At 44.5% G+C, this 144179-nt stretch overlaps 1 pseudogene; it reads left to right on the plus strand.

Annotated features, from left to right (window-relative positions):
* Positions 1-60891: 60891 nt before the first annotated feature.
* On the plus strand, positions 60892-113403 carry LOC141042621 (protein FAR1-RELATED SEQUENCE 5-like; annotated as a pseudogene).
* Positions 113404-144179: the final 30776 nt, after the last annotated feature.

Consider the following 144179-nt stretch of genomic DNA (forward strand, 5'->3'; position numbering starts at 1 on the left):
TCATTTATAGAATGGGTGAGCAAAAAGAAGGTGCGAAGACTGAGGTTGCTCGCTCTCGTGATAATTACATGTCATGGAGTGATGATTGTACCAAGTATATGCTTGAGTGGTATATCGAGAAGCAAAGGGACAAGCCACCAACCTTCAAGTGGAAGGCACAACACCATCTACAATGTGCTAATGATTTGAATGACAAGTTTGGAATTACAGCTACAGCAAAACAAGTTGATCGACACTTTAGGTCATTCAAGGAGAAATGGAAGTGGATAAAGCTAGCAAAGGGGAGGAGCGGATATGGTTTCGATAAAGTACTTAACAAATTTAACATTGACAAGTCAGAGAAATCACCAAGCAAGCTTGGTGTAAGTTCGCTCGAACTCACCTTTCTATTTGCATGATTTATAGTTCTCTATGCGATCATTCTTGTTTTTGCTAAACTGATTATCTAGTTTTTATTTTGAAAATGGCATGCTAGTGTTAATAGATATTCCTTTTTTGCATTTACCACTGTCAAAATATTCACTTACATAGATTAACTACTCAAACAATTTATTGCATTGACATGCTTTGGTTTATGTTGCAGAAAATAAAATTTAACTACCTTACTCACTCCATCAAGTTTTATCATCTCCTGGAAGAACTGTTTAGTGACTCGTCTCATGCGGATGGCTCACTAGCTATTGATGTGAATGATGCAATTGAGAATGTGGAATCTGATGGTAGTAGTGAAACGAGCAACCACACATCCACTGCCGAACAAGGTCTTAGTGATTCCGACATGATTGCGCCCAACAGTCCAGCAGAAGGCACTACTCAAATCTGAAGCGCAAGCTTGTTAAAGCACCACATAAGAAGAAACCAAAGGTCAAGGCGCGTCGAGCCAGCGTGTTAGATGATGATGTGGCAGCGAGCATTGTGAGTCTTGCTGAAACTGTGAAATCTGCTGCCCCTATTCAGCCAATAGCAGTTACAGACCCCAATGCCAATCTTTGGAAACACATTGAGTCGCTAACTATCCCAGCAAATGAGAAGATTGAGTTAGCAGCCTATCTTGCTAAGCCAGAACAAGAAATTTTCCGTGGTTTCCTGAACTGTGCAAGCGTCCAGACTTTTAATGCTTGGGTCCTTGATTATTTCGCGCACAAGTACGACGGCAACAATCGCACAGCTGCTGATCCATCAATCTGAATGACATGTTTGGTGGCTTTCTTTTGGCAAGTGCTTTTGTAGTCTACTTAGCTTTTCATGCACTTATGCTAAGTGGAATTCCTGTGCCGTAATGGTGTTTAGAGGGTCTTGCCTTTTGTAATGCATTGGTCAAGCACAAATCTGAATTAAGCTAGTTTGTAAGAAATTTCCTGATGCTTGATGACCTTGTGCATGCTACGTTGCAATATTGCAGTGGTTTGATGGTGCTTCTAAATTAGTAAATTATGCCCATGGTATGACATAGCGTGTAAATTATGTACTGGATTACGTAGGTAACAAATTCCTTGTCGGGACGAGTTATGCATATTTGGGAACAAACCAATTGATAGACACTTGTCTTTTGCCAAATATTGGCAAAACATTGGCAACCAACCAATTGGTAGCCAAACTTGCCAAATGTTGGCAACTTCCAGCTTTGCCAAAAATAGGCTTGCCAACAATTGGCATGCCAAAAATTGGCTGCAAACCAATCAGCCTCTAATATTCAACTAGTTCATCGCGTTGTCAGATTCAGATTGAGGATGCCGAAATGATGATGAGCATCCAAGAGGAGTTCGAGAAGGCAGAGGAGCAAACCCTAAACTTCAAGGGTTCCATCAAGGACTTGAGAGTGATTCTGCGTGATAGGATTTCGGTGCACGGCTTTTGTTCACGGACTACTTCGCAGCTGTCCCAACATTCCACAAAACTTTCTTTCGCCGTCACTGCCGGATGAGCAGAAACTTGTTCTTTCGGGTAGTGGAAGGCGTGGAGAAGGCCGATGACAACTTCAAGCCGAGGAAGGATTGTTGCAGAAAACTTTCTTTCTCTCCTCTCCAGAAATGTACTAATGCTCTGAGGATGCTTGCTTATGATAAAGTAGCAGATGCAATTGATGCAGAAATTCAGATGGGTGAGACCACAGTCTTGAGCAGCATGTTACTTGTGATACGCGTTGAGATTTCCCCGAAGAGTAAGGGTGAAGTAGTATAGTAGCAGAAAGTATTTCCCTCGGTAAAGAAGGTTTATCAAACCATTATGAGATCCAAGCAAACGACATTTAGCAGTACCTACACACACAAGAGCAAATACTTGCAGCCAACGCGGGCAAAAGGGTTGTCAATCCCCTTGTACTCGTTAATTGTAAGGATCAAGTATGATAGTAGGAGATATATAAATTGTAAAATAAAACAAAAATAAATAAATTACATCAAGGTATTTAGGGTTTTAGTAATATGATTTAGATGGACCCGGGGGCCATAGCTTTCACCAGAGGCATCTCTCTCAAGAACATAGCAAACGGTGGGTACACAAATTACTTTTAGGTAATTGATAAAAACGCATAGTTATGATGTTATTCATGGCATGATCAGTACATAGGCATTACGTATGTGATAAGTAGACCGAAACGATTCAGCATCTACTACTATTACTCCACCCATCGACCGCTATCCAATGTGATCTATGGTATTAAGTTCATGAAGAACAGTGTAACGCTTTGATACGTCCCAAACGTATCTACCTTTTCAAACATTTTTTCTGTTGTTTTGGACTCTAATTTGCATGATTTAAATGAAACTAACCTGGACTGACGTTGTTTTAAGCAGAACTATCATGGTGTTGTTTTTGTGCAGAAATAAAAGTTCACGGATGGATCTAATTTACGGAGAATTTTTCTGGAATATATAAAAATATTGGTGAAAAAAATCTGCCGCAGGGGGGCCACCAGAGGGCTACAAGCTCAGGTGGCGCGCCCCCCAGGGCGCATCACCCAGACTTGTGGGACCCTCGGGACCCTGTTTGTCCTATCTCCAATTTCATAAATACCATTTCACGAAGAAAAAACCAGAGAAAAAGTTTCATCGCATTTTCGATACGGAGCCGCTGTCACCTCCTGTTCTTCATCGAGAGGGCTGATTCGGAGTCCGTTCAAGGCTCCGTAGATGGGGATTCGTCCACATCATCATCATCAACCATTCTCCATCAACAATTCCATGATGCTCACCGCCGGGAGCGAGTAATCCCTTCATAGGCTTGCTGGACGGTGATGGAGTTGGATGAGATTTGTCATGTAATCGAGTCAATTTGTTAGGGCTTGATCCCTAGTATCCACTATGTTGTGAGATTGATGTTGCTATGACTTTGCTATGCTTAATGCTTGTCACTAGGGACTGAGTGTCATGATTTCAGATCTGAACATATTATGTTTTCATGAATACAAGTGTGTTTTGGATCCTATCTTGCAAGTTTTATGCACCTATTATATATGATGATCCGTAGACCCCAACGTGACAATAATTGGGATTCACTCTGGTGATGACCGTAGTATGATGAGTTCATGTATTCATCATCTGTTAATGCTTTGTTCTAGTTCTCTATCAAAAGGATGCCTTAATATCCCTTAGTTTTCCTTATGGACCCCACTGTCACGGGGGGGGGGGGGGGGGTAGGACAAAAGATGGCATGCAAGTTCTTACTATAAGCACGTATGACTGTATACGGAATACATGCCTACATTGAATTAATGAATTGGAGCTATTGTGTATCGCTCTAGGTTGTGACTGTTACATGAAGAATGTCATCCAACACAAATATCCATTGCTGATCTAGTGCCTATGCTTGCTCATATTGATCTTTGCTAAGTTACTACTGTTCCTGTTGCTATTACAATCACTACAAAACTGGTACTGTTCTTATTACCACTACTATTGTTACTATTACTTCTACTATCAAACTACTGTGCTGTAAACACTTTGATGCATATATTTAGTTCTCTAGGTGTGGTTGAATTGACAACTCAACTGCTAAGCTCATAAATATTCTTTGGCTCCCCTTGTATCGAATCAATAAATTGGGTGAAATACTTCCTGCAAAGACTGTCTCGATCCCCTATACTTGTGGGTTATCATGACCTTTTTCTAGTGCCATTGCCGGGGAGCATAGCTCTATTCATTACGTTCACTTGGGAATTATATCTGTTATCACCATGAAGAATCTGAAAACGCTAAGACCAAGATTGTACGCTATAAGACGAGGGGAGGTTAGGAACTGTCATCTAGCTCCGCACTTAATTCATCTTTTGTTTTAAGTAGGCTTGCGACACCACCACCTGCTATTCATTCTAATATGTCACAAGTAACTGATGATACTACTTCTATTATAAATGAGACTTGTGAAGATGCTAGTACTCTGCTTGATGATACTGTGCCACTAGGTAAATTTCTTGACAAACAAATTGCTAAAGCTAAAGAACATGAGATTACTGAAATGATGAAAATTATGATTCACATGTTATGCCTAGCTATCCTACTAGATTTGAATTGCCTAAAGTACCCGAGGGTTATGTTATGGAAGGGGAGATTGCTAGAGAATTTCTTGCTTGTAATGATAGAGATGATCTTAAGAAATTACTAAGTAAGCCGAAAGAAAAAGCTATGATAGAGAGAATGAAATATGATCATATGTTTGCTACTTCTCCTATCTTTGTTACTGATAAGGATTATGAATTCTCTGTTGATCCTGAATTAATTACTTTGGTAGAATCCGATCCTTAACATGGTTATGAATCTGGAAATGTTGTGGCACATCTTACTAAATTAAATCACACTGGCGCCCTATTTACTCATGAGGAAAAAAATTGCTATTACTATATTCTTAAGTTGTTTCATTTCTCCTTAAAGGGTGATGCTAAAGAATGGTTCCATACTCTTGCTCCTAGTTGTGTGTATAGTCCCCAGGATATGATATATTACTTCTCTGAAAAATATTTTTCTGCTCATAAGAAACAACCTGCCTTACAGGAAATTTATAACTTTATGCAATTTGAAGAAGAGAATCTCCCTCAAGCTTGGGGAGGCTTCTCCAATTACTTAATGCTTTGCAAGATCATACTCTTAAGAGAAATTAACTACTTGATATCTTTTACAATGGACCGATGCTTCTAGGGACTACCTAGATAGTTGTGATGTCTATGTTTTTAGGGAACAAACTGTTCAGCATGCTCAAGAATTATCGGATAATATATTGAGGAATGACAATGATTGTGTTGGGGAACGAAGCATGAAAATAAAAAAAAAATCCCACGAACACCCAAGATCTATCTAGGAGAAGCATAGCAACAAGAGGGGAGAGTGTATCTACGTACCCTCGTCGACCAAAAGCGGAAGCGTATATAACACGCTTGATGTAGTCGCACTCTTCGTGATCCGATCATGATCCAACCGATAGAGTGTCGAACAAACGACACCTCCGAGTTTAGCACACGTGCGGCTCGATGACGTCTCATCCTCCTTGATGCAGAAAGAGAAGGTGGAGAAGTAGATGAGGTCACAACCAACATGACGGTGTGGTGGTGATGGTGGTGGTTGATACGTCTCCGTCATATCTATAATTTTTGATTGTTTCATGCCAATATTATACCACTTTCACATACTTTTGGCAACTTTTTATATGATTTATTGGACTAACCTATTGATCCAGTGTCCAGTGCCAGTTCTTGTTTTTTGCATGTTTTTTGTATCGCAGAAAATCCATATCAAACGAAGTCCAAATGCAATAAAATTTCACGGAGAATTATTTTGCAATATATGTGATTTTTGGGAGTTAGAATCACCGCAAATGGAGGCCCACACAACCCACAAGACACTAGGGAGCACCAGAGGCCCCTGGCGCGTGGTGGTGGGTTGTGCCCTCCTTGAACGTCGGTTGCAGCTCTACTTTGGGCGCAAGGAAGCTTATATCCGGAAAAAATCATGTTAAAATCTCAGCGCAATCGGAGTTACGGATCTCCCGGAATATAAGAAACGGTCTTCGGCCAGATCAGGGGCGCGCGAAACAGAAGAGAACAGAGAGGGAGATCCAATATCCGAGGGAGCCCCTCCGCCGCCATAGAGACCATGGACCAGAGGGGGAACTCTCCTCCCATCTAGGGGGGAGGCCAAGGAAGAAGAATAAGGAGGGGGGCTCTCTCCCCCTCTCTCTCCCGGTGGCGCCAGAGTGCCGCCGGGGCTAGGATCGTGACGGCGATCTACATCAACAATCTTGCTACCGTCAACACCAACTTTCTCCCCCTCTATGCAGCGGTGTAACACCCCTTCTCCCCGCTGTAATCTCTACTTAAACATGGGACTCAACTCCATATATTATTTCCCAATGATCTATGGTTATCCTATGATGTTTGAGTAGATATGTTTTGTCCTGTGGGTTAACCATGATCTTGGTTGGTATGATTGTACATTTTATTTATGGTGCTGTCCTACGGTGCCCTCCATTCTCGCGCAAACGTGAGGGGCCCCCGCTGTAGGGTGTTGCAATATGTTCATGGTTCGCTTGTGGTGGGTTGCGAGAGTGACAAAAGCTTAAACCCGAGTAAGTGGGGTATGACGTATGGGAGTAAAGAGGACTTGATACTTAATGCTATGGTTGGATTTCACGACCTTAATGATCTGTAGTAGTTGCGGATGCTTGCTAGGGGTCCAATCATAAGAGCATATGATCCAAGTAGAGAAAGTATGTTAGCTCATGCCTCCCCCTCATATAAAATTGCAAGAATGATTACCGATACTTGTTATCAAGTGCCTAGGGACAAATAACTTTCTTGTTGACACAAACCCTTTTACTAAACACCTAACTTTTATTATCTTGCAAAGTACTTCTAGTTTTATTCTTGCAAAGTGGTTCTAGCATCGCTCCTACAAACTAGTTTCATACTTGTTTTCGGTAAAACAGACGTCAAGTGTGCGTAGAGTTGTATCGGTGGTCGATAGAACTTGAGGGAATATTTGTTCTACCTTTAGCTCCTTGTTGGGTTCGACACTCTTATTTAGCGAAGAAGGCTACAAACGATCCCCTATACTTGTGGGTTATCAAGACCTTTTCTGGCGCCGTTGCCGGTGAGTTATAGCGTGGGGTGAATATTCTCGTGTGTGCTTGTTTGCTTTATCACTAAGTAATTTTTATTTCGTGTTCTAAAGTTGTTCTCTATCTTTTGTTATGGATATGGAACACGAAACACCAAAAAAATTAGTTGTATTTTCTACTCATGGAGATGGGGAACCTCCTAAAACCCTCGATGCTCGTTATGTGAAAAATATTATGCACTACTTTGGTAATCCTGAGAAAACCCCATTCAACATGATAATGGGAGTAACGTTGGATCAACGTGAATACTTTAGGGATTATCGGTTGACATAAAAAGGGAAACTTTTATGGGATCAAATTTAAATGTGGCATTGGTATGCTCGGGATTTTTGCTTGAGATATGATTTTACTTGTTGCTCTAGGATGAACGCTCCACACCTTCCCTTTTCATGCAAATTTAATGACAATGAAACCTTGTCTTCTTATGCCAATGGTAGATATGATTATTATGATGTGGAACGAATAGAAGAATTTGTTGATTTTAAGGGTGCTTTTGAAATTGAATCTTTATTTGAAAAGTTTGAAGCTTTTGATGATGATGTTTATAGACCTGCAAATTTTGCCATCCTTAAATATTTCTATGATAATTATAAATTCAATTCCGATATTGATGCATTTATTGAGAAAGTCTCCGCTGTCCAAGAAGAGACTAATATTTTGCAGGAGTCTATGGAAGAAGGAATTGATGAAACTGTGAGCTCACTGGATGAAAAAGATGATGAGGAGAGCGAAGAACAAAAGAAGGGAGAGCGGATTAGCTACCCGTGCCCACCTTCTGATGAGAGTAACCCTCCAACTCATACATTATTTAATCCCCCTTCGTTCTTACCGAAGGATGAATGCTATGATAATTGCTATGATCCCATTGTTTCATTTGAAATATCCCTTTTTGATGAACTCGATGCTTGTTATGCTTGTGGCCAAGATGCCAATATGAATTATGCTTATGGAGATGAACTTGCTATAGTTCCTTATGTTAAGAATGACGTTGTTGCTATTGCACCCACACATGATAGTCCTATTATCTTTTTGAATTCTCCCAACTACACTATATCGAAGAAGTTTGCTCTTATTAAGGATTACATTGATGGGTCGCGTCCTACCACCACACATGATAATTTTGATAAGGATAATATGCATGTGCTTGCTGCTCCTACTTGCAATTACTATGAGAGAGGAACTACGTCTCCGCCTTTCTATGTTTCCAACACGATAAAATTGCAAGAAACTGCTTATGCTATGTATTGGCCTTTACTTGATGTGCATGAACTATTCTTGTATGACATGCCGATGCATAGGAAGAGAGTTAGACTTTGTCATTGCTTGATATTTGTTGCTTTGCGCTCACTACTAAATGCCAAATCATTGCTAATTAAAATTGGCTTTGATATACCTTGGGATCCATTACTTGAGCACTTTATGCCTAGCTTAATGGCTTTAAAGAAAGCGCTGCCAGGGAGACAACCCGGAAGTTTTAGAGAGTCATTTATTTCTGTTGAGTGCTTTTATAAAGTCTAAAAACAAAAAAATATAGAGGGGAACACAAAACTTTTCAAAAAAGTAAAGTGAAAGTGAGAGAGACAAGCATTGTTGAGGTGGGGGAGCTCCTTGAACTTTGTTCATGCTCACGGAAACTTTGTGAATCTTAATTATAGAAACTTTTCAACAAAAATAATTATCCCCTTGTACAATTCCATTGTATTATAAAAATGATGTGCCAAGATTTGCCTTTAGGTTGATTAGATTGTTTGTTGGTTTGTGCAGTGCAAAAACAGAAACTTTTGTTCCGTAAAATACAATTGTTTAAATTCACTGGAATGTGATAAAATTCTGAAACTTTTTTGCATAGTCTTGCTATACAAATTGTTTATTTCGTCCTAATTTTTCAGAATTTTTAGTTACAGAAGTATGGTGAATGTTCAGATCTTTATAGACTGTCCTGTTCTGACAGGTTGCTGTTATAGCTTCATTATTTGCGTATGTTCGAAATCTTGTTCAGCCTCCTTTGACTTGGGGCCATAGAATTGTGATAGCATACAATGGGTAATGTTTGATTATAATTGTACAATGATGTCATAGTAGTACATGATGGGATTTTACTGCCGTATTCACTAACCCCGCCACTAAAAGTTTCTGTTGAGTTTTGTGTGGATGAAGTGATCAAAGATCGAGGAGGTCTCGAAATGAGGAGAAGGAGGAGAGGAAAGATCTCAAGATTGGGGATGCCCAAGGCACTCCAAGTAAATATTCAAGGAGAATCAAGCGTCTAAGCTTGGGGATACCCCGGAAGGCATCCCATCTATCTTCAACAAGTATCGATATATTTTCGTCTTCGTTTCGTTCATGTGATATGTGCAAATCTTGGAGCGTCTTTTGCATTTAGTTTTCACTTTTCTTTTATGCACCATGATGGTATGAGATAGTCCATGGTTGATTTATAGAATGCTCATTGCACTTCACTTATATCTTTTGAGTATGGCCTTGTAGAATGCTTCATGTGCTTCACTTATATCATTTGAAATTTGGATTGCCTTTTCTCTTCACATGGAAAACCGTTATTTGAAGAATGCTCTTTTTCTTCACTTATATTTGTTAGAGCATGATCTTTTGTAGAAAGAATTAAACTCTCATGCTTCACTTATATCTATTTAGAGAGTCAAAAGGAATTGGTCAATTGCATGGTTAGTGATAAAATCCTACATAAAACTTATGGATCACCGAATATGATGTTTGATTCCTTGCAATAGTTTTGCGATATAGAGATGGAATATGTGGGAGGTACTAGTAAACGGTTGTGGTTAGTAAGAATATTGGTGTTAAGGTTTGTGATTCCCGAAGCATGCACGTATAGTCTCTCGTTATGCTATGAAGTTGGAGCATGATTTATTATCGATTGTCTTCCTTATGAGTGGCGGTCGGGGACGAGCGATGATCTTTTCCTACCAATCTATCCCCCTAGGGGCATGCGTAGTGGTACTTTGCTTCGAGGGCTAATAAACTTTTGCAAGAAGTATATGAGTTCTTTATGACTAATGTGAGTCCATGGATTATACGCACTCTTACCTTTCCGCAATTTGCTAGCCTCTACGGTACCGTGCATTGCCCTTTCTCACCTCGAGAGTCGGTGCAAACTTCGCAGGTGCATCCAAACCCAGTGATATGATACGCTCTATCACACATAAGCCTTATTATATCTTCCTCAAAACAGCCACCATACCTACCTATTATGGCTTTTCCATGGCCATTCCGAGATATATTGCCATGCAACTTCCACCGCTTCCATTTGATGACTTGAGCGTTCATTGTCATATTGCTTTGCATGATCATATATCTGACATAGTAGTTGTGGCTCAGTCACCGTTCATCATTTTCATACATGTTATGCTAGATCATTGCACATCCTGGTACATTACCAGAGGCATTCATGTAGAGTCATATTTTTCATAGGTATCGAGTTGTAATTTTATTTCTTTTGAGTTATAAGTAAATAGAAGTGTGATGATCATCATTATTCATTTTTAGAGCAGTGCCCCAGTGAGGAAAGGATGATGGAGACTATGATTCCCCCACAAGTCGGGATGAGACTCCGGAAAATGAGAGAAAAAGGAAAAGAAAAGAAAAAAAAGAAAGAAAAAAGAAAGAAAGAAAAAAAGAAAAAGGAAAAAAATAAACAAAGAGAGAAGGGGCATTGTTAGTATCCTTTACTACACTTGTGCCTCAAAGTAGCACCATGTTTTTCATATGGAGAGTCTCCTATGTTGTCACTTTCATATACTAGTGGGAATTTTTCATTATAGGATTAGATGCACACCCACTTAGTATCACATTGAGCTCTTATACACTTATAGCTCTTAGTGCATTCATTGCATGGCAATCCCTACGCCTCACGTTGATATCAATCGATGGGCATCTTCATAGCCCGTTGGTTAGACGCGTCGGTGTGAGACTTTCTATTTTTTTGTCTTCTTTATATTTACCCCTATCATCATACTCTATTCCACCCGTAGTGCTATATCCATGGCTTGCGCTCATGTATTGCGTGAGGGTTGAAAAAGCTGAAGCGCGTTAAAAAGTATGAACAATTGCTCGGCTTGTCATCAGGGTTGTGCATGATAAATACTTTGTGTTAAGAAGACAGAGCATGACAAGACTATATGATTTTGTAGGGATAGCTTTCTTTAGCGTTGATATTTTGAAAGACATGATTGTTTGTTGGGATGCCTGAGTATTGATGTCTTTATGTCAAATTATAGACTATTGCTTTGAATCACTTATGTCTTAATATTCATGCCATGAATAGACATATGATCAAGTTTATGCTAAGTAGCATTCCACATCAAAAATTATCTTTTTTATCATTTACTTGCTCGAGGACGAGCAGGAATTAAGCTTGGGAATGCTGATACGTCTCCGTCGTATCTATAATTTTTGATTGTTTCATGCCAATATTATACCACTTTCACATACTTTTGGCAACTTTTTATATGATTTATTGGACTAACCTATTGATCCAGTGCCCAGTTCCAGTTCCTGTTTTTTGCATGTTTTTTGTACCGCGGAAAATCCATATAAAACGAAGTCCAAATGCAATAAAATTTCACGGAGAATTATTTTGCAATATATGTGATTTTTGGGAGTTAGAATCACCGCAAATGGAGGCCCACACAACCCACAAGACACTAGGGAGCACCAGAGGCCCCTGGCGCGTGGTGGTGGGTTGTGCCCTCCTTGAACGTCGGTTGCAGCTCTACTTTGGGCGCAAGGAAGCTTATATCCAGAAAAAATCATGTTAAAATCTCAGCGCAATCGGAGTTACGGATCTCCCGGAATATAAGAAACGGTCTTCGGCCAGATCAGGGGCGCGCGAAACAGAAGATAACAGAGAGGGAGATCCAATATCCGAGGGAGCCCCTCCGCCGCCATGGAGACCATGGACTAGAGGGGGAACTCTCCTCCCATCTAGGGGGGAGGCCAAGGAAGAAGAAGAAGGAGGGGGGCTCTCTCCCCCTCTCTCTCCCGGTGGCGCCAGAGTGCCGCCGGGGCTAGGATCGTGACGGCGATCTACATCAACAATCTTGCTACCGTCAACACCAACTTTCTCCCCCTCTATGCAGCGGTGTAACACCCCTTCTCCCCGCTGTAATCTCTACTTAAACATGGGGCTCAACTCCATATATTATTTCCCAATGATCTATGGTTATCCTATGATGTTTGAGTAGATCTGTTTTGTCCTATGGGTTAATCGTGATCTTGGTTGGTATGATTGTATATTTTATTTATGGTGCTGTCCTATGGTGCCCTCTGTTCTCGCGCAAACGTGAGGGGGCCCCGCTGTAGGGTGTTGCAATATGTTCATGGTTCGCTTATGGTGGCACTGGTGCGCGTCGGTACTAAACAAACGGTTTAAAACCCCTTTCAGCGACGGCATTTGGAACCTTCGCCAAGTGAGTGTGGGCGATAGGGGGGTCCTTCCCACACGACCCAGAAACCATCGGGGATATGCCCTCCTGGTACACACGCTCGGGAAAATGAGGTTGTGTGCGACCGGCGAGTGCTCAAATACGGAATACATACAGTAGAGCTAAAAAATACAATTATACGGCAAAATTATTTCCGGTCACAAGTACATCCCACACAGTCAGTCCCCGCTAAACGTTTCCGTTCGTATGTACATCCCACACAGTTAGTCCCCGCTAAACGTTTCCGTTCGTATGTACATCCCACATAGTCGCTCCAAGGAAAACGTTTCCGTTCACAGCTACATCACACACAATTTTTCCTATTAAATCTTTTGCGTTATTGAATGTATCACACACGGTACATAGAAGAAACTGTGTGGCAAAGGCTGTCCATGACACATAGTTTTTATGTGGTAAACGTTTGCGCAAGGTGGCCTAACGCAAACAGTTTTCAAGAGAAAGTCGTGTGTGATTGTTCATTTATCCAACACGGTTTATTCCTAGAAATTGTGTGCGTTGCCTGAGGTCATCACCCACGGTATTTTTTCAATAACCGCTTGCAATAGCAAAATTAGCAGGCTAATTGCCCTATTATTAATAATCGATTTATTAATATAATTGACATTCATATTAAGCACAAAATATATTTCATTTCCATATTAAGGAAGCAAAATTTCATAATTGAAATACATCAGAGTACAACATGATATAGCTTCAGCACTCAGCTACCCCATTACACAACTGCACCAGCACCAAGTTCCACATGCAACATGTAGAACCTTTCGAAATTAGCATCATAGACGGTATATAGACAGATGCATCTCATCTGGAAAACTGTTGAAGCGGAAGGCGAATATTGAGCCTTCATTCATGTTGAAGGTCTTTGCAACTTTAGGCCAGTGCCTGTGGATGATTGATCGTCCGTCCTTCGTCCTCTTCAGGAACACTTCAATATTTAACTGTGGGTGTTGTATGAAAACCTTCCTCGCCTCCTGACCATAGAGGTGATTTGAGAGGTAATCATCAGTGAACTGCTTTGGAAAGGCCTGTAAACAAGGATGTGCATAAATATCTTCTCTATATTGGAAATGGGGCAAAGGAATAAAAAAGGCAAGGTATAATAGTTAGTACCATCTTGTAGTGAACTGATGTCTTCTTCATTGTGCAGACAAAGATCTTGTTGTTTTTTGTCGCTAATTTCTTTATCCTAACAATCTTTCTGAGTTTCTTGATTTGATTGATATTCATGGACAACTCATTTCCCCATATGCAAAAAGGGTCGAATAGTGGGTCAAAACCTCTGACACCAGGACCTACATGTGCAAGACCAAATTGTTAAAAACCAAAATATTAGAATGGTTCCTGCAATTGCACAATAATGTGCTATTAGAGAACGGACCATGCACGTGCTAACCTCAATTGTAAACCTCAGTGCTTCTCATTGTTTCCCTGCAACACATATACGGTAGTTAGTCATCAGGTTAAGTAAGGGTTCGCATGCTAGTAAAATATGTTGATGAAAAATAAGCACATTCCAGATTCATCAGATTAATTCAAGTCACACGGAAAACCCATTTATCCAAACCAAGCATAATTAAGAACTAGGAAATATAGCACTTGTATATGTTTCTCATGTATAACCAAACAGTTAACTATAGCCAATTGTAGCAATTGTATTTGTTTCTCATGTATTTACTACATCCAAGTTCAATTTATTCCTAACATGGTATACAATAATAGAATGCACCCACAACTATTGAACATCGCATTGCAGAATTGAACCAAACAATTAACTAAACACCACAACACAAATGAACCAAACGTTAACTGAGCACCACATTGCACAATGTATAACCAAACCAAGCATGCTTCACAACTTGGAAATATAGCAATTGTATTCGTTTCTCATGTATTTTGTAAAGATAAACTTGATTTATTTCTCACATGGAAGACAATACAAAATTGCAGCCTGAAGAATTGAACATCACATTTGCAGAATTGAACCAAACAGTTAACTGAAGACGACAACTAATTAACAAAATAGTTAATTAGTGAGCACCACACTACACGACATATAGAACATATACACTAGAGCAACAGATTGCATGGTAAAATTAGATAGCACAATTCACTAGAATTTGTGAAGGTAAGGCAGGAGCAGCACACGCAACGGGTAAACCGAGCTTGCTTAACCGACGTAGATAGAAAATGGCAAGGTGCTCCTCCAAGATCTGGGGATCGGCACGAATGGCAGCCATCGCGACCTCATCCGCGCATGTGGCAGCGATTTGCTTCTCCGCTGCCAAATGCTCCTTGAGATCCTGGCTATACTTCGTGCACCATGGCTTAGGCCGGCGCTTATTTGGTGGAGGGTCGGTGATTTGGGTGGAAGGTGTCGCGCTCGTGCCGGCGGTCGGGGCATGTGGGATGTGGAAGGAGGAGGAGGATGGGGGTCGGGTGTGGATTACCTGCCTGGATAGACGAGGCCGAGCAGCGTGAAGGAGGGTGGCCGACGAGGAGGCAACGCTGCAAGCAAGGAGTGAAGGTTTCAACTTGGAAAGGAAGGCGGAAAGAGGGGGAAATGTGGCTTTTGGTAAGGGGGAGGGGCGGGGAGGTAGATATTTCCGCAGAAGCCGAAAATTTGGAATCGCTTTAGCCAAAAACTGGCGCGCAAAGTGTCATCAGACACGGTCCCTTATTCAGAACTGTGTACGATATGTGGACATCACAAACGATTCAGATAGCTTCACCCGCGTGTGATGAGTTTGAACGTAAAAGTTTTGGTTCGAATTTCCATGGTTACAGTGGTCATCCACATCATTGCATAATTTGGGTACACAAAGGAGACTACAGCACACCCACACTTCTTAATCGAGCAAGTTCAACAATTAAACAGAGCTCTACTAAACATTACTCTAACAAATTAAAGACCGGCGCTCTTAATTAAACAAAACAAAGAGTACTACTACAGCTGGTGCTCGTCGATCTCCGCCGCCGCCTCTATGTCCAGCTCGCGCTCGACGGTCTCCTGGGAAAGGGGCTCCATGGCATCCATCGCTCCATACTCGGCAAGCATCTCGCCATCCGCGTCCGCCATCTCTTTGGAAAAGGCCGCCACGAGCTGGGCGTGGGCGGACGCGATCTGGGCTTGGACGGGCTCCATCGTCGCAAGGTATGCAGTGGTGGAACGGACGGCTGCTCGAATGCTCTCGGCGATTTCCAGCTCTTCGGCCGTGGGTTGCCGACCGTTGTCGGAGAAGCTTCGTTCGATTTTTGCGGTGATCGCCAGGAGCTGGGCGTGGGCGGCCTCGATATGGTCGTGGGCGGCCTCCATCAGGGCTAAGGCCGCCGCTGCGGAACGGACAACTGCTATGCCGCTCTCGCTGGTTGCTATCCCCAAGGCAGATGTTGCTGCAGCCACCTGAGAAGCAACAGCGGCCGTTTGGGCTGCCTTTGCCGCCTGGTCGCAGATTGCGGCCGTGCTCATTCACCTTGTTAGCACGCGCATGGCGGCTGCGGCCGCGCTCTCGCTGGAGTGGGCCACTGAAGTTGCACTCACGACGCGGGTCCACGTGCCCATCTTTCACCGGCGACGATTGAACAGTGAAATGATATTTGGGAAGCGAGCTAGTGTGCTTGAGACGCCGGCTGTGGACTATAGCCGACGCGTAAGCCATAAGCGTACTATACACTAACGGTGCTCCAGGATATTTTGTGCTGCATCTCACACGGTTGCTGATAATAAACTGTGTGCGATCTACTTGATTTTCATCTTGATTTGAATTACATATTGGGGTCACAGCGACAATGGACAGTGTTTGAATTGCTAGACCTTTTATCTGGAGTGAACATGCAACTATTTGTGTGTCGTAAAAGAATTGGAATTATTCAGGGTTCGTTTGAACATTTTATACATTAAATTGGTTTTCTAGCCATTTCAGGTACACAATTCAAAATTAAACTACATGCACATGCTCCAGTGCATATAAATCCGTTGAAAAATCAAATATGTGTCCTTGGGTGCATGCTTAGGTCCCATGCAAGAAATGGGAATGAATTTCAAACACCAGGGAACCGTTGATTGCCGGCAAAACATTGAGATGCCTGGTTTTAAATTCTAGTAAATCCAAAACTCATCTGAAATTCAAGAAAATTGGCATGCTATCATGAAGCGGCATCAACATGCCGTGGTAAAACTTTTGTCCCATTTGGGGCAGGTTTGGGTATATGCTTCTCACAAACCGAAGCTTCTCACAACAAGCATGATGGTTTTCGGTAGGGAACGTCCCACCTTTGGGGACGAAACGATATCCATTGCCTCTTATTGCTTCCAAAAAATTTCTCGTGTCAACATAGAACAACAGGAGTGTTGTGTGAATTTTTGTGATTTTCGGGGTTCGTTTGGACATTTTTATGCATTAACTGAGTTTTCAATGCATTTATGTGCATAATTCAAATTTGAACTACATGCACATGCTCCAGTGCATATAAATTGGTTGAAAAATAAAATTTGTGTCCTTGGGTGCATGCTTAGGTCCCATGCAAAAAATGGGAATGAATTTCAAACACCAGGGCACCGTTGATTGCCAGCAAAACATTGAGATCCCTGGTTTTAAATTCTAGTAAATCCAAAACTCGTCTGAAATTCATGAAACTTGGCATGCTCTCATGGAGCGGCATCAACATGTTGTGGTATTTTTCGTGTCCATTTTGAGAGAAGGCGCACTCGAATAATGACAGCCAACAAAGGCATTTTCAAAAAAATACCTGCCACTTTAATATCTCAAACGTTTGTATAATTCAAACCGTGTGCGTTCTGTTAACCATTCACGTGACGCCACGTGCCTTGGTTTTAATGGCCGTAGGAGGTGCCGTGCGGACAGCTGCTTGACCTTGACTGAACGGGACCCGTGCGAGCGCGTGCAGGCTGACTGAGAGGCGTGCAAGCTGCCCACGCTCACTGGGAAGCGAGCCCTTTGACTTCCATGGCCGCCCGCCTTGCTCGCATCCTCTCCATTAATGATGCCCAAGCCGCAGTTTAATTTGCTTTTTAAATATAAAACACTCATCGCAAACGTTTTAGTTAGAACACCCGTATGCAAACCGACAACTTCCCCATGAAGCCAAGAGAAAATGTGCCGAGCAGGATTTCTGCAGCTCTTGATCGCAAACGTTTTAGACAGAACACCCGTATGCAAAGTGAGGGCAGCGCAGGATTTGTGCATCCCTTCAACGCAAACGGTTGTTTTAGATGACCCGTGTGCAATCATGTACAAACAATTTGGTAAGATTTGCATCTGTCATATTAGGTATGTTGCCATTTATCAAACTGGAAAGATTTACATTTGTTGATCTAGTAACGTTGCCATTTTTCAATCCTTGTAACACTGCGATTTGTCAAAATATGCAGCTACAAATCACTAGCACTATCTAATTTTTGCAACTAAAATTCAGTAATTAAGCATAGATTTCATTCTAGATTAAGCAGTCGTTTTTAATTTATACAAACAGTTCAACTCGACAGCTGAACCGACCGACCTTTTCCCCAATTGTTGCCAACCACGTACTGAAATAGCTAGTTCAACTATATATACTAGCTAATGTTAAGTACGTTGTATAGTTCCACCACATCTATAGTTGGATGAACTGAACAAAATAGCCCTAACTACTACTACTACTACTACTACTACTACTACTACTACTACTACTACTACTACTACTACTACTACTACTACTACTACTGCTGCTGCTGCTGCTACTGCTGCTGCTGCTACTGCTACTGCTACTGCTATTGCTACTGCTACTGCTCCTACTGCTACTGCTACTACTGCTACTACTGCTACTGCTACTGCTACTGCTACTACTACTACTGCTACTGCTACTGCTACTACTACTACTGCTACTGCTACTGCTACTTCTACTACTGCTACTACTACTGCTACTGCTACTACTGCTACTGCTACTACTACTACTACTACTCCTGCTACTGCTACTCCTACTACTACTCCTACTGCTACTGCTACTGCTACTGCTACTGCTACTGCTACTGCTACTGCTACTACTACTACTACTGCTGCTGCTGCTGCTGCTACTGCTACTGCTACTGCTACTGCTCCTACTACTACTCCTACTACTACTGCTACTACTACTGCTACTATGGCACAGAATTATAGTTGGATTTGTATGTCGCCAAAGATTATATAGTTGGATTTGTATTTGAACATAGTTTCCAATTATATAATTTTTAAAACATGCATTAAAATTTTGTTGGTTAAATTTGAGGGCAAAGTATGGCACAGAATATAAAGGAGACTATAGACTAGACGGAGCTGGTAGCACACGGCGGCTCTCTACGCAGCCACGCAACTGTCGGCCGGCTTGTAGGCGACCATTTCCTGCGTGTTCAACTGCTCTATGCATGTGGTTGCTTGCGGTTCAGGCGGCCGCGGCGCGCTCTGCTCTCGCGTCCCTCCGGGTGCTCTGCCCTCGTCCCTCCTCACGTGGTGCTAGTGTTTGGGGCCGGCGCATGATCACGCACGTTCGTGTGCAAGCGGTTGCGCCGGGCACGGCGCGATGATGCAGTTACCCGCTGCAAAAACTGTCATGCGGACGCGCCGAGAATCCACGCCGCCCGGCCCCCTTTTATTCCTACGACCATTTACCTTCATCTCTCGTCTCACACGACACAATAAGCACACCCACGAGGACACATACAGAGAGGACACCCAGCGGTTCCAATGGCGCTCCCCGTACGTGGCTCCAATGGCGCTCCCAGCGACCGACGACGACAGCGGCGGGCAGTTCACCACGCATCACGTAGTGGACACCCACGTGAGGGGGAAGGCCCTCTCGGTGGTGTACACGAACGATCCGGTCTTGGTGGAGAGCTCCATCCAAACTATGGAGCAGTTCCTTGCCGAGGACAAGTACGGAGTGGTCGGCTTCAACCTCGAGTACACCATCAGTCATGCCGGGCACGAATAGAAGGTTGTCGTCGCCCAGTTGTGCGTGCGACATGACATCCTCGTCTACCACTACCATCTTGCCACAAGGCCTTGCGAGCGTTTCTCCAGGTTTATCAACAGCTCCGACTACAGTTTCGCTACAGTGGACACCACCAACGATCTAAAAGCGCTCAAGGTTTCGGACTTAAAATGCCCGAATCTTGTCAACATCCAACACCACTACAAGGTCAGGGGCAGCGACAAAAAGAAATTGAACTCCCTGGTTGACCTCGCCTCGGCCATCATCGACCCCTACTACGCGAAGATGAAGGAAGAGAGCAATAAGGACAAGAACACCTGGCACAGTGTGTGGCATCTCAAGAAAGTAAAGATTGCAAAATAAAGACAGAAGAAATAGTAAATTGATAGGAAAATAATATGATGGAAGATAGACCCGGGGGCCATAGGTTTCACTAGTGGCTTCTCTCAAGATAGCATAATTTACGGTGGGTGAACGAATTACTGTCGAGCAATTGATAGAAAAGCGCATAATTATGAGAATATCTAGGCATGATCATGTATATAGGCATCGCGTCCGCGACAAGTAGACCGAAACAATTCTGCATCTACTACTATTACTCCACACATCGACTGCTATCCAGCATGCATCTAGAGTATTAAGTTCATGAGAACAGAGTAACGCATTAGGCAAGATGACATGATGTAGAGGGATAAACTCAAGCAATATGATATAAACCCCATCTTTTTATCCTCGATGGCAACAATACAATACGTGCCTTGCTGCCCCTGCTGTCACTGGGAAAGGACACCGCAAGAAAGACCAATCTAGTAGGCCAAACCAAACTGATAATTCAAAGAGACTTGAAAAGGTATTTAAATCATGCATAAAAGAATTCAGAGAAGAATCAAATATTGTTCATAGATAATCTTGATCATAAACCCACAATTCATCGGATCTCGACAAACACACCGCAAAAAGAATTACATCGAATAGATCTCCAAGAAGATCGAGGAGAACTTTGTATTGAGATCCAAAGAGAGAGAAGAAGCCATCTAGCTAATAACTATGGACCCGAAGGTCTATGGTAAACTACTCACACATCATCGGAGAGGCCATGGTTTTGATGTAGAAGCCCTCCATGATCGATTCCCCCTCCGGCGGAGCGCCGGAAAAGGCCCCAAGATGGGATCTCACGGGTACAGAAGGTTGCGGCGGGGGAAATAGGGTTTCGTGGTGCTCTCGGATGTTTTCAGGGTGTATGAGTATATATAGGCGAAAGAAGTAGGTTGGTGGAGCCACGAGGGGCCCACGAGGGTGGGGGCGTGCCTACCCCCCCTTGGCATGCCCTCCTACCTCATGGCCCCCTCATTTCTTCCTTGACGTCCACTCCAAGTCTCCTGGATTGCGTTTGTTCCAAAAATAACTCTCCCGAAGGTTTCATTCCGTTTGATATTCCTTTTCTGCGAAACACTAAAATAGGCAAAAACAACAACAATTTGCGTTGGGCCTTCGGTTATAGGTTAGTCCCAAAAATAATATAAAAGTGCATAGTAAAGCCCATTAAACATCCAAAACAGATAATATAATAGCATGGAACAATCAAAAGTTATAGATACGTTGGAGACGTATCAGCGGCCATGGACGCGTACACAAGCTATGAGATGTACAGGCGGATCGTTGACATGAGGAACTGTCTTCTTCCTGATCAAGACGAGGGATCAAGCCACATAGCAGTGGCGGGAGCGTCACAAGAAGTAGATGACTAGACGATCGTTTCTCCTACTTTAGAATGCATGCAATTGTTTATTGAGGTGTGTGTGAATGATCTGTATAGTATCTTATGTAATTGGATGTTTATTTCAGTTATATATATACATGTTATTCTACTGTAGACAGAGCAATTCACACGGCTTATTAACAGCAATCGTCGGTGTTATTATTGGTCTTCGCGCACATTTATGATTATGGACCTGTTTGCCGCGTATCACACACATCTTGTTCAGTTGAACCGTTTCCATTGTGTTTCCTAATCACACACAGTTCATCCCAGTGAATCGTATGCTGTATATCACACACGCCTTCATCTGGCTGCCCGTTTCTTTTGTTCCTCCTCATCCAAAATAGTTAATTGAGCTGAACCGTATGCCCTGCATCGCACACGCAACTAAATTCTGAACCATCTTTGATGCATCTGTCATCGCAAATGTTTTGCATCTTTTTTGACGGTTATTTTACACCACCGTTTGCGATTATGGCATCACACACAATTTCATCGAAGGGTCTCTGATTGTAGTGTCGCTTTTGGCCCATCCTGCAGTAGTGTGGGTTGGGAGAGTGACAGAAGCTTAAACCCAAGTAAGTGGGGTATGACGTATGGGAGTAAAGAGGACTTGATACTTAATGCTATGGTTGGGTTTCACGACCTTAATGATATTTAGTAGTTGCGGATGCTTGCTAGGGGTCCAATCATAAGTGCATATGATCCAAGTAGAGAAAGTATGTTAGCTCGTGCCTCTCCCTCATATAAAATTGCAAGAATGATTACCGGTACTTGTTATCGATTGCCTAGGGACAAATAACTTTCTTGTTGACACAAACCCTTTTACTAAACACCTAACTTTTATTATCTTGCAAAGTACTTCTAGTTTTATTCTTGCAAAGTGGTTCTAGCATCACTCCTACAAACTAGTTTCATACTTGTTTTCGGTAAAGCAGACGTCAAGTGTGCGTAGAGTTGTATCGGTGGTCGATAGAACTTGAGGGCATATTTGTTCTTCCTTTAGCTCCTCATTGGATTCGACACTCTTATTTATCGAAGAAGGCTACAAACGATCCCCTATACTTGTGGGTTATCAGTGGTGGAGTCAGAATACCGACAGGGCTTTCGATAAGCAAAAAACCGTGGACAAGAACTATGCCGGGAGGGAAAGACGAGGCAGAAGCCAAGGCTAATGTATTGAGGTCTCTTGCTGCACCCCTCCCCTATATTTATATGTGTGGGAGGGTTGGCAGTCCAGCCCTACTCCTAATAGGAGTTGGCGCCATGGGGGAGAGGACTTGGACTCCAAGTCCAATCATATTCCTACTAGGACTCCCCTTTTTCCCTTCCCTATCCGCATGGGCTTTTGAGGACTTGGTGCGCCTGGCCCAGTAAGGCTAGGGCACATCCCCTCAGCCCATGCTAGCCCTTGGGACGTGGTGGACCCACTTGTGGACTTCCGGACCCCTCCAGAATCTTCTGGAACCTTCTGGAAGCTTCCCGGAACAATACCGAAAAAACTACACCTTTTTTTGGAACCCAAAATATGACTTCCCATATATAATTCTTTACCCCTCGACCATTCCGAGACTCCTCGTGACGTCCGAGATCTCATTCGGTACTTCAAACAACATTCAGTTACCAACCATCAAATATCCCAATACTACTCTAGCGTCAACGAATGTTAAGCGTGCGACCCTGCGGGCTCGGGAATCATGCAGTCATGACTGAGACATCTCTCCAGTCAATAACCAACAGCGGGACCTGAATGCCCATATTGGTTCCTACGTATTCCACGAAGATCTTTTATCGGTTGAACCACGATGATAAGGATTTGGTTAATCCCGTATGCAATTCCCTTTGTCCGGCGATATGTTACTTGCCCGAGATTCGATCATCGGTATCTCCATACCTAGTTCAACCTCGTTACTGGCAGTCTCTTTACTCGTTTTGTAATACAAGATCTCGTGACTAAGTCATTAGGCACATTGCTTGAAGCTCTTTAGGTTGTTGTATTACCGAGAGCACCCAGCGATATCTCTCCGTCACATGGAGTGACAAATCATAGTCTCGATCCATGCCAACCCAACAGACAGCTTCGGAGATACCTGTAGAGCATCTTTATGATCACCTAATTATGAAGTGACGTTTGATAGCACACAAGGTACTCCTCCGGTATTCGGAAGTTGCATGATATCATGGTCTTAGGAATAGATACTTGACATGAAGAAAGCTATATCAATAAACTCATGTGATACAATCAAATGCTAAGCTTACGGTTATGTCTTGTCCATCACATCATTCTCCTAATGATGTTATCCTGTTATCAAATGACAACTCATGTCTATGGTTAGGAAACCTTAGCCATCTTTGATCAACGAGCTAGTCTAGTAGAGGCTCACTAGGGACACAATACTTATTTATATATCCACACATGTATTTAAGTTTCAGGTCAATACAATTCTAGCATTAATAATAAACTTTTATCATGAACAAGGAAATATGATAATAATCAATTTATTGTTGACTCTAGGGCATATTTCCAATAGTTTCCCACTTGCACTAGAGTCAATAATTTAGTTCACATCGCCATGTGATTAACGCTCAATGAGTTATGGGGTTTGATCATGTTTTGCTTGTGAAAGCGGTTTTAGTCAACATGTCTGTAATATTCAGATCCGTGTGTACTTTGCAAATCTCTATATCATACTGTAGATGCTGCTCCCACGCTCCACTTGGAGCTATTCCAAATGATTGCTTGACTATACGTATCCGGTTTGCGACTCAGAGTCATCTGGATCAGCATCAAGGCTTGCATCGATGTAACCCTTTATGACGAACTCTTTATCACCTCCATGACCAAGAAACATTTCCTTAGTCCTCTTTAGGTAACTAGGGATATTCTTGACCGTTTTCCAGTGATTTACTCCTAGATTACTTTGGTACCTCCCTGCCAAACTTATGGCAAGGCACACGTCAGGTCTAGTACACAGCATGCCATACATTATAGAGCCTATGGTTTAGGCATAGGGAATGATTGTCATCCTTTCTCTTTCTTCTATCGTGGTCGGGCTTTGAGTTTACTCAACTTCACACCTTGCAACACAGGCAAGAACCCTTTCTTTGACTGGTCCATCTTGAACTTCTTCAGAACTTTATCAAGGTATGTGCTTTGTGAAAGAGGTGTCTTGATCTATCTCTATAGATTTGATGCCCAATATGTAGGCAGCTTCACCGAGGTCTTTCGTTGAAAAACTCTTGTTCAAATACCCTTTTATACTTTCCAGAAATTATATATCATTTCCAATCAACAATATGTCATCCACATATAATATTAGAAATGCTACATAGCTCTCACTCACTTTCTTGTAAATACAAACTTCTCCGTAACTTTGTATAAAACCAAAAGCTTTGATCACCTCATCAAAGCATATATTCCAACTTCGAGATGCTTGCACCAGTCCATAAATGGATTGCTAGAGCTTGCATACTTCGTTAGTATCCTTAGGATCGATAAAACCTTCCGGTTGCATCATATACAACTCTTCCTTAAAGAACCCGTTAAAGAATGCTATTTTGACGTCCATTTGCCAGATCTCATAATCATGAAATGCAATTGCTAACATAATTCTAACACACTTAAGCATCGCTACGGGTGAAAAGGTCTCATCGTAGTCAACCCCTTCAACTTGTCGGAAACCCTTTGCAACAAGTTGAGCTTTATATACGGTAACATTACCATCGGCGTCTGTCTTCTTAAAAATCCATTTATTCTTAATGGCTTGCCGATCATCAGGGAAGTCTACCAAAGTCCCTACTTTGTTCTCATACATGGATCCTATCTCGGATTTCATGGCCTCAAGCCATTTGTCGGAATCCGAGCTCAGCATAGCTTCTTCATAGTTCGTAGGTTCGCCGTTGTCTAATAACATGACTTCCAGGATAGGATTACCGTACCACTCTGGTGCAGAACGTACCCTGGTCGACCTACAAAGTTCAGTAGTAACTTGATCCGAAGTTTCATGATCATCATCATTAGCTTCCTCTTCTGTTGGTGTAGGCATCACGGGAACTGCTTTCTGTGATGTGCTACCTGCCAATTTGAGAGAATGTATGATTACCTCATCAAGTTCTATTTTCCTCCCACTCACTTCTTTCGAGAGAAACTCCTTCTCTAGAAAGGACCCATTCTTGGCAACAAAGATCTTACCCTCGGATCTGTGGTAGAAAGTATACCCCAATGGTCTCTTTAAGGTATCCTTTGAAGACGCACTTCTTCGCTTTGGGTTTGAGCTTATCAGGCTGAAGCCTTTTTACATAAGCGTCGCATCGCCAAACTTTAAGAAATGACAGCTTAGGTTTCTTGCCAAACCACAACTCATACGGTGTCTTCTCAACGGATTTAGATAGTGCCCTATTTAAAGTGAATGTGGTTATCTGTAATACATAACCCCGAAACGATAGTGGAAAATTAGTGTGCCATCACGATCAGGCTGCCATCACTGTGGAATTTGAGGACTTTCATCTCTTCTTCCACTTTAATGTGCACACTGCCACTCTTGTCAAATGCTTGATGTTGTAAGTAGTTCACAAACTCTGATCAACTTCTCCATACAAGGTTGTAAACGGAAAAAAGTGAACTGTATTGTATTCCTCTCAGGGGATTGATCGCGCAGAGAAGAACAAGGGAGAGAGAGTGTATTTCATAGATAAACGGGAGTGGGACATTGGCAAGGTGGCCAGTGTCTTCTATTTCACGCCCCATGCAGAATTCTTTCTCTTGCCATATCATGAAGGGTAAATCAAATAAACAACCACGAATACATTGATCGTCTTTCATATTTCGGCATAGTTCGTAAGTTCATGGTTTTCTATTAATCTGTAGCATTCACTCAATCTTGGTACTCATTGTTCGAAAGCAGAATAGAGTTTACTACCTGGATTCTCCCAGAGAGTCAATAAAGCCTCGGGATCCGATGCATCTTCAGCAATTCATGAATAGGTATTGAATTCTATGATGTTGAAATTTGCATTCATATCAGGTTCAAGAATTGAGTATGTCAAAATGCATCTTCATTTGCAGTGTGTTGGCATTGTGCAAAACTAAACCAGGGAACCGGTTCAAGAGTGAACTACCTCTGCAGCATGAAACGTTTCTCCAGTAAGACACCAAAATCCATTATTTTTGGAAAACATATCCAAAAGTTTCCAAATACATTTTCTTACGCTAGTCAAATGTTCAAGTTTCTAAATAAACCTCTTTCTATTTCTCTCCAAAGAAGAAAAACAAACATCTTACATCGGTTAGGTTGTTCCTAACAGGGCAAATACATGATTAATTATGTACAAAAAAATTGAGTGTCCTCGGCAACAAGCAGGAACCAACCTTTGTGGATGCTATGTTTGCAGACACATGGTCACCATATGCAAATCTACTGACTGTTGTAACGATGTTCTCGAATTAGTACCGGTAAATCTGTATCTTAATAAATATCTTCTACTCACCCGTATTGCACATTCTGATCTCAAAATCCTGCAGCTCATCTTTGAACCGATGACCCCTGAATCGCTCCCCGCTGGTGAATTTCTGAATGTTAGGAGATTTATCGGTAACTTCTTCCTAAATCACTACATCAAGCCCAATAGTGATAATGAAGATTTCAGCATGGTTGTTCCTCCAGCAACAAGTATGCATTCAACTAGAGTTAGCCGCTAAACATATATGCATGGATCCATTGTTTTCCATGTGATGATGTCTTCGTATTTCGTACACTATGATTATGTACTGCATATGTCGATATATTCAGTGTAATTTAGCTAGCATTTTTCAATTGCATATTGTTGCGGTGTAATTTAGCTAGTGGTCGTTCAGTTGCATATTGTTGCAAATTCTGATGAATGTTCTTCCTGTGGACACTATTTGTTCAATTGCATATTATGGCGAATTTGCTTTTTGCAAGGCGACTCAAATGTGATATTTTTCTTTAAACTGGCCATTGAAGCGCACACGGTTTAAGTAAATGAGTGTCTACGATCCAGAACATAAAGCACACGCCACTCATAGCGTAACCGTCGGTGATGCACAACAAATCGCAGGCAATTGCATCACTTCTACGTGTGCGTAGGGGCTCGTGGACCGTTTGTGATAGCACATTATCGCGCATGAGATCTTAGAGGAAACCGTGCCCAATGCAAAATGCAATACCACTCGTAAATTGTTCAGGAAACGTGTGCGATAATGTCATGCATGGCCGATGATTGACATAGAATACTCGCATGCGATGTGCCACATATCACGCACAATTTCTATGATGGTCCGTGTGCCTTAGGTACTATTTTGCAAACGGTTGAATTTCAAACACCGTTTGGTTTCCCTACGCAATTGTAAACGTTTGACTCGTGAGATACATAGGCGATTTATCACCAATCCCACAAGTGTGCCACAATATAGTGTGCGCGATATGCTCCTGCATCGCATACAATTACATTTGACAATGCATCTGCATCATCGTTGCCTATCACCGACGGTTTATGGGTCGTGTGGGAAGGACCCTATCGCGCACACAAACAAAGTGACGATTTCAAACTCTATCACAGAAAGGGGTTAAAAATCGTTTGTATAGCGAGTCACTGCACCAGTGCAAACTCCGTCCATAACTGGGCGGACTTCAAGCACGTTTTTCTAAATAACTTTGAGGGAAGCTACCACCGGCCAGGAAGCGGCACCGACCTCCGTAACATCATCCAAGAAGACAAGGAGTCCGTCTGTGACTACGTCGCGCGCTGGCTCAAGAACAAAACCACGCTATCGAGCATTTTGGACGAAACAAACATAGAAGCGTTTGTTAGCGGTGCCCAGGACCCTCTGTTGTGTCATAAGCTCAGAAAAAAGAGAGGAGAAGCCAAGTTGACACCCGTGTCCGCCCTGATGAATGTCGCCAACGACTTCGCCACCGGCGAAGAAACAGCTCCGGCCGGCCGTCAACCTCTCCCAGGAGCCAAAACTAACATGCCAGCAGGGGCTGAGGCCCCAAAGAGCATAAGATCGAAAAACAGATAGGACCGCAAGCGCAAGGAAGATTAAGATTTCGAGCTCGTCGCAGCGGCCAACGAAACGTACGAGGCTGGTGGAAAGAGGCAACGCTGAAACGGCAAGCCAAAGCGCACTCCCCACACATACAAAGAGATAATGAACGGGCATGTGTATACCACAACTATGGCAACCACAAGCCCCAGCATTAGACAAGACACTGCATCCTCAATGAGCAGCTCCTACGCGAAAAAAGCAACCCTGCCACTACACACAACGAGGGCAGAAACAACACGGCTCCACCAGCGCCGGCAGCGAACCCCGAGCAACAGGCCCACGGACAAACCCAAGGAGCCTTCCCCAAGGACGTGGCAGAAATCACATATTTGACCTCAGGGCGAAATCAAATCACGAACTGACCTGCTTTCAAAAAAATTTCATGCTAGTGACCCTTTCGTGTGGCGCCCGACAGCCGGGCGCTGCATTGCACTAGGCAGCGCCGTTGGCTCCGGCGTCGCATGCTCGGCCAGCGTGGCAGCCCAGGGCTAGGGACGGCCCCACAGCCAGCAGTGCAGCGCCCAAAGCATAGGCGACACACTGTTAATGTGCAGCGCCTATCACGTAGGCGTCACAGTTGTAATGTGCAGCGCCCGTTTCTTAGGCGGTGCATAGTCTGTGTGTCACTTAGGCTGGCCCCACCCCCTCTCCCCTCCCACCCCCACCCCACACAACCCCACCCCACCCAAACCCTTAGCCTTGCGCCCCTCCTCTCCTCCCCTCTCCCCCCTCTCAAATCCTTCTCAAATCTTGCAAATCCGGAGTATTTGATCGTGGATTTTGAAGCCAACCCCTCCCTTAAGGTAATCTTCTCCGATCCGTTGAAGCCAACCCCTCCCTTAAGGTAATCTTCTCCGATCCCCTCGTTTTCATCCATAGAAATTGTCACATTTGATCAAATCTTGCTAGTTTGTGGAAACCCTAGTTTTGGCTTGGATTTGGAAATTTGTGTTGAATCATGTTATGTTTCTTTGCTAATTGGTAGGGTTAGGCTTCATACTATGCTAGGGTTAGGGTTATGTGTGTTTTTATGTCGGGGTTAGGGTTAGGGTTATGCTATTGTTAGGGTTGTAGTTATTGTTAAGTGGGGGTTAGGGTTATTATTTCATATCTATGTTAGGGCTTATGTATTTTGTGCAAATATTTGGTTAAGTACTTACTTGATATATGTGTGTTTTTTATTATTGTAGGGATGGGAAGAACATGTGTTTATGTTCATCATGTGGATAAAGAGGCCTTTTTGAAAGGCAATGATGAGCTGGACCCGGATGAGCTTGACATGGTGTTTGAGAGTAGTCCTAGCTATGCGGAGCTCTTGGAACAAGTGAGGAAGGATTTGAATTGGATGAACGCAAGTGACGTTGTTGAGTTCGAGGGGAGGCATAATGTTGGTTTTGGAATGCACATCCGTTGGAAGACAATGCGTGTGAACTCCGAGCAACGTTGGGTTGCATACAAGGAGACGGTTGTCGAATCTCTAGACAAGGCTCTTGAGTTATTTGCCTCCAAGAAAGTTGAGTCTACTTTGAATTTGGACTTGAACTGGATCCCCTCCCCGTTGGTTGCTAGTACTCCCCCACCCATGAACCAAGATCAAATGAGTGAACCTCATTTGACGCAACAAGATTGGCCAACATTGAGCCCGATTCCAAACAACCAAAATGAAGCTTTTGAAGAGGAGAATGATGAGTACGAGGAGGATGACAACGAAGTTGATCTCCATGACAACAATGTGGGTGATCTCGAGCAATATCATGTGCAAGAGACAATGGACCAATCCATCCCTTTTTCTCGTGCATATGCATCGGACTCCGATGACAATGGGCCCGATGAAGAAGTTGATGAGGAGGGGTTCACGCCCAAGGAGGCCCAAGCATTTAAGAAGGTATTCGGGAAGGATCACAAGACACCATTGATCAAGGATCTTAGTCTCGCGGATAAAGCCGTTGTAGATGGTGGCAAATGCATATTTCTTGGAGCTAGGCCAAGTTCTCACCATGATTTGGAAGACGGCAAGAACGGGATATATCCTGATTGTGAGTTTCAATCCTTCTTGGAATTGAAGATGTGGCTCGACAACAACTCGGTTACGCATTATCATCCACATAAAGTGGCCAACTCGGACGTCAATGTGCGTTACACGGTTAAATGTGAAGTGCCAAGATGTCCATGGATTGTGCGTGCAAGGCCATGGAAAGGAGGTCCCACTTGGCGCATAGTGAGTTGTACATCAAGTCACATGGGCCGACACAAGAATGCGGACGGCGAGCTTGTGCACTGATACGTCTCCATCGTATCTACTTTTCCAAACACTTTTGCCCTTGTTTTGGACTCTAACTTGCATGATTTGAATGGAACTAACCCTGACTGACGCTGTTTTCAGCAGACTTTCCATGGTGTTATTTATGTGCAGAAACAAAAGTTCTCGGAATGACCTGAAACTCCACGGAACATCTATTTGGAAAATAAGAAAAATACCGGAAGAAAAATCCACGTCAGGGGGCCCACACCCTGTCCACGAGGGTGGAGGGCGCGCCCCCTACCTCGTGGGCCCCCTGACGCTCCACCGACCTCAACTCCAACTCCATATATTCACTTTCGGGGAGAAAAAAATCAAGGAGAAGGATTCATCGCGTTTTACGATACGGATCTGCCGCCAAGCCCTAAAACCTCTCGGGAGGGCTGATCTGGAGTCCGTTCGGGGCTCCGGAGAGGGGAATCCGTCGCCGTCGTCATCACCAACCATCCTCCATCATCAATTTCATGATGCTCACCGTCGTGCGTGAGTAATTCCATCGTAGGCTTGCTGGACGGTGATGGGTTGGATGAGATCTATCATGTAATCGAGTTAGTTTTGTTAGAGTTTGATCCCTAGTATCCACTATGTTCTGAGATTTGTGTTGCTATGACTTTGGTATGCTTAATGCTTGTCACTAGGGCCCGAGTGCCATGATGTTAGATCTGAACCTATTATGTTTTCATGAATATATGTGAGTTCTCGATCCTATCTTGCAAGTCTATAGTCACCTACTATGTGTTATGATCCGGCAACCCTGAAGTGACAATAATCGGGACCACTCCCGGTGATGACCGTAGTTTGAGGAGTTCATGTATTCACTATGTGTTAATGCTTTGTTCCAGTACTTTATTAAAAGGAGGCTTTAATATCCCTTAGTTTCCATTAGGACCCCACTGCCACGGGAGGGTAGGACAAAAGATGTCATGCAAGTTCTTTTCCATAAGCACGTATGACTATATTCGGAATACATGCCTACATTACATTGATGAATTGGAGCTAGTTCTGTGTCACCCTATGTTATGACTGTTACATGATGAACCGCATCCGGCATAATTCTCCATCACCGATCCAATGCCTACGAGCTTTTCATATATTGTTCTTCGCTTATTTACTTTTTCCGTTGCTACTGTTATAAACACTACAAAACACCAAAAATATTACTTTTTCTACTGTTACCTTTGTTACCGTTACCACTACTATCATACTACTTTGCTACTAAATACTTTGCTGCAGATACTAAGTTATCCAGGTGTGGTTGAATTGACAAATCAACTGCTAATACTTGAGAATATTCTTTGGCTCCCCTACTTTGCTACTAAATACTTTGCTGCAGATACTAAGTTATCCAGGTGTGGTTGAATTGACAACTCAACTGCTAATACTTGAGAATATTCTTTGGCTCCCCTTGTGTCGAATCGATAAATTTGGGTTGAATACTCTACCCTCGGAAACTGTTGCGATCCCCTATACTTGTGGGTTATCAAGACTATTTTCTGGCGCCGTTGCCAGGGAGCATAGCTCTATTCTTTGAGTCACTTGGGATTTATATTTGCTGGTCACTATGAAGAACTTGAAAGACGCAAAAACGACAATTTATCCCACAACTACGAGGGGTGGTAAGGAACTGCCATCTAGCTCTGCACTTGATTCACCTTCTATTTTGAGTAAGCTTGCGACACCTAAACTTGCTTCTGCTATTCGCTCTGATACGTCGCATGTTATTGATGATGCCACTTCTGCTATGCATGATACTTATGATGAAACTACTTCTATGCTTGATACTACTGCGCCACTTGGTGAATTTCTTGATGAACAACTTGCTAGGGTTAGAGAGAAATAAATTATTGAAACTGATAATATTGATGAAAGTGATGATGAAGACTCTTCCCCTAATAAATATGAATTGTCTGTTGTGTCTGAGGGCTATGTTATGGATGAAGCAATTGCTAAAGAAATCTTTGCTTGCAAAGATAGATATGATGTCAAGAAATTATTAGCTAAATGGAAGCGGCAATCTGTTAATGCTAGAATGAAACCGGACCCTACTTTTGCTACTTCACCTATCTGTGTTACTGATAAGGATTATGAATTCTCTGTTGATCCTGATATAATTACTTTGGTTGAATCTGATCCTTTTCATAGCTATGAATCTGAAACTGTTGTGGCACATCTTACTAAATTAAATGATATAGCCACCTTGTTCACTAATGATGAGAGAACCCGCTACCTTTATATCCTTAAAATATTTCCGTTCTCATTAAAGGGTGATTCTAAGATATGGTTTAACTCTCTTGATCCTGGTTGTGTGCGTAGTCCCCAGGATATGATTTATTACTTCTCTGCTAAATATTTCCCTGCTCATAAGAAACAAGCTGCTTTAAGGGATATATATATATAATTTTGTGCAAATTGAAGAAGAGAGTCTCCCACAAGCTTGGGGGAGGCTTCTCCGATTACTTAATGCTTTGCCTGATCATTCTCTTAAGAAAAATGAAATACTTGATATCTTTTATAATGGACTAACCGATGCTTCCAGAGATTACCTGGATAGTTGTGCTGGTTCTGTTTTTAGGGAAAGAACACCGGATGAAGCTGAAATTCTATTGAATAATATGTTGACCAATGAAAATAATTGGACACTTCCTGAGCCAATTCCTGAACTATTCCTAAACCAACTCCGAAGAAGAGAGGTGTTCTATTTCTCAGTCCTGAAGATATGCAAGAGGCGAAGAAATCTATGAAGGAAAAGGGTATTAAAGCTGAAGATGTTAAGAATTTACCTCCTATTGAAGAAATACATGGTCTTAATTTACCGCCTGTCGAAGAAACGTATGACCTTAATCCTTCACCTGCTGAAGAAACTCATGGTCTTGATAACCCGACACAGGTAGTAAAGGTAAATTCTCTCTATAGATATGATAAAGTTGTAATCCCTCCTACTAAAATTGCTAACCAATGCTTGGATGAGTTTGATAACTTCATGGTTAGGCAAGAAGATTTTAATGCTTATTTTGGTAGACAATTAAAACAAAATGCTTATATGATTGAACACTTGGGTGATTATATGTCTAGAGTTAAAGGTGAACTTAAACTCATTACTAAACATGCTTCTATGGTTACCACTCAAGTATAACAAGTACTTAAAGCTCAAAATGATTTTCTCAATGAATTAAATAGTAAGAATAATGATTATGCTGTTAGAGTGGCTACTAGAACTGGTAAAATGACTCAGGAACCTTTCTATCCTGAAGGCCACCCTAGAAGAATTGAGCAAGATTCTCAGAGAAATAATATTGATGCACCTAGTCCTTCTAAAAAGAAGAAAAAGAAAAATGATAGGACTTTGCATGCTTCTAGTGAACCTATTACTGATCCACCTGAGAATCCAAATGATATTTCTATCTCCGGTGCTGAAACACAATCTGGTAATGAACAGGTTCACACATGTAGTTGAAACAAATCAACATAGCCTTCACGATATTTATGTTCATGAGACCTAAGAGTTATTGTGAATGTGGTTAGTCATAATCTTTGAATCCACGTGAAAGCAGCTCCGGCTGCTTTCCTTTCCTTCTTGTTCTTCTCTTCTCCCTCCTCTACATCAGCCTCATCCTCGGTAGGGGCCATACCGATAAGAGCAATCATCTGCTGGCGCCACCCATCAGAATCAGTGCTCATACAGAGAGGCCTCCCGTCGATAGCAAGACCGGTGATCAACGAGACATCCTCGAGTGTCACTGTCATCTCCCCAGTCCGAAGATGGAAATTGTGCGTCTTCGGCCTCGACCGATCAGCACGAGCGGACACCAGTGGAGTGTTGAGATTCGGCGTGGACCGGCTGACCAACTGAATCCACGGGAGTAGTCCTGCCTGCTGGATGTACGGTGTGTACCGCTCATCGTAAGGCATGGTAGGACCAGAGACCCCGTGATACTGAATCTTCAGAGGTTCAATCTTCTGCAAAAAACAAGTAATGACAAATCTTAGGGCATGTCAATTTCAACTAAAGGCAAATTTGCTAAATATTTAGACTACTCATTATTACCATCCCCTTCTCGCGCATCATGTAGGCCCAGTGTTGTGTGTCAATGGCATTGTCGAGAAGCCAAACCATCCTTACAAAGTTCAAACAATAAACATATATGAGTTCATCTCAAATATCGGTATACACTCAACATTTCATATGTGTTCATCTAAACATCTCATATGTATTCATCGACAAGAATCTCAACATCTCCTTCTCACACAATGAATAAATGATTGTAAATTCTCATATATATCTCGTATGTCATATGTGTTCAAGTAAATCAACATGTCATATTTCAAATAAACTCAACATCTAATATATATCTAAAAAAACTCAACATCTCAGATATAGCTACAAAACTCAACATCTCATAATTATCTACAAAACTAGGCAGCTCATATATATCTAAAAAATAAACAATCTAGGTTTCACTAACAAGAATCATATAGTACCGGATATGACTACACATCCTCCATCACAACACCCAATCTTGGACAAATAAAGATCCAAACCAAGCAAATCAAAGGTTCCACCTAATCTAGGTCAAATCCCAAAAATTGCAACGAATTTACGGAGGGAAAGAAAGGGAGCGGAGGAGTTTACCTAGTAAGAGGGATTAGAGATCGAATCCAGGCCTAAAATCTTCAGATCTGTGAGGGGTGTGGGGGGATCTGAAGGGGGCGCCGCCGCCGCTCTCTGTACAGAGAGCAACTTCCTGGAGATGGGGAAGAACTGCCTGGGAGGGGCTGGCCCGATGCGGCTTAAGTCAAAGTGCAGCGCCCAAGCGATAGGCGCTGCACTTTATACAGTGTGGCACCCAATGCTTAGGCGCTGCACTGCTGTCTGTGGGGCCGTGCCTGGACCCGGGCTGCCACGCTGGCAGGATGTGCGACGCCTAAGGGATGGGCGCTGCAACGTTGGGTGCGGCGCCTTGCTGTCGGGCGCCACACGAAAGGATCACCAACGTGAATTTTTTTGAAAGCAGGTCAGTTCGTGATTTGATTTGGCCCTCACGTCAAATATGTGATTTCTACCCAAGGATGTCCAGAGAGTTAACATGATCACCGAGACACGACGTCGCCCAAGGATGACATGTCGCCATCACCACACAAGGAACATGCGAGACTCAAAATACCTCGCATGGTCCGAGCAAACAATCTCCTTCGGCTAAGCCGATCACCCATGATTTATTTTCATAGGCCAGGAAGCCTACACTACAAAAAAAAGACACATCCGTGACATTTTGGGCCGAACGAAATTTTTTTCTGTCATACATATGATACTTCTATGACGATAATTGTGACAAAACCCGGTATCATCATAGATGTGGTGGGATCCTACTTCTATGACAAAAAATCATGACAGAAAATGGGCTTTTCGTCCTGGGCGGGCCGGAGACGCAGCTGCATGACATTCTTTGGGCCGTCCATGACGGAAAAAACCGTGGTAGAAGCGAGGGCGAGGAAAATTTCGGGGAGTTCCCGGTTACGGTGGGAGGTCGGGGCCCAAGCGATGCGCGTTTCTCTCGTACACGTACGCGCGTGTGTGCGAGGCGTTGGCTCTAACTGAACCCCAGCGAGGCGTTGGGCTCTAACTGAACCCGAGTGATTGCACTGCAAGCTACGCGTTACTGAACCCGAGCGATCGATCGATAGCTGTTAACTGAACCCGATCGAGCGATTCCTTCGCTACTGATGCTAACTGAAGCCGATCGATTGGATGAACAGTGAGCGTTGCGGGGGGGGGGGGGGGGGTGGATGAACAGTGAGCGGTGGCGTTGCCTCTGGATGAACAGGACCCCGTGGTGTGGAGGGCTGGATGAACAGTGGATGGTGGAGGGGTGCTCGTGGAGGGGTGGTTGAACAGGACCTCGTGGTGTGGAGGGCTGGATGAACAGTAGACGGTGGAGGGGTGCCCGTGGAGGGGTGGTTGAACAGGACCCCGTGGTGTGGAGGGCTGGATGAACAGTAGATGGTGGAGGGGTGCCCGTGGAGGGGTGGTTGAACAGTAGCCGGTGGAGTGGAGGCTGGATGAACAGGAGCCCGTGGAGGCTGGAGGACGTCGACGGTAGCCCGTGGAGGCTGGAGGACGTCGACGGTAGAGATGAACAGTATCTCGTGGAGTCCCGTTTTGCGGTACGCCACACCCCTCCCGATGAACAGGACCCCCGTTTCGACCGTAGGAGCTCCGTTTCGTCTATTTTGCGATACGCCACACCCCTCTCAATAAATACGACCCCCGTTTTGACCGTAGGAGGCCCGTTTCGTCCGTTTTGCAGTACGCCACACCCCTCCCGATCAACATGACCCCCGTTTCGACCGTAGGAGGTCCGTTTCCTCCGTTTTGCGGTACGCCACACCCCTCCCGATCAACAGGACTCCGTTTCGAACGTAGGAGGTCTGTTTCCTCCGTTGTGCGGTACGCCAGGCCTCGTTTCCATCGCCTGTTCCGTCCAAGCCCTCCCGATGAACACGACCACGCATTCCGTTCCGACCCAGCCAGTTGGCTCCCACGCATTCCGTTGCCTCCCGATGAACACGACGCATTCCGTTGCCTCCCCATGAACACGACGACGACGCTGTTTCTCCGTTCCGACCCAGCCATGTACACGAGCCCTGGCCGTACGTATGCGCGAGTAGGCGTTCGAGACCCCGCCCGTATGTACACATACGTGGACGTATTTTCTTTCTTGCACCCTGGACGCTGTACGTACGTGTACATGCTACGTGCGCGCCTCTACTACGACACGTACGCGCCTCTACTACGACACGTGCGTGCCTCTACATCTACCAGTCCGGTGGGTCCCAGCTGTCACGTGGAGGAATCATTATTTTCCGTGTAATAAGGAGGCACTTCCTTGCTGCGGCCGTGGACCCAGCTGTCAGCCTCTCCACGTACAGTCCACGTCCGATGGAAGTCGTTTCTTGACCATGTTGACCACGCCGCGCCGAGAGAACCAGGGCGGTGGACGACGGCGAGGCCTAGGAAGGGGACGACGGGGAGCCAGGGAAGACGCGGCAGTGGAAGCCCGCGCGGAGAGGAGTACGAGGGTTCACTGGTTCGGCTGCGGTGTGAGGCTGCCGTCGCCGCACGGCCTGGCCAGCGGTGGGAATAGTAGGGGGCGGTGAGGCCTCTGCGGCAGCACAGCCGGCCACGGGAGGCAGGAGCATGCGGCACGACCGGCACTGCTTTGGGCGGCTTGAGCAAGAAGACCAGAGGTTGAAGAAGCACTACGGCCGTTGGATGGACATCGTACGGTCACTGGAGCTAGAATCGTTCATATTGACTAAAGTTGACAAAGGCCCCCGTCCCAGTCAACTTAGTAGGCCCACAAGTCAGCCTCCCACCATGGTGGGTCCCAGCTAGCAGGGGGAGTATTCTTTTTTTTTGTAATAAGGAGGCACTTCCTTGCGTGCGAAGATATAGCTGGTGGGTCCGAGCTGTCAGCGGCGGTAACGTTTTTTTCACGAAATATAGATGCCCTTTCGGTGGGTCCCTGATGTCAGGTGGACGAATCATTATTTTGCGCGTAGTTAGGAGGCATTTCCTTGCGTGCGGCCGTGGACCCAGCTGTCGGCCTCTCCACGTACAGTCCACTTCAGATGCATGTCGGTCGTTGACCACGTTGACCAGGCCGCGCCGAGAGCACCAGGGTGGTGGACGACGGCGATGCCTAGGAAGGGAACGACACGGAGGTAGGGAAGACTTGGCAGTTGTTTCCCACGCGGAGGGGAGTACGACTGTACGAGGGTTTACTGGTTCGTCTGCCGTCGCCGGAGAATAACAGCAGGTGTGGGTGAGTAGAGGGATGGCTAGGCCAGCGATGGGAGTACGGTAGGCGGTGAGGCCTGCGCGGCAGCAGAGCCGGCCACGGGGAGGAGGGAGCAGGTCTAGACGGGCAGCCCAAAACCACGTCCAACACTTGCCAAAACTTTGTCCCTCGTTTTCTCTGTGTTTCGCACACTCGACATTGTGTGGGCATTTTGACTGTGCACCATATGAAGATGTGCTATGCATGAATGTTGATCAGCATGATGTTAACTGGCTGGTAGTTCCATTTTCGACCATGAATAAAACTTCCAACATGATGTTAACCCTGTTTGAAAAGGCCGTGTTAATATAAATGCTCTGCCTCTGAAAGTTGCAGTTTCTTATTTGAAACTGAACTTGCAGTTTCTTATCTGAAACTGAAACTTGCAGTTTCTTCTCTGAGAATCACATTGTCTGCACTTTTATACTCCTATGAAACTACATTTTTTAAGTGCTAAAAATAGATCTCTAGAATTCATAAAATACTTCATATGCTCAATACTGCAAATCTGAAATTCAAAAGACATTCATATCTGAAAGTACTCTCAAAATACACAACACAAAACACAATTCACAACCTGCAAATACTGGCAACCCTAAGCTCCTCCTGACAATTCACAACCTGCCCGACTATTGGGCTGGGGGGGCAGCCCCCTCCTATTCCTCGGCGGCAGACAGCTGCCCCGTGAGACGATGTGAACGGCGTGGGAGACGATGGTGGCGCAGCGTCGTCGGGCCAACTGCTTTTCTCCTCTTGCAGTTGGGTTCGGTCGACGAAGACTCCACCGGCTCGCTCTGGCAGGACACCCTCACAAACGGCACCCTGTAGATGCTCGATCCTTCAATCTCTGGTGGATGCTCCATCTGGGATCGATACTCCCACCACCGCTCCCTCACGATCGAATTCGGTGAATCTATTTGCTCCATGGCCTAGAGGAGCAGCTCTATGTACTCCGGCGCGACTCCGTCTGGGAGTATCGCCGCCTTTTCGCTCTGTTGCAGATATCTGGCCATGGATGTCGCCGTCGCCGCTAGTTGGTCCGTGTTGTCAAACCAAGACTGTACCTCCAACATCCTAGCTAGCTTCACAGGGTCGCCGTCTGCGATCCTCACGTATCGGTTGTACTCCTCCATCGATCTACTTCTCCACAGCACCTTCACTCGCCGGCGGTGGTTTTTGAATGGAAGAGGAGAGGAGCAGCGCTGGTTTTGGATTAGAACGGGAGAGGAGCGACGCTGGTTTTGGACTGGAACAGGAGAGGAGGGGCGGTGGTTTTTGAAATGGAAGAGGAGAGGAGCGGCGCTGCATTTAGATTGGAACAGGAGAGGTGCGGCGGTGGTTTAAGAGGAGAAGAGCGGAAGAGCGGCGCTGGTCTTGGAAGTATTTTTTTGTTGTTTTGCGTATTTTGGGTCAAAGTTTGACCACGTACTGTATTTGACAAGCAAAATGTGAATGCATGTCACCAAAAATTGTATCGTTTGGTTCGTATCTGAATGTACTTTCAAATTATATTATTTTTGCAACGTATAACATATATTTTATGTGCAAAAATCATGGTCAATTATGACCCATAATAAAAGGGAGACTAGTTAATGTGGGGTCGCTTTCTTAATTGAAGGGTAAATTGATTTTGATTTTGATCCAGTCACAGCGCGCCGGCCCTCTCGTCCAATCCTAAATCACTGCCGCACGCTCCTCTCCCTCTTCTCCATTGCAAAACCACCTCCTCTCCTCTCCATCATCTCCATTCCAAAACCACCGTCTCGCCTCTCCCTCTTCTGATCTTCTCCATTGCAAAACCACCTCCTCTCCTCTCCATCATCTCCATTCCAAAACCACCGTCTCGCCTCTCCCTCTTCTGATCTTCTCCATTGCAAAAACACCTCCTTTCCTCTCCATCATCTCCATTCCAAAACCACCGTCTCGCCTCTCCCTCTTCTCTATTGCAAGACCACCGTCTCTCCTCCCATCTTCCAAAGCTAGCACCGGACCACTCAGAAGGACATCTATGGAGAGGATGCAGCAGCGAATCAGGTAGATCGCCGGCGGCGACCAGGCAAAGTTAGCCAGGTTGAAGGACGGTGCGGGCCATGTGGCAATGTATGCGAAAGAGCGAGACGGCGGTGATGAGGGCGGCGATGTACATGTACTCCTCGGCGGCAGTCACGCCGCAGTCCTCCGGGTTCATCGAGTATCTCCTCTGGGCGATGGAGCAGACAGATTCGCCCGAGGCGACAGTCAGGCGGAGGTGGTGGGCGTACAGGTCGAAGGTCGAGCGCCCAGAGGATAACGAATCGATCGAGTATGGTGTGCCGTTCGTGAGGGCGCAGAGCCAGCCGGAGCCACAGGAGTATTCGTTCACCCACCGCAAGAGGAGGCCGGATGGCGCGACGTCGCTTCCCCGCCGTTCTCCACGGTTCCCTCGACACTCGCCTCGTTTCAACGGTGGCGGTAGGGTTTAAGGTAAGCTTCGCACTAACCTAATCTTCCACCTGCTCATGCTTACAATCAGTGTGACAGCTAATGAAAATCATGCTTACAATCAGTCTCCGAGTACTACGCCAATCACCCTAAAATAGCTCTGGACCTTTGGGTCAAAGTTGTGACACAGTGTACAAATAATGAAAAGTAGATTGGTGCTTCTTTCAGAAAAGAGTACTCCCTAGAAAACTGCCAATATAAGCTACTAGTATTTGGTTAGATGATTTGCTGCCAAGAAAGATCCGTCCACAGAGAGCGCCACACATCCCACTGATGGTGGTGGATGCCAATGCTTGCATGCAGCATGGTTGGTGTCGGTAATTTTTACTTGGCACACCTCGCACTCTGCATATATGCCGGTTCCATACGTACATTTGTGCAGTTCCACCAAAATGCAGCTGAATAACCCTGTTTGCATAGATAATGAAAAAGCATGATTACATTATAGTGGCACTAGTTGATGAAACACACAAAATAAATAGAAGAAAATATTGCGATAGTATCATCGTATGCCATGCTGCGAGGGCGAGATGGGCCCTGCGACGCCTCACACGATACGCCTCATACTGGACATCGTCCCAAGTCTCCCAGATACACCTTCTGCCAGTGATGAACATCAGTGTACAGCGGTAGTACAAGGAGGCGCCTTGAGACATTCAAATCTCTATTTTTGTACATATCTACTAAAATTAAGCACCCCAGTTTGCAGAAATGCTTAAACATTAGCAATGGGACTAGTTGATGAAACATACATTAACAAAGAGAAGCACTTTCTTTATCTACATTGGAAATGAAATGATAGATATGACACTCGCTCTATTTTAACTGTATTATTACTTCATTTTATCAGTGACACTAGGGTCGAGCAGGTGGCAAACGAGGTGTATCGTGCGTCGCAAGGATGGAGGCCGGGGGTGCTTAGACTGGGATGCTGATGCCGGCTCTTTCAGTCACCAACATGGATGATTCAATTCATGGGACCTTTTGGTGCAGTTCACCTAAAACGAAGCAATGTCCCGTGAGCTAGCAGCTTCTTCTTCAATTTTTTTTAAGAAATGGGCTCCAGCCCCGATTCCATTTCCATCAGAAAACGAAACCCACAGAGCTTCTTCTTCATTAGTTGCAATGAAATTGAGCAACATCAAGGTTGGTTGTGAAGCTCCTGGAATGCTCAACTATAATTTGGATATCATTTGTGCAGTTCAACTAAGATCGAGCGTGAAATGTATATCTCTGTTTGCACAAAAAAGGTGGAAAGGAGGGTGACTAACAAGTGATGAAACATGCATCAAATGAAAAGAAGCATGTTCCTTATCTGAATGGCAATCCTACAAGGACAGTAGCAATTTCTAAAGCACCGGCATTGCTAGATATTAGTGTGGGCATTAGGATTAACTATGACAACCGTTAAATACGACATTACTTTGGGCACGGGAGAGTAGGCGGACCAGGACAGTTGCATTTCTAACGAAAAGAACCAACTTATCTTAATGGGAAATTTTAGCAGGACATGTAAAGAAGTGCCATTGATTCATATTACTGGAGGCATTACATTGAAAACAACATTGGTTTAACGTGTCCTTACTTTTAACAGTGCGACCGCTACATTTTACCAGTGGCATTACATAAGAGTGGCTCGGGGCAACAAACATCAGAACAGGATATCTGGGTTGGTCCCATTTTTGTTCGGTATAGCCACCTTATACTGTGTGAGGCTAGCAAATCTAGTGCTGGACTTACTCTGTTGACTTGTCCCCCAGTCCCCACTTTCTTTCCTTTTTCAACCAATAGATCGGGTTTATATTGAGTTTGTACTGCGTTTCCCTTTATTTCGCTATTACACCTAGAGACCAGTTGGATAGCCAGTCTCTGCTACTTTTCGCCCCCATTATTTCCTCTTTCGACCAAGTCCTAGATTCAGGTAACAAATCCTCCCCCACCCCCACCCCCTTTCTTCCTTGTTTGAACCAAGTAGTACTAGATTCGAGTGCATGAACTAGTTTTACCTCTTAAACATAAAAAATAGGTGGTTTTCGAACAGCCGATCGATCCTATCTACGAGGGGGCCTGAGAAATAGTAAAAGATACAAATGCAGCGACGTCAGGAGCTCGGGAAGTAGAGCAAGGCCGGTTTCGAAGGAAGTTATACCTGATGGTCACCGGGATGTCGCTAGGTGGGCGGCGGGAGGCCGGATCTGCCCACACTACGGCAGCGAGGAAGAAGGGGTCGGAGGCCCTCCCTCGCCAGCGGTGCTTGGGAGAGAACAGCAAGGCAGGCTGATCGAGACGCGCCCAGCTGTGGGTAAGAGCCGTCGCCGAGGACGACCGCGTGAACGTTGCACCTTCTCACCTTCCCCGGCGGAGAGGATCCGGCTGGATCTGTGACCAGCGGTGAGCAGAGAGAGAGAGAGAGTGGCCACCGCTGTCGTGTTTAGATCTGGAGAGGCTGAGCCAGTGTGAAGAGAGCAACACTAGCAAGCAAGCGCGGAGGCTCCTGCCTATATACTGGAGTAGTACTAGTTTTCTTTTGTCTACCGGAGCCCGCTTGACCTCGTCAATGATTGTCGAGAAGTCTTCATGCACGTGGCCCGGAGGCGCAGTTGTCGTCATTTTGATCTGAAGCGCCGGATTATAACATATAACATGAAAAAATGCCACACGACAAGAAATCATAACCTCACTGCCCAAAGGAGACAACATGAATCCCGACGGACAAACTAGACGAGGAACAAAGCTCAAATTAAAGATAAACTCGTAGGAAAGGGGTCCGTCGATAGATGTCCTAATTAACATAGCCGGCTTGACCTAGATGGCAGCCGAGTAGTCACTGTTCGTGCATGTGCCCCCAATGACTAGCCCAACTCAGTTGTCGCTGTTTAACCCTCGCAGTGATCCGAAGCACATGACACCTAATTTTGCGAGATGACAAGAAACCTTTTTTTAGATTTCTCACCACAACTACAGCCATGTAAAACACAGCCTGCACGATATGTAGACGATAGCCAATCCAGGCGTGTCTGCTGGAGTCTGGTCACATGCATGGAGGAACTGATCTTCCGTGTCTTGCAGGGATCGTCCAGGCACCAACGTAGTACAACACTTCTCTAGTACTATCGCTCGTCTCCCTCTTTTATTAAGTCACCCAACTTGCGGGGCCGGGGAGTGTGCCTATTGTCGGTTCTCAATTGCCGTCCCACATGTGTGTGCAAACGCAATATGACGCGCGTTCCATTCAGAGAGCAGCGTGCCAGACCGACCGACCATCTGGGGTGCGACACGAACGCGACAGGCGTGCTGTATACTCCGTACATGTGTACCGCCGTTTTCTAGAAGCTTTGCTCCATGGCGCGGGCGCAATCCATGGATACAAAATTAGTATACTATATACTATTTAAAAGTCGAGGGCGGGGCTTTTCCTGTGCGGTAGGTGGGGCAGTTCCGCCTAGTCGGTTCGACAGAGACGCGAGAAGATGAGGGAGTAGGCTGCTGCAAACGTAGGGCTGTGTGATTTGACTGCGAGTTACTGCTGGACAGGTGGGGCCCCGTGATTTGACTTGCCATTATCATTTTAACTGTGGCGCTACGACCGGCGTGAGTCTCCCGATTCCTGACCACCTCCATACAGGTGCCTCTCCCAATGCTCCACCATGTAGTAGAGGCTGGCTCTTGCATGAGAGCCCACTTCTCCACTTTTTCCTTGCCTCTCTTTCCTCCACATATGCAAAAATGCCATGTAAAGCGCACTATTGTACTTACTTTTACTTGCTCCTACAGGTGCTTACGCTTGCCACATAGGCATAAAGTCTGATGTGGCAAGTTAATCAAGAAGAGAGAGACTAGTTTGGTGACCCAAGGAAGAAACGGTGCTAAGCGCGTGTACCTAGGTGAAAAGACAATTTTGAGTCTATAGCTAATTAAATGAAGCAAACTTAGCAACACCATTTCATTGGAAGAGGTCACTCCTTGGCAAATGCAATAAATACTAGTACTCCCTGTGTCCCATAATATAAGAACGTTTTTGGCACTAGACTAGTGTCAAAAACGTTCTTATATTATGGGACGGAGGGAGTACGAAGAAAGAGATAGAGAGGAGTAAAAAAATTACACTTATAGCCAACCTTGTTGTAGTATGAGTGACTAAGTGATGACTATGTATGACATGCCAACATCAGATAGCCTAACGCACCATGTTAAATCTCCAAGGGCGCGACCGCGCGAGCGACGCAACGGTCGTGGTAGGCGCGACCATGATACGGGCTGCTGGCAGCCCTTGGATCTGAGATCAAACGGTCGCATGCTAAGTTGCTGAAAATTTGCAGAATAACCCTCCAGGATAGGATATTCACCCATAGGTCTAGAATCACGCCATGCAACCGTTCGATCTCAGATCCAAGGGCTCTCGGAAGCCCGTATCATGGGAGAATGGAAATCCACTACCCTGCCATTCGCACGCTGGCAGTTCGCTCCTACTCATCCCTGCACGTCCTTCAATACTACGGCGGTTCGCTCCTAGTCGTCCCGTCCATTCACATTACGGCAGTTCCACTAATCCTAACCCTCCTCCCAAATCCATGGCGTCCCAAATCTCCACGATCGGCGGTGAGTACAAGGTTAGAACCATCACCAGCGATGAGTTCGACGTCATCTACACCCGTTCTTCTGCGACGGTGAAAGGATGCCTTTCTCGCTTCAGACGCATGTTTGAAAACTCAGATGATGAGTGGGTCGCTGGGCTAGATGTTGAGTACACCACAGTCCTAGGACGAGAGAAGGATCTAAAGGACGAAGAGAGGAAGAAGCCCGCCGTGATCCAGGTTTGCGTACATAACGTTTGCTTGGTCTACCACATATGCCATGCCGACGTTGAGTGCCAGGATTTTAAGAACTTCCTCAAGGACAAAACAGTGAAATTCATTACTGTAGACTTTAAGAACGACAAAGAAGTCCTGGGTCGGATAGGCCTCGTTGTAGGCAACCCCTTCGACCTCCAGAAGAATCGGCTGGTGCCCTCTCGTCAGCCTTCACTGCTGACCCTGGCAGGAGCCATGGTTCATCCTTCGTACCGTAAACTGGAGAAACCTCATTACACGTTTCATCGTCATGCATGGCAGCGGAATGTACTAGATATAGACCACATCCACTACGCTGCAATGGATGGCTACCTTTGTTTCCATATCTACAAGGGTTGGATGAAGAGCAACAACCAAGTGTGCGGTTCAAGCAAAGAAGTATCGGCCAAGAGGAAGAGGGACAAGGACGAAGTCGAGGACGTGGACGAGGACTCTGAGTAAGGTGGCAGTGTCATTGCTCATGGTGGTTCTAAACTTCTAATGCAGTGTCTACCGGATTAGTTGCATAGTTTAATTTCAGGTGTGCTTAGTTTAATTTGAGGGGTGTGTTGTGCTGAGCCCCCAGCAGAACTATGTTATGTTTCTTCTCGTTACTTTAACTCTTCAGTATGTACATACTACTAGTATTACTTTAATAGAATTTAGCACCCCCAATTAAGCACGTACTAGCCTTTTTAATAGTACTATATGCATAATTTGGCGACGAGCGCTCTCTATATGTACCACCTTTTTTTTAATTTCAAGTTTTGCTCCATGGCGCAATCCATCGATACTACTGTTTTACAAAAGTATACATTTTTTAAAAGGCTAGAGGGCGGGGCAGTCTAGCTTGGTCGGTTTCACGAGAGGCGACGGCCTTTGTGATTTGACGGCTCATTACTGCTGGAAGGCGGGGCCTTGTGATTTGACTGCTCGTATAAATGCGCCGACGACCTGATCGAGGAGGAGCAAAGAACCGTGTGGTATACTCAAGTTTTCCACTGGAGTAGTATTGCGACGGAGGAGCACGAAACACGGCAGCCCAGTGCCATATGGCGATAAAAATGATCTAATTTGCTAGTCATCTCATTGTTAGCATTGTTCTACTCATTCCCTAAAAAACATTGTTCTATTCATGCCTCGTAGACAACGTGACACGTGCGGCGAAACACCCGAAGCAAAAGATGAAACACAGGAGCAAAATAAGAAGGAAGATTATCACCCCAAATGATCTAATTCGCCGCGGAGTCGTAACTGCTTCTTCATCGCCTCCACGACCTCCATCTCCTTGCGCGTCTCCTCTGCCATCTTCTTCATTCTGTCCATGACGCGGGATTTCTCGACGCGAGCCTTCATCATCTATTCCACGGCCGCATTACGTACCTTGACAGCAGCCGGGTGCTCGATGCGGAGCTTCTCCAACTCCTCCTTCTGTTCCATGACGAGGGCCTGCAACATCTTCATCGAGGAACTACTATTCTCATGCAGCTTCTTCCAGCCGGCGTTCTTCTCCTTCAACAGGTCGATCTCGTGGCAGAGCTTCGCCTTGTCCTCCTGAAGTCACAGGATTTCGCCGGTCGCCTTCTTCTCCGAGGCAATGCTCTTCTTCAGCAGCATCACCAAGCCGACGGTCAACTCCCCCTGCTGATTGAGCTCAGCGGGCATGTCGTCGAGGCTCTCCTTCAGCAACTCCATCAAGCCTTGGATGAACTCCTTCTGCTTATTGAGCTGATCGGGCATGCCATCGAGGGATAACGACTCCAGCTCCGCCGGCTCGGCATGTTCGCCTCCGCGGCTAGGGCGCTCCTGGGAGCCATCGCCTTCCCGTGAGAGATCTTTCGAGGTCTCTGCGTGGCGGCGAGCCCTCTTTTTTTTCCGCAGCCTTGGTTGCCGCTCCCTTGTTACGAGTAGTTCTCGACCTAGAGCTCTGCTCACCGGCCATGGCAACGACGGACGAAGAAGAAGCACTTATGAGGAGGAAAGGTAGAGTAATTTTTGGTTAGGTAGTTCCCCATTTTATAACCTAAGTACTAGCACTAGTACTAATACCTGCATAGTGGGAACACGTTCAGGTTTGGTACGTACTAGTAGGTGTGAGCAGGCTTTCGAATGTGATGGGAGCAAGGTAAAGATTAATTGATGGTTTTGGTTTCGAGGCCCGAAACGGCTCCCGATGAGTTTAGCGGAACATAAATTTCAAGTACTACACTGCTCAAATGCGTAAATATTATGTTACTGTCAAAAATTGGCACAACATACGAAGGAGACCAATCTAGCAACCCATGATTTAACTACTCGCATGCGCGCAGTGGAGTAATAATGTCTTTCTTCCGCCCCCACGTCGACTCAATTTGCATGCGCTGTATTAATTGACCATCAATGAAGTGAACGACTTTACACGCGTCAAATTATCACATGGGGTGGATCTTGGTACAAAATTGCGTCCGCCCATGTACCCGCGTGTGTGTGCGAGGGAATGAGTGTGTGCGTGGCGTGCGTGCACATCTTCGCTTCGTGCATGTACCGCCAGTATGGCTCAGGGAGGACGAGTACATTCTTCTGGAACCAGCAGCACGTCACTGTGATCAATCCACGCAAGGAGGTCGCGACAGCGCCTCCACATGTGCCACATGGCTTCATGAACTGTAAGAGAGACACTGTGTAGCATGCCATTGGTATTCTAATTTACGTGTTTTGCACATACTCGAAGTACTAGTAAGGTACACGTGCATTGCACGCATCAGATTTTGCAACCAAATTATGAATAAATACCACACTATAGCATGTAAGCTCTGAGTCATATATGCCTGATGTAGCCCTTCGTTTAATCCTTATAGTTCATCTCATTCAAAATCAATTAGTTTTTTATAAAAAAGCTAAGAACGCGGGAATAGGAAAAACATGGGATCATAGTGGAATGTCGTCTTGAATCCTACAGAATTGTACGAGTGTTTGATTGTGCATAGAAAAAACACAGAATTCTTTCAAAGAGGTTTGAGTGGATGGGATGTTTCCTATGAAATCTAGTGCAAATGAATCATATGGAAAAAATCCTATGGTTTACAATCCTACGAATCAAACAACCAAGATAGGAAAAATTCCTAATGATTAGAATCCTCCAAAATTCCTTTGAGAATCCTTTGAATCAAAGAAGCCCTTAATCTATTTTATGATTCATGGAATTGTGCGTTGTAAAGCATAAAGTAAAAACAAATAATGACAATTCAACTACAAAAAGTTTGGGCAGTTATGATACGGAAGATTCTAGAACAAAAGAGAACCACTGTTATTTTCAGGTTTGTGCATTATGCTTAAGTTCAACCATGGAGTCTACTAGATTGTACATCTGGCAAAATCCGGTGGGGGGCTAGAAGATGGTGCGAGGGGCCGAGTGGAGGGAGACTATGAAGGAATGCACAAGTGCGAGATCGATATTTAGAGAGAGGGGCCGAACATGTGCGTTGTTGCGCGCAGTGGCGGAGCCATGAAAAATAAATGAGCTAGGGGGCCAAGCATTGCTAATCCTTTACGAGGAGGGTCAATTCATGAACTTAAACCATTTTTAGCAGCAATTGTCTAATGATCACATTCATATTAGCCTCGATATATAGTGATGTTAGGGGGGAGGACTCTTACTGCCCCCTGTCTTCGCCATTGTGCACGCGTCTGAGAGATGAAGCGGAAGGCATGGATGATGAGAGGGGGACGTTGGATATATAATTAATGTGGGTGTATTAGCTATATATGTTAATCCTATATAGAGAGGTATAGATTGATCGATGTGGACGTGGGAAAGAGGGTGAGACCTCACTGGATATACCGATTGATCGGTTTGTGTGGAAAACTATGAAAGACCTAGCTATATACACACATACATAGAGGAACATCGATCGTTGCGCATGCATGCGTGAGAGATAAAGAATGCCCGACATGATGGAGAGTGGGATGTGTATGGGTGTGTGCCTTCATGGGAGACCGACCTGAAGAAAAAGATTGTATGCGTGCGATGGATAATGCCGACTGGTAGTGTGTGTGCATGCATGCATGAGAGAAAGTTAGTGGTACAATTATAAAGAGAAGACTAATGTGTGGGTGTAAAAGAATAGATGAGGTCATAATCAATGTAAAGTTGAATTCAAATTTTTGAATAAGAGATCCCGATGTTTGAAACCCATGCATGCATGAATATAACGGAGATCTGCGCGGTGTGGTTTGGAAACGAGCATGTTGTAATGTATACACATTGAACAAGGTCAGACTCATTTGAATTTGAGATACCGGTGGCAGACATCATTTGGCCACGTCGCATCCGTGCATGGACACACTATTCTAATTGGAGATGATGGGCGGCTTTCGCATCACATATCTATATCTATACCCCTATATCTATATTATATTTTATATTTTTTATATTGTGTGCGGGTAACTTTAACTTTGAAAGATGGTCGTTGGATGAGGCGAATCCGATGGTCCAAAGATGGCAAATTTGAGCACTACTGGCCGTTGGATATCATCTAGATTCCACCAGATTTCGCCACATGTATAATCTAGAAGACTCCATGGTTGAACTTAAGCATAATGCACAAAGATCAAAACACAAGCACTTCTTATTTGTTCTAGAATCTTCCGTATCAGAATTGCCCAAATGTTTTTCTACATGATTTGCCATTATTTGTTTTTACTTTATGTCTTACAACGCACAATTCCATGAATCTTAAAATAGATTAGCTTTCTTATAAAAACTAGATGATTTTGAATGAAATGAACTATAAGAATTAAACGAACATCTACATCATGCATATATGACTCAAAGCTTGCATGCTATAATGTGGTATTTATTCATAATTTGGTTGCCAAATCTCATGCGTGCAATGCACGTGTACCTTACTCTAGTCTAAATGGTGTTTGTGTGTGTGTTGTGCGTGTTGAGGTGCAAATTGTCTTTTTTGGGGTACACGTTAAGCTTGTTCTTCCGAAATTTCAAGTTGCGCCTTGTTATGCCGAAAATTCAAGCTAGCGTCTCTGTCTATCGTGCTGCGAAACTCCCGCCTCTTCAACCCGTGCCTTGTTAGCCCGAAATATTTAAGATATATCTTTGTCTCGTTGTGCTCCGACAACTCCCTCCATCTCAACCCGCGCCTTGCTATTCCGAAATTACAACGCGCGCGAAAACTCCCACCTCCTGAGAAATCCCGACACGCGAAATGCCCGTGGTACCCCTGAACCGAAAGAACCGCCTCAAATCGGTGGGGGTACTTTCGTAACTTACCCCATATTTCGGACAAGAGCGTCTCTAAGCCATGGTTCCCCACTGCCATCCCATCCGCCCACCCATTCGTACACCGAGGCCGCGAAAACCCGCGACGAAACCCCACACCCTGCTCCGTCCGCCACCCAGCCGGAGCCTCTTCCCCGACGACGTCGTCCACAGCAACACCTCGACGTCCCTCATCCACCGTACCGGATGAGGATCCGTCGTCGATCTCATCGTCCCGCCGGTTCAGCCACCCTGTCCTCCACCCCCAAGGAGCTGCCCCGATGTTCCCCTCGTCTTTCGTGCCACCTCCATTCCCACACCGCCGTCTTCACCTGCACCAACGGAAGAGCATCATCATCACCGTTTCCTCAGATGAAGCTGCGGCCTAATCGGCGCCACAAAGAGGTTGTACACTAATCGCCGCATTTTCTTTTTGATTCGATCTCACGGTGCTGGCGGCGCTCGGTCCCGAGCCGACACGGCGCGGCTCCATCCACGGCGGCGTCGCCGGCCACTTCCTCCACGGCGTCGCTCCCTCGGTGGCGACGTCCACATCAGTAGGAGCTGCTGCTGCTTTAGCTCTCGCTCGCGCTGCTGCTCTGCTCTTGCTCTCGGTCCCCTGCCTGGTCTGCTCTTGCTATTGCTCTTGCTCGCGCTGCTGCTCTCGCTGTTGCTCTTGCTTGCGATGCTGCTCCGATTTAGCTACACTTCAGTCGACTGAATCGACTTTTGGGTCAGTCGATTTTCAGGGGGTGGGGGGCTCGCCGGGGTGAAGGAAGAACCAGCCGCGGCGGGGAGGGGGGCTCGCGGGAGAGGTACCCCACTATCTATCTTAGGGTTCAGGATGGGGGCAGTGGTCGCCGGCGGTGGCGGGGCGGTGGCGTGGGGATCGCCGGAGAAAAAGCTCGGCACAGGGGGGCCTAGAGGGATGGTCGGGGCGGCGGCGGACCGGCGGTGGGGAGTGTTTTCGGGGCGGACGGGGCGGCGCACCGCCGGCCGCGAGCGGCGGGGGCCTGCTGTTTGGCCGGTGGTGGCTGGCGGCTCAGGGGGGTGGAGGTTGAAGATGAACCGCAGGCCCTTGATTTCGTATCCAACTGCTGCAAAATCGACTGACCAGAGATGAAAAAGTCAGTCGACCGACGTGTAGCCTCACCTTGCTAGTGCGCTATGTTTCGACAACAAAATTCAGTTTCGACAGCAAAATTCAGTTTCGACAGTTAAGTTCAGTTTCGACAGTTAAATTCAGTTTCGACAGTTAAATTCAGTTTCGACAGTTAAGTTCAGAGATGAGCGGCTGATGTATTTTACATCTAGCACTTTGTGGTTATGTATTTTACGTCATGTATTGGAGATGCTATTAGAATTCCACTCAGGTTAACGTTGTTCGTTGTCTCTCTTGTCCTGCTTCGGCGTCGGCGTCGTACAACTCACCGGAGCTGCTCCAACGACGAAACCCTCCATCACAGCGGAGCAGTACCTCGGGCTCCATGTCCAGACGCCTAAGATCTTCTTCCCCTCCTCCGACAGCCAAGTCAGCCAGAGCATCCTCACCGGCCAACCCAACCACGCTGAGATCGACATGGCTTCGCCAAAGAGGTTGTACACTTGTTGCATCTCTTTTTTACTCTACATGTTATATATATTGTCCACTGAGCACTCGTAGTAACGGGAAATATGATTATTTTATCCTACTATATGACAAGCAGTGAGGTACCAGGCAACTTAGCTATCCATGATGGACTCTCTTGAACGCCATCCTTATTTATCTCTGCGCGTTTGAGCTGTGCATTTGTCAATGGGCCTGGGAGTTGAGCTAGTATGGCAGTGGCCTGGGTCCAAAGTAATAGAAGTAGCACAAAAACATTTTTTTAGTGTAGGATTTTCCTTGCTCAAGCCTGCCTACTAGAATCGCCAGTGCTTGAAAGGAAAAGTGAATGAAAAACATCGGAATTGGAAAGTTTCCTATGGTACTACTTTTCATGAATTTGGTGCAAAGGAATGGAGCAAAGGAAAACTGTAGGATTTGTTCCTTTAGTGTCTTCTTGAAAGAAAAACCGTAGGAATTCTAATTTCCACTTCTCCTCCTTTTCATACTCCTATTCATCAAGCACAAGACTAAGAGATAGTAGCATAATAGCATTATAACCATACATTTTCTTGTGGTTTGACTTAATCTCACCATGCTTTTTTGCATCCTGTGATCATCCAATTTTTGTGAATCAAACACCCAGATTGGCAGAAATCCTGTGTTTTTAATTCTCTGTTTTGCATGTGCATTCCTATCCTATTCCTGTCTATTTCCTATCTCTGCATTGTTAGAATCCTCAAATTCAAACAAGCCCTTACTCAATTAATTCTGTTACAGATATGTGTCAAAGAAAACCTTATGTGGTTTGTCCTGCTCCTGCGGCGTTGTGTTCCACCCCAGCTCAGCTGCTCCAACGACGGAAGGGTTCACCACAGCAGGGATCCGCTCTCCAGACTGTCTTTCGCCGCCTCAGATCTTCTTCCCCGCCGCCGGCAGCCACGGCAACTGCGTTACCATCATCAACTGAGCAGATGACCTTGAGGACTACACGGGTCCGCAAGAGAGGTCGCACTCTTCCGTGTCTGCTTACGTTATGCGTCGCTTAATATGATGACATGCTACATTATCATCGTGTTCACCTATTAGACTCCGAGTCAGGTCCAAACTAATTCTGAAACTTGAGTATTTAAATGGTTGTGGGGTACATATTGGGGCAGCAATCAGTACTATTTGTCTACTATCTGGTTAATCTCCGGTGTCTACTATGAGTTTCATGTTGGGTGCAAACAAACATTAAAGGAGCCATTATTTGTATTTTTTAACAAAAGCTATTATCTGCCTGCTATCATTGGTTTTGGGTCTACCCACAGTTTGCTACCATCACTCTGGATTTGTGCATGCACTCCTTACATAATCTCACTATGTTTTATTCCTATGCATACCAGTTATTGTACACAATGGAACTGATCATGTAGAGCAAAAGAGAAGAGCCTTGCGTGGCAATAAAATTTCATGCAGACGTCGTTCCATGGTGGGCACAAAGGCAGCCCCCCCTCCACCCATTTCGGATCGTAATCAAGAGGAAGATAACTGTTCTGAGGGGGATTCAGAAGGAGAAGACCACTCCTATTTACCCCATGAGGTCTTTGCTCTAACTTGGCATGCTGATGTTGGTAATATCATGCATATGGTGCCTTGCATTGCTTACTGTATACATTAAAGATGTCATCTGCTTAGTTTAGACATGCTTTGTGTCAATGTCATCTGTTTAGTTTCTTTATCGTATATGTGAATCATGCAATGCCATCTTGTCTAGACAGGCATCATATATGTGAATTTTGCAATGCCACCCTGGTTAGGCAGTCATCTTATATGTGAATTATATCATGCCATCATTTTTTTATTACGTGTTAAATTTGTCAACAATTTTAGTACATTCAATTACTCTTCCTGTGCATCAGCCATTCGGCACGGTCATGGAAAAATCTGGAGTGGAAACAAGGTCTTCAGAGCAGACAATGCTATCTGACGAAGTGCATGTCTTGCTGGTTACCGATAGTTCCTCAGAGGAGGATTCAGAGACAGATCACCAGTCATATCCCCCCCCCCCGAGGTGCATGCCCTAACTTGGCAAGGTTATGTTGCTCATATCGTGCGTATGGTATCTTGCATTGCTATGTCATTTTCTTAGTTTAGACATGCTTTGTGTGAATGCCACATGTTTAGTGTCTAATTACCATATATGTGAATTATGCAATGCCATCTTGTTGCAAGACATTATGTATGTGAATTATGCAATGTTATCTTGTTGCAAGGCATTATGTATGTGAATTATGCAATGCCATGCTGTTTAGGCAAGCGTCATATATGTGAATTATATCATGCCGTCCTTTTTTTGTATTTCTCATTTCTTTTGTCGACAATGTTTATATATTCAACTGCTCTTCATGTGCATCAGGCATTTGAATTGGTGATGGAGCAGACAATGCTACCTGCTGAAGCAGATATCTTGCTGGTTACAGATAGCTCTTCAGAGGAGGATTTAGAGGCAGATGACCAGTCCTATTATCCCCCTGAGGTGTATGCTCAAACTTGGCAGGGTTATATTACTCATATAATGCATATGTTGTATTGCAATGCTTAGTTTTTACATCATATACACAATATTGAATGCCATCTCCTTAGTTAACACATCATATATGCGATTGCCCTCTGCTCACTTCCTTAGTATATAAATCATATATTTGAATTATGTCATGCCATGATGTTTACATAGACAGCATGTATCTGAATTATGGCATGCCAACCCATTTTCTAAAGACATAATATAGTTATATCATCTCATCCTGTTTACATAGTCATCATATTTTAAATTATGTCATTCTATCCGTGAATTATATCATGCCAATCATGTTTCCATCGACGGCATGTTTGTGATTTATGGCATGCCAACCACTTTAATAGACACATCGTATAGTTATATCATGTCATCATGTTTACATAGTCATCATATTTTGAAGTATGTCATTCTATCCTGTTTAGTTAGCCATCATACATGTGAAATTGTGTCATGCTATCCTGTTTAATTAGCCATCATATATGTGAAATTATGTCCTGCTATTCTGTTTGCTTAGACAACATAAATGTGAATTATTTCATGCCCTGTTTTCTTCCCTACTATCCATTGCACCTGTCTATCTTACAATGTCTGTACATTCAAATACTTTTCTTGTTTATCAGCCATTTCAATTGGAGGGAGTGATGGCAGTATCTGTGGGAGTAAAAACACGGTCTTCAGAAAAGATCGTGCTACCTGTCGATGCAGATAGAACCACGGTTGTACTTGCCCAAGAACCAGCCCCACCACACATAACCCACACTCATGCAGAGTGTACCCCTACCCAGTTGGACAGAGAACCAGCTACACCCCTTCTAACCCCAACCCCAGCAGATAGACACCCAGTTCCCGTTGACACAGCACCGTCTCCACCACAGAGCACCCAAACACGAGCAGTTAGTAAGGCAACTGCAGTGCCCAAATCACGAGGACCACCACTCCGAACCCAAAGTCAACGCTTAAAGCAGAAGAAGAATTGTTCTCAGGTCAGGTTCTGTAGCTATGGTTCACACTACTTTGCTCTTGCATCACTGTATTTACTGATACGAACTAATTTCAAATTTGAAGGATGCAATTGAAACTCCAATGGCGCAACAGGTATATTTTAAACCTGTTTCTTCAACGTGTTTGGCTGTTTGCTATTGTAACTTGATCTATGTTGATTTCAGTTTCAATTGAATAAACAGTTATGTTCTCATGCCATGCACATTACAAGTGTTGTTATTGCTGTGTAGTTTCCCACACTTATATTCTATCTATGCTGCTTTGTCTTAAATAGATATGATTCGAACTATATCTATCTTGATTTGGCAACATAAACTAGAATGATATAGACCATGCAGTGCCATACTACATAGATATATGTTTGTTTCATGCTGTTATCCTGTCCACCTTACTACTGAACTGGTTTACCAAAATGAGTTTCATATACTACATTGTAAACCTGAGATATGTTTGTTTGTTTCTCTTTTAGAACGCGGATAAAATATTGGAGAAGAGTACCCTGTTATGCAATGGTAAAGGAAGTAATGCAGATAAGGTTCAAGATAGTGAGACATCCCTGTTGGTCTCCAAGAAAGCTGATAAAAACTATATTGAAGACACTGAGACAACCCCAAAGTCCTGTCTTGATGTAGTGTTCGAGTTACTGGCTACCACTGCTGGCACCAGCTCTTCGAACTCGTTGCCTGAATCAGTTCGGCTTCTTGAGTCTCAACTTCAAGTTGAAAGACATCGATCAGATGTTATGCGACAGGAAGCCGAAGGACTGAGGAAGTCCCTGCAGAATTCAGATGCATGCTTTCTGGTGCAACAGCAAGCGCTGGAGGACTTAAGCGCCAAACAAGAGAAAGTTAATAAGCTTGCTAAGCATCTTGCCAGCATTATGGGTACCCAAGATATTGTTTCTTGAGCTCTTCTGAAGTGGTTTCAGTTCTGGACTTGTTTTGCTGCGGCGTTTATATGCTGCTGTGTTCCCTATATTTGCACTGGTGGCGAACTTTGATGCCCAGTGGATGTAATATGTGTAATAGCCGTGATAGCCTAGTGTAATTTGCTTGCTTATTTATTTCCTTGTTGTCTTGTTTATTTGTTTGCTTGTAGTCAGTGCAGTTCTTTTTCTGCGGTTTGCTAGTGGCTGCAATAACCTATTTTTTTAAACTAGGCCACAATAACCATGGGCTAATATTTACTGTAGTGACACTGGGCCTCCTACGGGCCATAGAAACAGTGGGCCTTCTACGGGCCGTAGAAACAGTGGGCCTTCTACGGGCCGTAGAAATAGTGGGCCTTCTACGGGCCGTAGAAACAGTGGGCCTTCTACGCGTCGTAGAAACAATGGGCCTTCTACGGGCCATATCATCAATGGGCCTTATACGGGCCGTATGCTCGATTGGCCAAACATGGGCCAAACAGACCGCATTCTGGCCGTAAACGGGCTAGACTTGGAATCGTCCGTTCATGGGCCGACCATAACGGGCCATCGTTAATAGGCCGTATTTGATGACGCTATGAAAACGGCCCAACGTATTAACGGACCACAAACGGGCCGACTGTAACCACGGGCTGAATTTGGCCCACAAGTAGAAAATGATAGTAACGGGCCGTAAGTAAACGAATGCTAGAAAATAGCCCAAGAATAAATGGGCTGTGAGAAGGCCGAAAGATAACATGGACTGGAAATGGCCCAACGGAATAACGGGCCGTTAATGGGTATAAAGTGATACACTGTTCTTTACGGGCCAGTTTCACCACGGGCCGTTAATGGGTGTAAAGTGATACACTGTTCATTACGGGCCAGTTTCACCACGGGCCGTTAATAGGCCAAGAGTTACATAGGCCTCATATGGGCCGAAAGACGTCATGGGCCATACATGGGCCGAAGTGAAAACGGGCTGGAATCATATTGGATGGCCCAGATGACGCTACTGGGCCTAATTCGAATAGGGCGTAACGGGCCTTGGGTTAGCGGGCTGTAAATGGGCTATATGCGAACAGGCCGTTAACAGGCTTTCCATGGGCCGGCCCGCCACCTTTTGACCAAGTCAAACGGGCCGGCCTTTTCACAGGAATGGGCCTCTGTTGGGCCATGCCACGTGTCGACGTATCATAGGTGCCTTCTGTCCAATGAGTGGATGACATCTGTCCCAGCGATGAGCCGACACGTGTTTCCTCCAGCCAATGCTGATTTTACACGTGGAAAATCCCCATTGGCCGGGGCTGTTAACGGGTTATCGGATCCAAAACCCGACCCGATAGCTTAACGGCGTTCCATTACGGTGGATGCCACGTGTCGGTCACCCTTGACGAAAGCACTTTTGTGACGCGCGATTTATCGTCATGAAAGTGGACACTTCCGTGATGATAATTTTGGTAATGTCATGGAACACTTCTACGACAGCACAGGTATGACTATCTTGATTCTGTCATAAATTTGTCATGGATGTACATGCATGACAAAAACGCGACCTACTGTGACAAACACGTATCATCATGGAAGTGGTTTTTTTGTAGTGCTACCACTCGTCCTCAGCTCGATCATCGGAGGTTGCTGCGTCCCAACGGTATTGATGGATGGTGGCTCTGGGATAAACGTCCTATACACAAGGACCTTGGAGCGGCCCGACATACCGATGGAGGCCCTACGACCCTCCAACACAGAATTTCGAGGGATAATCCCAGGGTAAAAGGCAGAGCCAATGGGAGAAATAACATTGGAAAACATATTCAACAAAGGCATCAATTATAGATGTGAGCTCATGAGCTTAGAGGTGAAAGAGAGAGAAGAGGAGAGAGAAGGGAAGCGGGCTGTAGACTTACAGCCGGCTGTAGCATGAGCTCCAAGAAGCTTTGTGAGAATGAAAGGTGGGTCATACGTTGACAAACTAGTAATTTCTTATAGCCAACTATTATACGTGTTAGCTATTACATTGGTTGTAAATGACATGGCAACATGTTATAGCCAGCAGCTGGCTATATTATTAACCATGCTCTTACAAGCTATCAGGTTGGAAAAAGAAAACCTTTACAAGCTCACGGAATGAGGAACGAAGCACAAGGAGGTACACGAACACCAAAAGCCAGAAAATTCCCAAAGTACAACTGGGAGCGGCGGCCACTGGTGAGCCCAGCAGAAGGGATATACCTGGACCAAGTGGAACGTCTGCAGGAACCGCTCTGCAGGAGGGATGACACCTGTTGATAGGTCTCCAAGACCACAATAACAAGGAGGTCGAAAAAGCACGACCAACCAATGAGGCCTCCACAGCATAGCTGCAACCAGTAATGTTGTGTTCGGGAATCCTCTCCTCCTCCGCCAGAGAGCGGAGCGGGAGGAGCACCCCTTTCGCCGCTCGCTAAAATTAAACTGCATGCCGCTCCGCTCCGCGGCGGAGTTACAGAGCAGAGTGATTCCGAACGGCCCCTAAATTTTGTACTTGTCATTTACATTTCCAGCATCAATTTCCTTTTCTAGGAGAGTCATCGTGGAACAATCATAATTAGTTCGATCGTGTATATAACAGGCAATAAAGTGATTTGTTACGCAAGCACTTCTGTTTTGTTACACCATATGTCACTAAATGAAGTACACAAAATATAAAAGTACTGAAACACCCTTGGAACTCTTTGTGGATGGTGCAAGAGATCTCTTTACTTGTGACTCGGGGCTACGTCATTTTTTGGACCTTTCGGCAGCTCGGCAGTAAAGGCTGCATCCAGAGACCCTTCAAAGTACAAGTACGGGGGATTGTATTCGAGGTACATAGACCTCCTGCCTCAAGAGGCAGGAGGCTAACAAGGCTAACGGCCTAACCTAGTCGCTAGAGTTCAGACAAATCTTAATGTATGCAGAGAACTGGCCCAGAGCTCGCTGCCAATGTCAGTGCACAGCGGCACCGACCAGCAAGCCGAGCTTGCAAAGGGGACTTCGTCCATGGAACGAGATCCTCTGACGTTGGCGATTCCAAGTCAGAGGGACGTCCTTCGCTTGGCACCGTCCATCAACCATCAGACGCTAGCTCTCTGGTTCGCTCAGATCAGCACCAAAACGAGCGGCCCATGCGGCCCACTACGAAGCGAGGGAGGCAGGCGAGGGGGAAAAAGGCGCGAAGAGTACGCAGACGGCGGCAGCCGACGAAAAAGACATCGCCGGAGCCCGGAGGTGGACGCCCTGCTCTGCTCATCAATATCACGTAAGTCCTACTACTCTGCTCCTCTCACGCCATCTTTCACATGAATAAAAACACTACAACTAATCGAACTTTCACCATCAGGTTGCTTTGGAACTGGATCAAGTTTCCATTTTTCTCATGGAAGAATCAGCTTGTTGAACTTGATCAAACATCTTTTCTCTCATGGAGGAAGCAACCGAGATGGAAGAACATGCCAACACAGCCCACCAGGATTTCAATTCCAATAGGTAATTTCTACACATATTCAGATTTACATAATTTCTCAATAGTTCTGTTACATAATTTTTGCACATATACAAGTCTGCATATATTCAGATTTACATCATTTCTCAATAGTTTAAGTGTTACTATTACATAATTTCTGCACATATGTAAGTCTGGACATATTCAGATTTACCAAGTTTCTCGATAGTTCAGTGATACTTCTACAATCCCCTTACTCGTGGTGTTTTTACTTTGCAGAGTTGTATTGCCTAGTTTGGTACCTTATGTTGGCATGGAATTTAGAAGCTTAGATGAGGCTTGGTCATATTGGCTTAGCTACGGTGGGCAAAAAAGGCTTTGAGGTTAGGAAAAGGTATACTAACAAAAGTTCAGCCGAAGGCAAGGTTACATCATGTAAATTTGTTTGTGCAAATGAGGGTCAGCGAGCACAAGACAAAAGGGATCATTTGACAAAGTGTCCTCGAGCTGAAACTAGAACCAATTGTGAAGTGCACTGATACGTCTCCGTCGTATCTACTTTTCCAAACACTTTTGCCCTTGTTTTGAACTCTAACTTGCATGATTTGAATGGAACTAACCCAGACTCAAGCTGTCTTCAGCAGTATTGCCATGGTGTTATTTTTGTGCAGAAACAAAAGTTCTCGGAATGACCTGAAACTTCACGGAGATTATTTTTGGAAATAATAAAAAATACTGGCGAAAGAATCAAGCCCAGGGGGCCCACACCCTGTCCACGAGGGTGGGGGCGCGCCTGCCCCCCTGGGCGCGCCTCCCTGCCTCGTGGGCCCCCTGGAGCTCCACCGGCCTCAACTCCAACTCTATATATTCAAGTTCGGGGAGAAGAAAATCAGAGAGAAGGATTCATCGCGTTTTAAGGTACGGAGCCACCGCCAAGCCCTAAACTCTCTCGGGAGGGCTGATCTAGAGTCCGTTCGGGGCTCCGGAGAGGGGAATCTGTCGCCATCGTCGTCATCAACCATCCTCCATCACCAATTTCATGATGCTCACCGCCGTGCGTGAGTAATTCCATCGTAGGCTTGCTGGACGGTGATGGGTTGGATGAGATTTATCATGTAACACTAGTAGAAAAGGGGGCTTTTGTCCCGGTTGGTAAGGGCCTTTAGTCCCGGTTTTTGAACCGGGACTAAAGGGTCGTTACTAATGCCTCCCCCCTTTAGTCCCGGTTCTTACACGAACCGGGACTAAAGGCCGTCCACGTGGACGCAGCCTAAAGGAAATTTTATGATTTTTTTTAAAAAGAAAATTTTAAATTTTTTTTTAAATTTTTTTTTGATTTTCAAATTTCTGAATTATTTTAACCTCTAATCTCTAATCACCACCCCTCATCACTGCTCAATTCATCCTCTAATCTCTAATCACCCCTCATCATTCCAAATCATCTAACTTCCCGGACGGTCACCCATCCTCTCACTACTTCCGGGTTCTATTCTCCCTCGTTTCCAAGTCTGCACTTGTTGTTTTCCTCACAATAGTAAGATGTCAATTCTATTAACCCTCAGGAATTTAGCTTGAGCATGAAGTGACACATTTCACTGTTTGAGTTTGAAACTATTGTTTTAAAAAACAATAATTATTTAGTAACACTAATATTTCTGGAATAATTAGTTTGACCATTGTTTGACCACTGTTTGACCACAGTTTGACCACAGTTTGACCAGATTTGACCAAAATTCAAAAAAACTGAAATAATTATTTAGTAACACTAATATTCTAGAATAATTAGTTTGACCATTGTTTGACCACAGTTTGACAACAATTTGAAATTTTTTGCCTCTCCAGATCTTAAAAGCCCCGTATCTTTTTTATGTTAGGTTTTTGAGGATTTTGAAAATGTTTAACGGTTTTCGAGTAGATGATTTTTTCATATAAAAAACATTTTCATCCAAGTTCGTATGCAAAAGTTATGCCCATTTTAAGAAATTGCAGAGAGATTTTGCAAATAAAGTCGAAATTCATATTTGTTAATTTTCCCAACAACTAGACCACATATCACATGGGAAACTTATTTTATTTTATTTTTTTGACATTTCCATCATTTTCTTTTGTTTTTTCTAAAACTGAAAAGGCGGTCCACGGGGGGGGGGGGGGGGGGGGGGTAGAGTTTGATGGGCCCTTTAGTACCGGTTCATGCCATGAACCGGTACTAATGCCTCAAAGCCCATTAGTACCGGTTGGTGCCACCAACCGGTACTAATGGGCATCACACCCTTTAGTCCCGGTTCGTGGCACCAACCGGGACTAAAGGGCCCAGGTGAACCGGGACTAATGCCTTAGCCGCATGAACCGGGACCAATGCTCACATTAGTCCCGGTTCGTGACTGAACCGGGACTAATGTGAATATTGCCCTGTGACGAAAGCCCTATTTTGTACTAGTGTAATCGAGTTAGTTTTATTAGGGTTTGATCCCTAGTATCCGTTATGTTCTGAGATTGATGTTGCTATGACTTTGCTATGCTTAATGCTTGTCACTAGGGCCCGAGTTCCATGATTTCAGATCTGAACCTATTATGTTTTCATGAATATATGTGAGTTCTTGATCCTATCTTGCAAGTCTATAGTCACCTACTATGTGTTATGATCCGGCAACCCCGAAGTGACAATAATCGGGACCACTCCCGGTGATGACCGTAGTTTGAGGAGTTCATGTATTCACTATGTGTTAATGCTTTGGTCCGGTACTCTATTAAAAGGAGGCCTTAATATCCCTTAGTTTCCATTAGGACCCCGCTGCCACGGGAGGGTAGGACAAAAGATGTCATGCAAGTTCTTTTCCATAAGCACGTATGACTATATTCGGAATACATGCCTACATTACATTGATGAATTGGAGCTAGTTCTGTGTCACCCTATGTTATGACTGTTACATGATGAACCGCATCCGGCATAATTCTCCATCACTGATCCTATGAGCTTTTCACATATTGTTCTCCGTTTATTTACTTTTCCGTTCCTACTGTTACAATCACTACAAAACCCAAAAATATTACTTTTGCTACTGTTACCGTTACTTCCATACTACTTTGCTACTAAATACATTGCTGCAGATATTAAGTTATCCAGGTGTGGTTGAATTGACAACTCAACTGCTAATACTTGAGAATATTCTTTGGCTCCCCCTGTGTCGAATCAATAAATTTGGGTTGAATACTCTACCCTCGAAAACTGTTGCGATCCCTTATACTTGTGGGTTATCAAGACTATTTTCTGGCGCCGTTGTAGGGGAGTATAGCTCTATTCTTTGAGTCACTTGGGATTTATATCTGCTGGTCACTATGAAGAACTTGAAAGACGAGAAAACTAAAATTTATCCCTCAACTACGAGGGGAGGGAAGGAACTTCCATCTAGCTCTACACTTGTTTCACCTTCTGTTTTGAGTAAGCTTGCGACACCTAAACCTGCTTCTGCTATTAATTCTGATATGTCGCATGTTATTGATGATGCCACTTCTGCTATGCGTGATACTTATGATGAAACTACTTCTATGCTTGATACTACTGTGCCACTTGGTGAATTTCTTGATGAACGACTTGCTAGGGCTAGAGAGAATGAAATTATTGAAACTGATAATATTGATGAAAGTGATGATGAAGATTCTCCCCCTAGATATGAATTGCCTGTTGTTCCTGAGGATTATGTTATGGATGAAGAAACTACTAGAGACTTTCTTGCTTGCAATGATAGAAGTGATCTTAAGAAATTATTAGCTAAGCTGAAACAAAAATCTCTGAATGCTAGAATGAAATATGATCCTGCTTATGCTACTACACCTATCTTTGTTACTCATAAGGATTATGATTTCTCTGTCGACCCTGATATAATTACTTTGGTTTAATCTGATCCTTTCTATGGCTATGAATCTGAAACTGTTGTGGCACATCTTACTAAATTAAATGATATAGCCACCCTGTTCACTAATGATGAGAAAACTCGGTACTATTATATCCTTAAAATATTTCTGTTCTCATTAAAGGGTGATGCTAAGATATGGTTTAATTCTCTTGATCCTGGTTGTGTGCATAGTCCCCAGGATATGATTTATTACTTCTCTGCTAAATATTTCCCTGCTCATAAGAAACAAGCTGCTTTAAGGGATATATACAATTTTGTGCAAATTGAAGAAGAGAGTCTCCCACAAGCTTGGGGGAGGCTTCTCCAATTACTTAATGATTTGCCTGATCACCCTCTCAAGAAAAATGAAATACTTGATATCTTTTATAATGGACTAACCGATGCTTCCAAGGACCACTTGGATAGTTGTGCTGGTTGTGTTTTCAGGGAAAGAACAGCTGATGAAGCTGAAATTCTATTGAATAATATGTTGACCAATGAAAATAATTGGACACTTCCTGAACCAACTGCTAAGCCAACTGTGAAGAAAAGGGGTGTTCTATTTCTCGGTCCTGAAGATATGCAAGACGCAAAGAAATCTATGAAAGAAAAAGGTATAAAAGCTGAAGATGTTAAGAATTTACCTCCTATTGAAGAAATACATGGTCTTAATTTACCGCCTGTTGAAGAAACACATGGTCTTGATAACCCGACACAGGTAGTGTCGTGGAATTGTCACGGCAGATGTCCTGGTGAAAGGACTTAGTCGTGGAGCCATCGCAACTAGGAAGAAAGAAGGGGTTAATCGAGACAAAGGACACGAGGTTTATACTGGTTCGGCCCCTTACGGTGAAGGTAAAAGCCTACGATCCAGTTTTGAGTGGGATTACCTATCTCTCGATAACCAGGGAGCGAATCCGCTTGACCTAGCTCTCGATCTGATGTTACTTGCCCTGAACCGCCGTCGGGTCGTCCCTTTATATACAGAGGTCAATGCCCAGCGGCTCAGAGAGTCCCGGTCGGCTCATAAACAGTGTCCGGCTCGGTTTCACTCTATTCCTGCCTTATAATACAAGTTTACATATATATATATATATATATATATATATATATATATATATATATATATATATATATATATATATATATATATATATATATATATATGGCGGTTTATCTCTACGGGCCTTAAGTCGCCCTTTGGGCCATGGGCCCTTAACTAACCCGCCATCTCCAAGAGTTGTCTTGGGCTTCAAGAATAATCATGAGTATAACCCGGCCCCTCCTGGGCGGGTCATACCAATAATTATATCCCCAACAATAGGCCCCAGATTGATTTGAACTGTTTCATGTCAATCTTCATCACTTTAAGAAAAGTCTTATGTTCTCTGTCGAACGGAAATTTGTAACCCGCCATGACGTCATCTTCTGGATTTGCAATGACCCAACGTGACGTCATCTGTCATTAATTTATATTTTATCCGACGTATCTCAATGGATCTTTATCTTTAATAACCACCCCGAGAATCGAGGCGTCCTGACAAGCTGGATACCCATAAATTTCGGCCTCCTCATTTTTCGCGCCCACTTATCAGTCTTTTCCTTATAAATAGGCACGACTGGTCTTTCTCCATTCTCCCCCTTTCCGTCGTCTTCTTCCTCTCGCAACCCCACTGCTGCTCGAGCTCCGCCGCCGCCGCAACGCACTTCGTCTTCCTCGACCCCGGCCGCTGCATCAACCTGAGCTCATCCAGAGAACGGCGGCGACCCTCCGCAGTAGATCTGCGTCCGTAAGTCTCTGCTTTTCTTCACCTTAGATCCGCATTAGGGTTTGCAAGTTCCTCTGTGTTCTTCGCTGTTCATCACGGATGCTCCGTGGTTTCTCCATTGCGTCCTCTTTTGATCTAAAAGAAGTACTAAACTTATGCGGTAGCTGTTTCGCATCCATTTCAGACGCTAGTAGATCCCCTTTTCTTGTACAAAGGCCTCTTTAGAACTGATGAACTCCTCTATACTGGTTTGTTAGGTCTAGAATATTTTTCTCCTTTTCTGAGCATCCGTCGATCCAAAATAATGATTGCAATCTATGAAACATGTTTTTATAACACTTAGTCGATATCTGCATCTTGATAGATCCACCTAGCCATGGCGGCTCACACCACCGGCTTTAAATTGAAATGCTCAATAGATAACTTCAACCACACATGGCGGCTCAAATAACTTAACTGCTCATGGCGGCTTAAATAATCTGACATAATTAGCCATATGCCATTAGGTCCCTTTGAAAGCCGCCATCTTGAATATGCACTGTAAGTTTTCCTCCGGCTTACGGTTAAACCGGCAATTTCACTCTTTGTTAGGCTTCCATCTTCATAATGCCGCCGAAAGTGCCCAAATCACCTGTTACATGCAAATCGGTCAAATCCATCATCACAGAAGGCACACTTGCCGATTTTGTGAAGACTGCCTATCTGCCAAAGAAAGAAGTCATGTCCTACTGTGCTCCTGATCCAACAGAGGAAAAGCCTCAACCCAAAGAAGGGGAAGTCATCGTCTTTACTGATCACATGAACCAGAGCTTTTCTCCACCCGGCTCAAACTTTTTTAGAGACGTCCTGCATTTTTTTGACCTCCGACCTCAAGATATCGGGCCCAACTCCGTATCTAATATTTGCAATTTCCAAGTGTTCTGTGAGGTGTATCTTGGAGAAGAATCCAACTTGCTGCTCTTCAGAGAATTATTTTATTTGAACCGCCAGAATGGACGTGCCAACGGGCCTAGCTTGGAACTTGGTGGGATCTCAATCAGCGACGGAGAGACTGCATTTTTCCGTATGCCGATCCACCGAGTCACCCCAAAGACTTGAACCAGACGTGGTTCTATTGTCAAGATACTTCTCCGACTGGTGAAAACCCTCTGCCCGGCTTTCGCACCCTGCGCCTCGAGTCCACTCATCCTCTACCAGATAAGTTGTCTCCTGCTGAATGCCAGAAACTTGCCCCACCATGAGTAAGGTCAAAGCTCTTCTGGGGAATGGCTTAAATGGCATTGATTTGGTCCGGGTTTGGCTTGCTTGGTGGGTTATTCCATTGAGCCTCCGCCCTGGTTTGATGTGCGACTACTCAGGCCAGAAAAATGATCCTCTGCGGCACAGCCCTGACGATTTACCTGATGACGTCATTGATAGGACAAAGTCACTCCTGAATGAGAGCCTGGCAGACTGTGGCAAAGTAGGTTTAAGACCTTTCTGCAAGGCTAACCCGGCCCCAGCGGTAAGCCACTAATTTAAGCATTTTTTCTTTCACCTTTGAAGGTTTTACCTTTACTCAAAACTCTTGTTGTAATTCACAGGCCACTGACGAATTTTGGAAGGCCAAGTATGATCATGAAGCTGCAAAGAAAGCTAGAAAAGCTAAGAAAGCCGCCAGGAGAGCCGCCGCCAAGAAGAAAGGAAATAAACCCAGCGCCTCGGACATGCTTCGACTAGAAGACACCTCTGAGTCAGAGGTAGCTCTTGATTCTCTAGGCTCCTTTTTTAACTATCTTATTGACTCTAATTATCATTGGGAGGATACAGGAGCGAGTCACGCAGTGGTTGAAGATGTAACTATTATTTCCTCCGACTCCGAGCCTTTGCCAAGACAGAAAGTCCGAAGAGTAACCCGGAAAGTAAGATTTTCACATCCTTTAGCTTACCAAGATCCTCAATTTCTTTTGAAGCAACAGATGTGTGAGAGCCGCAGGCAGACCCAGACCAAAAAAGATGCGGAACTCTCCTCCGGCTTACCCGATGTAACAAGGAAACGCCGGAACGAGGTCACTTCCGATTTATATTCTATTTATCCTTTGGCGGGTCTCACTCGCCAGCCACTCAACTCTTCTGACTCAAATTATCAGGAAACTTCACCTTCCTCCGGCGAGTCAATGCAATCCAATTTGCCATCTTTTAAAACCGCTCCAGGGTAATGACAACCTGCTTAATCTGTACTCATTTAAATTTTTTGTATTTATACTAACCTTTTGATCTTATGCAGTGGACAAGCGAAGCCCAGCAAAAGGGCGAAGAAGAACAAGCCGGCCGAAGAGCCGATCTTAAATGAGCCAGAACTTGGATCGGCCACACCTGAAGCCTCCACTCATGAGCCACCGCCTGAGCCACCTCATGATATGCCAACGCCCACTACTAACCCGCCTGTCGAGCAAGCCGTCGATGGTTCTAAAAACCCAGAATTCCCTAGCCCGGCCAAGACGGATGATCCTCAAGATCTTGATATCGAAATCACCAAGACCGGCTTTATTGAACCGGGGTGGCCTACCATGCTGGCCAAACATTCTGCCAAGGAGGAACTTCTTGAACGCCGCAGAACTAAACTTGATGTTGTTGATTATACTCATATGAGTATCGGAGACATCTTTTCTGGCTATATGAGCCAAGTGCACAGCAGCCGTGACATAGAAATTGACATGGTGAAGCAGATGCACCAGAAGTTTGAGGTACAGTCCTTTCTCCATATTCATTTATCCTTACCATGCCAGCCCCCAAGTGTATTGCTTATGATGAATATGTTGTAGACTTTAGAAATAAACTTAGAAATATTAGTAACATAGTTGAATTAAAACACACAAGAATTCCGGCTTACTCCGTAGTCCCCAAGGGGCAGTTTAATTAGTATGATTTAACCGGTTCTTCATATGGTTGCACAGAACAAAGTATTTCAAAGGTTTAAACAGCAATATGCATTAGCCCCCAAGTGCCAAACACTCTTGCTTGCAAAGTGGTTGGGACTTACTGTCATGAACCGCCACTGTAAACAAAATTCTTCAGCACACATTAGCCCCCAAGTGCCAAGTGTTATTGCTTGCAAAAGACTTGGGACTTAATATGGCAACTTGATAATCCCTACTTTTTGACCCGATATTTATACAGGCCACCACCAGTCAACTTGAATTAGAAGTATCTGATTTTAAGAAACGCCTGGAAGCACAAGAGACCGAAACCCAAAAGGCCAACTCCAAAATTGAATTCAGTGTATCTGAACAAGAAAAACTGAAAAGGGCTTTAAAGCACAGAAGAAAGCCTGGGCTGACAAAAAAATCGCTTTGACCAATCGAGCTGAGAAAATAGAGGCGGCTCTTGCGGAAGTGACCGCTGAATTATCCGGCTTAAAGCGCCATATATCTCAGATGGTGTCAGCAATCTTTGGTAAGTCCTCTTGCAAGTGTTAAATACTTGAATCTTTCTAATAAGTATCATATCGTCATGAACTCACCTGACATTGTAATGCAGGCCCCGGGAGTTCCAATCCGAACCAAAGCATGTTGATAAAGCTGAAGGCGGTTTATACGCTGGTGGAACAACTCTATACCGAGTCTCAGCGTGCCTTAGCAGCAGTGGCCTTGTCAAACGAAGTCCCCACACTCCTGGCGGATGTATTGAAATGGCTTGTTGTGCTTCCCCAGCGGGTTAATGAATTAAGGTGATCTTCTGCGAGAGCCGGAGCCATAGCTGCATTAAGCCGGGCCAAGGCGTGGCTGCCGGGGCTAGACCCGGCCGACATCGTCATTGGATATCCAAGCTTGAAGGAGGACGGCACAACATTTGCACAGAAGGACTTCACCGCTTGTGTGAAGGAAATACGCCCTGTGGCCACCCTGATTGGTAATGACACAGACCTTACCAAGTATCAACCGGGTTATGACGCAGAAAATCAGTGAATTCCAACGCCACATTATAAAGTGATCAGCCTGATCCCTCCAATTCATAAGCATACCTTCGCCCCTGAAGTTGACCTGGCCGGATTAATTGATGATGAAGCTGAATTTGAAGCTTTGAGTGGCATTGATTGGTCATCATCAACCTTCCAGGACAGGGAACAGGATGGAGGAGCGAAAAGGGATGATCCGGAAGCCTCAGGCCAACAACACAATTGATCCGTCGGGCGGCTCATATTTATGCTATGCTAAAAAACAATGTTAATCATTTGGACTCGGGGAGTCATGTAATAGGGTAGACATAACTTGGTTTTGCCGTGCCTTCGTGCACGTGTTTGGTGCTCAATACCGTTACGCCGCCATCTTATATTCATCCATATTATGCTTATCATCTGTTTTCCTTCTGCTTAAGAAAGCTTTTAAAACTGTCCTGCATACAGAAATAAATCACAAGACCCTTGGCGGCTTACCACAGGGCGGGTCATATATCTTACATAGAACCCGGACTATGAAAAAGAGTCATAGATGAGCCGGTTATCAATTATAGCTTAGAAACACAACTATAATATCATACATGTGATCCTTTGACTTAGACTGCCGGTTTCTGTGACCCGAACAGTTAAGGGTGACAACCCAACCCTGTAGAAGCCGGTACTTCCACACATATGATTATTGTTATATGCTGGCGACTTATTGACTAAGTCCATGCCAGGTTAATTAGAAGCCACTCATTATACGCTTTCAATACGATCAAAAAAGTCTCAAGACAAACTCAAAAAAGACTGTTTGCAAAAACGTCAGAAGAAATAAACAAAATTTTGAGGCTTCTGATTCGCATACGATCAGTAAACCGTTCCAAAGGGGTTAAGCTAGGATTCGAATACGATCATGTAGCCCCCAGTGGCTTTGGCGTTGCGTCGATCAAAAGGGTACAGACAACTATGTTCTCTTTGGTTCAAATACGACCTATGTTTGAACAGGAAGCCCCCAAATGACCTTGAGAGTTTTTTAACGATGCTGATTCGAATACGATCAACGTCGGACCCAAAAGGGGTTGAGCTATGATTCGGATACGATCAAGAAGCCCCCTAGTGAGTTTGGCAGTGTGTCGATCAAAAGGGTATCGACAGCTATGTTCTCTTTGGTTCGAATACGACCTATGTTTGAATAGGAAGCCCCCTAGTGACCATCAGGTTTAACGGCTAGATTCGAATACGATCATAAGCCGGATCAAAAGGAAAGCCAGATTCAAATATGATCAGCCCCCTGTTGGTCGTTTGTAAAGACATAACAATGAAGACATAATAACTTTGAGGATGAAAAGGATGGAGGTCCTGCTTTATTACTTATCATAATATATACATCGTCAAAATATGTACATCATGAGAGCCGGTGGCTCAAGTGTAGTAAGGCTGAAGATGAGCAATATTCCATGGCCGGCGGGTCTCCTCCTCCGACTTACGTGAGTCTTTGTGCTCTCGAACATCGATAAGATAGTATGACCCGTTGTTCAAGTTCTTGCTGACCACAAAGGGTCCTTCCCAAGGTGGGGATAGCTTGTGCACATCAGACTGATCCTGGATGAGCCGGAGCACCAAGTCACCTTCTTGAAAGGTTCTGGACTTAACCCGGCGGCTATGATAACGGCGCAGGTCTTGTTGATAAATCGCCGAGTGAGCTGCTGCTAAATCGCGCTTCTCATCCAACAGGTCAAGTGCATCCTAACGGGCTTGTTCATTATCAGCTTCAACATAAGCCGCCACACGGGGCGAGTCATGACGGATGTCACTCGGTAGAACCGCCTCTGCTCCGTAGACCATGAAAAAGGCGTGTAACCCGTAGATCTGTTAGGTGTAGTATTGATGCTCCATATCACAGAAGGCAACTCCTCCACCCAACAACCCGGCGTCCGCTGCAAAGGAACCATAAGCCGGGGCCTGATGCCTTTCAAGATTTCCTGATTGGCTCTTTCAGCCTGCCCAATGGATTGGGGGTGAGCTACTGACGAAACATCAAGCCGGATATGCTCATGTTGACAGAATTCCTCCATGGCACCCTTGGACAGATTAGTACCATTGTCAGTTATAATACTGTGTGGAAACCCGAAGCGAAAGATCACCTTTTTCATGAATTGAACCGTTGTGGCTGCATCACACTTACTGACTGGCTCTGCCTCAACCCACTTTGTGAATTTGTCAACCGCCACCAAGAGGTGGGTCTTTTTATCTTTGGACCTTTTGAAAGGCCCAACCATGTCGAGCCCCCAGACTGCAAACGGCCAAGTAATTTGAATCATCCTCAATTCTTCAGCCGGTACATGAGCCCTCCATGAGAACTTCTGACAACCGTCACATTTACTGACCAGATCTTCCGCGTCAGCATGAGCCGTTAGCCAATAAAATCCATGACGAAAAGCCTTGGCCACAAGGGATTTTGAACCGGCGTGATGGCCACAATCACCTTCATGAATCTCACGAAGAATTTCTTGACCCTCCTCAGGAGAGGCACAATGTTGAAACGCCCCAGTGACACTGCGATGATGTAACTCCCCATTGGCAATCGTCGTTGACTTAGACCGCCGGGTTATCTGCCTAGCCAAGGTTTCGTCCTCAGGCAACTCACCCTGGGTCATGTAAGCCAAATATGGCACTGTCCAATCTGGAATGACGTGAAGAGCCGCCACCAATTGCGCTTCTGGGTCAGGAACAGCCAAGTCTTCCTCTGTAGGCAATTTGATAGAAGGGTTATGCAGAACATCCAAAAAAGTGTTAGGTAGCACCGGCTTACGCTGAGATCCCAACCGGCTTAAAGCATCGGCCGCCTCATTCTTTCTATGATCAATGTGTTCCACCTGGTAACCCTTGAAGTGTCCAGCAATTGCATCAACTTCACGACGATAAGCCGCCATGAGAGGATCCTTGGAATCCCACTTGCCTGATACTTGTTGAGCCACCAAATCTGAGTCGCCAAAGCACCGTACCCAGTTTAAGTTCATCTCCTTAGCCATCCGAAGACCATGGAGCAAGGCCTCATACTCAGCTGCATTGTTAGTATAGGGAAACATCAACCGGAGTACATAACAAAATTTGTCACCTCGAGGGGAAGCCAAGACAACTCCAGCCCCCGAGCCTTCCAATTGCCTGGACCCATCAAAATGAATAGTCCAATATATGTTGTCCGATTTTCTTCAGGTATCTGCAGCTCCGTCCAATCATTGATGAAGTCCACCAGTTCTTGAGACTTAATAGCAGTGTGTGGCACATACTTTATACCATGAGGCCCCAGTTCAATGGCCCACTTGGCGACTCGTCCTGTGGCTTCTCTGTTTTGAATGATATCTCCCAAAGGAGCAGAACTGACCACAGTGATGGGGTGACCCTGAAAGTATTGCTTGAGCTTCCGGCTTGCCATGAACACCCCATAGACAAGTTTCTGCCAATGTGGATACCTTTGCTTGGACTCAATAAGCACCTCACTGATGTAGTAAACTGGTCGTTGAACTGGATGCTCCTTGCCAGCCTCCTTGCGCTCCACCACAATGGCCACACTGACGGCACGTGAGTTAGCAGCCACATACAACAATAAGGGCTCCTTATCAATAGGAGCAGCAAGGACCGGTGGCTCAGACAACTCTCTCTTCAAATCTTCAAAGGCAGCATTAGCAGCATCACTCCAGACAAAGTCATCCGTCTTCTTCATCATCTGATACAGTGGTATGGCCTACTCACCTAACCGGCTTATGAACCGGCTTAAAGCAGCAATACGGCCCGCCAGACGCTGAACATCATTGATACACGCCGGCTTAGCCAAAGAGGTGATTACTGTAGGGGAACGCAGCAGAAAACAAAAAATTTCTGACCTACGCACCAGCCCAGGACCACTATGGAGACTGCATACATGGTTTGATCTTTTTCGTTACCGACTCGTAGCGCAGCGGGAAGTAGAGTCGATGGCGATCGGCGGTGCAGATCCCCGCAGCTAGGATTTACAACCTCCCAACCGCGAGGATGTATACCCTCATCTGCTCCTCAGACAGCCCTCCGGGAGGGGGTCGAACAGCCCCCCGGACGGTGTCGCAGACAGCCCTTCGGGAGGACCTTCGAAACTCGGACGGTCACACGGACAGCCCTTCGGGAGGCACTCACGAACTAAGACCGAAACTACGATCTCTCTACAGAGTTGCACACATACGGTGTCATCTATCCGGCAGGGCTTCGCCGTCCAGAACTAGTTCCTGCCGGAACCCAGACAGCCTTACGGCTCTACGAAACTCTTTTCGTGGGAGGGAGAGAAGAAGCCAGATAATGCATGGCATGTGTATGAGAGCAAGGGATGAGTGTGGAGGGCTGCCCCTCCACCTCTATTTATAGGAAATCCCAAGGGGGTAGGGTAGTTTCACAAAAAACCCAAAATGCACATGAATGAAGTCCTTCCACAAGGACCTAGGAGTGAAACCAAGGAACTAGAGGGTCCCCAAGGGGGGATACCCCATGTGGCCGGCCACACCCCCATGAGGGGCCCCAAAAATGGCTCCTATCCATCCATGTCATCCCCAAGATCTTTTGGAGCAAAGCCCCAAAAGGTGGCTTTCCATAAAGTAACCATAAAGCTGATTTTCACTATTCACGACGACATTTTTCAGCGTCTGATCGAACTGAAAATATTTATGTGGGCTAAGAACATTTCCAGTACCCACTAAAATGATTTTCAACGCGTTCCGAAACAATTCCGGTTTTAGTGATTTTCATCTGCGAAACGCATCTGAAGTGGCTCCGGCAGCTCCGGAACATTTCCGGTTTTTATCTCAGAAAATTCCAAAAAGCTTCCAGAATGATTCTGGCATCCTCCAAGAATTATCAGGCATGTGCCGAAACCAATTTGACTTAATGGTGTATCCCGAAACAACTTTTCGGTATCATCGAAACTTATCCGATGACCTCTCTCTGCGGTACGATTCCGCAGTCCGAAACTTTTCGGTGTCCGAAACTTTTTCGGTGATTTTCTCTCAGACTCCCTGTCTAGTATTCAGCAGATAGATGACCCTTAAGCGTGTGACCCTATAGGTTCGGTGAAGTATAGACATGACCCGGAACCCCTTCCGATCAATGATCAACATCGGAGCCGTGGACACCCATATTGACCCCTATACCCACACGAATAAATATTCGAGTGAACCTCCAGTTGCCGTGTGCTATTCCTGTTGCTTCGCGATATGTTACAAATACCCGAGGTGAGACATGTTGGCATTCCCGTGGATCAACAACTTGTCCACTATGCTAGTTACCTCGTTACCGGTATTGTTCTCTTTTCTCGTTATCGTGTTCCGGCATCCCCGTGATCAAATCACAAAGTGTCTGGCCAGACGATGATGGATACCGTAACACCGAGAGGGCCCAGAGATATCTCTCCATCGTCGGAGGAGCAAATCCCAATCTTGAGCTATCAAGTTACTTGACACACTTTTCCATGAACCCGTAAGCCGCCGTAATAGCCACCCATTTACGGATGACGTTTAACAAACCCCAAAGTTCATGAAGCAAGCATGAAGAAACTCGATACTCTCATGGTCTAAGGAATCATGCAAACGTTAACCATCTCTGTGTTATGTACCAATAAACTTGTGACGAATGAATCTCATAGCATAACATCAATTCGGGTCGATTCAACACAAATGTTCTCTTAACATTGTGCCCTCAAGGTTGCTGACATAGACATGCCCATGATCAGGAAAACATAACCATCATGCAACACTTGAGCTAGTCTTAGAGGCCAGACTAGGAATACATTTTACCGTTTATTATTCCACACGTGCATATGAGTCTTCCTCCGAGCCTCGTGGTTATTGCAGACTCGAGAACCATAGCAGTTATAGCATGGAACATAAACATAATTATGAACTCGGAGATAAATAATATCATTTATTATTGCCTCTAGGGCATATCTCCTACAGACTCCCACTTGCACTAGAGTCAATAATCTAGTTAATGCTAATGCACTTTACACCTGTGGCACACCGGTGTAAATATGCTTCGCTTGTGGTATTGCCTGATGTCCAACGGATCTGACGACTTCAGTTCCGTGTGTATCTTTGCATGTCCTCGCGTTTTCACGTTTTCACAAAATTCATATTTTGTGTGGACTTGGCTTTGTATGTATGTGAATCACAGGTCGAACCTGGATTCCTCAGACTGAGTTTTGGAGCAACTACCTGCAGTAGTGTCCCATTGTCAAAAGCCATCTTGGAACTATACTAAGTTCATGAATGAACTATATGATTCAACATCTTCTTTGTCGCTTCTAAAGCGTCAACATACTTAGCCCTTGTTATAGAATTTGCCACAGTAACTAGTTTGAACAAATTCCAACTAACTGTGCCACCACAATGTGTGTTACACAAAACCCTTAACTTAAATCGAAAATCGCACGGTGAAAAGATGAATACTATCGATGTAACATTTTACAACGAACTCTTCATGATCTCCGCTTGCAAGAAAACATATCATCAGTACTTACTCTAGTACTCAATGACATCTTTCACTGTTGTCCCACGATCAGTACTTTGATCACTTTAGTATCCATACTCGCAACACCATGGGAGTATCGGACATATCTGGTTGTTTTACATACCATGGAATACATGATTAATCCAAACACAAAAGTGTGTGGAATCTGCATCATGTATTTTACTCATCAGTGTTTTGGGACACCGAGTCTTGCAAAAACTCTTTCCATGTGACTTTGGCAAGAATCACTCCTTGGCGTTTTAAATGCTAAAAGGTTTTAGCATCTTGTCAATATGTATTCATTGCTTAGCCCCATTAGGTAAATCTATCTCCATAGATCATCATGCCTAATATTGAGGCTATTTAGCCTAAGCACTTCATCGAAAAACTATTTTCAAATGAAGTCCTAATTTGTGTCAAGAAATTTATTTCCAATTACCAATGTGCCAAGCACATAAGGTTTTTAGAAATATTATTACGCTCCCACTTACTTTCTTGAATTACAAGCATCTTCGTTACCCATTGATGAAGTCAAAACCCCTTTGACCATTTCATCAAAACCCGAAGATTCCAACTCCATTTTGCTCTCTTCTGTCCATCGCTGGAACTCTGAAGTTTGCATACCTACTAGCATCCTCTGGATCGACAAATTACTTTGGACTGTATCATATACAAGTCCTAGCTTTCATTTCCATCAGATGGAAATCCTTTTATCATCCATGTTTCATATCTCATGATTGAAATATGTATTAATTGCTAGTTCAACCCGAACCGATTTTAAGCATCGCTACGATGAAAACAACCTCATCGTAGTCAACTCTTGAACTTGTTATTCCAACAAGTCGAGCTTTATGGATAAAACATTTTATCCGTATCAGTTTTAAGTTCCATAAATATTCTTTAGACTCTAAGTCTTCCGAAAGGTGTATCAAGGTTTTAATCTTGAATCACTTATATGGAAACTAACTCGGGTTGTATTGGCATTTAGCCAATTCCGGAGTCAGGGCCCATCAACGCTTCCTTGTGTATCGTAGGTATAATGTTGTCTAATAACAATATCTCGTTTGCGCACCTGAGAGGTTTGCACGAGCCTTGCCTACGTGGTTCAGCTGCAAGTTCGACCGAAGTTCATACATTTTATTGTAGAGACTTCCGTATCAGTCGCGGTAGGAAACTCTGGAATTACTTCCAAGGTCTCTTTCCTTTGATCTGATGACGTAGATACTGTTTATCTCGTCGAGTTGCACTATTCTCCCACTCACCTTTTTGAAAGAACCATTCTCTTTAAAAGCACACCGTTTCGCGGCAAAACTATTTGCCTCGGTATAGTGAGGGAGGAATACCCAACATTTTGGTATAACCTACAAAGTAGCACTTGTCTGATTTGGAATAGGTTTGTAACCTTTTACACAAGCCCCATATTCCAAATGTTAAGAAAAGATATAACATGGTTGGGCGTACCATACCATGGCTTCATTTCAACAGACCCGATGTAGCTCTTTTCAGTGTAAAAGCCGCAGTCTCTAAAGCATCACTTTAAAAGGGATAATGGCAAATTTATTTATGTCATCTTTCACCTTACCATGTCATAAATGGTTTGATTACATCTCCACAGACTTTTCACTTGCAGTGGTGTTTCGGGAGGTGCAAGTTATGAAACCCCTTTCACAACTCATCAGACATTCGCTAAACATGTAACTCAAATATTCCTTTGTGCAATCAAATTGCAGAAACATAATTTTCTTGTTACAATAACTTCTACTTCATTTTTGAGAACCTTTCGAATGATTTCAAAAGATCCGGACTTACGTCTCATCATGTAAATATCCATATATCTACTTGAGTCATTTCTGAAGATAAATAAATCCACCACTAACAACACTTATCGGACTACACACATCAAATGTATGATCACTAATAAGTTTGTTGTTCGTTCCTTATGGCCTGTGAACGGTATTTTAGTCACTTCACTTTTCGGAGGAAAGTTGCAAGTGTCAGATGATTCAAAATCAAGAAGACTTCAAAATCCATCATAGTGGAATTTTCCATGCGGTTTCTCCAATGTGACCAAATGTAGTGCCACACTTGTGTGGTATTCTTTTAGTCTTGCGACATTTAGCGTCAGTGTTATGGATGTATCATATTACCATCAATATTCATAACATACATGCCATCTTGGATGCAAGCATGGCCCTTCATGTTATTCATAATACTTAACAACAATTGTTGTTTTTATGAACAACTCTTTTGCAACAAACATTGTGCAATGGGCTAGAGTGTATGAAACTCTAAAATGAATTATGAAAGTAAACCCAGAGGTATTGTATTATTATCAATATTCATAACATACATCTCATTCATAATGAAAGTATGGCCCTTGTGTTATTCATAACATCGAACATAAAAAGTTCTCTTATGAACAACCTTCTTGCAAGATACCTTATGCAATGGGATAGAGTTTGTAAAACTCTAAATGAATTATGAAAATAAATACAGACGGCAATACACCGATGGAAGGTATAGTAACATTTACTATGTTCCCTGTGTATCCCTTAACCTCATTTCTAGCTAGTCTTTCAGGCCATAGTAGTTCTTACATCGAGTTGCAACAGAATGCAATCGAGCGGGCAATTTTGTGATGAACTCACAATACCCAAGAATTAGTGATTAACATGTTTAACCATAATTCGCAAGAACTATATCTTTGACCAGCCTTCTATACATCAAAAACTTGATGACATTCATACATGAGCTGGATATTCCAGTTTTCTTTCCTTTTGCCTTTATACTGCTAACAGTTTAACTTTTAGTATTTCTCCTACTCTCAGAAGAAGCACCCAACTTAAGAGTGGCATTAGCCCCGGACTTCCTAGGCGTGTAAGTCATACTAACACCCTTTAGACACTTCCTTTCTCTTTAAGTTGTTGTTTTATTCACCTTTCATTATATGACAGGCGTTCTTCTGGATCCCTTTCCCAACAGTCAAATGCATAGTAAACACTTTTACTAATACTTGCAAACAAACATTGCTTTGTTTGTATCTGAAAATAATTTTCAGTTCCATGAATATCATATAACTATCCCAACTTTCGAAGTTTGGGTTTCATGGAAGCAAACATATTCCACTTGACTGTAACAGAATCCTAGCTTTTGGATCGAAGGACGAGAGTCACATGATTCATAGCATTAGTGGGAGGATACGGAAAGCATGCGATAGGACAATGTCCTTCTCGGCACTTTTGAGGACAATCCTCCTATTACGTTACCAATCGTAAAGTTTTAACCAGATATTTAACAACTATTCAATTTTAATAGGGAAGGTGGAAATGCGAGCCATTATTCTACAACTATTATGCAAGAAACACTTAGACAGTGTTCATAACTAATTGCACTTAGAATTAAACATGTTAATTCAACAGTGCGCTCCCACTCAAATCAATATCTCTCACAATTAATTTTGAGTGATACAAGATCCAGACTTCAATTCATCGCCATAGAATCATCATCTCATAACGGGAATTTTAATCGGTAGGCCAACTTGCCGATCACATCTCTATGTGACTCTTGCTCATCTTTCGATGCGTGTGTTCCGAGCTCAGGACTATCCTGCCATGAACGTCAAGACAACCAAGTGATCTTGCTGCGAGGTCTGACCTCACCCGCCTCACACTTCTCTAATCGTTCGTACCCATGCATCCATGGCGCACCCCGAAAAGATAGGTGCCGTGACGGTGCTACACTTGGGAGAACACTAACTACTTGATATTTTAAGTGAGAGATCACCCTAATAAAAGCGACTACCGCGCAATCAAGAAGGGTGCATCATAAGGGATAAACATCTCAGGCAATTCATAATAGCATGATATGGTATAGCCCTTTCTGACGGAGAAGTATTTCATTTCTTCGTCTTTGGCATTCGCGTCGGTGTTCACCTTCGCGAAGATTGCCACCACCTTGTCGATGCACCAGATAATATTGCTATCTCTATAGCTAGAAAAATAATGCATTACAACAAGGTTGACACGCAGGTCATTAAAGTGCAATCATATGGCTCCAGCCATCATGCCGAATCATGACACGCAGGTCATGTTAATCAAATTACATCATATAGTCATCTCATACATAATCGAATTAGTATGAGCACTGCTATACCACATCACATGCACATCCTGCAAAACCAAGTTAGACGCCTCTAATAGGTTTATGCAAAATTTTATTTTACGTGGCTTCTAAGGTTTTGACTTAAACCGCAGCTACCAACGTTTTATCATCAAGTATGATTATTCAAGTTGCTACATTAACATCTCGGGGTGTATGAAACACGGGATAATTAAATCTCGAGCCCCATACTAAACTTCGTCATACGCATGACCCCCGTGCAGATCATATCTGCAATGCCCTTTCATCTGCGAATTTCATCTTTCTTTTGACTACGGCAGAACCCAAAGAACTGATAGCACTTCCATGATCAATCAGGATCACGGATTGCCAGAACTTTGTCAAATTCCACCATGCTGTCTCGAGATTGAGCAAACGCAAATTCTAGGGAAGCAACAAGAACCTCGGGTAACAGATTTCATCTGTCACCCGCATAAATAATTTTCAGCAATAGATCTCATCTACTACCTAATTATATTATGCAATACCCATACATCTCCATGTATTCTAGATCGAAACCTGCATCTACGCATAGCACGGCTCTTGATTTCACTGTAGGGGAACGCAGCAGAAAACAAAAAATTTCTGACCTACGCACCAGCCCAGGACCACTATGGAGACTGCATACATGGTTTGATCTTTTTCGTTACCGACTCGTAGCGCAGCGGGAAGTAGAGTCGATGGCGATCGGCGGTGCAGATCCCCGCAGCTAGGATTTACAACCTCCCAACCGCGAGGATGTATACCCTCATCTGCTCCTCAGACAGCCCTCCGGGAGGGGGTCGAACAGCCCCCCGGACGGTGTCGCGGACAGCCCTTCGGGAGGACCTTCAAAACTCGAACGGTCACTCGGACAGCCCTTCGGGAGGACCTTCGAAACTCGGACGGTCACACGGACAGCCCTTCGGGAGGCACTCACGAACTAAGACCGAAACTACGATATCTCTACAGAGTTGCACACATACGGTGTCATCTATCCGGCAGGGCTTCGCCGTCCAGAACTAGTTCCTGCCGGAACCCAGACAGCCTTACGGCTCTACGAAACTCTTTTCGTGGGAGGGAGAGAAGAAGCCAGATAATGCATGGCATGTGTATGAGAGCAAGGGATGAGTGTGGAGGGCTGCCCCTCCACCTCTATTTATAGGAAATCCCAAGGGGGTAGGGTAGTTTCACAAAAAACCCAAAATGCACATGAATGAAGTCCTTCCACAAGGACCTAGGAGTGAAACCAAGGAACTAGAGGGTCCCCAAGGGGGGATACCCCATGTGGCCGGCCACACCCCCATGAGGGGCCCCAAAAATGGCTCCTATCCATCCATGTCATCCCCAAGATCTTTTGGAGCAAAGCCCCAAAAGGTGGCTTTCCATAAAGTAACCATAAAGCTGATTTTCACTATTCACGACGACATTTTTCAGCGTCTGATCGAACTGAAAATATTTATGTGGGCTAAGAACATTTCCAGTACCCACTAAAATGATTTTCAACGCGTTCCGAAACAATTCCGGTTTTAGTGATTTTCATCTGCGAAACGCATCTGAAGTGGCTCCGGCAGCTCCGGAACATTTCCGGTTTTTATCTTAGAAAATTCCAAAAAGCTTCCAGAATGATTCTGGCATCCTCCAAGAATTATCAGGCATGTGCCGAAACCAATTTGACTTAATGGTGTATCCCGAAACAACTTTTCGGTATCATCGAAACTTATCCGATGACCTCTCTCTGCGGTACGATTCCGCTGTCCGAAACTTTTCGGTGTCCGAAAAACTTTTTCGGTGATTTTCTCTCAGACTCCCTGTCTAGTATTCAGCAGATAGATGACCCTTAAGCGTGTGACCCTATAGGTTCGGTGAAGTATAGACATGACCCGGAACCCCTTCCGATCAATGATCAACATCGGAGCCGTGGACACCCATATTGACCCCTATACCCACACGAATAAATATTCGAGTGAACCTCCAGTTGCCGTGTGCTATTCCTGTTGCTTCGCGATATGTTACAAATACCCGAGGTGAGACATGTTGGCATTCCCGTGGATCAACAACTTGTCCACTATGCTAGTTACCTCGTTACCGGTATTGTTCTCTTTTCTCGTTATCGTGTTCCGGCATCCCCGTGATCAAATCACAAAGTGTCTGGCCAGACGATGATGGATACCGTAACACCGAGAGGGCCCAGAGATATCTCTCCATCGTCGGAGGAGCAAATCCCAATCTTGAGCTATCAAGTTACTTGACACACTTTTCCATGAACCCGTAAGCCGCCGTAATAGCCACCCATTTACGGATGACGTTTAACAAACCCCAAAGTTCATGAAGCAAGCATGAAGAAACTCGATACTCTCATGGTCTAAGGAATCATGCAAACGTTAACCATCTCTGTGTTATGTACCAATAAACTTGTGACGAATGAATCTCATAGCATAACATCAATCCGGGTCGATTCAACACAAATGTTCTCTTAACATTGTGCCCTCAAGGTTGCTGACATAGACATGCCCATGATCAGGAAAACATAACCATCATGCAACACTTGAGCTAGTCTTAGAGGCCAGACTAGGAATACATTTTACCGTTTATTATTCCACACGTGCATATGAGTCTTCCTCCGAGCCTCGTGGTTATTGCAGACTCGAGAACCATAGCAGTTATAGCATGGAACATAAACATAATTATGAACTCGGAGATAAATAATATCATTTATTATTGCCTCTAGGGCATATCTCCTACAATTACCTTGATCTTCTCCGGGTTAGCTTCAATGCCTCTGTTAGAGACCAGAAAACCCAAAAGCTTGCCAGCTGGCACTCCAAAAACGCACTTGGCCGGGTTAAGCATCATCTTGTAGACCCGAAGATTATCAAAGGTTTCCTTCAGATCATCTATCAGAGTCTCCTTCTCTCTGGACTTCACCACAATGTCATCCACATAAGCATGAACATTGCGCCCAATCTGATTATGGAGACAGTTCTGCACACATCGCCGATAAGTCACCTGGGCACTTTTAAACCCAAAGGGCATAGACACATAACAGAAGGCTCCAAACGGAGTAATGAAAGCCGTCTTCTCCTGGTCCTCAACTGCCATTTTAATCTGATGATATCCAGAATAAGCATCCAAAAAGCTCAAACGCTCACAACTCGCCGGAGCAACAATGATTTGATCAATACGGGGAAGATCAAAAGGATCAGCCGGACAAGCCTTGTTTAAGTCCGTGTAATCCACACACATACGCCAGGTGCCGTTCTTTTTTAGCACAACCACCGGGTTAGCCAACCATTCTGGGTGAAAAACTTCAACAATAAACCCGGCCGCCAAGAGCCGGGCCACCTCCTCACCAATAGCTTTATGCCTCTCCTCATTAAACCGCCAAAGAAACTGCTTGACCGGCTTAAATTTTGGATCAATATTAAGAGTGTGCTCAGCGAGTTCTCTCGGTACACCCAGCATGTCAGAAGGTTTCCATGCAAAGATGTCCCGATTCTCACGGATGAACTCGATGAGCGCGCTTTCCTATTTGTGATCCAGATTGGCACTGATACTGAACTGCTTGGATGAGTCACCTGGAACAAAATCAACAAGCTTGGTTTCATCGGCCGACTTAAATTTCATCACTGGCTCATGCTCCGTGGTTGGATTTTTTAAGTCGTCATGTCTGTCGGGTCAACATTGTCCTTGTAGAACTTTAACTCCTCCGTTGCACAAACAGACTCAGCATAAGCAGCATCGCCTTCCTCACATTCCAAGGCTATTTTCCGACTCCCATGCACTGTGATGGTGCCCTTATGACCCGGCATCTTGAGCTGCAGATACACATAACACGGCCGCACCATGAATTTTGCATAAGCCGGCCGTCCAAACAATGCGTGATACGGGCTTCGGATTTTGACTACCGCAAAGGTCAACTTCTCAGCTCTGGAATCATGCTCATCACCAAAGGCTACTTCCAACTCAATCTTACCCACAGGGTACGCCGACTTACCGGGCACCACACCATGAAAAACAGTGTTGGATGTCTTGAGCTGTTTACCAGTCAACCCCATGCGACAAAAGGTCTCATAATAGAGGATGTTGATGCTGCTGCCTCCATCCATGAGCACTTTTGTGAATTTGTATCCACCAACTTGAGGCGCCACCACTAAGGCCAAGTGACCCGGATTGTCAACCCTGGGAGGGTGATCCTCCCTACTCCATATAATAGGCTGCTCAGACCATCTCAGATAACGAGGGACTGCCGGCTCAACAGTGTTCACAGCTCTCTTATGAAGCTTCTGGTCCCTTTTGCATAAGCTAGTGGTGAACACATGATACTGCCCACTGTTCAACTGCTTCGGGTTACTCTGATACCCAGATTGCTACCGTTGCTGACCTCCTTGGCCGGATTGTTGATTATAACCACCTTGGTTACCTTGAGGGCCCTGGCCATGAAAGCCGCCACCGCCTGAGCCGCCGCCCGGGCCATGAAAACCGCCACCACCTGAACCGCCGCCCGGCCCGTGAAGGCCGTCAAACATGTTAGAATTCTTCAAAGCCTTCATGATCGTATAGTCTTTCCATAGTTGAGTAGTTGGCTTCTCCCGGGTGTCGTGCCTTGGACAGGGCTCATTTAGCAACTGCTCAAGGGTGGGACCTGACCCGCCAGACCGAGGGGGTGTCCTCCCCTTTCGTCGTTGATTATTGCCATGTGCGTTAGCCACAAACTCCGAGCTACCGTCAGCCTTATGTTTATTATTACCTCCTTGATTCGCCGGGTTATGCTGAAGGCCCTTAGCGTTGCCGTTCTTCTTTCCCTTCCATGTCTTCTCTTCATCAGACGCGGGATCCTTGGTACTATCGGAATCGGCGTATTTAACCAGAGCGGCCATCAGCTGGCCCATGTCATTACAATCGCGCTTGAGCCGCCCGAGCTTCTGTTTCAAAGGTTCAAAACGGCAATTTTTCTCCAACATTAAGACTGTAGAGCCGGCATCCATCTTATGAGATGAATGTATTATTTCCTTCACCCGACGCACCCAATTGGTCGTGGACTCACCTTCCTCTTGCTTGCAATTAGTCAAGTCCACAATCGACATGGGATGCTTGCATGTGTCATTAAAGTTCTGAATGAACCGGGCCATTAACTCGGCCCAGGAACCAATGGAATTAGGTGGTAGTCCCTTTAACCAAGTGCGGGCCATTCCATCCAGCATCATAGTGAAGTACTTGGCCATTGCCGCGTCACTGACCTCTAGCAATTCCATGGCCATCTCATAACTTTCAATCCACGCTCCGGGCTGCAAGTCAGCCGTGTAGTTAGGCACCTTTTGAGGCCCCTTAAAATCCTTGGGAAAACGCTCATTACGCAGTGCTGGCACTAAGCAAGGGACACCTCCGGTTCTCGTGGTCGCGCCTGCCTCAATAGAAGTCGTCAGATAAACCGGGGAAGGCTGGTAAGCCGCCCGCTGAGCTGCCTGCTCCATCGCCTGCTGAGCCGCCCGCTCAGCCTCTTGGCGTTCCCTATCTTGATTAACCAAGTTAAGGGCCCCATCTCGTGTCGGGTCTCGCCCGCCTGGCTGATCACAACATCGGACGTTGCTTGAAATTGCCGCCGAGTCCATATGTCTGCTATAACTCGGGCTCCGGCTTGGGCGAGGGGTCGAATGAATTCTGTCTCGACTGTAAGAGTGTGCCTCCTGCTGCGCCTGAGCCGTCTGAAGAAGTTCTCTAACCCTTCGCGTTTCAATCATCGTCGGAGAGTCGCCCTCCACCGGGAGAGCCGCTAATCGTGCTGCTGCAGCGATCATATTCTCCAACGGGTTAGAATAATGACCCGGTGGTGTTGGTATGTACTGAGGCAGAGCAGTGTTCACTCGTGGAGGTTCCGTCATCCGTGGTTGAACCGGCGTCCCAGCTCCGGGTGTCGCAACCGGATTTACCTCTGGCGGATTACTGGGACCTGCCCCGGGTGTGCGGAAGAGATTTCTAGGATCATAAATTGAGGGTAAACGGTATTGAGACTTCTGGTGCCTTCTCCTCGCGACCTCATTTGATGCGTTTAGATCCATCGTAAGCTGAAACGCTTTGGATTGAAGCTGCTGGGCTCGAGCATCCAAAGCCGCCCGCTCCATAGCCAATCTGGTGCCTTCAGCTGCTAGATTTTCCTTGGCTTGTGCTATCTCCTCACGTAACCGAGCCACCTCTGCATCATGTTCAGCCTGATCCGCCGGATTAACTGTGGCGGTTAACAGGGTTGTCAGTCTATCCGTGAGATCAATCAGCACCTGAGCCGGCGGGCGCACAGGGCCTCCTGCCCCGGCTGCCGCTGACCCGGAGGTTATCGCTGTCGCATCCGTAGAGTTTTGTCCTGGTTGAGTACCGGCCATGAAGATCCCTACTCTGCTCGGCGGCTCAAAGGGGTCCGGAATACTGCTGCCATCGGAACAGCCCCCAAGCCCGTCGTCTTGTAATTGATACAACAAATCCGTCTCACCCATGGACGACTCACCGTCAGAGTAGATGGTCGTCTCACCGCCAGACACGGATCCTTCAGGAAGTTCTCCTCCATGGATGCATCCCATGAAGGCATGCTTCATGGCGGGCGGAGCCTAGGCGGGTCTCGCACGCTGAGCCGTCTCGATGATGTCGGTGCAGATGTCCGGCTCAGGGCCCGACTCGCCAATCCGGCCGATGAAGACGTGAATTCCGCCGAAGGGGACCCCGTACCCATACTCAATTGAGCCGGCGTCGGGGCCCCAGCCTGCGTCATCGATGTAGAGCTTGTCGCGACGACTCTTGGTCATCCGGTGATACGTCTCCGTCGTATCTACTTTTCCAAACACTTTTGCCCTTGTTTTGGACTCTAACTTGCATGATTTGAATGGAACTAACCCGGACTGACGCTGTTTTCAGCAGAATTGCCATGGTGTTATTTATGTGCAGAAACAAAAGTTCTTGGAACGACGTGAAACTCCACGGAACTTATTCTTGGAAAATATTAAAAATATTGGCGAAAGAATCAAGGCCAGGGGGCCACGACCTGTCCATGAGGGTGGGGGCGCGCCTGCCCCCCTTGGGCGCACCCCCTGCCTCGTGGGCCCCCTGTTGCTCAACCGACCTCAACTCTGTTCAGGGAGAAAAAAATCAGAGAGAAGGATTCATCGCGTTTTACGATACGGAGCCGCCGCCAAGCCCTAAACTCTCTCGGGAGGGCTGATCTGGAGTCCGTTCGGGGCTCCAGAGAGGAGAATCCGTCGCCGTCGTCATCATCAACCATCCTCCATCACCAATTTCATGATGCTCACCGTCGTGCGTGAGTAATTCCATCGTAGGCTTGCAGGACGGTGATGGGTTGGATGAGATTTATCATGTAATCGAGTTAGTTTTGTTAGGGTTTGATCCCTAGTATCCACTATGTTCTGATGATGTTGCTATGCTTAATGCTTGTCACTAGGGCCCGAGTGCCATGATTTCAGATCTGAACCTATTATGTTTTCATGAATATATGTGAGTTCTTGATCCTATCTTGCAAGTCTATAGTCACCTACTATGCGTTATGATTCGGCAACCCCGAAGTGACAATAATCGGGACCACTCCCGGTGATGACCATAGTTTGAGGAGTTCATGTATTCACTATGTGTTAATGCTTTGGTCCGGTACTCTATTAAAAGGAGGCCTTAATATCCCTTAGTTTCCGTTAGGACCCCGCTGCCACGGGAGGGTAGGACAAAAGATGTCATGCAAGTTATTTTCCATAAGCACGTATGACTATATTCGGAATACATGCCTACATTACATTGATGAATTGGAGCTAGTTCTGCGTCACCCTATGTTATGGTTGTTACATGATGAACCGCATCCGGCATAATTCTCCATCACCGATCCAATGCCTACGAGCTTTTCATATATTGTTCTTTGCTTATTTTCTTTTTCGTTGCTACTGTTACAATCACTACAAAACCCAAAAATATTACTTTTGTTACCGCTACCATTACTTCCATATTACTTCGCTACTAAATACTTTGTTGCAGATATTAAGTTATCCGGGTGTGGTTGAATTGACAACTCAACTGCTAATACTTCAGAATATTCTTTGGCTCCCCTTGTGTCGAATCAATAAATTTGGGTTGAATGCTCTACCCTCGAAAACTGTTGCGATCCCCTATACTTGTGGGTTATCAAGACTATTTTCTGGCGCCATTGCCGGGGAGCATAGCTCTATTCTTTGAGTCACTTGGGATTTATATCTGCTGGTCACTATGAAGAACTTGAAAGACGCAAAAACAACAATTTATCCCTCAACTACGAGGGGAGGTAAGGAACTGCCATCTAGCTCTGCACTTGATTCACCTTCTGTTTTGAGTAAGCTTGCGACACCTAAACCTGCTTCTGCTATTAATTCTGATATGTCGCATGTTATTGATGATGCCACTTCTGCTATGCATGATACTTATGATAAAACTACTTCTATGCTTGATACTACTGTGCCACTTGGTGAATTTCTTGATGAACAACTTGCTAGGGCTAGACAGAATGAAATTATTGAAACTGATAATATTGATGATAGTGATGATGAAGACTCTCCCCCCAATAAATATGAATTACCTGTTGTTCCTGAGGGTTATGTTATGGATGAAGAAGCTGCTAGAGCTATTTTAGCTTGCAATGATAGATATGATCTTAAGAAGTTATTAGGAAAATGGAAGCAGCAATCTCTTAATGCTAGAATGAAACCTGGCCCTGCTTTTGCTACTTCACCTATCTGTGTTACTGATAAGGATTATGAATTCTCCATTGATCCTTATATAATCACTTTGGTAGAATCTGATCCTTTTTATGGCTATGAATCTGAAACTGTTGTGGCACATCTTACTAAATTAAATGATATAGCCACCCTGTTCACTAATGATGAGAGAACTCGCTACTTCTATATCCTTAAAATATTTCCGTTCTCATTAAAGGGTGATGCTAAAATATGGTTCAACTCTCTTGATCCTGGTTGTGTGCGTAGTCCCCAAGATATGATTTATTACTTCTCTGCTAAATACTTCCCTGCTCATAAGAAACAAGCTGCTTTAAGGGATATATATAATTTTGTGCAAATTGAAGAAGAGAGTCTCCCACAAGCTTGGGGGAGGCTTCTCCGATTACTTATGCTTTGCCTGATCATCCTCTCAAGAAAAATGAAATACTTGATATCTTTTATAATGGACTAACCGATGCTTCCAGAGACTACCTGGATAGTTGTGTTGGTTCTGTTTTCAGGGAAAGAACACCGGATGAAGCTGAGATTCTATTGAATAATATGTTGACAAATGAAAATAATTGGACACTTCCTGAGCCAGCTCCTGAACCTATTAGTAAACCAACTCCGAAGAAAAGGGGTGTTCTGTTTCTCAGTCCCGAAGATATGCAAGAGGCAAAGAAATCTATGAAAGAAAAGGGTATTAAAGCTGAAGATGTTAAGAATTTACCTCTCATTGAAGAAATACATGGTCTTAATTTACCGCCTGTTGAAGAAATATATGATCTTAATCCATTACCTATTGAAGAAACACATGGTCTTGATAACCCGACACAGGTAGTAAAGGTAAATTCTCTCTATATATATGTTAAAGCTGAAATCCCTCCTACTAAGTTTGCTAGCCATTGTCTGGATGAGTTTGATTACTTTATGGTTAAGCAAGAAGGCTTCAATGCTTATTTTGGTAGACAATTAAAAACAATGCTTATATGATTGAACACTTGGGTGATTATATGTCTAGAGTTAAAGGTGAACTTAAACTCATTAGTAAACATGCTTCTATGGTTACCACTCAAGTACAACACGTACTTAAGGCTCAGAATGATTTTCTCAGTGAATTGAATAGTAAGAATAATGACTATGCTGTTAGAGTGGCTACTAGAACTGGTAAAATGACTCAGGAACCTTTGTATCCTGAAGGCCACCCTAAGAGAATTGAGCAAGATTCTCAGAGAAATAATATTGATGCACCTAGTCCTTCTAAAAAGAAGAAAAAGAAAAATGATAGGACTTTGCATGCTGCTAGTGAACCTATTGCTAAAACACCTGAGAATCCCAATGATATTTCTATTTCTGACGCTGAAACACAATCTGGTAATGAACATGAACCTAGTGAAAATGTCAATGAAGATGTTCATGATGATGCTCAACCTAGCAATGATAATGATGTAGAAATTGAACCGGTTGTTGATCTTGATAACCCACAATCAAAGAATCAACGTTATGATAAGAGAGACTTTGTTCCTAGGAAACACGGTAAGGAAAGAGAACCTTGGGTTCAGAAACCCATGCCTTTTCCTCCCAAACCATCCAAGAAAAAGGATGATGAGGATTTTGAGCGCTTTGCTGAAATCATTAGACCTATCTTTTTGCGTATGCGTTTGACTGATATGCTCAAAATGAATCCTTATGCTAAGTATATGAAAGAAATTGTTACTAATAAAAGAAACATACCGGAAGCTGAAATTTCCACCATGCTTGCTAATTACACTTTTAAGGGTGGAATACCAAAGAAACTTGGAGATCCGGGAGTACCAACTATACCATGCTCCATTAAAAGAAATTATGTTAAAACTGCTTTGTGTGATCTTGGAGCCGGTGTTAGTGTTATGCCTCTCTCTTTACATCGTAGACTTGATTTGAATAAGTTGACACCTACTGAAATATCTTTGCAAATGGTGGATAAACCAACTACTATACATGTCGGTATATGTGAGGATGTGCCTGTTGTGGTTGCAAACGTTACTGTTTTAACGGACTTTGTTATTCTTGATATTCCCGAGGATGATAGTATGTCTATTATTCTTGGAAGACCTTTTTTGAATACTGCAAGGGCTGTTATTGATTGCAACAAAGGCAATGTCACTTTTCATGTTAATGGTAATGAGCATACGGTACACTTTCCGAGGAAACAACCTCAAGTTCATAGTATCAACTCTATTGGAAAAATTCCATCGATTATTTTTGGAGGTTTTGAATTTCCTCTACCTACTGTCAAGAAGAAATATGATATTCTTATTATTGGGGATATACATATCCCCGTTGAGGTAACATAGTGTTATTCAAAACTTCTCCGGTTCCATGTTATTCGGAATGAGTTTGTTAACAAGACTTGTTCAACCTTGTTAGTGGATTCCTTTTGATGAGCATGAGATGGATTAAATTAGAAGGCACAACCTTCTGTACCCTCCTTTTACTTTCCGTTATTTAGTTGAAATAAAGTAAAAATAGTATTTTTCTGTCTGTTTCCTGAATTATCCGTGCAATATAAAAATACCCCGAAAATAAAAGTTCTCCAAATGCCCTGCCAATTTAATATGATTTTTTTCTGGAATATTTGAGAATATCTGGCACTGAAAACACAGCAGGGGGAGCAAGCACCTGGCCACGAGGGTCCAGGGCGCGCCCCCTGCCGCGTGGGCCCACAGTGGCTCCCCTCCACTTATTCCTGCACCCACACACTTCTTCTTCCTCCCAAAAAAATCACCATCCAGCTCAAGCACGAGTTCTAGCTCATTTTGCTGCGATTTTCGATCTCCTTGCAAAAAGCACCTCTCTCAAAACTACTTTGGGGGATTGTTCCTTGGTATGTGACTCCTCCATTGGTCCAATTAGTTTTTGTTCTAGTGCTTTATTCATTGCAAATTTTTGCTGCCTAGGTGACCATGTTCTTGAGCTTGCATGTCAAATTTATATGGTTCCAAGTAGTTCTAATGCATGATATAGGCCCTAGGCACTTGTAGGAGTAGTTGCTATCAATTTTGTTGAGTTTGGTTCACCTTTATTTTGAAGTTACTAAAAATTTCAGAAATGATGCAGAGGAAGAAATATGTTTAGGAAAATGTACCAAGGTGGTTCTTCAAGGAAGCAAGGACCCAGGCTTGCAATGCGTGATGCTGATGATGAGCCACCATGGAATGCTCCAGTGCGGCCTTGTGAATGGCCTTCAAAGGACTTCAGGGATCGAGCAGGAATCAAGGAAGAATTTAACGCATATTTGCGTAACGCCGATCTTGTGAGCTTCGAGGCAGAAAAGTGCCGCCAGTACCACTATCTCACTAGTTCCTTTGTGAGGAGGTTTGAATTTTCATCTTCACGCAATTCTCAAACTGTCCTATTTGATCTTTATGAAAAATCTTATACTATGGACTTAGAGGATTTTACCACTGCTTGCAAACTTCCACAATGGGGTAGTGCTAGTGAACCTCGCAAATCTGAATTTAGAGATTTTCTTGCTAGTATAACTGTGGGGGAATCTAGAGATATAGCCCAAGCTACCATAGGGAGCATTCATTTTCCTGCTATACACTATTTTGCTCTCTTTATAGGTAGGTGCATAAATGGTAAAGATGAAGCATGTCATATGTGTGTCCCTGACCTCAGTGTTCTTAGGAGTGTTGTGTTAGGAGATAAATCTTATAATTTGGGAGCCATTGTTGCACGTAGGTTGCATCATAATAGATTTAATGGAGATTTCTTTGGCGGAATAGCTGATTTTCTTGGTGTAACCATACGCGATGATGATATTGAGTTGCCTCCTACTTATCTAGACTTTAATGCTATGGTTCACCATGAGGTTGTCGAGAGGAATGAACCCCCTCTCCAGTACCGACTAATCTTTGACAGGCGTCACGCCGTCAATATTGTTCTCCCTGCCCCTACTCTCTTTGACTTTCAGGCAAAGGGGAGACATTTTATAACCAGGGAGGAGGCAAATGAGTACGAAAGGAGGACGAGGGCAGCTCGCCTCCAAGCTGCAGCCCACGATGCAATAGCCATTGCATCTCAGTACGACCCCAACTACAACTATGGATATCCCCTAGGCCATCCGTGGCAATAAACCAACTTAGGCCAAAAGCCTAAGCTTGGGGGAGTACGTATTTTCCACCGACATTACATTTATGTTTACACACTCATTTCTAGATGTCGGTGCTCATACTCTTTCACTGTATTATCCATGCTAGTTTATTTTCTTTTTCCTGCTCCTTCTTGTGTGTTTAATAAAGCTTAAGAAAAAAAAGAAGAAAAAATTAGTTGTAGCTTTTAGCTAGTTTACTTTCTTGTTGTAGTAGTAATAATTAAAAGAAAACCCAAAATATTTCCCGTTCTTCTTTTGCTTGTTGGGAGCTTTCCCGTGTAAATAGTTTGATTTCTTTTCTTTTCTTTGGGGGTCGATAGAAGAAGACCACAATGAAATTGTTGAACTGGCTCTTATATGCATTATTGTTGATTTAACCAAGAGCCCATATTGCCTTGTCTTGTCCTATTTTTTGAATGCTCGCAGATTCCAGCTTAAGTCCAATGCACGTGCACTATTATCATTATTCACATCGTTCGGTCGTGCAAGTGAAAGGCAATTATGACGATATATGATGGACTGATTGAGATGGGAGAAGCTGGTATGAACTCGACCTCTCTTGTTTTTGTAAATATGATTAGTTCATCGTTCTTGATTCAGCCTATTATGAATAAACATGTTTGCAATGACAATTAGAGATTATAGTTACTTATGTCATGCTTTATTAGCTAGGAGCTTATAATGGTTTACCTTGCGTGCCAACATGCTATTAAAATGGTTGTGATGTGGTATAGTGGGGTGGTATCCTCCTTTGAATGATTTAAGTGACTCGACTTGGCACATGTTCACACATGTAGTTGAAACAAATCAACATAGCCTTCACGATATTTATGTTCATGGTGGATTATATCCTACTCATGCTTGTACTCAATGTTTATTAATTTTAATGCATGTTCATGACTGTTGTCGCTCTCTAGTTGGTCACTTCCCAGTCTTTTGCTAGCCTTCACTTGTACTAAGCGGGAATACTGCTTGTGCATTCAATCCCTTTAACCCCAAAGTTATTCCATATGAGTCCACCATACCTTCCTATATGTGGTATCTACCTGCCGTTCCAAGTAAATTTGTATGTGCCAAACTCTAAACCTTCAAATGAAATTCTGTTTTGTATGCTCGAATAGCTCATGTATCAACTAGGGTTGTCCTTATCTTCCATGCTAGGCGGGTTATTCTCAAGAGGAGTGGACTCCGCTCCTCACTCACGAGAAAATGGCTGGTCACCGGGATGCCCAGTCCCATGCTTTATGCAAATCAAATCAAAATAATTGCAAACAAAACTCCCCCGGGACTGTTGTTAGTTGGAGGCACTCGTTGTTTCGAGCAAGCCATGGATTGATGCTTGTTGGTGGAGGGGGAGTATAAACTTTACCATTCTGTTTGGGAACCGCCTATAATGTGTGTAGCATGGAAGATATCGCCATCTCTTGGTTGTTATGTTGACAATGAAAGTATGCCACTCAAAATATTATTTATCTCTGCTTTAAAATCGAGCTCTGGCACCTCTACAAATCCATGCTTCCCTCTGCAAAGGGCCTATCTATTTACTTTCATGTTGAGTCATCACCCTCTTATTAAAAAGCACCAGCTGGAGAGCACCGCTGTCATTTGCATCCATTACTATTAATTTATATTGGGTATGACTGGATCTCTTTCAGCATGAATTACAGTGTTTAGTCAGTCCTTGATCTTTAAAGGTGCTCTGAATTATGTTTTACGGTCTTAGAAAGGGCTAGCGAGATACCATCTTGTTATATCATATCATGATTGTTTTGAGAAAGTGTTGTCATCCGAGATTTATTACTATTGCTCGCTAGTTGATTATGCCATTGATATGAGTAAACAAGAGACCTAAGTGTTATTGTGAATATGGTTAGTTATAAGCTTTGCTGAAAACTTGAATGCTGGCTTTACATATTTACAACAACAAGAGCAAACAGAGTTTGTAAAAGTTTTTCTTTATCACTTTCAGTTTATCAACTAAATTGCTTGAGGACAAGCAAAGGTTTAAGCTTGGGGGAGTTGATACGTCTCCGTCGTATCTACTTTTCCAAACACTTTTGCCCTTGTTTTGGACTCTAACTTGCATGATTTGAATGAACTAACCCGGACTGACGCTGTTTTCAGCAGAATTGCCATGGTGTTATTTATGTGTAGAAACAAAAGTTCTCGGAATGACCTGAAATTCCACAGAACTTATTTTTGGAAAATATTAAAAATATTGGTGAAAGAATCAAGGCCAGGAGGCCCACCACCTGTCCACGAGGGTGGGGGCGCGCGTGCCCCCTGGGCGCGCCCCCCTGCCTCGTGGGCCCCCTGTTGCTCCACCGACCTCAACTCCAACTCCATATATTCGTGTTCGGGGAGAAAAAAATCAGAGAGAAGGATTCATCGCCTTTTACGATACGGAGCCGCCGCCAAGCCCTAAACTCTCTCGGTGGGGCTGATCTGGAGTCCGTTCGGGGCTCCGGTGAGGGGAATCCGTCGCCGTCGTCATCATCAACCATCCTCCATCACCAATTTCATGATGCTCACCGTCGTGCGTGAGTAATTCCATCGTTTGATTGCTGGACGGTGATGGGTTGGATGAGATTTATCATGTAATCGAGTTAGTTTTTTAGGGTTTGATCCCTAGTATCCACTATGTTCTGAGATTGATGTTGCTATGACTTTACTATGCTTAATGCTTGTCACTAGGGCCCGAGTGCCATGATTTCAGATCTGAACCTATTATGTTTTCATGAATATATGTGAGTTCTTGATCCTATCTTGCAAGTCTATAGTCACCTACTATGCGTTATGATCCGGCAACCCTGAAGTGACAATAATCGGGACCACTCCCGGTGATGGCCATAGTTTGAGGAGTTCATGTATTCACTATGTGTTAATGCTTTGGTCCGGTACTCTATTAAAAGGAGGCCTTAATATCCCTTAGTTTCCGTTAGGACCCCGCTGCCACGGGAGGGTAGGACAAAAGATGTCATGCAAGTTCTTTTCCATGAGCACGTATGACTATATTCGGAATACATGCCTACATTACATTGATGAATTGGAGCTAGTTCTGTGTCACCCTATGTTATGATTGGTACATGATGAACTGCATCCGGCATAATTCTCCATCACCGATCCAATGCCTACGAGCTTTTCATATATTGTTCTTCGCTTATTTACTTTTCCGTTGCTACTGTTACAATCACTACAAAACCCAAAAATATTACTTTTGCTACCGCTACCGTTACTTCCATATTACTTTGCTACTAAATACTTTGTTGCAGATATTAAGTTATCCAGGTGTGGTTGAATTGACAACTCAACTGCTAATACTTGAGAATATTCTTTGGCTCCCCTTGTGTCGAATCAATAAATTTGGGTTGAATACTCTACCCTCGAAAACTATTGCGATCCCCTATACGTGTGGGTTATCATCCGGCCCACAACGTATCCCTTGAGCCCTTCGAAGCTGCCCTTCAAGAACTCAAATCCACCATGCGCTGGCCCCACGGTGGGCGCCAACTGTCGTGGAATTGTCACGGCAGATGTCCTGGTGAAAGGACTTAGTCGTGGAGCCATCGCAACTAGGAAGAAAGAAGGGGTTAATCGGGACAAAAGGACACGAGGTTTATACTGGTTCGGCCCCTTACGGTGAAGGTAAAAGCCTACGATCCAGTTTTGAGTGGGATTTCTTATCTCTCGATAACCAGGGAGCGAATCCGCTTGACCTAGCTCTCGATCTGATGTTACTTGCCCTGAACCGCCGCCGGGTCGTCCCTTTATATACAGAGGTCGACGCCCAGCGGCTCAGAGAGTCCCGGCCGGCTCATAAACAGTGTCCGGCTCGGTTTCTCTCTATTCCTGCCTTATAATACAAGTTTACATATATATATATGGCGGTTTATCTCTACGGGCCCTAAGTCGCCCTTTGGGCCCTGGGCCCTTAACTAACCCGCCATCTTCAGGAGCTGTCTTGGGCTTCAATAATCGTCATGAGTATAACCCGGCCCCTCCTGGGCGGGTCATACCAATAATTATATCCCCAACAGGTAGTAAAGGTAAATTCTCTCTATAGATATGATAAAGCCGAAATCCCGCCTACTAAGTTTGCTAGCCAATGCTTAGATGAGTTTGATAATTTTATGGTTAAGCAAGAAGATTTTAATGCTTATTTTGGTAGAGAATTAAAATGCAATGCTTATATGATTGAACACTTGAGTGATTATATGTCTAGAGTTAAAGGTGAACTTAAACTCATTAGTAAAGATGCTTCTATGGTTACCACTCAAGTAGAACAAGTACTTAAAGCTCAGAATCATTTGCTCAATGAATTGAATAGTAAGAATAATGACTTTGCTGTTAGAGTTGCAACTAGAGGGGGTAAAGTGACTCAGGAACCTTTGTATCCCGAGGGCCACCCCAAGAGAATTGAGCAGGATTCTCAGAAAAACAATGTTGATACACCTAGTTCTTCTAAAAAGAAGAAAAAGAAAAATGATAGGACTTTGCATGCTTCTAGTGAACCTGTTGTTGACACACCTGAGAATCCCAATGATATTTCTATTTCTGATGTTGAAACACAATCTGGTAATGAACATGAACCTAGTGAAAATGTTAATGATGATGTTCATGTTGATGATCAACCTAGCAATGATAATGATGTAGAAATTGAACCTGCTGTTGATCTTGATAACCCACAATCAAAGAATCAACGTTATGATAAGAAAGACTTTGTTGCTAGGAAGCACGGTAAGGAAAGAGAACCTTGGGTACGGAAACCCATGCCTTTTCCTCCTAAACCATCCAAGAAAAAGGATGATGAGGATTTTGAGCGCTTTGCCGAAATGATTAGACCTATCTTCTTGCGTATGCGTTTTACTGATATGCTTAAAATGAATCCTTATGCTATGTATATGAAGGATATTGTTACAAATAAAAGAAAGATACCGGAAGCTGAAATTTCCACCAAGCTTGCTAATTATACTTTTAAGGGTGGAATACCAAAGAAACTTGGAGATCCAGGAGTACCAACTATACCATGCTCCATTAAAAGAAATTATGTTAAAACCACTTTATGTGATCTTGGAGCCGGTGTCAGTGTTATGCCTCTCTCTTTATATCGTAGACTTTATTTCAATAAGTTGACACCTACTGAAATATCTTTGCAAAGGGCTGATAAATCAACTGCTATACCTGTCGGTATTTGTGAGAATGTGTCTGTTGTGGTTGCAAACGTTACTATTTTAACGGACTTTGTTATACTTGATATTCCCGAGGACGATAGAATGTCTATTATTCTTGGAAGACCCTTTTTGAATACTGCAGGTGCTGTTATCGATTCAACAAAGGCAATGTCACTTTTCATGTTAATGGCAATGAGCATACGGTACACTTTCTGAGGAAACAACCTCAAGTTCATAGTATAAACTCTATTGGAAAAATTCCATCGATTATTTTTGGAGGTTTTGAATTTCCTCTACCTGCTGTCAAGAAGAAATATGATATTCTTATTATTGGGGACGTGCATATCCCCGTTGAGTTAACATAGTGTTATTCGAAATTTCTTCGGTTTCATGTTACTCGAAATGAGTTTGTTCACAAGACCTGATCAACCTTGTTAGTGGATTCCTTTTGATGAGCATGAGATGGATGAAATTAGAAAGCACAACCTTCTGTACCCTCCTTTTACTTTCTGTTATCTAGTTGAAATAAAGCAAAATTATTATTTTCTGTCTGTTTTCTGAATTATCCGTGCAATAAAAATACCCCAAAAATAAAAGTTCTCCAAATGCCCCGAAATTGAAATATGATTTTTTTCTGGAATATTTGAGAATATCTGGCACTGAGAACACATCAGGGGGGCTGGCACCTGGCCACGAGGGTCCAGGGCGCGCCCACCCCCCTGGGCGCGCCCCCGTGCCTCGTGGGCCCATGGTGGCTCCCCTCCACTTATTGCAGCCATCACACACTCCTTCCTCCCAAAAAAATCACCAACCAGCTCAAGCACGAGTTCTTGCTCATTTTGCTGCCATTTTCGATCTCCTAGCTCAAAGCTTCACTCACAAAACTGCTTTGGGAGATTGTTCTTCGGTATGTGACTCCTCCGATGGTCCAGTTAGTTTTTGTTCTAGTGCTTTATTCATTACAAATTTTTGCTGCTTAGGTGACCATGTTCTTGAGCTTGCATGTCAAATTTATATGGTCCCAAGTAGTTCTAATGCATGATATAATCTCTAGGCACTTGTAGGAGTAGTTGCTATCAATTTTTTTGAGTTTGGTTCACTTTTATTTTGAGTTACTAAAATTCTCAGAAATTTTTCAGAGGAAGAAATATGTTTAGGAAAATGTACCAAGGTGGTCCTTCAAGGAAGCAAGGACCTAGGCTCGCAATACGTGATGCGGACGATGAACCACCGAGGGAAGCTCAAGTGCGGGCTTGTGAATGGCCGTCAAAGGACTTTATGGATCGAGCAGGAATCAAGGAAGAATTTGACTCTTATGTGCGCAATGCTGATCTTGAGAGCTTCGAGGCAGATAAGTGATGTCTGTACCATTATCTCACTGATTCCTTTGTGAGAAGGTTTGAATTTTAATCATCACGCAATTCTCAAACTGTCATGTTTGATCTTTATGAAAATTCGTATACTATGGACTTAGAGGATTTTAATACTGCTTGCAAACTTCCACAATGGGGTAGTCCTAGTGAACCTCGCAAGTCTGAGTTTAGAGATTTTCTTGCTAGTATAACTGTGGGGGAGTCTAGAGATATAACACAAGCTACCATAGGGAGCATTCATTTTCCTGCTATACATTACTTTGCTCTCTTCATAGGTAGGTGCATCAATGGTAAGGATGAAGCATGTCACATGTGTGTCCCTGATCTTAGTGTTCTCAGGAGTGCTGTATTAGGAGATATACATTATAATTTGAGAGCCATTGTTGCACGTAGGTTGCATAATAATAGAATTAATGGAGATTTCTTTGGTGGAATTTATGCAACCCGTTTAGCTAATTTTCTTGGTATACCCATGCGTGAGTATGATATTGAGTTGCCTCCTGTTTGTTTAGATTATGAGGCTATGGTTCGTCATCGGTTTGTTGAGAGGAACGATCAGTTCCTCCAGTACCGACTAATCTTTGACGGACGATGCACCTATTACGTCGCTCTCCCTGCTCCTACTTTCTTTGATTTTCAGGCAAAGGGGAGGTATGTCATAACCAGGGGGAGGCGGACGAGTACGAGAGGAGGGCTGAGATAGCTTGCCTCCAAGCTGGAGCCCACAATGTAATAGCCGCTGCATCTCAGTACGACCCCAGTTATAACTTCGGATATCCGCCAGGCCAGCCATGGCAATAGACCAACTTAGGCCAAAAGCCTAAGCTTGGGGGAGTACGTATTTCTCACCGACATTACATTCATGTTCACACACTCATTGCTAGTTGTCGGTGCTCATACTCTTTCATTGTACTATCCATGCTAGTTTATTTTCTTTTTCTTGCTTTCTTCTTGTGTGTTTGAAAAACTTTAAGAAAAACCAAAAAAAATAGTAGTAGCTTCTAGATAGTTTACTTCCTTGCTGTAGTAGTATTAATTAAAAGAAAACCCAAAAAGATTTCCCGTTCTTCTTTTGCTTGTTGGGAGCTTTCCCGTGTAAATAGTTTTGCTTCTTTTCTGTTCTTTGGGGGTCGATAGGAGAAGACCATAATGAAAATGTTGAAGTGGCTCCTATATGCATTATTGTTGATTTTAACCAAGAGCCCATATTGCCTTGTCTCCTCCTGTTTATCAGATGCTTGTAGATTCCAGCTTAGTCCAATGCACGTGCACTATTATTATTACTAGTAATCATGCACGTGCAACGCACGTATAATCGTAGAAAGAAATTTTCCAATTCATCCTAGTTAGGAGACAATTATTTCAGTAAAATGATCAAGTGCAATAATGTAACTCCAATCTTAATTTGAGCTAAATATAGCTTTGCAGATATAGTTCTTTCCATATGAGCACCATGTCTCCCGCCGAACATGCACACACAATGGACTTCTCAACCATACAGAAAGACTTAACAAAAACACATTACATACAACAGTACCTTAGTCAATTTCGTCCCACAAATTGATAGTCAAGTAACACACAGACAGAAACTTGGTCATAGGCTCTGGATCCATATGAAAAAAGAGTACAAAATAAAACACTGGGGGCTTAGTGACCTAAGTGCCATGTCATAACCTATGTAATGCTTTTGGAAGTATACCAGAGTGTTCCTTTTGTGAGAGCAGGGGAACTTGCAAAGAATGTTTTCATGTAAATGAACGAAATTGATCTTGTTCCTAATTATAAAATATTTTTAAACATTTTGCCCTTTTTTAACATGCTATATACTCAGTACCCAAACAAAATCATGTAGCAACCGAAAAGGTATAGGCAGAACACGTACTCTATCAAAAGTGAACTTTGGTTCGGACAAAATCTAGGTTGAGGCTTTGAGTACATTTGCAAGAACACACGCATATCCAGAATGTTTAGCTGATATATCATTTCAGAGAAAATCTGCACGAAAATCTGCACCACTGGGAAAATAGCAAGCTATCTGATGGATATAATTTTTGCTGAGCCAATGACCAGACAAAATCTGAAGTAATAACTGAAATTGAGAAGGCTATAAGAAATCACTGTGCAGCTACATCTTCAACTATACACATAACATAGCAATATTGGGCACTACAGGCAAAGATATGATAAGATGAACATGCTCCTCTGATCTTCTGAACTGACAAGCTGACATATAACAGTCATTTTTTCTTTGAGAAAATTTAATAGATGCACATCACTGCAAAAAGATTGGGAAATTTCTTTGCTTACCTCATGCCCGCAGAAATCAAAAATACAAGATGCTTTATTATCAACAGAAGTTGCAGGTCTGGGAACTACTTCAGATATGAATAATTTGGACAGGGTGGTCATTGTGCAAATAATCATATCCAAAATTATATATACAATTTATGTTGCAACACAATAGGTCGACAAAAAATTCTGAAAAAAACAGTCAATAAAATAGGCATATGTCAAGGTTATTTGCATCAACATAACAAATGATATACCATCAAAAACAACATCTCAAATATCAAATATGTAAGCTTCACAAATTGCCTATGCAAGTATATACACCAATAAGTTTGTTCACATGATCCAGCATCACGTCTTTGTACAATAATGCCATACAACGATGTCATTTAACCAAATACATTAATTTCAAGAGGGTTCGAAAATTCGGTATTTTTCCACTTGTTTTTGGCACAAATATCTCTCTGACTGAAAAAATCATGCAATGATCATGATCAAATAGGCAATGCAAACTCATTCCAATAGCATTACCAAAATACCAAAAATATTCCTAGCAATCCTTGAAGATAGAGGGGGCATTTCATCAGGTCACAATCTAGTCGTTGGAATCAGTTCTTCAATAAGACAGTAGCGATAATTGTTGTAGATAAAGTAGACATATCTCCAAGGAATTTTCATGTATTTTGAAAATGAAGCGTCAAACGGAATAGTGAAAAACAAGGAAACCACACCTTGACGTTCCAGATCTAGGAAGCATTAGATGTAGTTATCTGATTGCAAGTAGATAACCGTTGCAGTACAGTGTGAAATAAAAAACAGACAGAAAAATCTTATTATTTATGAACCGTGGTTCCACTTCCTTCCCTATAGTAGCAAGCATGATCGAGTACCTTTGACTGGAAAGAAAAGATGTCTTCAGTAAGTTTTGCTGTATTGTCAGTTTATTATTTGCAAATTACATGAAATCCGATAAACCATGCAAGAGACCACTACACAGTTGAAGCTTATCATCAGTAAATCTCGCATTCGATTTCTCACTATCAATTGCACAGGAGAGTATAATCCACAGAAATTTCGAAAGTGGAGGAAATCAGTGAGCGGAGATGGGGGGTGGAGAGCTGACCGACAGTGGAAGAGGCCTTTGAGATTGGTGTGGCTCACGCGGAGGAACATATCTTCCTGAATGTAAAATTAATAAAAGCCTAGTCAACCCAATTGCACAATACAAACCAATCTCCTTTTTTCAGATGGTAGATGTCAATAGCATCTCATTCAACTTGACATGAAATAGCACTTCTGAAGAATGTCAAACAATACGCATGCCTGTAACTGACAGTTCCCATTTCAGATCCCAGTTCACCATATTCAGTTATAAGAACGTCTGACCTGGATGGATGCTCTAATAAAACTAATGCCAGCTTCCAATTCCTTCACCAAAGGCATGCCACCTCCAAGATGTTAGCAGAGAAAAGTAACGGTGCATACCTCCGGAACAATTAGATCAAAATATCACTGCACGATTCAGAGCGGTTTGCCTGACGCATTCGGAGCAGGAGGCACTGCTTGGTGCCGACGTCGATGCGCCGCACGATGCCCATTAGCGGATCCGGTAGCAGGCGGGGTGACCTCTCTGCGGCGACCTCGTCCTCCTCCCCCGCGTCTGACAGGGATATCAGGCGAGACCACAGAGAAGCGGCAGGCGTCGACCCGCGACACACGCGTAAGGAGAGGCCGCCGGCTAGAGGTGTGTGCTGACGGCGTGCGTGGGGCGGCGGCGGATACGAGGAGCGGCGGTGAAGGTGGCGTCGAGGAGGGCCGGCGGTGGGGCGGCGCAGGTCGCCGGCGTGAGAGCATGCTCCGGCGGGCGACGAACCGGTGCGGCGGCGGATATGAGGAGCGGTGGTGAAGGTGGCGTCCAGGAGGGCCGGCGGTGGGGCGGCGCAGGTCGCCGGCGTGAGAGCATGCTTCGGCGGGCGGCGCGTGTGGCGCGGCGGCCGGTCGGACGGACGACGGCAGCAGGCGAAGAGAGAAACGGGAGAGGAGAGGGAGGCGTTTGGGCGGACAGCCGGCAGCGCCGGCGACGCGTGGTGTAGGCGAGGCCCAGCGGCGGCGGACGGTGCCTGATCGGGCGCCTGGCGCTCCGGAGGAGAAGATGAGATTAATTGGGAGGGAGATCAAGTGTGCCTGGAGCAGAGGAATTAGCGGGATAAACAACTCGCCAACGCGATTCGGGTGGAATCAATCCGGCACGCGGAGCGCTAGGAGAATTGGCAGACCGCGGCGTCTGCTCGGCAGAACATCTGATCTAAGCCGTTGATTTGGATGGCAGACCATTTGCGTAATATGGACAGTAGGATATGTTTAATTTGATTTGATCGGAGGGTCCTGCTTATCCCCTGTACAGTTTGTTGTGTGGCTTTAGGGGAGTTTATGTTTGCTCTTTTAATAGTAGTATAGATACACATCATTCGGTCGTGCAAATGAAAGGGAATAATGACGATTTATGATGGACTGATTGAGATGAGGGAAGCTGGTATGAACTCGACCTCTCTTGTTTTTGTAAATATGATTAGTTCATTGTTCCTGATTCAGCCTATTATGAATAAACATGTTTGTAATGACAATTAGAGATTATAGTTGCTTATGCCATGCTTAATTAGCTAGGAGTTTATAATGGTTTACCTTGCGTGCCAACATGCTATTAAAATGGTTCTGATGTGGTCTGATAGGGTGGTATCCTCCTTTGAACGATTCGAGTGACTTGACTTGGCACATGTTCACCCATGTAGTTGAAACAAATCAACATAGCCTTCACGATGGATTATATCCTACTCATGCTTGCACTCAATGTTTATTAATTTTAATGCATGTTCATGACTGTTGTCACTCTCTAGCTGGTCGCTTCCCAGTCTTTTGGTAGCCTTCACTTGTACTAAGCGGGAATACTGCTTGTGCATCCAATCCCTTAAACCCCAAAGTTATTCCATATGAGTCCACTATACCTTCCTATATGCGGTATCTACCTGCCGTTCCCAGTAAATTTGTATGTGCCAAACCCCAAACCTTCAAATGAAATTCTGTTTTGTATGCTCGAATAGCTCATGCATCAACTAGGGTTGTCTGTATCTTCCATGCTAGGCGGGTTATTCTCAAGAGGACTGGACTCCGCTCCTCACTCACGAGAAAATGGCTGGTCACCGGGATGCCCAGTCCCATGCTTTAAGCAAATCAAATCAAAATAATTGCAAAAAAAACTCCCCCGGGATTGTTGTTAGTTGGAGGCACCCGTTGTTTCGGACAAGCCATGGATTGATGTTTGTTGGTGGAGGGGGAGTATAAACTTTACCATTCTGTTTGCAAACCGCCTATAATGTGTGTAGTATGGAAGATATCGTCATCTCTCGGTTGGTATGTTGACAATGAAAGTATGCCGCTCAAAATATTATTTATCTCTATTTCAAAAACCGAGCTCTGGCACCTCTACAAATCCCTGCTTCCCTCTGCGAAGGGCCTATCCATTTACTTTTATGTTGAGTCATCACCCTCTTATTAAAAAGCACCAGCTGGAGAGCACCGCTGTCATTTGCATCCATTACTATTAATTTATATTGGGTATGACTATGAATGGATCTCTTTTACCATGAATTACAATGTCTAGTCGGTCCTTGATCTTTAAAGGTGCTCTGCATTTATGTTTTGCGGTCTCAGAAAGGGCTAGCGAGATACCATCTTGTTATATCATATCATGATTGTTTTGAGAAAGTGTTGTCATCCGAGATTCGTTATTATTGCTCGCTAGTTGATTATGCCATTGATATGAGTAAACATGAGACCTAAGTGTTATTGTGAATATGGTTAGTTCATAATCTTTGCTGAAAACTTGAATGTTCGCTTTACATATTTACAACAACAAGAGCAAACAGAGTTTGTAAAAGTTTTTCTTTATCACTTTCAGTTTATCAACTGAATTGTTTGAGGACAAGCAAAGGTTTAAGCTTGGGGGAGTTGATACGTCTCCGTCGTATCTACTTTTCCAAACACTTTTGCCCTTGTTTTGGACTCTAACTTGCATGATTTGAATGGAACTAACCCGGACTGACGTTGTCTTCAGCAGAATTGCCATGGTGTTATTTTTGTGTAGAAACAGAAGTTCTCGGAATGACCTGAAACTTCACGGAGATTATTTTTGGAAATAATAAAAAATACTGGCGAAAGAATCAAGGCCAGGGGGCCCACACCCTCTCCACCAGGGTGGGGGGCACGCCTGCCCCCCTGGGCGCGCCCCCTGCCTCGTGGGCCCCCTGGAGCTCCACGGACCTCAACTTCAACTCTATATATTCACGTTCGGGGAGAAAAAAATCAGAGAGAAGGATTCATCGCGTTTTACGATACAGAGCCGCCGCCAAGCCCTAAACTCTCTCGGGAGGGCTGATCTGGAGTCCGTTCGGGGCTCCGGAGAGGGGAATCCGTCACCATCATCATCATCAACCATCCTCCATCACCAATTTCATGATGCTCACCGCCGTGCGTGAGTAATTCCATCGTAGGCCTGCTGGACGGTGATGGGTTGGATGAGATTTATCATGTAATCGAGTTAGTTTTGTTAGGGTTTGATCCCTAGTATCCATTATGTTCTGAGATTGATGTTGATATGACTTTGCTATGCTTAATGCTTGACACTAGGGCCCGAGTGCCATGATTTCAAATCTGAACCTATTATGTTTTTATGAATATATGTGAGTTCTTGATCCTATCTTGCAAGTCTATAGTCACCTACTATGTGTTATGATCCGGCAACCCCGAAGTGACAATAATCGAGACCACTCCCGGTGATGACCGTAGTTTGAGGAGTTCATGTATTCACTATGTGTTAATGCTTTGGTCCGGTACTCTATTAAAAGGAGGCCTTAATATCCCTTAGTTTCCATTAGGACCCCGCTGCCACGGGAGGGTAGGACAAAAGATGTCATGCAAGTTCTTTTCCATAAGCACGTATGACTATATTCGGAATACATGCCTACATTACATTCATGAATTGGAGCTAGTTATGTGTTACCCTATGTTATAACTGTTGCATGAATAATCGCATCCGGCATAATTCTCCATCACCAATCCAATGCCTACGAGCTTTTCACATATTGTTCTTCATTTATTTACTTTTCCGTTTCTACTGTTACAATCACTACAAAACCCAAAAATATTAGTTTTGCTACCGTTACCGTTACTTCCATACTACTTTGCTGCAGATATTAAGTTATCCAGGTGTGGTTGAATTGTCAACTCAACTGCTAATACTTGAGAATATTCTTGGCTCCCCTTGTGTAGAATCAATAAATTTGGGTTGAATACTCTACCCTCGAAAACTGTTGCGATCCCCTATACTTGTGGGTTATCATGCACATGAAGCTTAAAATGGACCAGAAGAAGGGAAATCTCAAAGTGTCGGAGCTGGTTTTGGAACACAACCACACACTACACCTAGCAGGAACCTTACACTTAATGGTGTCACAAAGAAAAATTTCATAGTTACAAGCTTTTGAAATTGCAACAGCAGATGATGCGGGAATTGGCCAAAGGCCGCACATGAGTTGGTTGGTCGCCAAGTTGGTGGACCACTCAATCTTAGTTATACCCTCCGTGATCACAAGAACCATTTGCGGACCCAGCGCCAACGAGAAATGGCATATGGCCAAGCAGGTAGCATGCTTAAGTATTTTCGAGACAAAATTGCTGAAAACCCATTATTCCAATATGCATTGCAAATGGACTGTGAAGAACAAATAGCGACCATATTCTGGGCTGATGCTAGAATGATCATGGACTATGCACATTTTGGTGATGTTGTTAGTTTTGACACTACTTTTGGAACAAACAAGGAGAGTAGGCCCTTTGGTGTCTTTGTCGGATTCAATCACTTTAGGGAAACTGTAGTTTTTGGTGCTGCCCTCATGTATGATGAAACATTTGCATCCTTTAAGTGGTTGTTTGAGGCTTTTCTAACAGTCCATAAAGGAAAGGGGCCAAGAACATTCTATACAGATCAAGATACTGCAATGGGAAATGCAGTTGAGGACGTGTTTGCAGAAGCACGACATGGTTTATGCACCTTTCACATTATGTAGAATGCTGTCAAACATCTACATGAAGAGGATGATGAAGAGAAAAATGGGGAGAAGAAAAAAGAGAAGAAAAAAGGGAATAAAAACAGAAGAAGCAAGAGATGAATGAAAAGAAGGAAAAAGAAGAGAAGGAAAAGGAGGAGAATCAAGAAACAAGTATTCTACCAGATTTTAGCGCATGCATGTTTGAGTACGAAGACATGGCAGAATTGAACAAAAATTTGACCTCATAAGGAAAAAGATGAGCAAGCAAACATGGCTGGATAGTATATATAAGTTAAAGGAAAAATGGGCTGAATGTTATATGAAGGATGTCTTCACATTAGAATTGAGAAGTACACAATTGAGTGAGAGTTTGAATAATGACTTGAAAATCCATTTCAAATCTGATTTTGATATCATCCGGTTCTTTAAGCATTTTGAAAGGGTGGTGCAAGGGAAAAGGAACAATGAACTAAATTCAGAATTTGAATTAAGGAAAAAGTTGCCTAGAATATTTATGAGGAGACCACCACCTATGTTGGTGCAAGCTAGCAAGTTATATACACCTGGTATTTTTGAAGCTCTTCAAGGTGAATATGAAATATCCTTGTCAGCTTGCACCATGACATTAGATGGCTGTAATGAATATCTAGTAGGAGATTGTATCTTTGAGGAGGAGTATAAAGTTATAGGTGATCCTTTGAAGCAAACAGTTGTGTGCAGCCGCCAGCAATTTGATAGAATTGGGATATTGTGTGGCCATGCTCTTAAAGTTCTCGATTTGATGAATATCAAGTCACTACTGCCACATTAAGTGTTAAAGCGCTGGACAAAGGAAGCACGAAGTGGAACTGTACAAGACAAAGAAGGAAGAACTATCGTCCTAAATCCAAATATGGATGCCATGCTTAGCTACAAATATATGTCCCACAAATTTCATAATTTGGCAGATCGAGCAGCCTACTTTCCGGAATGTGTCGTGTTAGTAGACAACACACTTGACATCCTTGGTAAGCAAATTGAAGAAAAAATTAATGCATGTGCAAGCACATTGGGGTATCCGTGTACAATTCCGACAGATGCTAGCCCATCAAATGACTTGTTGACTAATGCACGTCTAAAGAAAAAGGAGGTCCAAACAAAGAGTTCAAAACGAAAAAAATTGGCTCGATAAGAAGAACAAGGCTAGGAAAAAGAGAGAAAGCAGAGCTACATGATAGTTGGGTGAAGAGGTATGTTGATAAATAATACAGTGCTTTCAGTGTTATCATTATGTCCATTAATTCTCACAGCCTCCAATTTTCTTTCACAACAAGATGCAGGAGGTCGGGGAAGTGGCAGGTGGTGGTGGTGCACAAGTTGCAAATGATAGAGTTTATAGTGATAATGCAGAGGTGCCTGAAGGTTACAAGACCAACCTTAGCTTCACTCAGTTGCTGATGGTATAATCTTGCCCATGTAGTTTAAAAATCTAGAATGATCCAACTAGAGATTGCAAAATCTTGCTCATACGGTATTCTTATTTATTTAATTTTCAGGGGCCAATTACAGATGATCTTTTCACTGGGTCATGGTGAAGTACTGTTGTTTTTGGGCAAATGAATGAGAGGGCATTGGTGTGCAAGTTCAATTATGGGCAACACTTGGCATTGAGTTCAGTCCAAGTTCAGTTCTAGACAACATTTTGCCATTCGCTTCAGTCTAATTATGCACATGTACAAGTCGAACTTCTGTACAAGTAGAAATTAAAATGCTCAATCTCCAGCCATATCTCCCAGAGATATGTTTTGGCATCTATTTTGCTCAATCTCAGTCACTTTTTATGATAATTGTACATTCAACAGCCAAATCAAGCATTGAGTTGTTGGTCTTTGTAGTCCTGGAACCGCTCAACTCCACTCTCAAATGAAACATTCAGTCAAATCAAACTCAACAGCCAAACAAACCTTCAGTCAAACTATTCACTGAACTCCAATCTCAAAATGACATTGCAAACTGAATTTAAATTCAGTCACACTATTCATTACACATTACTTTTGATTTACATCAATTACAATCTCAAATTGGCCTTTGGCTTTGTCTCTGCTGCCATTGCTTCCTCTGTTGGTTCTGTCCAACTAAAACTGAAGTAGCAGGGAACTTCCAACAGAAGTCCAGAGCCTGAGTAGCCAACGGCATTGGATTCGTGGCCTAGAAAGCTCGACGGCGCGACGATGCTTGCTCCGGTGGGTCGCGGGGCAGTGGCTTGCTCCGCCCCCTCCACAGCTAGGCGCATCGCGGCCTGACGGAGACAGCGCGGGCTTCGTGACCTCGATAGATCGACGGCGGTGATGTAGCTTGCTCCGCGGCTCTGGGGCGTGGCTAGGAGGCGTCACGCCCTAAAGGAGCAGCGGCTGCTCTTCCCCGTCGCGCCTGAAGGAGCGAGGCAACAGGGACCGGCCGAACAGCCTTTTTTCTGCAGTGACGCGCAAGCGAGGAGTTCTGGGCGTACTGGGCCGTATGGGCTGCTTGTTTTCGTGTCCATGCGAGTGAAAGTAGCGCTGGTAGCGAGTGTCGTTGGATATAGATCAACCGCGCTGGGTGTACGACGTCCCTCGGCAGTAGTTTCTTTCAAGTCAGAGGATCTCGTTCACCGTCCATATGGCCATCGCTAACACGCGCATATTTGGTTGGGATAGGTGTTCTCACAGCGGATATTAAGAAGTCATACAAGACAAGCAAATGGCAGGTTTTACAGATAATACATAAAGCGGAATACCACAATATAAGTACCAAGCAGTACACTTAGTAGTTTCTTACAAACTACCAATTTACGAGCTGGCGGCGGCAGAAAGAATGGCCGGCGCGGGTCGGCACAACCCTAGCATGAGGAGGGTGTGCGTCATTGCTGCCTGCGCGGCCTTGGCGGGGAGGGCCTCCTTGTCCTCAACGGCGGCCTTGTGTTGCGCGGAGGCGGCCTCGAGGGTGTACTCGGCGGCGGCTATTCTTCCTGCCTGAACGAACCTGCGGGCTCTCCTCTTGGCTGATTCTTGATTGAGTCTGTCGAGCTCCGCCGGCGTAAGTTCCGACTACAGCTTCTTCTTCGTCGCGAGACGGGCGGAGGTGGCTGCCGAGACGGGGGAGGGCGGAATGGTTTTTGGGAAAGAATAGGGAAATGGAAGCTTTGTGTCCCTGATGAGCGGGCCAGGGAGGACAAAGGCGCGCATCCCACCCGCCCACGCGTTGTCTGTTTCGACACAAACGCGAAAATTTGAGCCAGAAATGGGCCGCAGACGAACAGAAAACGTATGCCAGTTTGCGGCGCGCGTTAGGCCACGATTTGCGTCCGTTTCAACCCAAACGTACACGGACGGACAAAATAGGGTCGCATGCTGGAGTTAGACTAAAGAAGAAGCAATAGCACAGAGGGACCAGCAAGTCAATGAATAGTTCTGCAACTCTCTTGTCCCCTTCTCTAGTTCATCATCCTCTGCTACTGTATCCCACCCTTTTGCTTGTTGATTTCTCACCAAAATCCCTCGTATCCTCAACTTGTACTCATTTGCTGTTGTTGATCCAATTATGCGCCCTATTCATGCGATTGGGTCATGACAGCATATCGCCAAATGATTTTTAAAAGGTTAAAGGCTCGCAGCATTTTGGTTAAATGGAGTATAATGGAGGATTTTCTTTTTCCAGTGAGTGTATGGTGTTCTCCCGTTTGAGGGCATCTTCGATACATAGGATTTCTATAAAACACAAGAATAGGGGAAAAACATAAAAATTGAGTGACATCTCATCTTGAATAAAACAAAATTAGTATGAACGACTGATTCTGCGGAAAAAAGACGTAGGACCTTTCACGTGAGGTTAGAGTGAATGAAAAAATTCATATGAAAATAACACAATGATTCCTAATAGCAACTCTAGCACAGTGACCATATGACGATTTTGGCCGAATCAACATAAACAATAAATAATTGCCTACTTTGGAAGCATATGCTGCAGTACTGTTAGACTTCAACAATGTTAGCTACGGGCATATCAGTGTGAGGGAATAAAAACTGAATGTATGAAAATTTCGTCACGACAAATTAAGATGGATAAGTAACATAGTTTCCCCACAGTATAAGCAATCAAGGCTAATGCAACTATTACAGCATCCTCTGCAAACTTCCTCACCACCCTGTCCTTTCAAGAAAAGAACAACCAAAACTAATTCACCAGTTCGACTCTGCCCCCAGCCATCTTGTTCCTTCAGCCGACTGTCATGCTGCCTCTACCTCACTGGTGGTCTTACTTTACTTGTTGTCGCCATCGATCCTACACAACGAACAGAATTTCACATACTACACAACCATGATGCTCCAAAAAATAATGGGGACAACACTAAACCAACATACCGGGCAGAGGGTGGGGCTGAAGGAGGCTTCCTCCAGAAAAACCAGGAGCCCTTCTCCTCGGCCTTCTTCTCCTCGGCCTTCTCCTTCTCCTTGGCCTTCTCCTTCTCTTGTTCCTTCTCAAGCCTATGATAAATTGATATTCAGAGTAAGTACTAAGTAGACACAAACTAAATGAAATGTGCTCCAAACAATCGCAGAAACCGACTAGATCAACTTACGTAGAAGTGGGTGGAGCTAGAGAAGTCTTCATCCAGCCAAACCACGAGTTGTTTTCCTTCAGGACCTTCTCCTTCTCCTCTCCCTTCTCTTCCTTCTTCTCCTTGCCCTTCTCAGGCCTATGACATATTGGTAATGGAAAGTAATTAAGTGGACACAAGCAAAAACCTCATCCGTGCTCCATACAATTAGTCATTTACAGAGAACCGATCAAATAAGCATACCCGGTAGTTGATGAAGCCGAAAACGGATTTCTCCTGAAAAAGCTCTTCTTCTCCTCCTTCTTCTCCTCCTCCTTCTCCTCCTCCTTCTTGGCCCTGTGGTAATGAAAACGTGGTAAGTATTCTTGGGAAGTAAAGCTGGAGTCTATCCATGAACAAGCTGTTCCAAAATGAATATACTCACGGAGAGGGGTCGTCAGGACCAAAAATGACTCTATGAACTATAGGCCTCAGCTTCAGCTTCAGCTTCGCCTTCCCGGAGTTGATATATTGATCAAGCTTCTCATCCCCCACAAGCTCCTGCTTAGCATACTCCACGCCATAGAAGAAGGCCGGAACCGCGAAAGCAAGTGCTACGGTGAAACAGCAGATAAGTAGGTTCCTCATACGACGGTACGAGCTGTCCAGAGCTGAATCGACCACCTCACATCTAAAGATGAACAAGATTGGGATTATACTACGCCCTGATCAGAACTCAAAGTAACGTGAATGGAAGGGGGTAGTAGCCTTACCCGAAAATAACCATGAAAAGCTTCAATTCCTGTTGGTGGTTCACCAAGATCCGCCGTTGTGCGGCGAACTGCTGGGAGTTTGATACCCTTGTACCACCGCGCCGCGGGAGACGAGGGTGTGCGGATGTGATCCTGGAATCGACCGCCGACTTGTCCGCGGACGCCGACTTGTCGGACATCACCTTTTTAAGGGCAATCGACGCGGCCTTCAAGGAAGCCGCTGCAGCCACGAACGCGGTCGCCGCCGCCTTCAGCCCCTGAGAGACCTCATCGTCCTTGGTCGCAGTCGCCTCCGCCTGGTGGTTGGAGCCCTTGTGCTTGACGTGCTCTGGCGCGCCGTCGGGAGGGGTGGCCGCCGCCTTCGGGCCCTGGGAGGCCGCGGTCGCCTCCGCCTGGGGGTTGGAGGAGCCCTTGTGCTTGACGTGCTCTGGCGCGCCGTCGGGAGCGGTGGCTGCCGCCTTGGGGTCCTCGACGTCGGCCTTGACTACCGTCGCGTCCAGGTCTTGACGCGCTCCGCGGCCGCCTTGACCACCGTCGCCTCCGGGTCTTGAGCGACCACCTCGTGATCGGCCTTCAAGCCCTTGTGTTCCACTTCCACCGGTGCGGCCTTGGCTACCGTCGCCTGCAGGTACTTGGTGAGGTCGGGCGCCTTGTCGTCGTCCTCGGGTTCGCCGCCTTTGGTGCATTCGTCCGTCGCCTTGGCGTCCCCGTGTACCGTCGGAGCCGAGCCCTTGTCCTTGCCGACCTGGGAGGGGTGCACCTCCTCCGAGATCTGGAGACGAACCTGCTCTCCGGAGTCCACCTCCTCCTCCTCCTCGGTCTTGGAAGGTGCGGGATCTTGGGCGGTCTTGGTCTTGGTGCTCGGGTCGGAGTCGGAGGAGAGCGATCGGACGGCGCACCGCGCCATGAGCGCCGCCGCCGGCGTGTCGTTGTTGCGGGCGAGGAGCGGCGGTGGAGCGCGCAGTCGACTGCGCCGGTCGAGAAGGTGGCGCGTGTCTCGCGCGGCGGAGCGAGCGGCCGACCCGAAGCGCGGTGGGGTGGCGGTGGCGGTGGAGGTGGAGGCGAGCAACGAGCGGAGACACGACGACGCCGCGGCTTCGGCGGCGCGCCTTGAGGCCATGGCTGCGCTTGGCCGCGGCTCGATTTCGAACTTGTAAACCTAGGGGAAGGAAGGGGAGAACTGGGTTTGGTAGGTGGGATGGGGATGGGGTTTATAGGAACAGAGACCAGGAGAATGCGGTTTTCCCATTTCAACCTTTTTGTTATTATTACTGCACTGGTTGAAGTGATTAGTTACACTACTTATTTACTGCACTGCGATGAGCCGAAAATATCCGGGCAGCCCTTGTGTGGAAGGAAGGATCCTCCCTTTTTTTTAGTTTTCTTCTTTTTCCCTTGTGCCAAGTCGCATAGAAAAGGCCAGAGCCCATCAAACCAATAAACGCTGTTTGCATCCACCTATTCTCTTCTCCCCTTGGCACACAAATGAGCGCCAAATTTGTCTATCTCATTTACATGAAACTTATCAAACTGAAAAAAACCACTTGAACGTCACATATATAGAATTAGTGCAATTTCAGCTCTAGTCTGAGCACGATTTTTTCCATAAGCTAAAACAATTAGTTGAATCCGACCCCCACTACTACCTATCGATGAACCATGTTAGCGCAATTTCATACCTGGACCATTACTAACTATTATAACTTATGTTTAATCTGTTAGCGGCTCACCAATAAATATCATCCCTCTCCTCCGAGGTGTGAGATATTTTGAGAGTTTCATATACCATCATTGAATTCAATCTACATTGTTTTTTTATAAGAAAAGGCTTCTCTTTATTATTCATGTTTCTTTTTGTAAACTCGCACGAGTTTGTACGGAAAAAATGTTATTGTTTCTGCATTTTTTATGGATTTAATAGTGCTAGATATAATCGGTTTTGATATTATACCATGCATGGATTGGTTAGCTAGAAACCAAACGATAAGCGGTTGTGTTTCTGCATTTTTTTTATGCATTCAATAGTGCTTGATATGATCGGTTTTGATACTATACTGTGCATGGATTGGTTAGCTAGAAACCAAACGATAAGCGGTTGTGTTTCTGCATCTCTTATGGATTTAATAGTGCTAGATATGAATGTGTTTGATATTATATTGTGCATGGAATGGATTGCTAAAAGAACAAGCGATGAACGATTGTGTTTCTGCATTTTTTTATGCATTTAATAGTGCCGGATATGAATGACTTTCGTATTATACCGTGCATGGATTGGATAGCTAAAAAAAGCGATGAGCAGTTGTCAGAGAAATGGCTGATTCCTGTCGGTGCAAAAATAGTTATCTGACGAAGCATCAAGAATTGAACTGCTCGTTTATCATGAGTTTAGAAGTAAAAGAAATGGATACCAAATAAATCTCAGGTGTTAGCAATTTTCCTGATGCTTAATTGAGTTAATTCCTGGTACGGGAATGACACCATCCGAACTGACATAATTGAAAAAGACAAATTAAGGACCTCGAGGAAAAATAATATGTTTGGCCTAGAATTTCACAAAGGATGGGAGCTTATGGCTCTGCGTTTGATCATCGGGAGCTAAACAAGGTAACTATGAAGAACATATATCCATTACCAAAAGTTGATGATTTATTTGATCAATTACAAGGGCTACTGGTATTTTCAAATATTGATTTGCAATCAGGATATCATTAGTTAAAAAATAAGGATGGAGACACTCCAAGAAATAGCTTTCCATACGAGATATGGACATTATCAACATACGTTTATGTCGTTCGAATTAACAAATGCTCTAGCAACCTTCATGGATTTTATTAACCATGTGTTCAGGCCATTTTTTGATCAATTTGTGGTTGTATTTATTGATGATAGTTTGATTTATTCAAAGATGGAAAGAGCACGCTCAACGCCGATAAATAGTTCTTCGGACATTAAGGAGGCATGAATTATATGCAAATTGAATAAGTGTGACGGTTGAACGAGGTTTATTTTCTAGGACACATTGTTTCAGGATAAGGCATGTCGACTGGTCCAACAAAAATCTAGGGAGTAGTAGATTGGAAGAGTTGAACCACTATTGTAGAAATAAGAAGTTTATTGGGATTCGCTGGATATTGTAAGAAGCATGACATTCAAATGGCACCTGATACAGAGTGAAAATGGCAAACAATGTATAATAGTGACTCATTGCACTGACATGCTGGTCTTCACAAATTATCTATTGGGTGAGTTCAAGCTTCCTTTAGTATAATGAGCTCTATGCCACAATGCAAGCATTACATATAATGGAGACTGAGGGGAGATCCCTGCTCAGCTCGTCGGTGCTGGCAGCCACGGCGCCCGCGGGTGTCGTTTTCCTCATTGGAGGCTCTGTCAAGGCCTTCAGTTGCGCCCCTCCTCGAGCTCAAGGAAAACCCTAGGTCCGAGTCTCCCGAACCGGATGGTGACGGAGTCTCGGCTTCGTCTTCCTTCTTGAAGGCACTATCTTGCTCGCTCGCGGTGTCTCTGGTTTTGGCTCGGACGATCTTGGGGTTCTCGTTGGTTTGGCATCACCGTTCTTGGCTCTGGTTTGGTAGGTTTAGTTGTGTTGTATTCTTTGTTTGGGCCGAGCATCCCTTGTTTCTTTGCTCCGGGCACCATGTTCACGCTTGTTTGCGTTCGTGTTATGTGTTGTACCCCCTGTACTCATTCTACTCCTTCTATCAATGGAATGATACGCAAGCTTTGTGCATTCGTGGAAAAAAAAAAGAATTGATGGACTGCATAAGATGAATTTAGTAATAATTAGTAGATATCTTTATCACGGATATCGGCACATGGATCAACACATGTATACCAACCTTGGAGGAAGATTAAGGCTTCAATTGTCATGCTGCAAAATGTACTTATGTAATCGCCTATCACACGTCCGCCGGCACTGGAATCTTATTCAGAAGGTAGCAGGTAAGCTTGTACCACAATAACATGACGAGCTATACGAGAAAGGATGGGTAGCACTGAAGGAATGTTGAAATTGTCTTTGTGAGGGAAAATGTGCCTTCTTCAAGTATCTAACAAGCACACTAGCTAGCAGATTGGTATTGCTTCTTATTTTAGTGTTGGTCCCAATATTCAAAGGATCATTCTCTTCAACCATCATTTTTGTTGCCATTGTGCCCATTCATCGAATGGATCTTTCGTTTTGGAAGAATATTATTCAAAAAGGCCGTCGAGAGCTCTTTTCACCACAACCTAGTATATATATTTATACATCCGAGCCAAAGGGCTTGTTCTAGTCGAAACTCGATGAAGCAAAGTTTTAATCGGGGACCAAGGTATACAATTTGGCAAATATGACTCCATCCAATATGCATAACATTGCAATATGTACACTGAACATGGAATGGGTTGAGAGGAGTTGTTTAAAAGAGAGAGAGGGGGAGGGGGGTAAAAGACAAGGGAAGGAAGGCCTTTCCGAGCTGAGGGAGGGCCAGGACTTGTGATCGCCACCCAGGGAGGACCAGGACTTGGAAGCAGTAAGTGCAATGGAATCAAATCTCTTTTTCTTCACCGCTTTTTGAGACAGGGGGGACAGGGAAGACCGTACTGTAGCAGAGAGCCCTTGTGCCCCCGTGTTGGACGTGCCGGTTGGGCCGGTTTCGTTGCCTTTCGCGCGCGGCCCCACCGCCCCTCCACCCGCGCGCGTGGTTTCGGGAAGGCCAAACGGCTGCGCTCGCGCTCGGGATCTCCTTCTGTCTCCTCCGCACCTCACAGGATTTCTTTCTGCCGCGGGAGACGTGCGCTCGCTCGTCCGCGTAGGGTCATGTGCCTACTACCCTACCCTTCCCTACCCTACCCTAGCCTAGCGTTGGTGGCAGTGGGTGATCCCTCTCGGAACGGAACCGGACGGACCCAATGCTGCCCTGCCCTGCCTATTTTCCGTCTGTGATTGATTATTTCCAAACAAACAAATTTTTTTTTTTGATGAAGCGCAGGTGAACTGTGTTTGCATTATGAGAAGAAGCAGCGACAGAGCGCTAGTCTGTACAAAAGCAACCAAAACGCTGCGTAAAGAGAAGAGAAAACAAAAACCGGGCACGGCTTGGCCTACTCTCGCGGCATCAGGTGTCGTCCCCCCGCCAGAACCCAGGTTGCTTTCCCTCAAAAAAAAAAAAGAACCCAGGTTGCTAGAAACACCGGGCACTCTGAACGCGGGGTTGTGTGCATGCACGGGAGAAGCGGATGCGATCGTGCCCGCACAGTACAGTACGTACTCCATGCCTGGCGTGCATGCATGCAGGTCCGGCCGTTCCGTCGTAACGGGTGTGAGAGGAGAGCGTGGGTGGGTGGGTGTGAGAGGAAAAGACGTACCGGCCCGGCCGGCAGGGCTCTTTCTGCTCCGGCTGCCCGCTGGCAAGGCAAAGCAAAAGCTGCCTGCGCGCGGCGGGTGACGTGGGTACGCCAGCCCATCCTGCGCCACCGGCCAGAGCGATCGCGTCTGCTTCCGCGACTACCGGTCAAAACGGGCCTTGGGGATTTTGTACCGCAGTAGGTATGTACTCTTTTTGCTTCGTTACCGTACCAGTGTAGCAAGTGCCAATTCCTTCGTAAACATTGTCTGGATTCAAGTATTGACTCTTCAGCTAGCGTGGAGTTGCATAAACCCTTCCCTGCTACAGTATATATGGAGATCATACACCGATACCGATAGATAGTAGCTAAAATTAGCAAAAGTTATACTCTTATTATTCACGTGGCCTTTGGTGAGTCGTTTGTTTTTTTAGAGGAAAAGGGCTCCAAGCCCCGGCCCCATTTAAATTAACAAACGAAACCACACAGGTCCACCATCAAGTTACAAGAACGCGGGGGATACATCACACATGCTGCCCCAGCAAAGAACATACCGAGCCTCAAAGGGGCTACAGTCGCTACTATAGAGAGAAAATAAACTAGACCCGAAGATACTACAGCCAGCCAGCAAGGAAAGAGATCGGAGACGAAACAAGGATTCATCAAGCATAGCAAATGATCCCCTGATCTCAATCGGCTACACGGTTGCGCAGCACCTCTCAGCACTTCAAAAGGCCTAGCCAGGGTCCGGCCATAGCAGGAGGAGGGGGCGCTACCTGCTCCAGCTTTCTCACCAAGTGCATCACTTTTTCCTTGACAGGGCCAGAGCATCGAACCACCCAACTGTCCAGCGTAGCAGCAGTTTTCCTCCACAGCACCTGCATCCCAATCCAGGGAACATGGTTGAAACAAATGTCGTTACGATATTTCCACAGAGTCCATAGTACAGCAGAGTGAAGTAAACAATCTGCTGGGTGATTTTTGTTATCGGACCACCATTCGAGCATGTCATCTATGGACATCCCAGAATGCTTATTAGAGATATCCAAAACCACTCTCCATAGCTCTATCGAAACGACACATCCAAAAAATAAATGCTCAACAGATTCAGATTCACCACAGAACAGACAAATAATATCTTCTACATGCTGTCTTTTCTGGAGGTTATCTCTAGTCAATAGTTTAGTTTTAGCCATAAGCCAGAGAAAAATCTGAATCCAGAGGGGGGCGTTGAGTTTCCAGATAACCGGGAGATCCCCCGGGCGCACCCCCCTAAAGTTAATGATGTTGTAGAAGGATTTCACAGTGCAGATACCCTTAGCTTCATAATTCCAGTGTACGGTATCTTCTCTGTCTTCCAGCACAACATTTTTAATGCAGCTGAATAGATCATCCCAGTCAGCTAACATTTTATGAGTAAAGCACCTCCTCAAAGTGATTTTGAGATTTGTGCCATCCCAGACTTCACTTATAGGGATATTATGGTCATTGGCAATATTATATAAGTCCCAATACTGGGTAGCCAGGGTGGTATGCCCAATCCACTGGTTTTTCCAGAATCTGACACTCTTGCCATTCCCAACAATCCAAGAATAACCTATACTAGCGGCTTTAGCAGCCCGAAGGATCCCTTTCCAAAAAGGAGAAGCACCATTGTTAGGGCAAGCAAAAATATTAGGACTACGAGTTCTATATTTGGCATCAATAACTTGCTTCTAGATCTTGCCCTCATCTAGAAAGTATCTCTTAATCCAGGAAGCTAATAAGCAAAGATTCATATCTGCAATATTAGGGATGCCAAGGCCCCCTTGTTGCTTTTGAAGGGTCACATTCCCCCAAGCAGCAAGGTGATATTTATGATGGCCCTCACAATCGTCCCAAAAGCAGTGAGCTAGTTGAGAATTAATCAGCTTAATGGCCCATTTTTGGGAATTTAATAATTCCCATAAGGTAACTAGGAATAGTGGCTAAACAGGTTTTCACTAGTGTGAGTCGTTGGTTTTCACTGGTCAGCACCGCAACAGCATGATCGTTTGATAGCTCTTCTTCTTAATTAATGAAAAAGGCAAAGCTTTTGTCTTCGTTTCAAAAAAAATGATCGTTTGATAGACATTTGTTGGTGATCGTTTGTCTTTCCCTTGGAGTATTGGTAGGCTGTCTAGACTGAATGAATGCAAAATGCTACGTATCCACTTGGCTCAACTGCTGACATTGAAGTGGACTGCATTGCTCCCTCTAGATTGTAGCTACAGGCGAGCCAATCATATTTGGTGTGGCGTTAACATTCACTCTTTACTAGGCTTAAAACCTCTTTCATTGCCGGGATGGGTCTGCACACTCCTTTTACATTACACTTCTCACTGAATCTATTTTCCATCTATTCTCTGCCATGCAACAAAATTTAGGATTACTCTGTGTCTCTATCTCGAGATTTTCTTGTGTGCATATTTTTTTCCTTGAAATTTACGTGGTAAACATTCCATTTGGTAGTAGAAATCCAATAGTATCAACAAAGACTACTTTCTATGATATTTGATATTTTGTCCTGTAGGTGGGAATTCATTTGAAATTTTGATAAATGAAGAAATGGATGCGCTTGGTGTTTGTGTCATTTGATGGTTTTACATTGTCATAGCAGTGATAGCAAAAGAAAAATGAAGGCAAAAGGACAAAAGTGTCTGTAACTTTTATTTTCATAACCAACTACATAATTCTGAGGCGTTCGTTCGGACTATACCTGGCCAAACCTTGGGCCGGGCCAAGCCAAGCCCGAGGCGAAAAACCTAGGCCCGGGCCCGGCCCGGCCATCGGGCCTGTTTTTTGGGCCCAAGCCCAGCCCGAACACGTAAAAGCCCGCCGGGCCTCGGTCCGGGCCTCTTCAAAAAAGCGCAAAAATGATGGGCCGAGGCCCGGCTCGGCCATCGGGCTCAAAATCTAGGCCCGAGCCCGGGCCGGGCCGGGTCGGGCTTTTTCGAGCCGGACCGGGCTTCCCATGGCCAGGACTAGTTCGGACACCACGCCCGGCAGGTGTTCGGTCAAATGCTGCCATTGAGCTTTGTTTTTTGAACTCCTTGTTGTTTTCTAGAGTATGATGACAGAGCGTTCGGTGATCGAGGATCAATTGTTGTGCGATGCGTGGTTGACCATATCTGCAAACTTTGTAGGCACGAACAATGGCTCAACCTTTTACCAAAGCTTGCATGCTTCGTTTCATGAGTGAAAGAACTTTGTGCCCTACGACATATGCACGTCATCCATGAACATAATATGAGGTCGCTAACGCATTGGCGGTGCACCATCTGCAACTCCGACATCAAGTTTTATTTCCTATTGCTCTACATGTTGGTTAATTTATTAATTCACTCAATGTTGGTCTACATGTTGTATAGTTTTGCATGCACTGCCATGATATAGCACAGGACCGAGGGCAGGCCATTCACGCACATACATTGTTGAATGAAGCTCAAGGGGTGATATGTGTGCGACGACATGTGTCGGTTCTGACTCTAGTGTTGTTGAATTTGAAATCGGTGATTTCGAAAAAACTCGTTGAACATTCGGTCATCTCGAAATATACCTATTATTTTACTAGGGATACTTGTATGTTATTTTATCATGAATTGTGTTATTTTCGATAACTATTTTGAGTGTTGCCGCCTTGAAAAAGAAATCAGGGACGTACAGTTGGAGGACAAGGTTGTATGGCCGGTTCCTGCATCAGTGTCCGCAGACTGGTCCCCGCCGTTTCATGAACGAATACAATGTTTGATTTGAGGATCAGCGTCGGAGATGCCCTAATACAACAAATGAAGTTCCCCCATTTGTTGCCTATCAACGGCAACAAGTGCAACTTTGACTTATGATTTGCACAACCGTGCTTCTCTGCAACCCTATGCGACCATGTGTGGTCTTACATGCTCTTTAGAGTGATATACCCATTAATTTCCAAAAAAATTGGTTGCATGTAGAGTGTATTTTGGTGTATATCGTACTCACCAGCGGGACACCAACCGGACCGCATAAAAGGACACAAAAACCCCAGTATAGAACCAGAGTACGGCCCTGCTGTAACCTGCTGAGCGCATGTCAAACCGCCAGCTTCCCGGCGCGGTGAAGCGCACACATCCATGAGGCCTTGTTGCGGCGAATCAAACCTCTGTAAATCGTGTTGCATGATTCGGTTTTATTCTTAGGTACCATTGTTTTCCTACGATCTCGAATGTCAACTACGTACTTCCTCCGTTCCTAAATATAAGTCTTTGTAGAAATTCCATTAGGTGAACTACATACGGAGCAAAAAGAATGAATCTACACTTAAAGTGCATCTATATGCATCCGTATGTGATTCATAATGAAAGCTCTACAAAGACTTACATTTAAAAACGGAGGGAGTACATTTGAGCGGCGAGTAACCTTTGTCATGCCAAAGAGGGTTTGTGATTTAAGATTTCAAATGTAGCCAACATGGTCAGTTTTGTGTTTTGTTTAGATTTTACTCTTCGTGTGTGCCCGTACCTGCTTGGTACTTGAAGCATGCGTACCCGGAAATGTAGGTCATGATCATGGAGGTTTGGCGCAGCATACAGTAGAAAGGGCCCGCTTTGGTGATCTTCTCATCTTCCACATGTGTGCCAGGGAGAAAGGAGTGGTGTAGGAGGAGAGCATAGTGATGGCTCCCAAAAACTCACGGTTCATGTTTCTATGCCAATTACAGTATTTTGCTGATGATGGGGTAGCTTAAGGTTTGTCAGCATTTCCCTCCATTTTTCTATTGTTACTTTGCCTCTTTTTTAGCTGGTTGTTACTTTGCCTTTGGTAGTTCATCAGAAAGCTCTCTGCTGAATAGTACTCCCTCTGTTTCTAAATATAAGTCTTTGTAGAGATTCTACTGGATGGACTACATACGGAGCAAAATGGATGAATTTACACTTAAAATGCATCTATATACATCCGTATGTGGTTCATAATGAAATCTAGACTTATATTTAAAAACGGAGGGAGTAATATTCAAGGGACATGCACATAAATATCTGTTTGCCGTGATGCATTCCATGTCCGCTTAACGTGGATAGGGGATGCTATATAATAGTATTATTGTTATTTATGCTTTTAGGATATCACATATTCCCGCTAGATGGTCAAGGGTTTGTGCAACTCAACAAAGTGGCAGCTCAGTTATCCTCGATGGTATGATATCCAAAATCCGCTCTTATCGAGTCAACTTTTGTGGAATAATCTTTTTTTTTGAGAATTTTTCATTCATATCACGAATCAGTACAAAGAAGTTGACTCTTAGAAGCACACTGAAACGCAAACACAAAAGACCATGAACATCTAGAGTACCCTAAGACAACCATAACACAAGAAGATCTCCGGAGCCCTGTGTCATCATCCGTAAATCTTGAGAGAAGACCCCTGCAACAGAAGGATCTGCAACCAGTCGCAATCAGCAGGGACGATTCTAAGGGGGGACGAGGGGGATCGAGTCGTCCCTCGATAGCGATCAGCGATTCCCTAATTTTTCTGCTTGCGTCCATGTAGGTAACCTGCTTCGCCCCCCTATCCTCAGCCCATGCACTAGTACAGCCCATAAGATTATTTTTTAGGGGTACAGCCCATGGAACACTAAAATGCCAAGCAGGCCATCGTGGAAAACAAAAGGCCCCGTTAGTTACACCACGAATCCACGAATCCACATCGCTAGAGGTAGTTTTCCAAGCCGCCGCCCGCTGGTGAGATCGAGACTTACCAGCTGGCCGCTCATATCAGATCTCTTCTTCGCGCCACCATCGAGAAGCGGAGAAGGGTAGGGGACGTCGGGACAGGGTAGCACCGCTGTGCCGATCCACAGACACGTCGCCGGTTCCCCGTTGCCCATTGACGGCGGCCCGGACACACGGCAGCTGAGCGGCAACAATACAAGAGGAAAAGGTAATCTGTTCTCACATCAGATTGGCCCATGCCTTTAAAAACTATAGAAGTAGAATCATACAAACTATAAGCATTAATCATCAATTATAACATTTTCTTTTATTTATTTGTGCTTGTGTATATATGAAGAGAAAAAGAGCCAAATCCATTCATAAATTATTCAAACCAGTTGGTTCAAGCTCTCAACCATCGGAACATGATGCTACAGTACAATCTAGTGAAATGAAGCAGCCTAATCCTAACTAAGGCTAAAGACTTCCATTGATGCTATGAGGTAAGTAAGAATTATTTATTTTTCAAACATTTATAATTTCTTAATACATGATATCTAATAATTATTTTAGGTCGATTGCATCATGTGGTTAATTTTCAAGCATGCCCCTATAGAGGAAATGGTGCATATGATGATTCCAAGAACCAAGGTAATAGGCCAAGCATAATTTAATTGATATGCAAGCTCCCAATAAAAAATGTCACTAATAAAATTTGGCGAATCTACATCTCTTGTGTCGTTGTCTTTCTATTAGTGCTCAGATTTGCTCTCTTTTTTCTCTTATCACTGTAACAGGCTGGTTAATCCTGTTAAGAAATTAGTGGAAAGTGTGTTAACCTAAAAAAATCTCTAGTGTCGTTGACTTCGCCCCTCCCTATGGTCAAATCCTAGCTCCGTCCCTGACAATCAGGTCATCATCTTCGACCACGGTACAATTGCCGCCATGCTGCTTCCTCCTTTCTTGACACCAGCGCTGAGAGGGCATGGACATCAATCCAACACACCTGCAACAGCCGTCGCCATCTTTAGATTTGAGTACCGCGAAAAGTGTCCCTTCCGAAAGGAAGAGAACTCGAGTCATCCGACCGGTCCAGCACCGCGGCCGGGCCATCCGCCCGGACAAAGCAGGATCTCCCACCAGCATCAGCGCAGAGGAAGGAGAAGAACAACAACAGCAAATCATACCAACAAGGAAGAAGAAGAGTCTTCGTCTCCCTGCATCCATCGCCCATCTGAGGACCCAAACGGCCAGTGCCGATGGACCTCCAGCCACCATAGCCCGTGACCTCGACGAGATCCGGGGATCCCCAACCCCGCTGGCTCCTAGACGAAGGCAAAAGCCTCGCCTGACCGCGAACGGAGCCCGGAGAAACTTATTCCGACGCGACACCACCGCAACGGCCTCGGCAGCGTCTCCCTCAACCCTAACCCTACCACACACCCACCTAGCGAACAGACCCAAGGTTCCCCCTCCCTCCCGCCGCCGGATCGGCCGACGGAGAGAGAGAGAACCGGCGGCGTCACCGGCGGCGCGCAAGGGAACCCTCATCGCCTCCCTTGATCGCCTGTGCGATCCTACTTTTCCGGAAGTAGTTCCGCTGCCAACCCACCCTCGCTTCCTTCACATTTTTTTGTGGAATAATCGATACATGACTCCTTGGGCTGATGGCGGTCTACAAGCCTACATGTAGTAAGGGTATCTCCAACAGCAATCCAAAAAAATCCTTCCTCATTCGTCCGCGGACAGGGGACTAGTCCGCGGACATGGATGGGGGAGGCAACCATCCAGTGCTAGCCGCATACATTCTCACAATAACTTAAACCAACCGGAAGAAATTCGTTAAAACATGACGGATTTCATATAAACATGACGGATTTCATTACAATTACATCATCAAAGCGGTGCTAGTCGGGCTCTGGATTATAATTATACCTAATCTAAATGATCGCCGGTGTCCGGTCCCTGTGTCCAGCCATCAGCCCCGAGAACTGAAGTTTCACCGTCTCTAGTTCCCCCTCGCCGCTCTCCAGCTCCGCCTCCGGAGCCCCGGGAACTGAAGTTGTCCGCCTCCACGTCGCCGCCAAGCGACTAATCGGTCGCCAATGTTGAGCTCACCAAGCTTGGTGTCGACGGGAGGGAAGGGGCGGTGGCCTTCCTAGGACATGAGCGGCGGCGACCTACCATGCACTACTCTTCCTCGCTGCCGGCGGCGCCCGCGGACGTGCCAGCTTCTTCATCGTTGTCCTTCTCGTCGGTCTCATTGAACAACGCCTCGCCCGCCCGTCATCGCACTCCCGCCGGTGGCAACCACCTCCACCACCCGCCGGTGGTACTGCCAGCGGGCGAGGTTGAGCAGTAAATCCGCGGCCGGCGTGACCGCCCTGCCGGCGGTGACCTGCTCCTCTGCTTGCAGATGCTCCTGGAGGAGGTTGTGGTTATAGTTGGTGCCGGCATGCGCCTCCAGGAACTACTCCTCCCGCACCATGTCCATATAATGGGCACGGGCCTCACCGATGGTAATGGTGCAATGCACTGACGAGGGTGGAGCGGAGGAGGAGGGTGCCGCAGAGGAAGAGGAGGGTGGCGTTGGTTCGTTGGAGGAGGTGTCCTCCATTTGCACGTCGTCGTCGGAGGCGTCCTCCGGCTGCCTACCGACCTGCTAGCCGGCAACAATGGCGGCCATGTCCTTCTTCTGCTCCGACGTAAGCCTGTCCCATAGAGCTTTGGCAGCGAAGGGATCCAGGGCGGGGAGCGGTGCGGAGAGGGATGACTGTGGCTATGGCCAGGGCACTGGGGCAGCGGTTTTATATAGCACCAGTGGACGACAAACGCATCGGCAACCGCGTGCCATCAATGTGGGCGACAGATGGATGGATGGGCGACCGTCATGCTGTTTGAACACACGACAGTTGACTGCACCAGCGGAGCGGGTGGCGGCCTTTCGGCCGGCGTGCCGCTTCAATGCCAGTGCCAGTGAGCGGTCGCGTCCGCTCTGGCCGGACATTAATGCGGGCACTGAAGCTCAGGAGCGGCGCTGACTGTTTCGGGCGGGAAGCCAGCGCGGGAGGGGGGAGGGGGTTTGGTGGGCAAGGGCGGCCAGAAGTGGACTTGGGAGCGGTCCGAACGCCCGCAAAGCCCCCCGCGTTTGTCTCTGGTATGCGGGAGAAATCGCGTTCGGACCGCTCCACGGACCGATACAAGTTGGCGTTCGATGACTTTCACGGTCTGGACAATGCGTTCCGGACGGTTGCAGGAGGTTTGCGGGTGCGCCTTGGAGATGCCCTAATTCTGGCAGACTACTTATGTGTGTTTACAACTTCAGATACAAAATACTCCCTCCGTTCCTAAATATAAGTCTTTTTAGAATTCCACTATAGACTACATACATAACAAAATGAGTGAACCTACACTCTAAAACATGTTTATATACATCCGTATATAGTTTGTAGCGGAATCTTTAAAAAAACTTACATTTAGGAACGGAGGGAGTAGTTATCTAGGTGGTGCAGAAGAGCTGATAGGTGCGTTGTAGTATTGTTCTGTAAGGCATGATGAACGTGCTGTTCAAAGTTCCTCTCCTTTGCTGGCACGGGTTCGCTCTATATTTGATGGCTAAGCTCTTTGCTGTGTCAAGCTATGCTGCTGCTACTGCAAGCTTCTCAGCTTATTTGATACCACCGGAGGTTCTCTATGAGGTACTACTATCTTACTTGGATTGCGTGCTCTGTTTTCCCTTGCGTATTTCTTTTCCTGAGAGAAGGATTCACGTACCTTTGAGCCTAAGAATTGGCGTTAATCCTTTGTCCCAGGAAAGGATAGACACATTTAAAGCAAGTGATGCATGCTATATTTGGTGAAGAACAGGGTCATTCTGTTTGTGCCATTACGTCGTTGGATTCACAGAAAGGATTCTCGACTTCTGCTGCATACTTATATTGATTATTAAATGGGACAAAATATATTTGGAACTATTGCTATTGAGGAAGGAGGAAGAGGCTGGTTCAATAAAATTAGATAATTATGTTTCGTGTATATTTTGACATTCAAACTATTGTAAGTAGTAAGGGCATCTCCAGCGACAACCCGCAAAAAACTCCCGCATCGGACAGAGGGAACCAGTCTGCGAACACGCATGCGGGAGGCAGCCATCCAACCATAGCTGCATACATCTGCCCTTTTGATTTTTTTTCCTAGTCCGCACGATCAAGTAGCCGCATGCAAAGAGCACACACTACAAAAAAGACACATCCGTGACATGGGCCGAACGAATTTTTTTCTGTCATGCTTATGCCACTTCTATGACGATAATTGTGACAAAACCCGGTATCTTCATATATGTGGTGGGCTCCTACTTCCATGACAAAAAATCATGACAGAAAATCGGTTTTTCGTCTTGGACGGGCTAGAGACGCAGCTGCATGACATTCTTTTGGCCGTACATGTCGTATGCAATGGGTCTCTTAAATACTAATGCACATGTTTCTCATGACCCCTTCTGTAATTTTAGTTTGTGTGTCTTACTTTATACAGATTGCATGAAACACATTTTTATCTCAGCAAGTATTCTGCTATAAGCAATGGAGTTACAATTCTATATTCATTGATGGGAAAGGATGATCTTAATCTAACAGATTTGAACATTTATATTGATTAGAAAGGTTGACCAAAACTGTTGGCACAAATTGATCATCATCGGGAGGTCGACTAATAATCACATTGAGCTACTGGAGAAATACAAAGGTATATATCCGTTTTCCAGTGCCCTAATATTTATTTAGAAATTAGATCATCTTAAAAAATACACTTCTACCTATTGATTTATGCTGCCTTAGATAGCCCCATTTCTACTGAAGAAGAACATGCTCTACGGAGGTGGTCATATGGTCTGAACTTGCCATTGGTTATAACCTGACGTCATGTTTTAGCCGTCTAATTAGACAAGGAGTAATAACCCAAAGTTCCCAAACACACCTTCTATTCTAGCTTTTTGACTTTGGGAAGCCACATGATCCAGGGAATATAGAACTAGATTGTAGGTTTACTAAATACTTAGCTCCGCACTAATATCCCTCAGGTACATGTCTTTTCCTTTCTTTCCCCTTTAGTGCCTACTTATTTCAAGAGGTCGATAGTTTTGGCTGTAGGAATCGCCGCATCATTTGTTTGGCGTGCTTTTCACTTCTAGTTTGGTTTACATCTGGTATATTTTTTCAAGGTCACCCACACTTTTTAATTGTTTGTTGCTCTGCCTGCTGGGTCGAAACATTGCTATGGATGGGGAGTATCATCGATTTCAGGAATTATCAATTTTGACGTCCATGTTTCCATAATAGACATTTAAGATTTATCTTTTCAGTTCTCCACGCCTTTTCATTCTTTAGCCAGAGAGTGCGGTCATTATTATACAATTATTTAGGTAACAGTCTATCGCTGCCCAAACCCAAATGATTATTTTGCAGTGTAACCATTTACGAGATAGGTTCCGTGTTACCATGTTCGTCTAAGTAAAGCACTCACACGAGTTAGGCATTTTCTCTCCTTCCTAGAGATGCACATGATATTTGTTTCACTCTGTGTTGTTGTAAGTTCCAGTCGTCCTATGACGCACATGCTTATAATATATTCTCTCAAGATATTGATAGATTACAATACAAATGGTCTTTAAAGTCCAGTTGGAAGCTCCTCCCTGTAATTGATGAAGGCAAGATTTACTACTTCCAGGGAGTAAGAGGTATATGCCTGCGATTGCCTGCTCTATTTCTGCCTAAACAACATATGTAGGTATGCTCATGGAAGTGAGAGGGAAATTAAGAGGGAGATAAAGAGCGAGAGAGAAAAAAACTCTAGGAAGACAGTTCTGCAAAAAAAAAAAGACCCTAAAAGCCAAACTACATCATCCGCAAAAAGCAATAGGGAAATGCATAAGATCCTTTCAGGACAAGAAGAGCAGAATTGTTACAGGCTTACAGTATGCATTGTTCCTAAATTATAGCTATGACAGAGTAAGGCTTGGCATTCTCCCTTTTTTTTTCTATCCTGCAAAGTGTAAACTTTAACCAAGGCCAGTTGACAACCCAGGACATCGATGTTGTAGCTCAGAAGCTGTAAACGAAGCACTCGTTCAGAGAATCAGAAATATCAGCCTCAAGATGAAAAGAAAGCTTCAGAGGAGCACTGAACTGCCCCCTGAGCTGCTTTAACAGCAGTAGTTTTCATCCCAAGAGTTGAACAGAAACGCCTCTGCTTATAAGTAATCAACTTCCGATTTTGCAAGTTTATATGCTAAAATAAGTAGCAACGAACCAGGAAATCTCCAGCATGGATGGTTCCCATCTCCATAGTACCAGTACTTTCACAAAGAAACACGTTTATAGGCCACTTTTCTTTAAGTTACATGAGCTTATGAAGTTAATAGGATAATCCACATGAAGACCATATGAATCATGCGACAACAGGTCAACATAATTTTCTATGCATCACGTTTACTCATCTACAAACTTGGAATTGAAAATCTTTATGTTCCAACTTGTAGTTCCTTCTGTCCAACCAGAAAAGAATTCTTATAATGTATTTTATCCATTTGACAGATCAAAGTACAGCAGCATTTAAAGAAGTGGCAATAATTAGCCATCCCCGTGCTGGTGAATACGCATTTGGATTTATAACATCGAGCATGATTCTCCAGGTACTTGTTTATGCACATCGCTTTCTACAGATATTTATGGCATCAACCACATTGAATGCTTCATTCTATATAATTTACTCATTTATATGCTTTTGAGAAATTTGATTTGATAATTTCATTAGACACACAAAGATTCATATCATACTTTTGTGTGCTCTTTTTCTGTGTTACCTCATTCATGAAATAGTTAACTTTCAGGAAAGTGTTATCCATTAGTTGTAATTTGTGACATCTCTTTAAATCTCAAAAGTGTTAAGATTCACCAAAAATAATTGAAGACTAAGCCTAATGTAGCCTGGCTGGGTTCATCTTATTAGTCATCTTATCCTGGCTGTTGGTTTAAATCAGTCTCTCTTACATAAATTTGTTGTGCAAGCACTGAAAAGGCCAGCTAGAGCTGCTTAAAGTTTATGGGGCCTTCACGCATTAGTCTGATAATTTGATGTCTTTTATAGCAGTTCCTTCAACTGCTAAATCCTGTGAACACTTCGAATACTATATGCTGTTGTTGTTAGGTTCTCTACCAGAAGTCACTCAGATATCATGTTATCCTCTTGCTGGTAGTTTATTTGTAACATCTCAATCCAGCATAAGCTTATTCTGAGGGCATGCCTCTTTGCGTTCGTTGAGTTTGTTATTCTTTCTATAGCTTATTATGAGAGCTGCTTAAAGTTTATGGGGCCTTCACGCATTAGTCTGATAATTTGATGTCTTTTATAGCAGTTCCTTCAACTGCTAAATCCTATGAACAGTTCGAATACTATGTGCTGTTGTTAGGTTCTCTACCAGAAGTCACTCAGATATCATGTTATCCTCTTGCTGGTAGTTTATTTGTAACATCTCAATCCAGCATAAGCTTATTTTGAGGGCATGCCTCTTTGCGTTCGTTGAGTTTGCTATTCTTTTTATAGCGTTCTTACTATATAACCTGAATTTCTAATCTTAAATTTCTGCTATTAGCTATCTACGGAAATAATTGTTTCTGGAGGAATGACCATGCCGCAGGTGATTACAGTGCTAGGACCTGCCACTAATAAGAACCAGGGCACCCGTTGAAACAGAACGATGACTGTGTGAGACTTAAAATATCGCCAGCACATCAGGTATAATCGAAAACTTTCCTCCAGGCCCTGTGGGCTGCGACTGAACTTGGATTTCTGATCCCTGGCTTAAGTTCCTGTAGGTATTGGCATCTAACCTTTGTAGATGTTTACAGCTACTAAAGGAACATTAAAGTCGTGGATAATGCTACATCCTATGTACAATTTGTAGATTAGAAGCTGGAACATAAGGACTGTGTGATGGAGTAAACACTGGTTGTATATATTAGGCGGGAGGGATATTAAAGTTCCGTGCTCACACCGCACTTAGGTGGCTTACTAAGATTACTGAAAATGGTTTGTGGTTCTTGTGTGCTCATAGAACGACAGCTTAGTTACTGATGTTAGGTCATTACAATGCAACTTCAACCGAGACCGGTTAAATTTTTTCAAGTTTTTATTGATGCTATCGCATTGGTCTGGTACAAGGGATAAATCCACCAGGGGTGGCTGCCTAGAGTTTTCTACCCTTTACAGGCTCAGAAAAGAAATTCTGATTGCTATTTAAACTACTGATGGTAAATGGATTAAAATTTGTACATTTGGTCATCTGTAACCGTAGTGCCTCATTTTTTCCATCAAGTGAGAACTTGTAAATTCCTTCAATTCTCAACAAAAAGAAATATCGCTTTTCTTTCTTCCTCCATAAGAAGAAAAGGCAATCTCGCCTTCCGCCGCCAGGGTCTTGCATCCACCGCTAGCCTTTGGCGGCTCCCCTGGTCCGACGACTTCGATCGTCGGTGTAGATCGTTTTAGGCTCTTGTAGTTTAGGGTTTTAGGCTGTTTATCGTCTTTGCTTTGGCGGTGGTGATGGCGATGCTGAATAAAGTTTCTTCAGGTTCTACTCCAATAAGGTGATCGGTCCTATGGTTGGGGATGAATTTGAAAATTAGTCTATTCAAGCAAGGATTATCCTCGTGGTGGGCATGTATCCTCGGGCTCTGCCATTGGCTCCAATGCTGGTGCGGAGCTTGGGAGGTAGTTCAGGAGCGGATGTAGATTGTTGTATGCATCGACAACATCTGAAAGATGGTGGATCGTGTGCTAGATTTGTGGTTTGTGGATGGTAGGTATGACTTTCTTCTTCGACGTCTTAATCATATGGGGGCGCCAGATCTGGAGTTTGATTACGTGTCCGGCGTGTTGCCTGATCTGTTTCGTTGAATGATAATGGTTTCGTCTTTGGTGAGCCATCTTGAAGGTCCTACCGGAACTCTGGGCCGAAGGCGTAGTGAGGTCAGTTGAGTTTGAATCGTTAACATAATCAGCCCTACATGACAATTTGTTTGGCTACTCTAGTGAACAGTAACGTAATCAGCCCTACAACCGGGCACTCCGTTCATCCCCATCGGCGACATTAGCGCCTTTGACGCTGCCGACCCGAGCTCCCTGGCCAGCACATCAATTGCCTCGTTTCCAAGATCCTCGCCATCCCCGGCGTCCCAGCCCCCACCCTCGAGCCCCGCCTCTGCCTGGCCAGTCGCAGATCAGCTGGATGATGTGCTGTTGAAGCCCGCAGCCGGAGCTGGATGTGGGCATGGTGGCGCGCACAGGCGTCCGCCGCTCTCCTTCATCCTCACCTGCGTGCCCACGTCGGCCAGTTGGTCTCGTGATCGTCGGCACCGGATGCTGTACCAACATCAACGTGCTCCAGTCTCCACTGGGCGGGCGGGCACTCACTGTTTTCCTAGGATAGGAAACTGCCACTTGATCTGCAGCCACCCATAATTTTGTTCCAGGTCTTCCCTCCCCCGTCAATTGGGGTAATCGGCATGAGGGCACGTACGACCACTGCCCAGGAATCCACTGCCACAGTATTCTCTATCGTATCACCCCATAACTCATGGTCACTGGTTCAGTTTTCCGGGTCTTGTTTGTTTGTGGACGCAAAATACAGGTCTTATTATAGCCCTGTTTGGAATCACTCCGCCCCGCTCCACTCCGCGGAGCTGTGGAGCTGGGCTTGAGCCGCTCTGTGAAAACGAGCTACAGCCTGCTCCACTCCGGGAGCGGAGTCGAACCGAACAGGAACTATGTTTCGAACTTCCGATGGCTCTGAGCTGCCGGTTCCTATCCTTCATCTTGGTCTTGTGGCTGCCACTGGTGCTCGCCGGGGCCGAGCAGCCAGGGGGAGACTGCTCGATGAAGAACTGCGACGACCTCAGCGTCTCCGACCCATTCTGGCACTGGTGGGGATGAGATGCATCATGCATGAACGTGAACAACGCATTTGTTCGCACAAGAGTGTGTTACGTACGATGAGACGAAACGTTGCATGCTGCAGGTTTACTACGAAAGGAAGACGTTGACTCAAGAGGAGGGTATCAGATTTTCTAAACCCTGATGATCAATGTCTGCTTCTTCGGCCAGAGTGAAGTTCTGGGTCTAATGGTGGATCTTAGGAAATGAAATCACTCGCCACAAGCCGACTTCTTCCCTTCGGGGATGCACAATGTTGGATATGTTAATGGCGTGTCTGTCACGGAAGACGGATCAGTACGAGCAGCTAGGATCCTTGTTTCATACACAAATCAAGCAGAATTAATAAGTACCCTCAACAAATTAACACTTCACATCCGAAGCAACCAGACACAAGAAACACAACAGTACATATTGGTCCCTCGTAATCATCACACGATGGTTCACACCACGAAAATGCCACAACAGAAGAGATTTATAGCACGGTTAGGTTATATATAGACTCCCCATAACAACAGATTTACACCCCTCATGCAATCACGGAAATTAGATCCCACAGAACCTGCATCCCCCGTCAGACATACACTAGTGCTCTTACGTAAGACGACCCGGGAATTACAGCCTGACTACATAGTACCTACACCCGGCTAGTTATAAATAAACGTGTACGATGTACGATATCCCAGCCATTGATCCCTTCGCTCGTCCCAGCAAGCGAGGTGACGAACACCAAGCAACAAGGTGAAGAATCCAAGACCGATGCCAGCACCAACGGCTCTTCTTGTTTTGCTCCAGTAGCCTGCTTCGAAAGAGGAAAGAGAATGCATGTTAGGATGTGCCACCCATGACTTGAATCAAAATTCAGACGACCATCTTGGGTGTTTAGTGGCTTGCCGAAACTCTGGGCCCAAGCTCTCGAGTTCAGCATCAGCTGGTGCCTACATGTATGTAGTTGACTCTGAATCGTTAAAAATGGGATGCCAGCTAATTCTGGCTAAAGTTTGGTACAAAATTAACAACCAAGCAACTTAAACTGCATTGACAGTTTCGTCTAAAAACATACTCCCTTCGTTCTAAAATAGATGAGGTACTATCTTTAATACAAAGTTGGGTCATCTATTTTGGATCGGAGGAAGTATATTGCATTTGTCTGTTGTCTCTGGTAAAAGAGAGATGGCACATCATGATTACAAGAACAAGTATTGCATCCTGCTTGGATGAGTGCTATTCAATGGTAAAGTTTGGCATTTTCAGTTCCATATTTTTTCAAGAAAAGGGAGCACCCCGGCCAATTTTTATTATATTATTCAACACGACCCGACAAAACAAATACATGGATCAATTCAAAGCCACCTGACTGGCAACCAATGTCGCTACACCTACAAGTTTGATGATGCCCTGGCCTCGTATCAACACACACCATTTAATCCGGTGGCCTCACCAAGCTGCCCGTCGACAAGCCAAGAGCAACAACCTCTCTAGCAGACCCTCTGTGTGCACCGCATGCACACACTCTAGAATTAGCCGCCGCCATCTTCCACCCTCCCATCTTCAGGAGCGATTAACACATTCACCTTGCCAGATAATTCTGACCTCGATGCCACCACTGTGCCAGACAGTGCCACCGCCCTGTGCTCGTCCATCAAGACACATCTGCCGCCGGGACTCGGCTACACCATGCCGCCAAGAACCGTCGTCGTCGACGCGGTAGATATGACGCCGCTCCACCTCTGGAGCCCTCCAGCCATCACTTGGTCCAGAAATGATGCCCCCCAAGGGGTGTGTGACGCCATACGCCACCATCATCCGATCGGGGATACCCAGATCCATGGTTTCCCCCGAAGCCAACGACCCTTCCCGGCGAGTATGCGCGGTGATCCAACGCCACCACACCTCCGCGATCTCTCTAGCGGATATAAGCTCCAAAACAATGCCTCCAAGAAGACAGACGATGCCACAGGCCGCCACTGTTCGATCCGGCAAGCAAAACTTATTGTTTCCATTGGAGCTCGATGGGACCGCCACCGTGATGATGCCCTCCAAGAAGGTTAGCGGCGTTCCTAGACGTCGCCGCACCATCTGTTCCGACAGATCCGAGCAAAGGATTTCTCCTTGGCGGAAGTCCCTTGAGCCAGGAGAGCAAGAGGCAGAAGCGCTCATTGGAGACGCCCACCAATCTAGAAGGAACGACCACATCCGACGGAACAAATCTGAGCACAAGGCCCGAACCCATGCAACCTGACCCGACAAGAGGAGCAGCCTCTCCGTGTTGTCCGTCGTGCGCCAGAGAACCAGCACACTTTGGTTCGGGGGGGGGGGGGGGGGGGGGGGGGGGTCAGAGGAAATCTTGGGTTTTCCTACGAGAGAAAGGGCATAGTTCAAAACTTGAAGCTTCTAAATATATAGGTTTAAACAACGTTGGCAGTGACTATCTATCCCAAATCTCAAAATCACTAGTAACAGTTGACATTATATTGCTTCTAAGTACAGAAGAAGAATCAGAAATTCCAACAATTGACATTATATTGCTAATTTAATTGGAATAACTGTATTACCAAGGATATGAGGAATTCAAAGCCATCGGGTGCTGTCTCTAGTAGTAACAGAAAGATCATAGATTGCACACGTTGATTTTGATTGCTAATATCAAACTTCACCCAACAACGTAAGCAGGGCCTATCCATGCATATATCCCCACCTCCATCACTACTTCCTCCGTCCAGGTGCATAACAACATTGAATTAGGCCTAATATGCATGTGAATAAGTGATTATACCCTGCATACTCAAAGCCATGAATGTCAAAACTTCTACCAAGGATATGAGGCCTTCGCAGCACCCACAGCAACACTTCACAGCCAAAGCAATCAGACAGAACATAGAGCAAAATGCATACGAATCATTACTCGAAGGTTGAGACCATGAGAACACCACAACAGATTAACAACACGGCTGAATATAGATCTCTGATAACAACAGATAAGAGTGGCGATAGAGTGCCCTTACATCCCACATGCAACCACCGAAATTAGATCCCACAAAACCTGGATCCCCATTGTACATACAGTAGTGATCTTACATAACACACAAGCCAGGAATTACAGAGTACACCGGCTAGTTAAAACATGCATGATATATATAGTACTAGTAGATAGTAGAACTTGCGGTGCAGGATATAGCACTAGTAGATAGTAGAACTTGCGGGTGCAGTAGTAGATAGTAGAACATGCGGTGCAGGATAGATATTCCAGTCATTCACCATTGAGCCATCTCCTTCAACCAAGCCGATGGACCCCAAGCAAAAAGGTGAGTGCTCCAAGACTGAAGCCAGCACCACAGGCCAAGGCCTCGTCCCTGCGCCTCTTCCTGTGTTTCTCTACAATCTTGTCCAGTGCCCGGCTTCCAAAGAGGAATGAGAATGAATGTTAGGACGTGTTGCACAATGAACGAATCAATCAGACCACAATCTTGCATGTTTTTAGTGCCTTACCGAAACTCTGGGCCGAAGCGGTCGAAGTCAGCATCAGCAGGTGCCTACATGCAGTAGAGTTTGAATCGTTAAAACTGGGGCCGCTGAATGCAAAATGACATGGATAATTTCATTGGTAAAGTTTGGTATTTTCAGTTCAAAACACCAAGCTAAATATACAAGGTTTAACACCAACTTAAAGTTTGGCAGCAACTATCATCAGTCTGTCCGAAATCTCAAAATCATCAGGACTCTCGAACAACATTCAGAAATTCCAGCAATTGAAACTACATTGCTAATTTAATAATCAATGAAAATAGCTAAGAACATCTGGCTGGTGTCTCTGGTAACAGAAAGATGATGGATTGCACACGTTGATTCCGATTGCTAATATCATCAAAATTTATTTATTTAACCCAACAACCTAAGCAGCAGGGCCTCCATCACTGCTAGAAGAACATGCAACAAACTCCCGTCGGAGGGGAGGGGAGGGGAGGGGAGGGAGACGGATGGATCCGACTAATCGCGCAACGCAACATGTCTTTATCAATCGATTCGATTGCATCAATCAAAGACTCGGAAGGGGGCGAGAAAATCGAGATGGGGAACGAACCGGAGCACGAGAAGAGACGCGAACCCGCTGGACAGCGGCGGGGATCTTCTGAATCAGCTTCGCGGCCATGGTGCGCAGCGCCGTAGCCATACCTCCACCAACCCAAGCAGATCTGGACGACGGCGGCTAGGGTTTCCTTCTCTCGATCTCCAACACGCGAGCGATGTGGTGTCCCAACACGCCGGATCCCTCTACCCCTTTTAACCCACCCAGCCGCCAAGTGGGCCGGCCACCTATCTGACTCGGGCTCGCTCTCACCACAAGTTTCCCGTCGCTTCGCTGCAAGTCCAAATTGCTGCCTCCCCATAACAAAAATATATACTACTGTAAAAAGAATTACTCTTTTTCTTTTCCTTTTAATTTTTGAAATAAATTCAAAATATGTTCATCAATCTTGGAAGAATGTTCATGAATTTGGAAAAAGTTCGCAAATTCAAAAAAAATCATGGATATGACAAAAATGTTCACGGAATCCAAAAACAAATCCTGATTTTTTTTTTAATGTCAGTTTGAAGATTGTTCATGACTTTCAAAAACACGTTTGCAAGCACATATTAAATGTGATCCAGTGTAGCAGCTTTCGCAAGCACATTTGATTCAGTGTTACAGGCACTTTCTCGTGAATCACTTCCGCGAGAGGTATCATCAAGAGCTTTGTCTTGATTTCTCCACCACAACCTTCCTTGGAGTTAGGAAAGGTTCTTGAATGTGTTTAACTATTGTAGAACAATCGGTGGTGATCTGTACCTTTTGTACACCGACCTCGAGTGCCAACAACAGACCTTCGTTGCGTGCCATTGCTTCAAGTGTTTCTGGATCGAACAGATCATCCACTGTTACAGCTGAGGCGCCCAAAAACAACCCCGTATGATCGGCAAATTGCCGCAAAGGCTACCCTGTCCTGATTTCGTGGGATTGCAGCATCGACATTCATTTTCACCCATTCAACTTCTGGGTGTACCCACTTCTTTAGCCGGACACTAGAGATGGTGGGCATTGTATCATGTTTCTTCTCAGGAACGAGAGCCAAATCAACAAGGTATTTTTTTTTTATAAAACACGCATGGACTGAGGCCATTGATACTCTTGTTCATGTATATCCTTTTCGCGAACCCACGATATTGCCGAAAGTGTAACAATGGCTTTGAATCATCACTTACTGTACTTTGCAACTCAACTAACCACAATCATTAGTGATTGGGACCATATGCTCAACTAACTCCTCATCCATCATCGCCCAAACACACTTTGCCATTTGACAATCAATTAACGCATGATCCCAATTATCGCCTGCTGAGTTGCATATCACACACACATCAGAATCAAACATATGCCTCTGAAACAAAATACACATTGTTAGAAACACATATCATATTTTCAACTAGCTCTGCTGATCTAGGAATGGTTCTTTTTCGTGAATACGCATTGTTGCGTATCGTTTCATTGTTAGGTGGAGAAAACGTACAGGGGGTGTACACGAATCGACGCCCCCAAGAGCGTAGCATGAGCATGTTGGAGGTTGCTCATCCTCGATACAACCATTCTAGGCTACAGGGATAACTAGTGCTAGTCCTTAAGCTCCAGCTTTTGCCCAAAGCCGAGCCTCCTCCTTGATTGTGCGGACGGGCTCGTCGGTGGTCGTTGAAGAAAGCGGCGTTTCGATGCTTCCAGATACTCCATGCGGTTAGGGATATAAGAGAGTTGAGGCCCTTCCACAAAGTCGCCGGAGAAGCGGCAAGTGAGGCGGACCACCACAAGAAGGCCACGTCGGCGCTTGGCAGAAGCACCGGGAGGCGACACCAGGATAATATCTCATGCCAGGCGATCTTTGAAAATATGCACTGGACAAGCAGATGATCGATGGTCTCAACCTCCTAGCTGCACACTCTTCATTGCGCAGTCCATCAGCGGTCCAGGGAGGCTAACCAGAGAAAAAACTTGGCGTTCATCGGTGCCAAACACTTCCATATGGGCCGTGATACGTCTACAACGTATCTACTTTTTTTCACGTTTTTTCTCTTGTTTTGTACTCTAATTTGCATGATTTGAATGAAACTAACCCCGGACTGGCGCTGTTTTCAGCAGAACTACCATGGTGTTGTTTTTGTGCAGAAATAAAAGTTCTCGGAATGGAACCAAACTTTGCGAGGATTTTTTATATCAATAATAAGATTTTCTGGAGCCAAGACCTGCCGGAGAGGGGCACCTGGGTGGGCACAACCCACCAGGGCGCCCCCCTCTCTTGGCGCGTCCAGGTAGGTTGTATCCACCTGGTGGCCCCGCAGACGACCCCCCTGATACTATAAAATCACATATTTCCAGAAATAAACAGGGAGAAAGAATTATCGCGATCCACAAGACGGAGCCGCCGCCAAGCCCTGTTCTTCCCCGGGAGGGCAGATCTGGAGTCCGTTTGGGGCTCCGGAGAGGGGGATCTTCGTTCTTCGTCATCACCAACCCATCTCCATCGCCAATTTCATGATGCTCCCCACCGGGAGTGAGTAATTCCTTCGTAGGCTCGCTGGTCAGTGAGGAGTTGGATGAGATTCATCATCGAGTTAGTTTTGTTAGGGCCTGATCCCTAGTATCCACTATGTTCTTAGATTGATGTTGCTATGACTTTGCTATACTTAATGCTTGTCACTTTGGGCTGAGGTGCCATGAACACAAATCTGAACCATTTATGAATTCATCATTATATCCATGTTTTAGATCCGATCTTGCAAGTTATAGTCACCTACTACGGTTATGATCTGACAACCCTGGAGTGACAACAACCGGACCCACTCTCGATGATGACCGTAGTTTGAGGAGTTCATGTGTTCACTATGTGTTAATGGTTTGTTCCGGTTCTCTATTAAAAGGAGGCCTTAATATCCCTTAGTTTTTAATATGGACCCCGCTGCCACGGGAGGGTAAGACAAAAGAGGTCATGCAAGTTCTTTTAATAAAGCACGTATGACTATTTACGGAATACATGCCTACATTATATCGATGAGCTGGAGCTAGTGTCGTATCGCCCTAAGTTATAACTGTCAAATGATGAATATCTCCAACAAGTCACCGATTCAATGCCTACGAATTTATCTTATATTGTTTCTGCTAAGTTACTTCTGCTGCTGCTACTGTCACACTTGCTACAAAATACTGCTATCACTGTTACTGTTACTGTTGCTGCTGTCGCTACTATCAAAACTATCATATTACTGTGCTACTGATCACTTTGTTGCAGATAATTAATTTTCAGGTGTGGTTGAATTGACAACTCAGCTGCTAATACCTTCAAATATTCTTTGGCTCCCCTTGTGTCCAATCTATAAATGTGGGTTGAATACTCTATCCTAAAAAATTATTGCGATCCCCTATACTTGTGGGTTATCAAGACCTTTTTCTGCCGCCGTTGCCGGGGAGCATAGCTATATTTGTTGAGTCACTTGGGATTATTAACAATTTATCACTATGAAGAATCTGAAGGATCCAAAGACTAAGATATTTCCCTCAAGTACGAGAAGAGGTAAGAAACTGCCATCCAGTTTTGCTTTAGATTCACCTTCTGTTATGAGTAAACTTGCAACACCACCACCACATACTATTAATTCTGATATATCACAAGTTATTGATGATGCTACTGCTACTATGAATGATGCTTATGATGATGCTAGTACTATGCTCGATAATGATGATGTGCCACTTGGTGAATTTCTTGATGAACAGATTGCTAGAGTAATACAACATGATGTTGTTGAATCTGATGATGACCTTGAAACTAAAACTCCTGAAACACTTGCTAGAGCTAGCCCTCCTAGATATGAATTGCCTAAAGTACCGTAAGGCTATGTTATGAGTGAAGAGGCAACTAGAGATATTCTTGCTTGTAAGGATAGAGATGATCTAGAGAAATTATTACACAAGTATAAAGAAAAATCTCTGAATGCTAGAATGAAATGTGATCCTAAGTTTGCTACTTCGCCTATCTTTATTGATGGTAAGGATTATAAATTCTTTGTCGACCCAGAGTTAATTACTTTGGTTGAATCTGATCCTTTCCATGGTTATGAAACTGAAACTGTTGTGGCACATCTTACTAAGTTGAATGATATAGCCACACCCTTTTTACTCATGATGAGAAAACTCGACACAACTTTATTCCCAAATTATTTCCTTTCTCATTAAAGGGTGATGCTAAAGCTTGATACAATACTCTTGCTCCTGGTTGTGTGCGTAGTCCCCAGGATATGATCTACTACTTTTCTGAAAAATATTTCCCTGCTCATAAGAAACAAGCTGCCTTGCAGGAAATATTTAACTTTGTGCAAATTGAAGAAGAGAGTCTCCCACAAACTTGGGGGAGGCTTCTCCAATTACTTAATGCTTTGCCTGATCATCCTCTTAAGAAAAATAAAATACTCGATATCTTATATAATGGACTAACCGATGCTTCTAGGGACTACCTAGATAGTTGTGCTGGTTGTGTTTTCAGGGAACGAACTATTGCTCAAGCTGAAGAATTATTGAATAATATATTAAAAAATTATGATGATTGGACTATTCCTGAACCACCTCCTAAACCCACTCCAAAGAAGAGGGGTATATTATATCTCAATCCTGAAGATATGCAAGAGGCAAAGAAATCTATGAAGGAAAAAGGTATTAAAGCTGAGGATGTTAAAAATTTACCTCCTATTGAAGAAAGACATGGTCTTGATACACCACCACTGCCTAAGGTGGTAGAGGTAAATTCTCTTATGAAGTTCAATGAAAATGATAATCCTCACAATATGCATCCTAGCCAATGCCTTTATGAGTTTGAAAATTACATTAGGAAACAAGACAAGTTCAATGCAAATGTTATGAAACAATTGAAATATAATTCTGATATGATTGCTCGCTTGAATGACTTGTTATTTAGAATCTCAAATGATGTTAGAGGTGTTGGAAAACATGCTTCTATGGTTCAAACCCAGTTAAAACAAGTTGCTAAATCACAAAGAGAAATACTTGATGAAATGAATCATAATATACATGACTTTGTTGTTAGAGTTGCAACTAGAGGAGGTAAAATGACTCAAGAACCACT

This window comes from Aegilops tauschii, chromosome 3 (genome assembly GCF_002575655.3).
Source record: "Aegilops tauschii subsp. strangulata cultivar AL8/78 chromosome 3, Aet v6.0, whole genome shotgun sequence".
NCBI lineage: Eukaryota > Viridiplantae > Streptophyta > Magnoliopsida > Poales > Poaceae > Aegilops > Aegilops tauschii.